The sequence below is a fragment of the Sitophilus oryzae genome, unplaced genomic scaffold (assembly GCF_002938485.1).
Source record: "Sitophilus oryzae breed Bouriz unplaced genomic scaffold, Soryzae_2.0 scaffold_1586_pilon_pilon, whole genome shotgun sequence".
Lineage (NCBI taxonomy): Eukaryota > Metazoa > Arthropoda > Insecta > Coleoptera > Curculionidae > Sitophilus > Sitophilus oryzae.
In genome coordinates this window covers 1,482,574-1,626,752 of record NW_022146265.1, presented here as the reverse complement: position 1 = coordinate 1,626,752, position 144,179 = coordinate 1,482,574, and the positions used below count along the sequence as shown (strand labels likewise).

Sequence of the window (144,179 nt, the reverse complement as noted above, 5' to 3'; positions counted from 1 at the left end):
GCAATTTTGCAATTTTATAGATAAACGATTTTTTTTCTCGCATTCCTTCCGTAGCTTCAGATCCGCTGGTCAAACAGTAGGGTATTCGTTTTTTTCAAAACATCCAATAACACGTCAATTTTGTTTGTGAGGGGGACAACTTTTGCCCCAAAAAATTTTTAACCCTCTGAGCGGGGGTGTCATCCCCAAATTTTTTTTAAATGGGAAGGGGGGTCAAGTGGTACCGCAATGAAAAGGGCTTTCTATTATCTATACTTTCCCGCTTCGTTTTTGAAAATCGGCCGAGTCATTGAGAAAATATGAAGGATTGAAATTTGAAAAGTTTATTTAAACATTTATCAGAGTAAATGATGAGGATAAATTCCTTCGACCAATTTGCTGTTTTTTGTTATTATTTCTAGATGTTTTCGCATTTTTTCACTTGCCACAAAGTTGAACGATCAGGTGCGGTAGTAGCAGTAGATAGCTGTTCTGTGACTTGTGCGTTGAAGTTCTTCTCCATACAGTTAAACTTTTTAACAATTATGGTGTACTCACTTGCAGAAAAAGTAGAAATAATCGAACTTTATCATAAAATAATGAATGTGTCAATCGGGTTAAACAGATATTCAATGAACGCCATCCTAACAAACACCTTTATGGCAAAATTGTTCGCGAGTTAGTAGCAAAATTTCGCGAAACTGGTTCCGTTATGAATGAAAAGAGGCAGAGGGAAAATCCTGTAGTAAATGAAGCTATGGAGGTATTCGTATTAGGCCAAGTTGCCAAGTACGCTGAGTACAAGAAAATTAGCCAATGAGACCGGCGCGAATCGTACAAGCGTCCAAAGGATATTTAAAAAAGTTCCACCCGTACAAAATTCAGTTGGTACAAGAACTCAACGAAGACGTTTTAAAATAAAGTAAAATAAAGTTTATTTTTAAAATAAAGTTCGATTATTTCCACTTTTTTTGCAAGTGAGTAAAAAAAAACACCATAATTGTTAAAAATTTAACTTTAAATTCTCACAGCTATCAAGTTCAACCTTGTGGCAAGTGAAAAAATGCGAAAACATCTAGAAATAATAAGAAAAAACAGCAAATTGGTCGAAGAAATTTTTCTTTATCATTTACTCTGATAAATTTTTAAATGAACTTTTCAAATTTCAATCCTTCATATTTTCTCAATGACTCGACCGATTTTCAAAAACGAAGCGGGAAAGTATAGATAATAGAAAGCCCTTTTCATTGCGGTACCCCTTGACCCCCCTTCCCATTTGAAAAAAAAATTGGGGGATGGCACCCCCGCTCAGAGGGTTGAAGATTTTGCAATCATTTTTGGGGCAAAAGTTGTCCTCCTCACAAACAAAATTGACGTGTTTTTGGATTTTTTGAAAAAAAATACCCTGGCCGTTATGCCTTGCGGAACGTTTTCGATGGGCTACCCTGTATTGTATATAGTGCTACTAAAAATATTTCTTTTGTTTATGTCGCGATCTATTATGCACTTTAATCATAGAAGTAGGTTTAATTTGATACTCTTATTGCAGTGTTATAATAATAAATTCATTTAAACATATCTATTTTTTTTGAATCAGTTAATGTATTCATTAAAAAATAAAGTGAAATCAATAATTATATCTATCTTTTTTTTACTGACCTTAATAAAAATGTATTAGTATCTATCGACTTTATTTCGTTTACTAGAGTTTTTATTTTATTTTTCTTGTAATACTACATATTTAGCATAATACTTCACAGAAAAATAATTGAGTAGTTGAAATGAAAATGACAATAAAATTTCATTGTAAAATTGTTGCATCTAATAAAATTATATATTAAAAAAAATGGAAAATTGTCATTTCGTAGGAAGTTGCGGTAATCATTAATAAACAACAGACTTAAAGGACAGAAAGAAAATGAAATTTGGTTTGATTTGGTACGGTCTGGTTCTTAATAATGCCCGTCCTTCATATTCATGTCTCACTCAATGTGTTTATTTTATTTCACCCGATATAAAATAGAAAAATTAATGTAAGTATATATGTACTTAAATATCTCAAAAAATCAAAATTTCCACTTAACACATAATATTTTTTCTATTAAGCTGATACCGGAAGCACTGCGACCTTTAAGGTCTATTGTATTTAACACATAATAACACACATTTTCGGAGAGATCATTAAAAAATAGAAATTAAGCAACTAAATTTTTATTTCTTAATGTTCCCTTCGTGGAGAATTTTTACTCGAAGTTTTTTTCTTCTTCATTAAATAAAATTCCTGTACATAAAAATAATAAAGTCTTACTAATGAGAAAGAATAAGCTAATACTGTAAAAACCATGAAGTAGAAAGCGATAACAAAATATACTCGCAGAAATGTTAATGTTGAAAACTTGTATAAAATACCCATCCTATACCGGGTGTTGCATCGTCGGACGGGACATAGGGAATCCCATGTAAATTTTAATGTGGTCAATTATTGGCTTTCCTAATTATTTTAGAGAATATGTAATTCTATTTAGGTTTATTGAAGAGCACTAAAACCCACATTCAAAAGAATAACTTTAGATATTTTTGATTAGCCCGTTTACGAGTTATCGCCGATTTCTTTTTAAATATTTCTCCTTTCTTATGGCCCTGTATTTACTTATGAGCACCAGTCAAGGTAAAAGACCAAAAAAAAAGGTCAAATGGAGTTGTCATTTCAGAAATTTATCTATTTAGTGCTTTATTATTATTGAAAACTCATTCCTACATCGGAAATCTTAAAGATGTATTTATAAATACAAATTAATATGAATTAAAGTAAAATAATCAATTACAAGGTTAATTATAGTATTATTACAATATTCAATAACTTATTAATTTAGGTACTATTAAATTGTTAGAACTTTAGGATTTAAGATGTTCAAATATTCCTCCATCGACTGCTAGACAATAATCCAGGCGATCATAAAATTCTCTTCTTACATTCGCTAGTTGGTAAACTGAAATTCTATTGCATTCGGCAGAAATAGCATTTTAACTCGTCTAGATTTGGGTATTTTTTATCCTTGTATATCCTGTTTTTTAAATGGCCTCAGAGAAAGAAATAATTTGGCGAAATATCAGGAGACCTTGCTGGCCAATTTACTGTATGATTTAGGCCAATAACGTTTCCGTTAAAACTATTGTCTAAATATTCCCGAACAGCCAGGGTACTATGTGCCGGGCAGCCATCCATTTGGTACCAAACTTCCTGATTTTCCCGAGCGGCATCATGTAAAGCGGGTAAAATATGATTTTCGAGTAGTTTCAAATAATATTCTGCATTTAAATTTCGCGTAAGAAATAATGGCCCGATAATATTGTGTCCGAATATCCCTGCCCAAACATTTACTTTCTGTGGATATTGCGTCCTTGTTTCGACAAACCTGTGTTGGTTTTCTTTGTTCCAATATCGATAATTTTGAACATTGGGTTCATTATTTAAGGTAAACGTACATTCGTCAGTGAAACATATGTTTTTTAAAAATTCCCTATCCGTGTTTGCTCTTTCCATCATATCAAAACAAAACGCCTGCCGCCGTATTTCGTCCCCATCTCGTAGCTCTTGGTGCTTTTCATATTTGAAGGAATAGTATTTATGTCGTTTCAAAATTCGAAACGCTGTAGTGTGATATATTCCTATTTCATCCTCAAGTTTCCTTGTGCTGATCTTTCCATCGTTCTCTTCCACGCACAATAAAACTTCCAAGTCGGTATCATTTCTTGCTTCACATCTGCAGTTATTTATTAGGGTACCTTTGGTCTCAAATCTCTGGATATTCCTTGCAATTGTAGATTTTCCAGGTATCGGTCTATTCGGATACAGAGCAGCAAACATGTCCGACACCTTTTGATAACTATTTCCTTGATAATACCATTTAATCATCAATACTTTTTCTTCGGTAGCGTAATTCATGGCTAATATTTTCGATGTAGGTATGAGTTTTTAATAATAATAATAAAGCACTAAATAGGTAAATTTCTGAAATGACAACTTCATTTGACAGTTATCTATTACCTTGACTGGTGCTCATAAGTAAATACAGGGCCATAAGAAAGGAGAAATATTTAAAAAGAAATCGGCGATAACTCGTAAACGGGCTAATCAAAAATATCTAAAGTTATTCTTTTGAATGTGGGTTTTAGTGCTCTTCAATAAACCTAAATAGAATTATTCTCTAAAAATATTTCAAAAACAAACAATAACAATTCTGATGCTTTTATTATTTAGTTGGTTCTTGACATTTAATTCCGTGTAGAAAAATTCTACTCCTCCAACTCCTAGCGTCCAAGCATGTACAACTCTCAGAAACACCTTTCTGTAGTCTCTATTAAGCAACAAAAAGAAAGAAACCAGAAGAGAAACGTTTGCATAGCAGTTAAAAGGCCATACAATAGCGTGGTATACTGATGCTTCCAAAACCAAAGCAGGAAGAGGGATAAGGGTATTTGGACCGAAAACTAAATACTCCGAACTAATGGGTACATAACCCAGAATCCTTCAGGCAAAATACGCTATTGAAAGATGCGTACAATGTATCTTATATAGGAACGATCGGAAACAGGAAATAGCCATTTTATCCCATAGTCAAGCAATAATAAAAGCGATCAACTCAGTAACCATTAATTCGAAGTTGGTCAAAGAAGGCCTAGAGAAGCTGAACAAATTAGGCAAAGAAAATAAAGTCCTCCTACTCTGGGTGCCCGCTCACCAAGGAATAGAAGGCAATGAAAAACCAAATGACCTAGCTAGAAAAGGAGCAAACACTCCACTAACTGGACCAGAACCGTTCTGTTTTCCAAACGGAAACTAACTAAAAGCAGAACTGAGAAACCTGCAAGACTCCATATTATGTAATCTGGAATAGGAGTCCTCCAACAGTCTAAGACACTCTAAGAAACAACGGTGAATGCAGATTCTGTGGGGAAAATGGGGAAACGCCAGAACATCTTATCACTGAGTGCGCCGAGACGACGACCGTTCGTGCCATGAACTTTGGTATAGCTGATGTCGAAGATGGAGAGCTGGCCTCTGTGAAGCCGTCTCAGATATTAGTTTTTGTTAAAGCCCTGAGACTGTTTCCATTAAGACGGACGACCATCTAGAGAACTGTGACGGGATCATTCAGTTTTACAACAAAATTGTCGTTTTGCCTACACTGAAAAAAATATGAATAATTTGACAAAAAATAATATGGATATATAACAGCATCTTTAATAAGCGCCATTTAAAAATCTACCCAGTTTGGCATAATTTCTCAAAATACTACAACACATTACAAAATTGTTTACATATATTTAATAATTTTATTAACAAAACAATCCTATTTTCATAATTAACTTTGCGCATTTACAATAACAAATTAAAAAAAAACTTGTTTTAAGAAAACTTGCAATAATGTTTAGTGACAATAACGCTACTAGTTTAATTTTCGAACAATATTTTGATATCTTGTTGCAAATATTTGCCTAAAGATGTAATGAACTAAAATTTAGACATAAATATAGATATGTATAATAAATGTTGATTACTATACAAAAAATGTGGATTAGGCCGTTTTTCTTCATAAATTTATTTGCAAAGTTAGTAGTAATTTCCAATATTAATAATTGCATGAAAACTATTAATGAAGCATTTTTTTTATTTAGATACAAAATGAATTTAATAAAATAAATATCAAAAATAAATATCATTGAGCTCAAATTTGCGACTTTGTGGATTAGGCCGTTTTTGCGCTGGTAACCTCAACTAGTGTTGGGAATAATCGGATGATCTCAATCCTTGAATATTGATCCTCGAGGATTCCAATATTCGGATGATCATCATCCGATTATTAAGTTGTAGTAATTTCCGGTGAAACAGGAATTGCCCCAAAACAACTGAATATGTCAATCAATCCTAATTTATGTCATATACTAACATACCAAATCTCTTTTTTTCTACCTGAAAAATAAAAAAGTTATAGGGGTGAGCCACTTTTGAGACGCACCCGGTATTGTAATTAAAATAAATATATAACTATTTTAAACAGATTTTTAATAATTTTTTTATATTTTTCTGGTACATTTTGCCCGGTACGCCATACACGGTATTAGTTGAGTGCCGAATAATCCTCGAGGATCGACAAAAATCCTCGAGACATACCGAGGATTTGAATACTCAGGTAACCGACTATTTTTCACTCGAGTTATAACTGATTAAGAGAAGAAAGAAAACCGATGGTAAAATATTCAGTTAGTATCTTTAACCCGTCTTTTTTAACTGACACCTAAAACGTTATGTCTATACAGAGCTCCTATCATACTTTTGTTATCACCCGGTATGATATGTTTTTTTATTAAATGGAAACCGCCTTTTAGTAATTAATATTTAAGCCTTAGATAGATATTATGATTAATCAAATTATACGTTACAGTTTTTAATTGTCGTTTCCCAACAAAAAATATTTTCTTAGATATTTTTTAACCTTTAAACTTGAACAGATCGCGTGAACGCACGACATGTCTTATAAACACTATTTTTAAATCGCGTGTTTCTCGATAATGGTAACGAGCGCCAGTATTTAAAGATCGATTGTAAATAGCTTGTTAAATGATGCAATGTAAACGTCAAATTAGAAAAATATAGCTATGACCATCAGGTCTTATCTGTTCATGTGTATAGCGTAACATTCAAGAGACCCTGTCGTCTAAATACCTCAGATATATTATTTTATTTTGAGTTTCTTTAAGGAACTGAAATAGTATGAATAATCATATTAAAATTATCTGAAAAGGAGGTCAGTATGATGTCTCCTTTTGGAAATAAACAGCAATATATATTTCAGATTAGCAATACCCATTGTAAGGAGAATATCAGATTTGTTTTTAATTCCTTTTAAGAGTCCGTTTCACTAGTCCGAAGAAGTAGCATTATAAGCGTTCGGCATTTGACGTTTTAAGCAAAACTGGCTAGGTATTTTTACACAATTGAAGAAGGAAATTAAAGATAAAGGATTATCCTATATCCGTATAGTAGCACATTTTTAGGCAACTTCTTTATATTTAAGATTTTGATGGCCGGACATCAACAAAATATTCCTTATGTTTGGACTAAATTTACTCGAAAATAAAGACATAATTTAAAATTCCGTTACAATACGGAAATAGATTGAAGTTTTGTGATTACAGTGATATACAGGGTGGGCCACTGAAAACTTCCCAAGTAGCATTTGGACGTTATCTGACGTCGGGTATACGTCGCGTTCAATAAACCCCACGTCGGGTACCAACGTCGGTTCGACCGCCTGACGACCCTTATTTACACCTAAATGGGGAATACAGATTCGGGTCGCCTCGACGTCGGTATCTGACCTAATAAGGAATGTAATTCTACCAATTACCAACGTCATATTACGTTGGATTTTAGTTACTTAAAATTCGTCGCTAAGCACTTACGTTACGTTTGGTTTCATATTCGCTACCGAGAATACATAAAAACCTAACCAAACTACCTAATTACAAATGGATTCATAATCACTCCTCGAATAGAACTATAAGTGCCTATCTAATTTCATATTATAATAATTCTGAATCATTAATCCAGACATCAGTTTTGTCAACGGAAGTCACTTTTATGATATATCTGATTAAAATACTCCGGAAAACAACGAGCGCCTTCAAAAGTAGGTAGATTTATGAAATAAAAATATCTATAAAAAAGTAACTCGCAAAATATTTTTTTTATTTTCTAGCTGATTTAATCATAAAACTGTACTGTGGTTCCCTCCAAACTCAACCTTATCAATATTATTCTACTAGAAATCGGAATGTGAATATAAATTTTAAAAACAACAAACGATTTTAAAATGGCTGACAATCGGATACCTGTTAAGAATGGCGGATTTCTGTGTCCGACTTAATATGAACTACCAATATACCAATTCCGACCGGGTCTCCAACATTAGTCGTCACACGACCGAAGTCATCAAACCGGACGACCGGCAATCGTATTATGACGTATATAATTCCAACGTACGCCACGTAACCTCACTTTGCGTATCAGTGATTTGTGGATTTGTGCAACTATATTTTAGTTTTGTTTTCTCTTTAAAACAATGGGCAGCCACTTTTTTAAGATAGTATATACAAAATTTAAAAGAATTGGAACCAGTACCTCACATGTGGGAGGAGGATGGGGTCTGCTGGTTTCCTAAGCTAACAAATGAAATTAAGATGCACCAGTGTAATGCAGCATCTCTTCCGGATAAAAAGCATTCGTGGGCGGAGGGAAGACATCACTACTACTATTATTATTTTGCAAAAGCCTCGACCTCTTTCTGTAAAATGTAGATGAATGTCTAAATGCCTTTCTAGTGTTTTTTTAGGCATAATAAAAAAAAGTTTGTTTACAAAAACTTTATATTAGGTTATGTTTATGATGTTTATTAGGCCGCAAATGCTACTTAATGGTTTGTATTTACGGACGTAAATAGAGATACGTAAATTAGGTTAAAAATATGAACATAAAATACAACAAAATATAATTGGACGTTACTAAGGATTATCATTGAGACGTATCCTATTCGGACAACGGGTAGACGTCGGGCTAGTTCAAGTATAGGTACGTCGTGCAAGCCAACGTTGGAACGACGTTGGGAAATTAATAAAAATGGTACGTTATTATTTTGTACGTCGACAGATTGTTGGATTTACCGACTCGGATCCAACGACGTCACTTTTAATAGGAAAGCGACGTCACCAGTCGTATCACCAGCACCCGACCTAAATTTGCACAAAGTCTGACGTCGCTTCAGGTCAGATTTAGTTCGAAGTCAGATAGATGCTACTTGGGTTACAATGGCTATAATTTTTAAACCAAAAAAGATATCAAAAAAATAAAAAATACCGTTTCTATAATATCGAGGGGGAATACAAGACGTATTTTTTGAACCACCTCGACCTACCCCTAGGTGCCTCCCCCTCACTTCTAATCTCAAGATAGCGATACCCCACTTGTGACACTTCTTTGGAAAGCTAATTGAAATTGCTAAACGATGGTCATACAGACTTCAACTTAATTACTGGTAAGTAGTGATAAGAAATATAGGTGTGACAATTTGAAAGAAATTTAAAATGATAATTTATTTTAACCATTGCTCAAAATGACAGTCGTTTTGTTCCATACGAAAATACAAACGATTTTGAAATTTTCCTCTCACTTTCTGGAAAGTCTCTCTCGGAATATTTTGACATGCTTCAGTTATCCTCTGCCGCAATTCTTGCAACGAACCTGGTTTTGTCTTGTAGACTATGGATTTAGTGTAACCCTACAAGAAAAAGTCTAAAGGAGTAAGATCGGGTGAACTTGGCGGCTACTCGATTGGACCCCTTCTGCCAATCCATTGCTTTGGATAATATCTATTCAACCACCGCCTTGTGACAATAGAATAATGGGGAGGGAATCTTGCTGAAAGGTCTTCATTCAGAGTTAAATTTCCTTCCAAATCTTTTTGATTTTCAACCTGGTTTTCAACTTTTCATTTACAATGGCTGGCTCTATCAAATTGTTCAGCATTTCCACATAAGCATCAGCAGTCAAATTCCCGTCGATGAAAACTGGACCTATAATTTTATCGCCTAGTATTCCGCACAAAACATTGAACTTTTGGGGATGTTGGATGTGTCCTTCAACAACAATATGCGGATTCTCTTCACTCCAATATCTGCAGTTCTGCTTATTCACATTTCCGTTTAAAAAAAATGAGCACTCATCACTAAAACAAATATTTTTAGTGAGTGAAGGTTCCCTTCGAATTTCCTCCGTCATTAGTTCACAGAACTGAATCCTTCTATCTGGATCGTCGTCGCCAAGTTCCTGCAGAATCTTCATTTTGTAGGTATGGAATTTGAGCATTTTCAATACTCTTCTGACAGATGTTCGAAGTATACCTGTGATTGATGCCAATTGGCGATGGCGTGTTGATGCTTCTGGATTGACCGATATTTGACGAATAACTTCCATCTGCATTTCTTCATTCAGTACCCTGGGCCCTGTCCTTTTTTTTTTAACGATCCAGTTTTTTCAAACTTTAGAATCAAATCTCTAACATAAACGAGACTTTACTTTTTGGTCCGAATTTTTCTCATTAAAAGCACGTTCAAATAGAACATACCTTCAGCAACATACTATTTGAATTCTCTCTTCCACAGTAAAAAACATTTTTCTGTCTGTTAAAATACCACCAAATTTGCAAACGATTGAAAATCAATAGAAGACAAAAAACGCAAAGATATGCCGTTTTAAGATTCCTGTTTATTGAAAGTAAAAAAATAGATGATAAGGAAGAATTTGCGTTATCGCAAAATTAGGCTGAATAATTAATAGTAAAACATCTTTGTGTTGACTTTTTTATTATCTACATTTTTTTAAATTTTTATATCCATTTTTTTTGTTCTTTTTTATGACAGTCGTTCAGCATTTTTTATACGCTTTCCAAAGAGATGCGGCGTTCATGATTGCGACGTTTTGATGATTTTTTTTAAATTTAAATCTGTTTATTTTAGTTGGATAAGCATTTCATAATCAAAAGGCTATATTCATTAAAACATTAGTTATATTGGCATATTCCTATATAAATGTAACCACTTTCGTTTGCAATACCTGCCTATGAGCCCCATTGTTGTATCCCTGCTTAGATTTAATTAGATTGTAATATTAGTGTTTTAGTGGAAAGTTTTAATTGTATTAAGTTACGCCACTGTTAAAAATTTGGTACTGATGCATCCTTTGAATAAGAAGACTAAGGAAGGAGCATATCAAAAATCTTAGGTACACCGCGATGGGCCTCAAATATGGCCGACTTAAATTCCGGTTTATCAGTGTCGTTCTAATTTTATTTAAAAAATGTAAAACTATGATGTAGGGTAGACGTGGGGTAGACTCAATAATTTGTTGTTTTATTTTGCGTTGTGAATAAATGTTGGTAGTTATTAAAATTGTTATAAAAATATATAATTCTAATAAAAATAGATAAGTTATAATAAGTATTTATTAACACAAACATTCGATACGCTACTGAAGCAGGTAAGTCAAATTAACGTATCTAAATTCTTTAACATCTAATCTTTGACAAGTAATAAATAAAAGCTAAAATGCAAGAAAAATATATAATTTAGTTAATTTAAGTGAATTTCATAAATGATCGGTTTACTACACGTATGTATAGTCACTTACTAGCGAAAAGTTGTTCCATTATTTCACACATTTTTACCGAGATCTACCGCACGCTATACAACCAACTATTTTAGAGTCTTTTTCGATAAATCGCGATAGTGTCACTGTTAATTTAAGTTCTGCCACAATTTCCATCTAGATTTGAGGATTATACAACTTGATATATATATACAATTTGACCTTTATACAACTATCAGTAGTAGAATAAATAATAAATAACATAAAATAAGCTCCGTAAAGACTGACAAATCCACAAAATTTCAAATCAAATTCAAATGTGTCAAATGAATCGTCAAACAGAACTGTCAAGGATCCCCACCCTAGAGTGCTTTTATGGTGCTTTTTCCGCCCACCATGCATGAATACATGGATAGCATTATGCTCCTTCCTTAGTCTTCTTATTCAAAGGATGCATCTAAACACGTTCTTTGTAGTTAAAACCGGTATCGAGATGAACGTTCTGTCGTAGTTAAAACCGGTATCGAGATGAACACCCGCATCGAAATGAACACCGGTGTCGGTATCAATCACAACACCAAACTAATACCGGTGTCGGTGTCAATACCGGTGTCGGTGCCAACACCGGTGTCACCGGATAACCTATATTTGGCCACCGGTGTCAGCCCAACACCGGTGTTAAAACGGTGTTACGGCGGTTGGAACAGGTCTAGCATAAACCGTCCTAAAAGACTTTGATACAGTCGATCGAAAGCTCCTTTTGTAAAATTATATAAACTTTTAGTCAAGTGATTAAGCTTGACAGGCACAGAGTTGTCCACTTTTACATATTTTTTTTTAATCAAAATATTTTAGGAAACAAAAATAAATTAATTATAAATATACATACACCTACACAGTTATTATTTACATCAACAAAACTCACCTCCTTAACTTTTCTATCAACTCTTAAAACTTACCATTATTACCGCTTTTTTGTTCAAAATCTAATAAGGTTGCTATGAGTATTTTGTAACGGCTATTAAGGTATTTAAGTATTTTGTACCACTTCCCACTAAAAGAGTTTCTAAGAAGAACAATGTTCGACTGCAAGGTCTGATTGTAAAGATTTTTAAGTTTAAAGTATCACAATACAATTATTCATTAAAACCAAAAACTCGTAATACAAAACTAAAGTATCAAAACGAATGACTGCCAGGAAATAAATGTGGCAATTTGACATTTTTTACAGCAGAGCTACCACCTAAATCCCCAGGGGGAAATTTAAATTCCTGTTAGTCCATGGTTGGCAACAATGAATTTAAAAATTGCGCCCTTGATTACGTAACTAAAAGTTTAATTGGTATCGCTTATAATTATAACTAAAAAAAATTGAATTTTTTAATATCACTACTTAATTTGGGACACAATGAGATGAGAGATGATGCGGAATTTTATACAGACAATATTTGAAAACATATCTAAAGATATATTTTTATTTTATTTTTCTTTATTCTTTAGAAGAAGATTGTTAGCAGGACCTGTAAAAAAAACATCAAGCAGACATGTATTTTTGGCGGTATGACGACATCCGTATGTTTTTTAATCATTTCTTTATTCTTAAATATAACTTGAATATGCTGCACAGATAAATCTTCATTTATTAAGCCCGAAAAAGGTGTTGAATGACACGCGAGGTAAAAAATAAGAATCAATCAGAGCCGCAGGTACGTCTAGCGGGTGTTCAACAAAATTTTTAATGACTTTATAGAGTTATTTATATGTTATTCTTAACAATAAACACACAGACGTATTTATTAGTAACTCAATTAAAACAATATTTTTTATAAATTCCATTTATTAATTCCACGTATATTTTAGGAATTGTTTTTGCTATATATAATTTGTTTATGTATTGTGAAGAAGCAAATATAATCTTTAATACTTTTTAGGAATGAGGATTTAATGAGGAAGAAGTTATATCGGAACTGTAAATACATGTTTTCTAAGAAGTCCTTATTTATTTATGGGAAACAATCTAAAGATACAACACACTTTGCAAATTTTCCGATACAAAATAAAACACACAAAATTTCAATTTACACACATAAACCCACAGGAATCAATATCTATAATTCTATAAAATATTTAAAATTTTTGACAGTAATATTTTCAAAATAATCAATGCTAGATGTCAAAAAATATTTTTTGTGAAAGCGTTTCGAAATTGACAGTTTTTGATATTTATTTGAGATTCGAAATGCCATTCTTTTAGGCACTAGTGGTTAAAAGTAAAAAATAAAACGTTAGAAACAATAAAAATATTTATTTATTATAAATCTTAAAGGTACAATTATTTAAATTATTAAAGTGAATACAAGAGGCATCCAACTTTTCGTCTCTAAGAGAAATGCAAGTTGTAGGAGTCGGAATAAGTAAATTTCTTGTACTGGCAATGCAGGTAGCTTCTGCTTCTACGTGAACTGCTTTCAATTTCTTATTTGGCGTATCTTTCCGTTCCATGATTTTTTTGCTATTTCGGTTTTCTGTTCAATTGAATTTTTAATGTAACCTTCAGCAACCGAGCTTGATCGCCAACCTCCATGTCGCTTTAAAACTGTTATGTCCGCTCCTGAATCTGCCAGCATTGTTGCAGAGCTGCGCCGGAAACAATGACCAGTTCAACAAATATTCAATGGCGTTGAAGATTCCAAGAAATTCCGCTATCTTTTTTGGCATACCCCCAATTACATTGATTCCAACTGGCAGGGTACAGCATTGATTTTTTCGATACATCCAGAAAAATCGCTGATGTGTCACATTGAGTGGTCGAAGTTTTACGTACTTACGAAATACATGTAAGAAATTGATACCATCTATTATTGGTCCATCAGTAGTCGTAAACACTCTTGAAAAATGAGTTTTTTTATTCGGAATCTTCAAACTAATAAATGACTGACAATCTTTAATGGCATCTACGGTCCAAACACTCCAACGATTAAGACAACTTTAGCTAACAGGAATTCTTTGTCATTGGCTTCTTTCATAAAGCGTTCTGTTTTCAGTTTTGTAAATACCTTTGATTTCTTTGCCTGATATCCGGAAGCTTCTTTTTAAAAATGCAATAAGGTTTGTGAATTTGTTAATATCTACGTTTCTGTTCAGGTAAACCATGGTGTGGAGTATCGAATATTTACTCCACAGAGTTGACGGCTTTAAGGTAGTGGATAACTTCAGGAAATAGGATAGCAGTAGGGGAGAATGCCCAACAGTGAGACACATTTTTTTAAGACCGTAAAAATATTTTATTTTTTCATCAAAATAACCTATTTTAGTATACTTTAAAGGCAACAACTCTCTCCTAAACATGTTTAATTAACTACTCTCATTGAGAGAAAAACATGTCTTAAAATTAACAATATTGTTATTATTGCATTTGTCTCATTGTTGGGCCCTAAGGTCTAACAGTAAGAGAGAGGAAGTTTTAAACAAATAACTATTTATTAATTACTTAAAAATAGTTAAGAGTATTTATTTGCGTTTGGCATAAAACAAAGGTAGAGCTGTCTTAAACAAAGAACTTAAAATATAAACACAAGTGCCAAAAATATAATTAACTTAATCAACTAACGAAATAAAAAAAAAGAGTTTCATAGATTTTTGTTGTTAATGTAACTTCGATTTAAAATAAAGAAAAACTCTGTTATATAATAATCAATAACATGATAGATATGTTCAACAATGCCAACGAGTGCCCAAAAGGTACCTATGTCCCTGTCTTAACGGGTGCACTGTCTGTCGGACACTGTCTCACTGTTGGGAAATATATTTTGTCTCACTGCTGGACATTAACACTAGTCGGCCATTTTGTAATTTATTTTATTTTAAAACTACTTGAACAAAAAAACTTAGAGGTATATTCTAAAAAAACATTCTAAACTTACCTCTCCACTAATGGATTTATTAAAATAACTGCGACTAATAAACTAAAGTGTTGCCTTACAGACTGAAGAAAACGCACGTGTTAAAAATTATTTTTCGCTTTAGAAATTGTATTGGGTGCAGTTGACATATATCTCCCAACACTGCAGGTTCCATATTTGATACAAAATAGTTGGTATATAGGTAGTGTTTTACTCTCGAAACGGGAATTGGATTCGACGCGTTTTAAATGAAGGGGATTAAATGTCTCACTGTTGGATCTGTCTCACTGTTGGGCATTCACTCCTACCTTTTCTGTGAAATTCTCAACATGTTTTTCTTTGATCCAGGTTTCAAAGTTGTTGTAGGTGGTCTCGTATAATTTTTTCGACTTCTCACTAACGTGGATAGCGCAGTTTCAGCAGCTTATTGAATATCCAAAGACTCGTCATTATCACTCATTTTTTCACAAAACTTTGTAGGAAATACGGCGACGTTTGAACCTGACAGAACTTTGTCATATACAACAATGCCTTAGAAACCGATTAATTTTACCAGAACATTTTAAAAAATATTTAAAAATAAATAATAATAATAATAGCATGAAAATCTCAAGTTATCCGCTTTCACAAAAAATCTTGTATGAAATTCGTTGCGAAAAGAGTGTTTTAAGCACTCGACGCATTTGGTGTCCCGTGCTTAAAACACATTAATTTCGCAACTTGTTACATAAATAGCTATTTGATATAAAATGCGAATACTGATTTCATTATTACCATCTTTTCATTATGTTGACGACGTTTCGTGCACTATGAAACACCATCATCACTGGCGAAAAAATCGTCCGGTTTAAATGAAATTTGGTATGTCGATAGATTGGACCAATACTAACTTGACCGTGTACGACACGTGTCACTGTGATAGTTAGTTTTCACAGAAGAAATGTCAAAAGTTGATGTCGTCCGATCGCGACCAAATTTGATGGGTAGGCTATTTCAGCGATGGTGCACACGGTCGCACCCTGCGAAATTGGATACGACGTTTCGTTTACATCTTCATCACGGTGGGAATAAGGATTTGATTTTGAAGAAAAATGTGGGTCGATTTATTGGGCATAATTGAGGACGGTCTACAGGATGACGCCCTCGACGTTTCGAACCGATGCCTCTAAATGAACGAAATCATCAGGATTTTTCTTAATTATGGATCGATTGGAACCAAACTCGGCACGTGGATAGAGGTACCCGAATGGAGTTCTCAGACGGACAGACATTCATTATAATATAAATTTTGTGAAAGTGAATCAAATTATTTATGAATTTTTAATTTACTACTTTTTCTACACTTCAAACTACACTTTTTCAAACATGTTCTTCAAATCCTTCAATTTAATAGCTGTTAGTAAGAAGTTTCACTTCAAATATGCGCACAGCGCACATAGTGTACACACAATTTTTTTGGTATCAAACTTTAATTAAAAGTAAAAATGAGATAAACCTTAAGATCCAGTAATAAAGCATTAAAGATGAGACTTAACTTACATAAATGCCCTTGTTCTACGTATGTTTACACGACCTACACGACTACGTATGTTTATACGACCTGGAAAACCTAAATACTTACTAAATTAATACCCACACTTTAAATGCAACTATGCGAATGGCAATAACCTCTGGATTACAGGAAGCGAAAAATATCCACAATTTGTTGTTTAACAATTTTTCCAAAAGGTTTTATAAAACAAATGTTTTTGTACTTATCTCAATCCTTTACAGTCTGACAAACGGATCTGAAACAACGGGGCAACGGTGAGGGGATCGCAATTTTCTAAAATCATGACCGATTTCATTCATAAAATATCCACGAGCGTGCGGTGATTCAGAAAAATATATCAGGAATTTTTATAATATTTTCCAGTAAAGTTTATAATATTATTTTACTTTAAATGTACCTACATTTTGTTTAGTCATTTGCCAAATATAGTAATATTTGTTAAAACGCGTGTACTAATTACAATAAACACAAATCAAGTTAAAGATATAAAACACAATACAATAACCCCGCCACTGGATTTTTCAATAGTAGTGACTGTTTCTACTATTCCTAGAGAGGGGCATAAAGTTGGGGGCAATGGCGGCAAGACGTGCGAGGATCTTGACCAATCAGACTGGTTGAATCCGGGATGCCATGATGAATTTTGTCAGCGTTGCCAGCTTACCCTAAGCGGACATTATCTTAAAGAAATACTTGACCTTTTATAATAGGCAGAATGAACGAAAACTGTTAATTAGATAAATATACATTATTACAATAAGAACTACGTCAACATATTAGCATATACATAGTTATGTATGACGAAATGAACTAAAATATAGTCAATTTATAGGTAATATCGAGCAACTTTGCTTTTCTCTAATTAAACGTGACAACATCGACTTTTTTTGCCCGAATTCCTTCCGCTGTTTTAGATTCGTTTGTCAGATAATATACACTCAGATGCAAAAAAACCCAACGGAAGATTTTTTCGTCATATTTAAAGTGCATGCTATATATTTTTTTATTTTAGCCCTGTTTTCATGATTTTTTTGCCCACTTTCTCCACAGAATCTGCATTCGCCGTTGTTTCTCAGCTTCAATCTACTACAGGTGTTCGATGAGGAGACATTGTTCTGTTAGAAACCCCGTGACAATCCGAAGATTGCTCTTATTGAAATCAAGGAAAATCTTTGATTTTTCTCGGTCGCAGGTTTTGAGGAACTTTTTCGAGTATCTTAGACCGTTGAAGGATTCCCATTTCAGGTTATAGACGGAGTCCTCCAGGTTCTCCATTCCGCTTTAAGCTGGTTTCAGTTGGCTTGGAAAGCAGAATGGTTCTGGTCCAGTTAGTGGAGTGTTCGCTTATTTCCTAGCTAGATAGTTTGCTTTTTTATTGCCTTCTATTTCTTGGTGAGCGCACCCCCGGACGACTTTATTTGCTTTGCCTAATTTGTTTAACTTCTCTAAGCATTCTTTCGATAGCGTAGATTTCTGCCTGAAGGAGGCTGAGGTAGGTGCCCATTGGTTCAGAGTATTTAGTTTTCGGCCTAAATACTCCCATCCCTGTCCCTGCTTTGGTTTTGGAAGCATCAGTATATCACGTTATGGTATGGTCTTTTACATGCTGAGCAAAGTCAATACTACAGTGAGGTGTTCCTCAAATTTGTAATTTCTTGGTATGTTATCCACTGGGAGTTGGAGTGCTTAGTCCTTAAATAAGAATAGACAAACATAAAGCAAAAAGACATATGCAGCCTCATTGACAGCATGAACGGACGTTTCAGGCAGCCAAGGGATACACATACTAAGGGCTGGCAAAGGTTAGTCTTGGGTCGAGATATCCGTATGTAAGAAGAGTACAATGCGTTTATAATGTACTGAACAAAGAGAGGACAGTAAACACGTTGCCAAACGTATGAAATAAGCCGAGAAACTGTGAACATTGCTAAGAGACGTGCAATGGGATATAGCAGATTTGTCGCAGTTGACCGGTCGACCAAATCAATATCAATACCTCTGTCAGTACTTAAAGTTCTAGGGAAAGGTGTACGTCATGCGTTCAGCTTCACGATTTAATTACGTCTCGTGATACTTGATTTGTTTATTTATTAACGAGTCGTTGTAATTTTCCCTATAGCTTGAATTTTTTTAAGTGCAAGCTAGAAACACTTGCATTTTTGGTAAAAATAAGTGGAATTGAGTGGGTGTTCGATAGTGGTCGCGCTATTAGAACTCTGAATTCAAAAATCGATATCTCGAAATCTATTAGAAATAATAGATTGTAGTTTTTTCAAGAACTTTGTTAATATTTCTGCTGTATTTTCTTTGTAGACAGTATGTGAAAATCTTTATCAATAAAAAAATTACACGATTGCTGGAAATTGCTATGCTCTAAAAGTAAATGGATGGATTGTTTACAATGAGGAAGATGCATATATTTTATTTTTCGCCAGAAACTGTTCAATTTATTAAAATAAATATGTGTAAATGCAGAAAAAAAAACTTTTTTCTTGAAAGCAGTACCACAATTTTATAAAACGGGCCATTAAAATACTATGGATACCGCAAACGACGCCTCGCGAATTGAAACGATATTCTATTGGTCTGACGTCACCCGCCGTTCTCGTCGACGCGCGATGTCCAGCAGCAGCCAGACGTGTTCCGTTTATGTACGTATTTAGGTGGCGTACTAAGACATTTTTGTTGCTTTTAGCGTTGATTGAAGGAGCTTTTTATGCTTTTTTGTGCAGTTATTATTTGTATGTGTTGTGTGTTCTGAGAATTTTTTAAGTAATGACAGATTCAGGGTTTGTAAAAGCACAATCAGATAACTTGCCAAAAGTCGATGCTTTTATGTTGGCTGCTTTTATAAATACAAATTCCCCATTTTTTGGTGCTGAATTACGAGGAAAAAAACAGAGAGGTATGTAACATTTATTCTTTGTAGTACTGAGGCATATTTAAGTATAAGTAGGTACCTACTGTTACGAACTTTTATATAGTTATAAATTAATGTTATAAACTTATTTTTCAGATCAGGTAGGGAGACGTATGGAGATAATGCTGTAGGTTATGTAGAAGTGAAAAGAGACAAAAATATTTGTTTAGTACGTGGAAAAATAACTCCAAAGCATAGCGTGAAAAAGAAAGTTTTTTTATGTATTGTACCCCCTTACCCTTGTTATTGACACAAGACGACACCCCCTTACCCTTGTTATTTTTAAATATTGTTTTTTTACGAAATTATAGAAAATAAATTGTTTATCATTAATGAAAATATTATACAAGGTGTGTCATAAGCAAACGCCAAAATTAAATTACTTTTTTAAGTGAAACACCCTATATATTTTTGGATTCTTCGGAAATTTATAGATATTCTAGATATATTTCATGTATAATATTTTATACCTATCTCCAAATGTTTACGAAATATTGACAGTTGAAAAGCGAAAAATACCTACAATTTTCTGCACCACCTTTTTTGAGACACCCTATATAACTAGAATTAATTTTAAAAGAGAGTATATGAAAAACCATGCAACTTTTTTATTTATAATGTTTTCTTCTAAAACTTGCAGTTAAGACTGTATGTGGGTGTCAAAATATAATGAATAACCCGGTACACACATTCAAATTTCATATACCTATGTAAGACAATATACATAAATATATGAACTTACATCAAAATGATCTTCACAACAATAAATCGTAAAAATAGAGGATAATTTAACGTTTTTCTTTTCATCTCTTCTCATGGCCTTGGACCATTTTTTTCTGTTTTCGCTCACATCCATTACTATTTATAAATATCACTAATTACTAATTATGTATTAATTAACACAAATAACTAAAATTTTGACTCGGATTCAACAGCGTTTAAAAGCAAACTGTGTAAAATAAACACGCGTCTGGCTCCACTCAACCAGAAGAACGGCGGGTGACGTCACAGCGGCAAGGCGCGGTAGAGAGCGTTTGCCCGGCCATTTAAATTAACAATATTTAATTATTTTATATTAGAGGCATTTCTTAACCGATATCAACGATTTTTTTTTGTTCAATTTGTAATTATATGAACTATTTTTTAAAACCATTATTTAAAAACATACATTTTCCTCATTTTTGAATGGAAAAAACAACCTTATCGAATTTTTCTTATGTAAACATATTGTAAAATATCCGATCTTGAAAATAAAAAAATGTTTCAATATCTAAAGTGGTTCTTGAGTTATGGCCTGTAGGCCTGTTATGTGTTAAAAAGTTGAGTTTTTAAATTATCGCGATTACTGACGTTTTCTCGTTATAAAAAAAATGACAGCCTAACGATATCCTTATAATTCCATTTCAGATGCTCAGAAACATGTCTAATGATTTTATCTAGTTATCTCTTGAAAAAAAGTCTTTTAAAAATAAGCGGTTTGCTATCGTGATTTTACTTTACTTGATAGGGAAAGGTGTATCGGCAACGCCGCAACAGCACACCGTCGCGCGTCGCGTCGGTCGGTCGCATTTCTCTCACTCCGACTTAATAAGATCCCTATGCGATTTACTTCCAGACATGTAAATGCCGACCCAAAAGTAACAGTTGCCAGCACGGTATACATACAAAGTATTTTTTCTGTTTGTGTTTGTGTGTATTTGATTATTACAGATGTTATCTTTGATATTTTTCTTTCTAGTTCTGTTATCGTTATTAATGTTTATTAATATAGTTAGGACTGTATTGTTACATTGTAACGTTTTTGTTTAATTTGGTATAGTGTATGCAATGCGGTGTAATATGACATTACGGCAATAGTAGTAAACCACCATGTCATTGAAAAATAACACCTAAATGCAGATATAATTGAAACATTGCAAAATATTCATTTCGCTCTTAAAAATTACCCAAAGCATGTATTAACATGGTCCAAAAAACAAAATGCTCAGGAGACATAGTTCCGACCGAAAAATAATGTTTTAGAAAAATGATCTGACGAAATGTTTGCACAGGGTGTTTTAAAGCCCAATACTAAAGTTCATAAAAAAATGAATTTATGAATTAAAGCTGATATATTCATATACAGTTTGCCAAAAAAATCATGAAAACTGGGCTAAAAATAAAAAAAAACATAACACTTTAAATTTGACGAAAGTGGTGAGATTTCTTACACTGTATTTGCTAAAGGCAAGGCTTTAGGACTATCCTGTATACAACCAAATTAAATATTAGTTATTAGCATAATCCCATCCTATTAATTTTGAGCTTATACAAGCCCGATCATTTATTAATAACTTAAGTTCTGTAAAATGCTATTCAAATTCCCTAATTTATATTGAGTTGTAATATGTTTTTAACGACTCACAATTATTTTGTAGTTATCTGTTTTTAATCTTTTGCTCTTCGTTGGCTCGACTTTTGTCATAGAGTGCAGACGATTCAACGTCAAATCAACAATGAAACGTGACTTCTTTCTGTTGAAGCGCACAGTTGATATTATAGAATATTTAGTCAACCATTCGATATTAACAGACATTTGTATCTTTTTAGGATTTATCCTTTTTTGTGCAGAAACTCAATTAATATTTTCTTCGGGACAGATTAACTTCAACAAATTATATACGATGTTTATGCATGCATTTGTAAGTGATCGCAGAGTTTTGTTTAGTATACCATATACAGATATTGTTCAGGGTGTTCTAAATTCGAGCCTCGTCAATGGGGTCTTAGAAACTAGAAAAGATAGAACATCGCTTAAATGAAGGAAAAGTTATGCGATTTTATGCAGATCAAAATGTCATTTTAAAAGTTTAAACAAATATTTTAGGAAAAACGGAATATTTGCGATTTCATTTTTTATGACTCTTTCGAATATACAGTGTGTCCCAGAAATAAGTGCAGATATTTTTAGACTTTAGTAGATATATTATTATTATGCCCCAGAAACATAAAGTTTTTTTGCGAAAAAAAAATTGTTGAAATATGTTTTAATATTTTTCTTGAGATTTTGCGGGAAATTTTAAAAAACTTTTTAGTGTCACTTGTTTATTCACCTGAGATTTCTCTACGGTGTATCTAAACCACGCAGTGTTGCCACCTCCTACATTATCCGTATTCAACATATTATTCGTATTCACTCTAATTTTGAATTTGTATCAGTGTGTATTGCTAACAATTCTAGAAACAAACCACATTAATTATTTTTACGCATACTACATTTTTATATTTATTTTTAACTATGCCTACTTAAAAAATAACTCTTCTTCTTCTTTTTCTAGTGCAGATCCATTAATGGATGTTTGCGATAACATTTTCCATTGCTTCTCTGTTCCGGGCGGTGTGTATTAACGACTGAACATCGAGTAGCCCTGTCCACTGTCTAATATTCCTCAGCCAAGACATTTTCTTCCTTCCGATACCCCTCCGGCCATCGATCTTGCCTTCTATCAACAAATGCAAGAATTGATATTTGGGGTTTCGCATTATGTGCCCCAGGTATGCGGTCTTTTTCCTTTTAATCAATTCAAATAATTCACGCTCTTTGTCAACGCGTCTGAGAACTTCCTCATTTGTCAATCTAGCCGTCCAAGGTATCTTCAGGATTCTGCGATATAGCCACATCTCAAAAGCCTCCAATTTGTTGATGGTAGCTGCTTTCAATGTCCAACCTTCCATACCATAAAGGAGTACCGACCACACATAACACTTTACGAATCTTAATCTAAGACTAAGGTCAAAATCAGAACAGACAAGTACTTCTCGAAACCTCAAGAATGCCTGCCGAGCTTGTTCGATGCGACATTTAATTTCCTTGTCTAATGTCCAAATGTGGAAGAGCCAGATGCCCAAGTACTTAAATTTATCTACTCTTTCTATGGGCCTTGAAAAAAGGGTATACAACTCTTATGCAACTATTTTAAACAGCGTTATATAACTATTATAAAACTAGTTTTATTGTGTATTACGTGGTCACATCTAAGAAACAGAACAATAAAAATATTTGATTATTTAGCGAGGTACAAGAGTATTTTATTTTTTACCGAAGAATATTAGGAGCAAATTATATTTTAAGCGTGTCGTAAAATGAATCTAGAAGATGTGGATTGTTAAAAAGGAGACTTCACTCGACAATGAAAATGGCGGGTAGAGCCAGAAAGTACAACAAATATGTAATATAAAAAATCATTAATAGGGTTTGAGAAGTAGGGACAATTTTTGTTGCGCCGAAAATTTTACTGGTAGATTATAGGTATGTATTTGGCAAAAAATTAAAGCGCTTTAATTTCGGTTAAGGTTTACATATAAATTTAAACAATAAAATAAAATAAAATTTTAAAAAATTTTTGTTTTTAATTTAATTAAACACTTTATTACTGTATGTGGGAATCTTATCACAAAATAGTTCTCAAAAATAACATTTTACAATTTATTTTGATGTTTTTAATGTTGCTTCATATAATGGCGGCCATAGGCCATACAAAAATTCTGCCTTAAACATAGCGAATTGTAATGCAACCATTTTATTATAAATGAATCCCTTAAATAAGTCTTTGTTGTAAAATAAAACGGTATAGGCTAAATATGTATCACTACGCAGAATTTCCAGGCACTATAGAACTATTTTGGACATATTGAGATTTGTGACAAATAGATGATGCCAAATATCATTTGATTAGTATTTAAACTAACAAACATGATCAGATTTTCATGGATTCATGCACGCAATGCATTTCATGTGTGCCCGACGAGTGAGCGGCAACCTAAGGACTTGGAAAAACAACAATAAAATACAAACATTACTACAGTAATACTTTTACATCAACGTGGCAACAATGCTTTGAAGAAACCAGACAACCTGAGAGATTTTGGCTTTTGAGAACCCAGGAAATTCTCGGGATTATTTGCCGTAATTTCGAGGAGTTTTTTCTTACATACTCTTTATAACTACCACTGCGTTTGTTAACTTTTTTCCAACTTTGTCCAGAATTCATAATAGCTGTGATTGATTATACTCGTACGTAGATATTACTTTTGCAACAACAATAATAACAAAATAAATAACTAGGTATACCATTTAATTTAAAATGAGATATATTATACATTACCAGTTTTATAATGCAGATATTACAGCGAATTTATTTTGTTAATCACAATTTTATCAGATAAGGCTATATAACTGGTGTTGTATACAGCACCGTAGTTTAACGCTTAAGTTAAGACAAGTTTAAGTAACTATTATATGATCTTGTGACTACTAGTTATATGAATATTGTAGAACCCTTACATGGTGGGTATAAGAGTCTAATAAAATAATATGTTTGTTATCATATAGCATTGTCTTATTAAGTGTTATATCATACTAAAAGAAATTATCGTTTAATGCGTTATAGGATACGTTGTAAAAACCACTAGAAAATAGTTTAATATGACAACTTTTTTTAAAAAACAGAATGGTCGAAACCAAACGCTTAATAAAATCAAGCAGTCCTTAAGACAACGCTATTCGACTGTTATAAAATAATTCAATCCTTTTAGAATTTCGTTTTGCTACTTGGGCGGTTATTTTAAATTTATTTTAAAAATAGTAAAAAGAGAAAAGAGATATTTCTCTTGAAAGATCTACCACCCTTTAATATCTGCACTTATTTCTGGGACACCCTGTATATAAAAAAACACATTCTCATTGCTACTTTTTTGTCCTAAAAAATGGAATTATCATTCAAACCGATGCTTCGTCTTTGAGATAACTTTCATGTTTAAATACACCATGCATGTCTATGCATGTCTATGCATGCTAAAACTGTATCGAAAAAAAATCATATTAATGCTTTTCTCATATTTAGTAACACCCAGTATAGCTGTATTTTTTCATAGAAATATTACGAGATATTATTCAATACATTTGCTATGATGCAATCTCTTTTAATTATGTAGAATTTTAATAATTACCAATTATAATTAATCCATTTATCCCCACGTGTAGTTTAGTAACATAATATTATATTATTATTTTATTTTTATTTTCAGGCATATAGAGGCTGACAACAAAACCGTTTTCTATTTGATCACTTTATATTTTCATTTTTTGAATAAAAATTTTGTTTCGATATAGATACCTACAATACTTCAAAATTCACATTTTTTTAAGAAGTTGTTTAACTTGATTCATTGAATATAACAAAATTTTTGACATCAAGTGTAACCAAAAATAACCATCATTTATTAAGAATTTTCACAATGTCAGTCTACCGTTAATTATAATGCAATTACAAATTCCTCTTTCATTTGCTGTCATGTTTTTCGTTGTTGTTCAATTTGATGCTATGTTGTTCCTACATGTTTCCTAAAGTTGGTAGTCCTATTAGGCCAATAACGGGATAAATATTCAGGTCACTGGTGAATATGTGGACACTTTTTTAGCATTAAAATATTTGGTACTTAGAGTAACTTTTACCCTAAAAATTTCATTCGAATCACTAAAAGCACTTGGATGAAAATTATAATAAATCGAAAAAAGGGGGAGCCCAAATAAAAAAATTATATAGAATATGCTTTTTAGGGTGCCATTTTTAACCCAAAAGGCATAATAATTAACACAATTTACAGATTTTAGGGCATGCCCCCCCTCTGTATCCGCCACTGATGCTAACTTGATTCTTCGGTTGATTTCTGGTAATAGAGATCCCGAGCTGTGTATTAGTTGTCCAAAATATATGTATTCTTCTATTATTTCCAGTTTTGTGTTACTTATTAGAATGTCTTTTCACACAAAAGAAAAACCAAAAACTTAACATTAATTTTGAAAACAAGTAACAACAATAATATAGGTACTAACAGCCTTCTCGGTCGCAAATGTTTTTGTTTTTCACCCAGCCATTTAGGCATAACAAACATCGTGCAGATTCATTATTAAGGCGATTTCTGTGTTTTCTAATGATTAACACAGCACGAGAGAATAACCTTTCCGCCGGGACTGAGGTAGCTGGTATACTCAAGAGATCTCGTGCCATCACACTTAAAATGGGAAGTTCAGAACCATGAGTTCTCTACCATTGTAATATATCTGTGTCTTTATTACACCGGGAAATTGAATTGTATTTTTGAAGCTCCTGCATCCATTCTTCTTCGGCAGGGGTAGGATTTACTGCGTACAAGGCATCAAAATCAATTACCGTCTGACTTTTCAGGTCCAGGATTTCCTTGTCCTTGTTGCGCCACCGCTGTTTCTGTCGAACGTTGTCCCTCTAATTGATGAAAATAGACTTTACAAATATCTTGAATTATCTTTTAATTCTTGGCATTTTGTCATATCAAACGTTTCTAACTTACGACGTGGATCGAGAATTAAAACTGCAGCATAAATCCAGTTCGTTTTATGATAATGCTTTAGTATTTTGTCTCTCGCAGCCTGAACACCAACAATAAGCTGCTCTTCGACAAGGGTTCGATTTGTTTTTCTGTCCCATTCAAATATTTTGCTATCACGATTATCTATTAGTATATTGATATATACAACCACCATAGGTAAGGTGACGTACTTCTCTCCTCCGAGTTTTTTGGAAAGTGTTTGAAAGTTGATTAATAATTTGTGCACTTTCAACAACATTTTGATATAATACACCGAGTCCATGTCTGCCTTTAAGAGCTACTTGCAACATATCATCACTGGAATTCCAGCGTGTATAGGTACATCCAACACAGGTGTCAGTTGCCGAGAATTACCAGTTGCTTCACACGCAGTTCGAAACTTAAGTAAAAGTTGGTTTTTAAGTTAAGGATTTTCAAGTGTTCACCTGCGAGACTCTCGTACGAGACACGAGAAGTTTCGCACGAGACTCGAGACGAGACCAATAAAAGTCTCGTCTCGTATTGTCCGAGTATCGTTTCGAGTCTCGTCTCGAAAACGACGAGACCATACGAGACTCTCGTGGGAATCACTAATTTAGATCGATAATTTGTGTTTGTAGTTCTTCAGCATTATTGGCTATGTCATCAGTGAATCTTAAATAGTTAAGATATTTTCCATCTATTTTTAATTCTTTGTTGGTCCAGTCTAATTGATAAAAGATTTCTTCTAGTATTGCTGTAAAAAGCTTTGGGGATATTGCGTGTCCCTGTCGTTCTCCTTTACCAGTTGGGAACTCTGGGGTTGTTTTATATATCATTACTCTTGCTTCGGCTTCTTTGTATATATTGTTGAAAACCTTCTTAAAGTCTATAAAGGTTATGGCTAGTGGAAGTTCGTATTAGCGTATGTATGCGATCAATCATGCCTGAAGCCGCTTCTAGAGCCTGCTTGTTCTCGTGGTTGTGCAGTGTCTAGCATGTTTTGTATTCTGTTGTTTATTATTTTTGTGAATATCTTGTATATTGTTTATGTTTCTGATGACTTCTTTGCTACCTTTCTTATGAATTAGACTTATGTTGGCGCAATTCCAATCTTGCGGTATATGTTTTCTCCTTAGACAGCTGATGTAAACTGTACTTTACTGATATTCTTATAGATTTAATGAATCTATTACAATATTTTTTAATTAGTAATTTCAATTTATTTTCAAGCTTATCTCACCATTTGTTTATATAAAATTGACAAAAAAGCGCATTACCACTTCAATTACTGTGATGTCTAATATTTGCTGGAACGTGAAGAACCATTCACACATTTACCAAAAGTTGTTGTATCGAAGGAACAGGGTAGATATATCTTATTTGTTAATGGTTTCTGAATATACTATAGGAAATGCGTACTGGCATTTTTTTAGTAAGTATCAGAAAACATTACTGTTAGTTAGTTACAACAGCAAAATAAAGCCTGCTGTATTTAGATGATTTTAATATATTTTATAGTTGTTTCAGTTATAATTCATTATTTTCTTATATATTCCTTTCTTCATATATAAATTTATTTTTAGTACCAGAAAATGGCGTTGTTGTGTTGTTTTCATTTTTGCGAAAAAACTACCCTTCATATTATAATGTAGTTTCCGTATTGCATTTCCTATGGATTCAGTTATCAGTTACAATTCTTACACTGCTTCTACAACTTTGTTTATGCTATATTTGGACCATGGTCTTTCAAGTAAGTACACAAAAATGTAAAGTAATTTAAAATAATAAGCTTTATTTATCTGTTTTATGGAAATTTTATGGAAATGAAAACATATTCATTTTTTGACTAACTTGTACTTCTTGCAGTTATGTTTAATTCATTTGTCATTAAATCTAGATATATTAAATATATAAACAATATACTCCCAATTGTTCTTCCGAGTATAGATCATAGTACAGCACTTTTCAACGTTGAGTGACATTTCGTTTTCAACAAACCATTTTGATACTGCATTTAAATCAATTTGAAAATCTAAACAGTCCTGTTCAGTCGAGATGGCCTTAAAAACCTTGAAGTCATCAACAAAGAGCAGACCTCAGAATGGCATGGCCCCATACAGCACATCAATCACATTTACGATGTGTTTACATTATTAGATGTAGACACAGGGTGACACAATTCCCCCGATGTAAATATGCTACGTTTACACATTGTAGTTCAACACGTATGCACAAAGGTTAAACGTCCGCCTCACAATGTAGCCACAGTATAGCATTTACGTATACACAAAGTAAGGGATACACAGTGTGCCGTAGGATTCACAGTGCTTGTGTATTACGTTTAAACTATGTTTACACATTGCAGTTGTGACTACTGCGTGTATACGTATGTATTTTGCTTCGTATATACATCTTGTGCTAGATAAAACTACTTCTTATGAACGAATTTAGGAAATAATACGTAAAAAATAAAGTTTTGATGCCTAACTTTTCGTTCTTTTTAAGAAATATTTATTCAATGATACCAATTATATCTTTTTAGAAAGAAAATTAGGAATGCAAAACTTTGTATTTTCCAAAAGTATCTCGATCGTAAGATCAAGAGAAGTAGCCTTAAAATTGTTCCATTTTTGTTTTGTATTAAATGTACCATTTTTCTTCCATAAAATGGATTAAGTGGTTAAAAAATAAAATTCTTATATTTCTTTATATCATGGAACGCAATAGCGCAAATAACACAATAATAATAATTATTTACACTGCAGAAACCAGAAGTAAGAAAACACTTTAAAACAACAGAATTTGTATCAAAATGTATTAAAAATATAAGTACCTAGTATAACAACATACTAAAATGGTAAACACTGGTATATCGCCACGATTTGGTGGACCTCGTTTAGTCATTTTTTTCTCCTCTTTCCCCTCCAAGCAGTTGGTTTATTAGCATACTCATTCATCGAGCACTCTGTTGGACTTTGTTGTATTTTATTTCCAGATTAACATTCTCACCCTTAAATTTTATATGAAACTGATTATTGAATATTAAACATATCTGTATATCGATCCATCAATAACTTACCGAATATCAGTGTAAGAAGTTCTTTGAAGTATTTAAATCTTTCTTTCTCTGGTCCATTTAGATTTTTTTTATTTCCAAATTAAAAAAAAATATATTGCAGAGCTAACTCAGCTAACCTCTTTATCATTATGCGAGAATATTTGGAGTTTTCATTCATTGGAGTCAAAATTTGGTAAATTGGGTATCGAGTAAGGGAAGAGTCGCTGCTATAATATTAATAATACTCTTAGGAAGGTGTAACAAGGTAATTAAAAACTTGTACTTACCTTAAAATCTCTTTTAAACTACACACAAACAGAACATTTATATAGAGCTTCCGAATGATAAAACAATAATGGCTGCTAACACATACCACTCCTAGAAAGGAGAAAGGAGAGGGACACATAAGATACACTTGGTCGGTGTATCTACGCTGAGGTTATCCGCGCATGCGCACACCTTCATTTCATGCTAGAATGTAGACACAACAGTACACTATTACAAAGTGTCTATATAGATATTAATATTATGTGTATACGTCACATTTTTACAAGGTGTGTACTATAGGTACAACTATGATACGAAGTATCACACATACATATGACTTATACATTGTATGTCTCATATACCGACGTCAGATTTCATCATTTTAATAATTATTTGTTACGTTACAAAAAACTCTTACTATGGGGGATAGTCGGTAAGTCGTTTATAAAAATGGTAAAAAGTATGGGCCCTAAGTTACTGCCCTGTGGAACACCTGATGTTGCCAATAAACCCCCCGGATAAAGAATCTCCAACTTTCACCCGCTGACTCCTGGATGACAGATAAGATTTCAGAGAAATACATGAGTTCCTGGAAAATCCAAAGTCCGAGAGCTTTCCCAACAACAGACGGTGACTCACCTTATCAAAAGCTTTCTCACAATCTGATGAATCAATTTATAATTATAGTGTCGTTAAATCCTAAATTCAGCATATTATTATTATATATACTTCATAACCATAGTACAGCACAGATTCAACCAAGTTTTGTCCTAGCCGCTTTTTGGTTCTCAGAGAGAGATGCTGATCCCACCACAATGAATTCACACATCCTACTATTCTTTTGCCAGTTTCAGAAATGCGGAGTATGATTTCGTCTAGAGGTGTGTAGTTCGTGAACGAACTAGTTCCAATGAACTATTCCGACCCCGGAATGAAAGGAACTAGTTCCTGGTTTCTCAAAGAACTAGTTCCTCAGGATCTATTCCGGGATCGAGACTGTGACCGATATAGAATAATATGCGACGGCGACGGATCGGCTAGCGCGCGTAGCCGGATGGTAGGCAGGAGTGGAGAGTGCTAGCCGCACGTTATCGGATCCGGACCTAGAGGAACTAAACTAAATAAAAGACTAGTTTACGTACGTACGAATCGGGCCAGCGCGATCGATGCTAGGCAGGAGTGGGGAGTGCCTGCCATATGCCGTATGTTATCGGATCCGGACCTAAAGGAACTAGAGGAACTAAATAAGACTAGTTTACGTATGGATCAGCCAGCGCGATTGATGCTAGGCAGGCGTGGGGAGTGCCAGCCGTATGTTATCGGATCCGGACATAGAGGAACTATTAAAAGAGTAGTTCACGGGAATCTACTCAGTCGGCAGATCCGAGATATAATACAAGGCGACGACGATGGATTCGGCCTTGTCTATTGCCACAGCCGGCGCGGCCTAATTACCACAGAAAATTGTCGTGGATATTGTTTTTGATTTTTAGTTTGTTTTTAAAATATTTTATAGGAATGTTTCACTTTAGGTCCCTAAAATTAAGAAATACCTTATAAAACGAAGTAGATATTCTAAATTTTTAGACAAAAACAAAAAGCTTGAAGTGAGGAAAAATGCAATTTTTCGTAAAATTTTTGTAATATTTGCTTTAATTGATTTGTGATATAGTTTTTTAAACTCTGATTTGAGTTTCTTTTTTATATTTTTTATCTGCAATAAAACTTGCCTATAAGGGAAATTAAAATAACTTTCGTTGCACATCATAATACAACCACCAGCAAACTCAATAAGACGACGCATGGTGTCATTAATGACGTGCAACGAAAGTTCTTCCAATTTCCCTATATATGTTTTTAACATACACAATTACACGTCTCGTTATATCTCCGTACATTATAAAAATTAAAGAGATCATACTGTGAATAGTTCTGACTGACAACGAAACTTATTAGCAAGCAAGGGGATGTCAATGTTAGTCGGGAACTATTGTGAACTAAAGACCTAGTTCAAGGAACTATTCCTGTGGAGGAACTAGAACTAAGGAACTAGTTCCTCCCAAGGAACTAGAATTCCCACCTCTAATTTCGTCTTCTCCAATACCTTGTTTAGTTACGATTCATATTTAAAGTTGTCGACCTGTGTGACCTGAGTGACCTATAATCAGAACTTCATAGGCCGCTGCATTATTAACTACTTGATATTCTTTTTTTTAAGACTTACTTGTAAATATTCAGCATATTAGAAGCTCAAATTTGGTTTATATGTTAAGGAAAGACGGCATATTTGATTTGTCTAAATCAACCGAATGGATATCAGAAAAAGAGATAAAAAAATATATTTTTGTTTGTTATAAAATCGCTCAAATTATTATTATTTTAAATTTCGTTAACCCGACTATGTTTGAGAGATTGATGTACTTTTTAAAGAGATTTTTAGACTTTCTAAAAAAAGTAATTCTTGGACATTTTTTGTTGATTTTTAGATTGATATTTAGAAGTAATACATTCCTTACGCAAATTGTATCCCATTAAACAGTTAAAATAAAAAAAAAATAAAATACCGTTTTTGTTGCAAGGACTAGAATTATTATTATAAAAATATAATAATAAGAATAATTATTTATTATTAAATTTTCAGCTGGAACTTTTAATAGACCACCTTCAAAAAAATCTGCGAAATCGACTAACCTTATTAGATGGAACTATTATTTATAACAGTGATTATCAAAGATTTATAACGAAATATATTAAATTTATTTGCAACCGAAAACTGAAATTGTTGAGGTAATTTTTTAAATTTAATTTGAACATAAAAAATACGGAATGGAGTTATCAAAATAAATATTAAAATAAGTAAAAGAAAACATGCTGAGAATTATCCAATTGAAGTGCCCACAATTGGTGACTTCCTTATTATTAAGTTCATTAAAACAGAAGAATATGAAAAACAATTAAGCAGTTTAGAGCCGTTAACACATAACTTGGAGTAAAAAATGATAGCCTAAATAGAATAGCTTATAAGATTTTTTTAAATGAATACCAATATTGGAATTCGAAGTTATTATAATATCGTCACATTATAGTTTAAAATATAATAGGGCGTCACAGTATAAAAGGCTATTACAAATTTATAAAAACTCAAAAGATCAAAAAAAGTACTTATAGATGATACAGTTATATAATAACGAATTTGAAGTAAAAAACAAGTTCATTTCAAAGAGCTGGGACTACTCAATAATATGCATAAAAATCTATTCTCGTGTATAATACAGGGTGGACCACATTTTCAAAAGTGCTTTGCATCTGACTGTCTTTAAAAAATCGTTAAATTCGTCTTATTATTTAGAAAATATCTAGTCCTGAATAATATGCAGGAAAAAAACAGGGAGACTTAATAAAATATATTATTATTTTTTTAGAGCTTTTAAATGGATACTGGACTACTTCCATATTCAACTTTTTGGTGCATTACTTCAGTTCTGGGGATGTTTATATGTACCGTTATGTCTTTTTTGTATTGACGTATTTGATAAGGCAAGTATTATTAGCACCTATCTTCTTGCTCCAACCGCATTCATCTACTACTGGATATACAGGGTGTCCCAGGCTCAGCGTTCATTAAAAGTTTCTTGAGAACTATAATATCTAGATCGGAGATTTTTTGCACATCATTGTTTCACAACGATATCTATCGATTAAAAATATTTTCAATATGGCGGCACTTCGGAAATATCGGAAGTTGACAGAAACTTTTTGATTTTAAATGGGTGCCCCCATTTTTTATTACATACTTAAATTCTCCGTAAAATGCTATGAATAATGATGTTAAACACTCTATACCTAACATTAACCATTTTTGGGAAAAAATATTAAACATTTTTGGACGAAAAAAACTACCTGTCGAGGAAGTAGCTATCATGGAATTGAGCGATTAAAAAATTATCATAAATAAATAATTTTTTTTCATATGAAAACCCACTTTTTTATTTTACTAGTGAAAATGTTTTTCAATTTGTTACTTTTTGGCTGTACATAACAGTGGCGTAACTATCGATGTGCCGTGTATGCGAAGCACACGGGCCGCATTTCCAGATCTATCACATGCTATCGCGAATCAAGCATAATCGGACGATCCCGAACTAAGTTCTTATCTATCACATGTCTTCTTAACAACTTAACTAGCACACGCTATTGCGAAAATAACTTATTACTTTACACTTGTTCTTGTACAATTTTGTAGCTGTGTTTTCCTTTTTATTTTGCAAAATAAAAATAACTGGAAATATGTGATTTTTCATTAGAGCATTAAATTTGACAAAAAGGAAATTTGCTGTATTGTCACTGGATTTCTGTACCATCGAATAGAAATAGAACTAAGCTAGTTGGTTAGGTTAGGTTAAAATTATACTGGTCAACCTAGTTAACTCAAAATCACAAAAACTCTAGTTTCCTAATGGTTGTATTAAGGGGAGGATAAGGCAGCTGAGTTACGAGAGGTGCCCGAAACTGCCACAATTGCCATTTTTTGGCAATTATTTCAATAGAAAATGAAGTTGCTCGTACAATAGACATTGGTAATATTGTGTCAACTTTCGCCCATGCTAAAGCAAGGAAAAACCAATTTTAACATGTCCATGTTTCTATTTACATTGTTTATTTTATTTTAGTTAGTTGTTCTTTTTATTTATTTTTTTATTTATTTGATATTTTATATGTTTTTCGGTTGCATATTCTGTGTTGCAGTAATAAATAATACTATATAAAAATTAATTTGATAATGTTATTTCTAACCCAAAATATGAGTGCATATTATTCAGATTAGTATATAAGTATTGAAATATGTAGGTGTAATAGGGGGCCCGGTAAAATTTTTGCACCCAGGCCTACAGGCACACCATTTTTGTTACGCCACTGTCTATAAGTCTATACCGGGTGCGTCTCAAAAGTGGCTCAACCCTATAAAATTTTTTTATTTGCAGATAAAAAAACGGGATTTGGTCTGTTAGTATAAGACAAAAATTAGGATTGATTGATGTATTCAATTGTTTTTGGACACTTTCTGTTTCACCGGAAATGACTACAACTTCTGATTTTTAAACCACACCCTCGGTATTTTTCTACTTTATTCGATAGAAAATGGCATTCTGAATAGAATGACGTATCGTGTGTCAACTTTTTGACATTTTCGCTTAAAAAACTCGTATTTTAAATTTCAGTGTAGAGTGCCATGGCTGTGTTAAAAACACTAATTTTTAATCAAGGAGCCTTGGAAAAATGAATTTGATCGTCTAATGTATTTCATGCCTTGTCCTGGCCGGTTAAAAGATGCCTTAATCGTATTTTTAATCATATCTCAATATTTTCAAATGGAACGAGGGTGGCTCATTAGCATATTTGAAAAAAAAACATTTTTTTACGAATAATTTGGTACCACACACTTGGTATTTCGAGTCAAATTGACGTTATGAACCGCATGTTACAATTTCAAATACCATATGAGCAAATTCATTCTATTCAGAGTGTCATTTTCTATCGAATAAAATAAAAAAAAATCGAGTGTGCCATTTAAAAATCAAAAGTTGTAGTCATTTCCGATGAAACAGGAAGTGATCAAAAACAATTGAATACGTCAATCAATATCAGCGTATTTTGTTTGTGATATACCGTGTTCTTTTTATATTTATATATTTTATATCTTTTTGTATTGTTTATATTTTTGCGTGTATTATTTTGTAATATCTGTTAAACGATGTGCTTGCCATACGATAAATAAATAAATAACGTCAATCAATCCTACTTTATGTCATATACTAACATACCAAATCTCGTTTTTTTTTATCTGAAAAAATAAAAAAGTTATAAGGGTGAGCCACTTTTGAGGTGCGTCTCAAAAGTGAAAATTAATGTATTCAATTGTTTTTGGTCACTTCCTGTTTAACCGGAAATGACTACAACTTTTGATTTTTAAACCACACACTCGGTATTTTTCTACTTTATTAGATAGAAAATGGCATCCTGAATAGAATGACGTATCATGTGTCAACTTTTTGACATTTTCGCTTAAAAAAATCGTATTTTAAATTTCAGTCTAGAGTGCCATGGCTGTGTTAAAAACACTAATTTTTAATCAAGGAGCCTTGGAAAAATTAATTTGATCGTCTAATGTTTTTCATGTCTTGTCCTGGCCGGTTAAAAGATGCCTTAATCATATTTTTAATCATATATAGTTCCTCTCACATCACTGTTTTCACATTTACATACAAATGTGTTCCATCGTACATACTACCTTACCGGTCCATATTATACATATAATATTTTACCGTATGAATGAAAAAAAAACGGCGTCAAAGACGGCTGGGGAATGACAATCGATAATAATTTTGGCGAGATTCATCTGTAGACGTTATTTACTAAAAAACAGACACACAAGTCTATTTAAAAAAAAAATTCTCGAATTTTAAACTACACCATTTATAAATAATTTTTAATCATTATAAAAACAAATTACTACCTTCTTAAAGCTAACTGGCAGTAAACGCCATTAAAAAATAAAGTAGAGTACGGGCCAAGTAAATGACATCTAAACGAATTGAAAAACCTTTTCACTAGTGAAATAAAAAAAATTGGTTTCCATTTGAAAACAATTATTTATGATAATTTTTTAATTGCTCAATTTCGAGACAGCTACGGTCAATATTATATGACATTCGAAAAATCTAATTTTTGAAATAGATAGCCACACATGTTTTCTCTTTATGTCACTGTCGCCAGGGGCGGGTAAGGAATTTATTTTAGGGGGGGGGGGCTAAAATAAAAAGTAATGTAGAATATGCTTTTTAGGGTGCCATTTTTTACAAAAAAGCATAATACTTACACAATTTACAGATTTTAGTGGAGGGCCCGGGCCCCATGTGCCCCCTTCTGTATCCGCTACTGACTGTCGCTGTGGTAATCACTAAATTTGACATACACATTTTTTTGACAGACCAAAAATTTTAAATTTTTTTTTCTCAAAAACGGTTAATGTTAGGTATAGAGTGTTTAAGATTAAAATTGATAAAATTTTACAGAGAATTTAAGTATGTAAGAAAAAATGGGGGCACCCATTCAAAATAAAAAAGTTGCTGTTCACTTCTGGTATTTCCGGAAGTGCCACCATATTGCAAATCTTTTTAATCGATAGATCTCGTTGTGAAACAATGATGTGCAAAAAATGTTTCATCTAGATATTGTAGTTCTCTCAGCAGCCTGGGCACCCTGTAGGTCTCTTCCTTCCCTTAGGAGATGATGAGGGAGGTTCTAGACCGGTGTTTGGGGAATCCTCTCTGACACTTTGGCTCGGTCTAAGGAACATATCGATGTCTTGTCCCTGACTGTCAAGACACTGCTGCCTGACACCAACACATATAACAATTCCGTATGGGACTATCCTGTGTGAATCTGTATATATTTTTTTCAGGTTTCTGCAATAGTCCTTATCACATTACTTACTGCACTGTTTTGTACTTTTATTACAATATGTTATGAAGCAGGACAAGAATACGAAAACAAGGTAGGGTATATTAGACAGATTATTTGAATGATTAGCATTACTAATTAAAATCAATTTTTAGTTAGCATTACTCTATGAATTGACAGTAGACATGCCATGGCTAACTTGGAGCTCAAAAAATAAGACAATGTACTTGTTACTTCTTATATGCACACAAAATATACAAGCTATTAGAGTAAGCTTTAATGACACTATTAATCGGAATGGTTATTTAAAGGTAGTAAATAATACTAAGTTATGTTATAACGTATTTTTAACAATATATATATAATATTTTTTTTATTATACTCCTAAAGACGTGAGAGATGTAACCCCTGAAACTTAAGCCATAATCACTGTTCACAGATGCGGTTCGTCGATAGTGTTCGTTCATTGTTTTCGTGATATTTCCTTTGATGGTTCGTACAAAAACCGACTTTGCACGACGAATTTAGAACTCTAATCTCATCAATTTAGAAGTCGCATCTACGAATTGCATCGACGAATCTCATCATTGAACTGTTTCCAGTAAATTTCATATACAGGGTCGCTTTTATGTATGGAAACGGTCGATTATTAGGTAAAATATATGAGGTACCGCAAAAAGCTAAATACAAAAGTTATAGGAATTTTAAATATCTATTAGCGAGTAATAAATTTAAGTATACAGGGTCCGTCATAAAGTCGTAGCACACGGAAAGCACTGTTCATTAAAATGTTATATCCTATGTTATAGGGCTTGTTTCTCTCTACAATTTCCTGTCTCACAATGTACCGTTTGTGTCCAGGAAGAGTTCATAGTTTCATAGATGTCGATTTTCGAAAGAAATCAGTACATGTATACTATTTACTATCTTTTTCATTTTATTGATTATATGGAAAGCATTGTTCATTAAAATGTTGTATCCTATGTTATAGGGCTTGTTCCTCTCTACAATTTCCTGTCTCACAATGTACCGTTTGTGTCCAGGAAGGGTTCATAGTTTCATAGATGTCGATTTTCGAAAGAAATCAGTACATGTATATTATTTACTATATTTTTCATTTTATTGATTTTATGGAAAGCACTGTTCATTAAAATGTTGTATCATATGTTATAGGGTTTGTTTCTCTCTACAATTTCCTGTCTCACAATGTACCCTTTGTGTCCAGGAAGGGTTCATAGTTTTATAGATGTCGATTTTCGAAAGAAATCAGTACATGAAAGCACTGTTCATTAAAATGTTGTATCATATGTTATAGGGCTTGTTTCTCTCTACAATTTTCTGTCTCACAATGTACCGTTTGTGTCCAGGGAGGGGACACAGTTTCATAGATGTGGATTTTCGAAAGAAATCAGTACATGTATATTATTTACTATATTTTTCATTTTATTGATTATATGGAAAGCATTGTTCATTAAAATGTTGTATCCTATGTTATAGGGCTTGTTTCTACAATTTCCTGTCTCACAATGTACCGTTTGTGTCCAGGAAGGGTTTATAGTTTCATAGATGTAGATTTACGAAAGAAATCAGTACATGTATATTATTTACTATATTTTCCATTTTATTGATTTTATGGAAAGCACTGTTCATTAAAATGTTGTATCCTATGTTATAGGGCTTGTTTCTCTCTACAATTTCCTGTCTCACAATGTACCGTTTGTGTCCAGGAAGGGTTCATAGTTTCATAGATGTCGATTTTCGAAAGAAATCAGTACATGTATACTATTTACTATCTTTTTCATTTTATTGATTATATGGAAAGCATTGTTCATTAAAATGTTGTATCCTATGTTATAGGGCTTGTTTCTCTCTACAATTTCCTCTCTCACAATGCACCGTTTGTGTCCAGGAAGGGTTCATAGTTTCATACATGTCGGTTTTCGAAAGAAATAGGTACATTTATTTTATTTCGTATATTTTTCATTATATTGATTTTATGGAAAGCACTGTTCATTAAAATGTTGTATCCTATTTTATAGGGCTTATTTCTCTCTACAATTTCCTATCTCACAATGTACCGTTTGTGTACAGGAAGGTTCATAGATGTAGATTTACGAAAGAAATCAGTACATGTATATTATTTACTATATTTTTCATTTTATTGATTATATGGAAAGCATTGTTCATTAAAATGTTGTATCCTATTTTATAGGGCTTATTTCTCTCTACAATTTTCTGTCTCACAATGTACCGTTTGTGTACAGGAAGGGTTCATAGTTTCATAGATGTAGATTTACGAAAGAAATCAGTACATGTATATTATTTACTATATTTTTTATTTTATTGATTTTATGGAAAGCACTGTTCATTAAAATGTTGTATCCTATGTTATAGGGCTTGTTTCTCTCTACAATTTCCTGTCTCACAATGTACCGTTTGTGTCCAGGAAGGGTACACAGTTTCATAGATGTCGATTTTCGAAAGAAATCAGTACATGTATATTATTTACTATATTTTTCATTTTATTGATTATATGGAAAGCATTGTTCATTAAAATGTTGTATCCTATGTTATAGGGCTTGTTTCTACAATTTCCTGTCTCACAATGTACCGTTTGTGTCCAGGAAGGATTTATAGTTTCATAGATGTAGATTTACGAAAGAAATCAGTACATGTATATTATTTACTATATTTTTCATTTTATTGATTATATGGAAAGCATTGTTCATTAAAATGTTGTATCCTATGTTATAGGGCTTGTTTCTACAATTTCCTGTCTCACAATGTACCGTTTGTGTCCAGGAAGGGTTCACAGTTTCATAGATGTCGATTTTCGAAAGAAATCAGTACATGTATATTATTTACTATATTTTTCATTTTATTGATTATATGGAAAGCATTGTTCATTAAAATGTTGTATCCTATGTTATAGGGCTTGTTTCTACAATTTCCTGTCTCACAATGTACCGTTTGTGTCCAGGAAGGGTTTATAGTTTCATAGATGTAGATTTACGAAAGAAATCAGTACATGTATATTATTTACTATATTTTTCATTTATATTGATTTTATGGAAAGCACTGTTCATTAAAATGTTGTATCCTATGTTATAGGGCTTGTTTCTCTCTACAATTTCCTCTCTCACAATGCACCGTTTGTGTCCAGGAAGGGTTCATAGTTTCATAGATGTCGGTTTTCGAAAGAAATCGGTACATTTATTTTATTTCGTATATTTTCATTATATTGATTTTATGGAAAGCACTGTTCATTAAAATGTTGTATCCTATTTTATAGGGCTTGTTTCTCTCTACAATTTCCTGTCTCACAATGTACCGTTTGTGTACAGGAAAGGTTCATAGTTTCATAGATGTCGATTTTCGAAAGAAATCAGTACATGTATATAATCAAACCATGAGTTTGTACAATGTGTGTAATTTCGATTTTTGCTTAGATTTAATAGACATTTAAAAACCCTATAATTTCTGTATTTAACTTTTTTGCGGTACCTTGTATATTTTACTTAATAATCGACCGTTTCCATACATAACAGCGACCCTGTATTGTTTTTGTACTAATGCTTATTTTTTATAGCTTATATGTATTTTCTGTATTTTTTAGTACATAAAATTTCTCTACACCTTGCTGAATTTTCTCTACCAAATGAAACGTCAAAGGCAAAATAGTATACAATAATTATACATATTCAATGGAGATTGCTCACGATGCACGATATATAATTTTAACTTTGCAATAAATATAGTAAAACGAATTGTAATTAGAATTATATTTCTACTGAAATATACTATAGGTGAAAAAGAAATTAGAAGTTTTAATGTCAAAATAAAATTCTGAAATATATGTCTTTTAAATATGATGTTATATTGGTATTTTCTAGTTTTGATAAAAATGGTAATATCATTGTAATTAACTTTTCTGAAAACAACATCATTAATTAAAAATCAAAGAATGGTTCAAATATTAGAACTTTCAGACAAATTACTGTAACACTAATTTGTATAGTTACCCTTAGTTCAGTCAAATATACAGGGCGAGTCTTAAATAAGTGCAAATATCTTTAGGGGTGTTGATTATAAAGATGTTGAAAATCGTACATTTTCTTTTAAATTTTCCTGTATATTTTAGAAAATTTTTTTAAATAAATATTTTTTTTTGAAATTTTCAAATTTGAATAACTCGATTATTTTGGACTTATTTGAAAAACGGTAAATAGAAAATACGTTTCTTTTATCGAGATCTACCAGCCCTGAAAATATTTGTACTTATTTAAGACTCTATTGAACAGGAATATAATTTGGAATAATAATATAAGAATAATATATTATTAATATTTTTGTCCTTCTCTAAATAATAGCGATTATACACAAATGTGAATTTCATCTAATATAGTGTTATTTAATAAGTAGTAATAGTAATGGATGGACAAAATTTACTTATTTAAAAAAATATTACATTTAGTATTACCCTTGATTATGGATATTTAATAAGTAATAGTACTATAGTAAAAATCGGACTAAACAGAAAATTCCCTTTTTATTAATCCTTTTTATCTATAAACATTTTCTAAAGAAATATTTAAGTATTTCAATACTTGCGCATCCGGCAAAATGCAAATAAAAATCTGCTATCTTTATCCATTGGAATAAAAAAATAAGTTTAGTTAATAATAAATAGATTTTAATAATAAAATACTTCCTAAATTTCTGTTATCTTACCTTAATAAATAGTTAGATAGTGCTTTGCTATCTAGAATTATACAGGGTGGTCCAAAATGTATTCCGGAAACTTCGGCAACATATTCTGCAGAAAAAATAAGTAAAAAAGTTCCTATAAATGTATGTCTTAAAATGCTTAGTTTAGGAAATACAGGGTGTAGAAGTTTCATTTTTATTTCGAGTTTTTTCAACTAATTTATGAAGTAACGTCAATATTTGGATGAAAATTGGTGTCTGGGAGTATTTTGACATGAGATATTTGATTTTGATGTCAATATGATTCCTACTTGTAGAGGGCGGCACCTATATAATTTTTAACTGGTTTGAAGAGTTATGACTTTTCGTCCGTACCTGTATAAAACTATTGAGTAAAAAAATATACATTCATGACAGTTTTTACGTAAAAAGGGACTCTTGGTAAAAATCGCTAGGAGCTAGGAGTAATTGTTATCGAGATATTTGGAATAGAAATTATCAATACCTGTCATCATTGACATAAATTAAACATGTTGACTAAATAGTTATTAGCCTGAAATCATAAATTTGAAATGTTTTTGTGCCAAAAGTTCTTTATCATCATTTTTGTCGCAAAAAAAAAATTCCCAAATTTATTATTTCAGTCAAATAACTGTCTACTCAATATATTTATTTTTTGGCAATAATGAGATGTATTGACTTTTTCCATTCTAAATATCTTGAGAACGGTTTATCGTAGCGATTTTTACCGAGAAACATTTTTTAAGTAAAAAGTCACGGAAATGGAGATTTTTTCATTCAGTAGTTTTATACAGGTACGGACAAAAAGTTATTACTCTTCAAAACAGTTAAAACACATGTAGGTGGCACTCTCTGCAAGTAGGAGTCATATTTACACTAAACTCAAATTTCTCATGGCAAACTCCCGGGCATTAATTTTTTGTCCAAATATTGACGTTATTTCATAAATTATTAAAAAATCGAAATAAAAATGAAACTTCCACCCTGTATCTCCGAAACTAAGCATTTTAGGACATACATTTTCTACGAACTTTTACCTATTTTATCTGCAGAATATACTGTCGAAGTTTCCGGAATACAGTTCGGATCACCCTGTGAAACTTTAAATTTCATAGAAATAATTTCGTAAAGTATTTTAAGTTAACGGTGCATTTTGCTGCCAAAATAATCTGGATATACTTTGTTTTGCGGAGTCCAAACCGCGAAATGGTCTTAAAAACTTAAGTGAGTCGTCTGAACCCATGACTTAAAATAAAAAATTAATTTTACTACAACCAGCTTTTACTAGATCTCCGATCTTCCAACCAGGATGAATGGGCAGTGCGTCTCAATTGAACTTTTACTTTTTGCCAACAACAGCACGATGCAGTATTTTCAGACGATGACCAAAATTGAGTTTCCTTTTAACTATTCGTTACCCTCCCTCTATTTTTCTATCAATTTACGCATCAGTCATAACATTAATATATGAATGAATCACACAAAATATGCCCGTCCCTGACGATGTTTTCTTTTAAATTTGATAACAATATTAATGCTTTATGACATTTTGTGTAATCCATAAAAAAAAACAGTATATTGTTTGTTAATAAAATCAAATGATCTTCTTATCTTTACCAGATGTACTGATAACATTAGTTGCCTGAAATGCGTTTAGCGTTGAAGATGTATCAATTATTTTTATAATTTTAGCAATAAACTCAGTCTTATTATTAGTCAAAGGTAAGAAAGAAATTAACGTTTATGATATATTATCATCGTTTGACATCTAAATAAATATATTTCTGTCATTTTTTTAATTTTATTATTTATTTACTTAGGGTTTTAAATCAATTAAAAAATAGGATTATAACATAGTCCTATAATCGGTCGAGATATTAAATCCCGTGAGTTTTTTTAGGGCACCTTTTTTTATTATTTAAAATAATTTTTAAGGTATTAACTTTAAAAATAAATTAAGCGTGGAAGACACTTATACCAGTGGAAAAAAAGGTTGTAAATAAAAATAAGATGTTTCCTCGAAAACGGTAAGTAGCTAAATGACCAGTGAAGCCTCTACGGATAGAGCCAGTGGAGCTCTATATTCGCCCCATTTAAACTGTGTTTCGAAAATGCATAGTTTCTGAGATATTTAATTATAAAAATTTCGATTATCGATTTTCTCGATATTAAACCTTGAAAAAATATAAACACTTTGAAAAAAATCGAATCATTAACTTTTTTTCCACTTTTCTCACCTGGTACGTTTAGAAGACGTTAATGTAAAATTGTAAATGCAATTTAACCCCCTTTTTAGGTTATGTTGCATTTTAGAAAAATTGCCGAAAATGAAAAATTCGGTTTTATTTTTTCTCACCCTGTATGTACTTTTTTTGACAAACTGTGTACACTAAAAAATTTAACTAAATCAATTAATCAAGTCCAATCTGCATCGATCCACGCCCAAAAAATCTTTCAAACCGGAATAAGTGAAAAAGTTCGATTTTGGTCGGGAAAATATTTGGAAATTTTCGAAACACAGTATTAATAGGGGAATTATAGGGCTTCATTGGTCGTTTAGCTACTTATCGTTTTCAAGCTACTAAATCTTCGTAAAGTCGATTTTTATGTCTATCTATAGAGTCGTGCATCAATGAAATTTTTAATTATTGGTATTTTTTAAAAATCAAATAGTACATCTTATAGAACTTTTGGGGTGCTATTCAGAACTCTAACCAAGAACTGTTTTTCAATATTGCATTTCCTTCGTAAAGTCGATTTTTATGTCTATCTATATAGTCGTGCATCAATGAAATTTTGAATTATTGGTATTTTTTAAACGATGTACTTAAACAGCCGTTAAACGGTAGCCTACTAAAATGCCGTTAATAGATATTGTGACGTCGTTCATGTTGGCGGAAAGTAATGCCTAACCTTAAGCATTTTGCAAGAGCACCTGTGGGTCAGTGGCTGAGGCTATCGCTTCGTAAGCGGATGGTCCGTGGTTCAAATCTCACGCCGACCAAGACTTCTTTTATATTTTTTTTGCTTATAACGTGATCTTATTGCATTGCTTTCACTCTTTTTGATTGGATTGGTTTAGTTATTTGGCCGGTTGGTTAGCGTGGTTATTTGGAGGGTGTTAATTCATTGGTTAGTTGGTTATTTGGTGGGGTTGGTTGATTTTTACTAATTTATATTTGTTTTTTATATTTTTTATCAGTGTCGAGGTTAGTTGCGTTGGTTAAGTTGGTTATTTGGAGGGGTGGATAGCGTTGGTTAGTCCTTATAAAATTCCTATATTTCATAAAGCCGTCAAGTGCGTCACATCAACGACGTCATACCTATTAACGGCATTTTAGTAAGCTACCGTTTAACGGCAGTTTAAGTACAGCCTTTTTTAAAAATCAAATAGTACATCTTATAGAACTTTACATCTTATAGCTACTTATCGTTTTCAAGCTACTAAATCGTTTTCTACGAGTCCTAATAAAAATCTACGAGTCCTAATCTAATTTTATTTTTTAATTTTTGTAGTAAAATATCTCGATTATTTTAGACTTATTTGAAAAAGGGTAAAGGGAAAATATGTTTCTTTTGTCGAGATCTACCAGTCCTGATAATGTGTGCACTTATTTACAACTCATCCTGTGTAAAAATTTTAATTTTAAATCTATAACTTTATTACGAATCATAAATATATACCGGGAGCGTCTCAAAAGTGGCTCACCCCTATAACTTTTTATTTTGTCAGATAAAAAAACGGGATTTGGTATGTTAGTATATGACATAAATTAGGATAGATTAACGTGTTCAATAATTGAAAATAACAATAACCGAAAACAATAATAATTATTGTTTTCGGTCGCTTCTTGTTTCACCGAGTAGAATAACATATCATATGTCAATTTTTGACATTTTTGCTTAAAACAAAATTATATTTTAAATTTCAATCTAGAGTGCCATGGGTGTGTCAAAAACACTAATTTTTAATCAAGGAGCCTTGGAAAAATAGATTTGATTGTCTAATGTTTTTAGTGTCTCTTCCTGGTCGGGTAAAATATGCTCAAATCATAGACTTAAAATAAAATTTATTTTATTTTAAGTATATGGCTCAAATCGTATTTTTAATCATATCTCAATTTTTCCAAATGAAACGAGGGTGGCTCATTAGCATATTTAGAAAAAGCATTTTTTTACGAATAATAATTTGATACCACACACTTGGTATTTCGAGTCAAATCGTCGCTTTGATCCGCATGTTCCAATTTCAAATAAATCATATAAAAATGTCAAAAATTGACATATGAAATGTCATTCTATTCAGAGTGTCATTTTCTATCGAATAAAGTAGAAATATACCGAGGGTGCCATTTATAAATCAAAAGTTGTAGTCATTTCCGGTGAAACAGTAAGTGACCGAAAACAATTGAATACGTCAATCATTCCTAATTTATGTCATATACTAACATACCAAATCCCGTTTTTTTATCTGGAAAAATACAAAAGTTATAGGGGTGAGCCACTTTTGAGACGCACCCGGTATTATAAAAATAATAAAAATCTATATTATAAGTGAATTATGGATTTCGACAACGAAAATACTTTTTTAAAAAATTTTATTTTTCACAAAGTATGTTTAACAGATACAATGAATACAATGGTTAAGAACAGAATGACAATTTTAATGCGCTTGGTTATATTTATAAGTTCGGTTTCGCTCGCGTCTTCGTGGGAATACCATGCAATTTCCTCTCACATAACTCCTCCCTTCTTAAATGGAAAATGTGAGGGGTGGCGAATCATTTTCAGGATGTTCCTCTCGGGGTTGCTTCATTTTTTCTATCTTCTTTTTATAGATAGGCCATGTAATCCAACAAATCATTGCGATGACCAGAATTGTAATGGCAATGCTAGCGAAACTCCATCCTACAGGGTGTATCACTTCATTAAAAGGTTGAAGTAATTTAACTTTTTCCTGAAGTTCAGATATTTCATGGATATTTATTGACTTAATATCGATAGGTTGATCTTCTTTTTGAGTTTTCTGGTCCAACGTAGATTTTCGGTAAGGTAAAGGGCATTCCTTGAATTATTTCTTCTTTATTGATGAATTGATAGCTTGATACATTTACTTCACAGTTCAGTTCGATTTCTATCAGGCTTGGATCGCTGATAAATTTATTTTCTTTTTCATCACCACACTGCTGCTGAATTTTCAATGGTTCTTCAGTAGGTATTGCGACGATATATTTGTTGTTGATTGGTTTTATAATTGGGTTCTTGATGAACGTTTTTACTGTATGGCAGGAGTGGATTTCGGCATCTTTGATTAGTGTCGATATACAGTCGTTGTTTGTTGGCTGAAGTTTATTTGACAGATATGGATGTCTTCGATAACTGGGCATTCTTCTTCTTCATATTGTAGATGGTTCATGCCAAGTGTAAGGAAAGGTTGATTTGGTAAAATTATCGATTGATTGATGGGAATAGGGAATAGGTGAAATGTATCGAAAATCTCTTTTAACGATATTGGAAAATGAACTGCAAATATTATTTTATCCTCTGAATAACTTACTTGAAGGCCAGCTAATTGATAATACGAAATTACATTCTTAAACGTTATTATATTTTGCTCACCATATAACTTAGTTAAATACGATACTGAGTAGTACAGCTCGGATGCAGACATCACGGCGCTATGTAAGGTGTTAAGTTTCGCAAACATTAGTGCGTTTTCTATATTATCTAAAAATGTAATTAAATTTTGGCAATTTAAAATTATTTGATGTAATGTATTTTGGATATTCAAATATTGTGCAGAATTTCTAATTTGTTTTTCCAAATTTTGTATTTTATTTCTTATCATCTTTTGGTTTTCATTAAGGAGAGTTATAGAGTCATTATAACTATTAATGAGTTGCCTTGTTAAAGATATTTGTAGAGATATTTCTTTATGCAAAGAATTTTGATTATTTGATAGTATAGAAATTGCTTTGCCATATTTTTCACCATCTTCGCTATCTAAAGTGCCAAATAACCATTTTGATGTTTTGCCTATAATATTAATTAAACCGCGCTTATTTCGGCGATGAGGCGTAATATTATTTAATTTAGTTTTGGCTGTCAGTATGAAATGTTTCGCATGCGCAAGCATGTTCGGAAAATGAATGTAGTTTGTGGAATGTACTGAGTCATTGTGATATCTATAAATAGAGTCTTCTAAATGATTATAAAATTGTTCAATATTGGATAGCTGGTCATAAATGGGTTGTGTTTGAACGTAATGTAAGAATGTGTGTTTGTGTTCTGTTATTCGTGTCTTGCCTAAATAAAAAGGAAGCAAAGGAGAGTTAGAGTGGATATTATAACTTTAGAAAAGGATAGGTTAATGATTAGTGTTAGTATAGCTACATGAAGGTTGAGACGGGTCAACTTCATCTTCGTTTTGTGTGTCCTGTGAAGAAATATTAGTACTATTAAGAGGTCTCTTAATTTGGGACTTATGAATAACTTTATTTTTGTCAGTAATTATTTTGTTCTCTAAGTTTTGTCGGACGGTATGTTTCGTATGTTTGGCTTTTGTTTTACTTCTTGCTGCCATTTTATTTTTAACATAACATTTGGATCCTGGAGAGAAAGTAGGCGGATTTTCGCGTTTCTCATTTCTCTTCCGAATAGTCTTTTCTTTTGAATTATTACTTTGTTCGGTAATTTTATTATAAAGAAGTTTTAATTTTTCTTTTCTATCGGAAATATATTGGTTAACAATAATATCGTCTGTAAGGTCGAAAGGGTCGATAGATTTTAATCGTCCGTGTATAATATCAAACGGTTTTTGTTTAGTAACACTGTGCACAGACACGAATTGTAACCTAAAATTGCATATTGCATGGTTTGTTTTATAGTTAAATTTTCGTCTTGAAGTTTTAATACTCTACAATTTTCTAAGAGCGATGAATGAACTCTTTCAATTGGACTATTACTGTTTGAATTACCAGGTGTTGTAAAATGAATAGAAATCTTGTGTAATTTGCAAAAGTCTATTAATAAAGAAGTTTTGAATTCTGTTCCGTTGTCACATGTAATCAATTTTGGGATACCAAAATGTGTTATAAAATTTAAAAATCCCTCGTACACTGTCGCGGCTGTACATACCGGTTCTAAAGGGTATGCCTGCGTGTATCGAGAAAATACGTCTATTATTGTTAAAAATTTGGTGTTCTGAATTTGTAAAGTGTCCATGTGGATTGATTCCAGTGGTTCAGAGGGGGTGGCTGTTAAAGAGAATTTTATTTTTGGCGGATGTCTATCGTATTTTGCCTGTTGACAAATTTCACAATTATTTATGTAATTAATAATATCCTGTTTCATGTTTGGCCAAAAATATAATTTTCTTAAATCTAATAGTACTTCGTTAATTCCGCGATGGCACGTTTTCTCGTGGTGGTACTTAATTAGTTCATTACGTCGTTCGTCTCTTGTTACATCATTTAACATGGAATTTGATATAGTTAAGTGATAAGAGTGGTTCTTAAATGTTCGTTGTAATATTACGCTAATTCTTGGATTTAAATTTACATCTGATTTTTGGATAAAAATGCAATAAGTCTTTTTAGGGTCAACGTGTTCTTTGAAGAATTTGATTATGTCGGTTTCTACGTTTTTTGATATATGTACTGTTTTTCTATTTTTATTTTCAAAAGGATTTGATCGAATTACGTAGTAGCGTTCTAAATCGTTTTGTATTATAATTATTTGATTATTGTAGAAATTTACGGGATTCTCCGTTATTGGTACATTAAGAATCGGGTCTTCCGCTGAGGAATGAACAGTCTCGTTGTCACTTACTGGTCTTGCTTCGGGTAATTCTATACCTTTATCTAGTTCAAGGGCGTGTTCTAGCTCTTCTAGTGCGTCCATAGATATTTCTGCTGAACAGTCGTCTAGATATTTTAAAATATCCTCGTCGCTATCTCCCGGGTTTCCAATAATGGACTCATTTTCTACCATATTTATCTCCACTCGAGATAGAGCATCGGCGTTAGTATTAGATTTGCCCTTCTTATATACAATTTCATATGTATATTCCTCTAATTTCAGACGCCACCTTACTAACCTCGAACTCGGTTCCTTTAAATTAAACAACCATTGGAGGGGTTTGTGGTCAGTAACTATCAGGAATTTTCTGCCGAAAAGATATGGCCTGAAATACTTCGTGGCCCAAACAATTGCCAGCAATTCCTTTTCAATCGTGCTGTAGTTTGTTTCAGCTGGATTTAGAGTGCGGGACGCGTAAGCAATAGGAAGATCGTTGCCTACCTTTCCTTGGCTTAACACTGCTCCTATGGCTATGTTGGAGGCGTCGGTGGTCAGCACAAATGGTTTCTCAAAATCTGGGTATTTCAGTATAGGATCGTTACATAAAATCTTTTTACATAGTTCGAAGGTGTCGATGAATTCTGACGTGTGTTCGATTTTTTCTCCTTTTTTCAAACATTTTGTGAAAGGTTTCGTCAGTTTTGCGAAATTTTTGATGAATCGTCTGTAATACCCTAATAACCCAAGGAAGGACTTGATTTCTTTGGCTGTTTTAGGTATTGGGAATCTCGTGATTGCCTCGATTTTCCGGGGATTCGGTTTAACGCCTTCTGGTGTTATGACATGTCCTAGGAATTCTACTTCCTTGCATAAAAATTCGGACTTGTCCAACTGCACCTTGAATTTGGCTTCTCGAAGTTTTTGGAATACAGAGCGGAGGTTTTTTATATGTTCTTCTAAAGTGGTGCTAAAAATAATGATGTCGTCCATGTATACTAGACAAACTTTATGTTGCAGGTCACGTAGTACATGGTCCATAACTCGCTGAAAAGTTGCGGGGGCGTTTTTGAGCCCGAACGGCATTCTCAAGTACTCATAATGCCCGTTCTCTACATTAAACGCAGTTTTTTCAATGGAGTTAGGGTGCATCTCAATTTGATGGAACCCTGATGCCAGGTCTAGCGTTGAGAAATATTGGCAACGTCCAAGTTTGTCTAAGATATCGTTGATATTCGGCAACGGATATCGATCGTCTATGGTCTTCTCATTGATTTTCCGATAGTCAACGACTATTCTCCACTTTTGTCTTCCGCTCGCGTCGAGTTTCTTTGGAACAATCCAAATAGGGCTGCTCCATGGACTTTGACTCGGTCTTATGATGCCATCTTCTAACATTTTATTTATTTGCTTCTGTACTTCTTGCTTATGAACAAAAGGATAACGATATGTTTTTGAGTGAGCCGGAATTTCGTCGGAAGTTTTTATTTCATGTTTAATTTTATTGGTGAAAGTTAGTTTTTGATTTTCTTCATGGAATATATCGGAAAAATCCTTACAAAGTGATGTTAACAATTGCTTTTCTTCGGTATTTAAATGTTCAGTTCGAATTAAATTTGCAATATTTAAATTCTTATTTAATTCAGATTTTGGCAAAAATGTTTCGATATTAAAAAATTCAAAGTTCTCTTTCCGCGAATCGGGGAATGGTATCACTTTCACAGGTTCTGAAAATGATATCATCAGATGTTCGTTAGTTCTATTGAAAACTTCAGTTTTCGCATAGCCTCGAACAGCTGTTGTCAATGTTTCAGGGAAATGCAGGTGGTTGATATATGACTCCGGAATTATTATGTCACCTTCGTAGACGTTCACGGGAATTTTCACAGATGCGATCTCATAGCTATTGACCGATACATCGTGAGAAATATTTTCCGTTTTATTAAAATGTAATGGAATTTTAAGAATGTCATTTACTAGGAAATTATTTTTTAAATCAATAAAAAGTTTTAATTTTTTCAATTGATCTAAACCCAAAATTCCATCAAAAAATCGAAAAGTGTAAATGTAATTGTCTCGTTAATTTTTAATTCTGAAAAGGCAGGTATATTCGCTTTAAATCGAACCAATTTTTCTCCAATACCTGTCTTAATCAGGGTTTCCTGTTGGAAAATTTCATTAGGAAAATATTTTTCAGCAATTATGGGTCTTAATATTGATTGAGAGCAACCAGTATCAATAAGTAATTTTATTGGTGGATTATTGATTTTAATATATGGTAAATTACTATTGATTTCGGTATGCATTTCAGTTAAAGTTATGTTTGGTTCTGGCTTGGGCCAGGATCCTGAAAATTTCCGGTGTTTTCGTCATAAGAATTATCAAAGGTTTCAAAATTTTGATTATTTTGTGAGCCATCATCGGTATAAAATTGTTCGTAATTATCAGTTTCGTATTGTTCTATGTTGTCGGTCTCATCAAAGGGTAAATCAGTTGGGTTATCGATGTTCGATTGATTATCGATTTGGAACAACTCCTGCGAAATAAAATTTCGCGGACCTGTAGGTTTAAAGAAATTAGAAACTGGGCGTCTAAGGCTTGGGATTCGAGACGTGGTCGACATAGGTTCCACTTTATCTAAAGGTTTCTGACCCGTGGGTTTGAATACATCTTTTGGAGGGCCAAATACTTGTCTGTTGGTCGGGTAATGTCTAGGCACATATTGTGTCTGAATGTTTATGGGTTGAGAAGGAAAATTCGGGGGTCCTTGATTTAAAAATTGACTGGGGATTTGATTACGGTTCTGGTTTTGAGGTGGGGGGAATCTTGGAGACTGGTTTTGGAAATTTGTCGGATAATTATATTGTGGATTAGATTGATTAGACTGATGAGCTCTTTGTGTGAAATATGGATGAGGTGTGGTTGGTATGGGTGTGTGTGGTTTTATGTTATTAAAAGTGGACTGGGGTTGTTTAAATAAATTTTGAGTGTACTGAAAATTTTCTTCTTCGGTTATGATTGTGAGAGCACTTTCGAGATTTTCGGGGCTTCTTAGTCGTGTTATGCTTTGTAAAGGTCCAGGGAGGTTACGAATAAAAGTTCTTAGGGCTATTTGCTCGTATTGCTTTTGATAAATTGTTTTGGTCGAAATCGGCATTTCAGTCAGAGGAAGACTGTTTAATTTTTGAGCTAATTGACTACGTAATATTTGCAATCTCTTAGCAAAATCCAAAGACGTTTCTCCTTTATTTGGCTTAGCCATAAAAAGATCTTGTTCTAAACATTCCAAGCTTCTATTGTCGCCAAAACAGGCTTGCAATGCATCTTTGATTTTTTGCCAAGTATCTAGTTCTGATCGGCAACCTACTAATAGTTGAGCTCTACCGACTAACTTAGTTTGTATTACTCTAATTAAATAATTTATCATAATCGCCTCTCTAGAATTACCAAAAGTTGTAAAGAGAAAGTCGCATGCAGAAATAAAACTGTGTAAGGTAATAGAATTTCCGTCAAAATTAGGAATAATGTCTACATACATTTTAAGCATTTGCAGATTATTTTGTGTTTGAGCTTGGCTTTGATTTTCCATCTTATTTGATTTTAAAACTAGTTTATTAGAAAATTCGTTCGTCAAATCGTCAATATTCATAAAAGAATAAAAATTAAAATAAAATAAAATAGAGAAATTACGATAGCAAAATATAATATAGGTAAAATATGTATTCGTATATTTAAATAACTAAAAATAAAAATCGTTTTTGTTTTCTTAAGTAGCTAAATTCACCTTAACTTAAAAATAAAAGAGATTTCCTAAACAGGGAAAGTAAAAGAAATTGACAAAAAGGACTTGGCACTTACCGACTCAACGGGGTGACAAAACCAATTTGGACTCTGCTCTGGTATTCGGCTTTCGATGTCTCACTCCTTACACTACCGAAAATCGGACTCGATGCCGTGGCTTTCCAGAAGTGTTCGTTCGGATCGGCACTAGGGATTAAATCCGCGTTTTTCGCGATAATCAATTCAATGATTTTTGTTGCGACAAACTGCACCAATCCTACCGACTGCGCCAATTATGGATTTCGACAACGAAAATACTTTTTTAAAAAATTTTATTTTTCACAAAGTATGTTTAACAGATACAATGAATACAATGGTTAAGAACAGAATGACAATTTTAATGCGCTTGGTTATATTTATAAGTTCGGTTTCGCTCGCGTCTTCGTGGGAAAACCATGCTATTTCCTCTCACATAACTAGTGTATATTTACTTAAATTTTCTAGAAATACTTGCATTTAGCAAGCGATCGAGAAAAAAAACTGTATTTTAGAATGATAATATTTGATATGACAGTTTCATATTATATTACTAAGTACAATAAATTATATTTAAGATTAAGTAGCGGTATAATATAACTAAACACATTGAATAATTTATGACAATTCGTGATTTTGTATCTTTTCAGTCATAGAAAGCATTGTTCTTGTAATTTTTTCCTTGTACGAAACCCCTATCTTATCGTAAGAAAAATAAAGTGATTTATACCAAACTTTTTAATAAAAATGTTTTACTAAAGTCTTTGTATCTAAATCTTTTCTACATAAAATGAACTGTTAAATTTATTATACAGAGTGGCCAACCAGAAACCACTTGAGACTAGTCGACGTCAAGTTTTGCCTCTAGCCTCTAGTATAGTTTATATGAAGGTTCTTGTTTGAAACTAGTTTTTAGTTTGGCATCATACTAAGTTCCCATGTCTAATATTTCTGAAAATCTTCAAATTTCTTCTATAATATTTATTTCCATCCCTGTACGTTTTCCCTCTTCTGAAGAAGCTCATTATAAACGTAAGCAAAACGTCGAGTTTCAAATTCAATATGACATTCTTGCAAAATCACGGTTTGTGTTTATAAAAGTCCATTTTGGCAAAATAGACTTTTATCAACACTAACTAATAAGAATCTACATTCTAATTATTGAATTCATATTTTTATCAAAAACTATACAGGGTTGTTCACGCTATTCGACACGGAGTATTGTAGCTAATGATAATTTTAGATTTTTAGAAATTGTGAGTAGTTGTTGGAGATAACTACTAAAGCTACAATTTAAAATTATTTTCAAACGCTACAGAGTATTCCAAATAAATAAGATAATATCAAAGTTTTATTTTTTTTAATGAAACATCCTGTATATTATTACATTTTTAGTTGCAGTTGATTAAAATAAACGTAAATTTGATTAAGGTGATTACCGCACTTTAATCTTACCATTTTTAAATATTTACGCTTTTTTGAAAATGAAGTAACAATAAAATTATTTTAATGCTTCATTTCTCTCGGCCTATTTAAGTTTTAAAAACCAAATATTTTACTGATATTTTTTATTTACTATATATTGTGTTGCAATAGTAAAACTAATGCTACCACCTTATAGAGCGTCTAAAATGTATTCTACAAAATTGCTAGCTTTACACAGCAATAATTTATTTAATTTAAATGGAATACCCTGTATATTTTACATGAATCAGATGCACAATGTAATTGTCTGTCAAATTTTATTATGCCATTTTTAATTTCCTCGGGTTTTCGTAGAAAATGCATATTATTAAAATTCAAACTTTATTAATCGATATTTTATCAATATACCCATGGAATCTTGACATTTTAGATTATTTTTAAAGATGTAAAAGAAATTCAAAAAGTACGGATACTGATATTGTCGATATAATTCGCTTTTTTCTTTAAAAATAAAAGTAATTTAAATATTTTCCAAAAGAGGACCAATTAATAATATCTGATCCTAGTATTCAAACTACATTAATTGACTATTTGCGTTGATTATTACTTAATTGCTTCAAATAATAAAAAAATAATTTTGTATGTGTATATTAGGCAGTATAGTAAAAAGTTCTTTTAAATTTTATTTCACTTTATGTCTAGTGCTTATTTATAACAAGACAGACGTTCACATTCATAACTTATTAATATATTGATTTCTGATTCAAATCCACATTTATTTAGAACAATTTATTAACTTTACTTAATTAAGTATGTAATTAATTAATATTTGGGCGGAAATAATGGTGGTATGTGGTATTTTTAAATGGTATACTGTTTTAAAAAGATTTAAATAGTTTTCTTTTTATAAACAAATGGGCTAACAATATTCTCATTTTTATCATCTGTATATTTTGTAAAATTGATACTTAAAAAAAAAATTTAAATGTCAATATTCCTTGGGTATATCGATAAATGAGGTCTAAATTATAAGTAAATGCATTTTATAAGAAGGCTTGAAGAGATAGGTAAAAAATGGTAGGTATAATACAATTTGATAGACAATTAAATACTGTGAAATCAGTGACTGATCAGTGTACTTGTGAAACACTAGGTCTGTTCGTTTTCCTGTTATTATCGATTCTGAATTGTCCTAGAACTCTCCAGCGCATGCTCAAATGAAATAATATCTTCATATTTCTTTCTGCGCATACGCATCACAATTCTAGGACGGTTCAGAATCGGTAATATCAGGAAAACGAAAAAAGCTACTGATGACATACATCACAAGTACATGGGAGAGGTAGCCAACGGTCGGTAGAGGTAGGGAGTATGACACTGTAAGAAGACGCCTTTTTATAAAATGCCGGATGTTACAATTTGTTATGTTCTATACTTTTATCTTTTATTACAGGCAACTCAACAACCCGATTAAATGTAGTAGAACCTAGAATCGTTGGCGGAGAAGAAGTTAATATAGAAAACTTCTCATATCAAGTGTCGTTACAGTATGCAGAACAACACTTTTGTGGAGGTAGCCTAATTTTACCCAACACAGTTTTAAGCGCAGCACATTGTTTTGGAAATGAGTAAGAATAAAATACACGTGATACAAGCATTATATTCTAATATTATTCTAGTATTTTAAGCATATCTAAAAAATTTCTTTACGGAGTTAGCATCAAATTAACAATCAAATATTCTTCAAACATTCAAGTGCATAACAAATTTAATGTTTTATATCACATTTATCTTCCTATTGAAACGGAGGTGTAGGTAGCTTCATAGACGCTTAAAAATATGCCGTGCAGCTTGTGTAGCCTAGCGGCAGTCTTGCCAACTTTTTTGCCAAGAATTTCCCACAAACCATTTTCAAACAAACATTGATATTTTCTAATATTTTCAATATCTACTTAATTCCATATTTTTTCAATTTCAGTTATGCAAGTTTAAACAGGCTATTTACAGTAAAAGTTGGAACCAATAAAACTAGTGGAACTGACGGTCAAACTATTCAGATGTGTTCAGTAAAAATACACAAAAGTTACAATTCAAGTACTATTGATTACGATGTTTCCATAGTAAAGGTAAATTAAAACAAATAATACAAAACAAATAACATTTTTTATTCAAGTTTTATTGTAGTTATGTTCAAATGCAACTTTAAATACAAGAGTACAAACAATAAGACTTTCTGAAAAAGATAATTATACTGAAAATAGTTACGCTACCGTTAGTGGTTGGGGATATGAAGTCGTAAGTATAAATATATCTGTTTTATATTCATAACCAAATTTGAGATATAGGTTCAAACCTGACAACTTTTACCTTTTGCAAAATTAGCTAAAACTAATATAAATTTAATTTTAATTAAAATACATGTGCGCATATTTGAAGTGAAACTTCTACTTACTTCCGTCTATATATCTTGTCCGTCTGTCCGTCTGAGGACTCCATTCGGGTACCACTTGCCGAGTTTGGTTCCAATCGACCCATAATTAAGAAAAATCCTGATGATTTCGTCCTTCGTCCATTTAGAGGCATCGCATCGGTTCGAAACTTCGAGGGCGCCATACTGTAGCCCGTCCCCAATTACATACATATATATACTGCCATTACTCGCTGACGAGTATATGACACGCATCAGAAGATGATCACGCAAGGCGTTTGCTTTCATGAGCTCTTCTGTGACTGAAAAGCCCGATACCTGATGTTATCTGTCTACCGCACTCCAGACATTCAAAAATCTCATTGCTTTGTTGCCTCTTTACTTTTTGGTTGTCGCTGTTAACTGACTTTACAATTCTTCTCCATTCCGTTCTATTGTGAGCTGCTTCTTCCCACTCATTCTGCTTGTTAATTCCCTTTAAGTTTTCGTGGAAAATATCCTTGTACCTTTTGAGTTGTCCATCCGGCCTCCTCTAACCGTCTACAAACTCACCGTAAAGCAGAGATTTTGGTATGCGGTTTTCTTGCATTCTGCATACATGACCAACCCATCTTAAGCGGGACTTTGTAATCATGACTTCAATACTCTCGCAGTTAGCTTTTTCAAGGACCGATACGTTTGAGACATGATGGAACCATTTGATTCTTAAGAGTTGTCTAAGATGTGTGTCTTGTGCTCAAGTCATGATTGTAGAAAACCCTGTCTTTTAATTTTCAGAATGCTCTTGAGGCGCTGCTAATCCTGGGCTGAAGTTCAGAGTCGATATTGGCCTTTTCCGAAATCAAACTGCCGAGGTAGTTGAATTCCGCTACATATTCCAATAGTTCTTCTCCGATTTTTATAGCATTGTTGTGATCTTCCGGGGGAGTGCACATAATTCTAGTTTTATCGATGTTCAGCTTCCTGTCCCAAAGCCTCGTATGCCCATGTATATGTGTTCAACATTTCTTGCAATTGCTGTAACTTATTTTCAACTACAGTAGAGTCATCAGCGTATTAAAGTTCTTCTAGATGAATTTTGTACGTGTTTTTGTCCTGAGTCTTTTTGTGTTGAAAACAGACCGCCATCGTATCTGTATCTAATGCCCAAACCTCTCTCCTGCAGTTTTCTGTCCACTATAATGGAGACCGCTGCCATGAATATATTGAATAGGAGAGGCGCTAAGACACATCCCTGCCTAATGCCTGTGTTTGTTAGGAAGAGATCGCTCAGGTGATCCTTGATAATGATACTCTTGACTCTTGTTGTTATGGAGGCTTTTACACACTGTAAGAAATTTGTTGGGTACTCCGAACTTTTTCATAATTGCCCAAAGTGGATCTCTATTCACAGAGTCGAAGGCTTTTGTTAGACCGATGAATGCAACGTAAAGTTTGGACTGCTGCTCTTTTACTTTTTTCTGTAGCGGATGGAGAATATGGAATCGACGGTACCGCGGTTGGTGCGAAAACCCGTTTGCGATTCTGGGAGGATTTTTTCTATATGTGGGTGCAGGCGGTTTGACATAAGTCAAATTCCTCGGTAGTTTCCGCAGTCTGATGCACTTCCTTTGTTCTTAAATATATTCACTATATATTCGCGTTGCAAAAATCCTGATGCACCTCTCCGCTTTCCCATATGACATCGAAGAGATCCTTAAGATGACCAATAAGGTCTTTACTTGCACACTTATAGATTTCCGCCGGAATCGAGTCCTAGCCAGCTGATTTGTTGTTTTTAAGCTGTTTTATGGAGTCCTTTATTTCCTGTTCTGTTATTGGAATGTCTAATACATCGAGGGCTTATCGTCCCACTCGTCCTATCGCTCGTCCCCAATTATGCCCAAATCGACCCACATTTTTCTTCAATATCAAATCGTTAGTCTCACCCTGATGAAGATGTAAACGAATCATCGTATCCAACTTTGCGCTGGGACCGTGTGCACCGTCGCTCACATAGCCTACCCACCAAATTTGGTAGCGATCGGACGACATCAACTTTTGACGTTTCTCACGTAAAAACGAACTGTCACAGTGACACGTGTCGTACAGGTCAAGTTGATTTTGGTCTAATCTATCGACATACCAAATTTCATTTAAATTGGACGATTTTTTGATTTGATTCATTGATGATGGGGTTTAGTAGTATTACAACATCGTCAAAATATCATAAAAAGATCTACATTCCGCATTTAAGCCCTCTAGCTCACATAGGGTCCGAGTTACGACGCTCCAAGATGGTTACCACTTTCCCTTTCGTGTCTCGTGTGTCATGGCCGTGTCACGGGCTTCAATTTTTACTCCCATCGTGCGTAAAGAAGGTTCACTTCAATAAATGACATGGATATAATTTCTTTTTTAGGAGAACGGTAATCTGTCATCAGCACTTCGAGCTGTATCTGTACCGATTACTTCCAGAACATACTGTACCAATGCATATAGTAGAGTGATAAGTATAACAAGAAATATGATCTGTGCTGGTTATAGCGAAGGAGGAAAAGACGCTTGTCAGGTAATTGTAGAAAACACTCTATGCTTAACTACAGTACTACAGTTCATACCAAATAAACTTTTAGTCACGTGATTAAGCTTGACCGGCAGATTTTTATGGTTATGAAGCTACCTTGTACCACTTCGCACTAAAAGAGGTTCACAACAGGTATCACAACACAATTCATTTAAACCAAAAGCTCGTAATACAAAACTAAAGTATCAAAACGAATGACAAAATGCCAGGAACTAAATAAATAAATGTGGCAACTTGACATTTTTTAAAGCAGAGCTACCACCTGAAGCCCCCGCGCGAAATTTAAATTCCAGTTAGTCAGCACGGCGCGGCGCCGAATATGTCTATGGTTGGCAACAATGAATTTAAAAATCGCGCCCTCGATTACGTAACTAAAAGTTTAATTGATATGAAATATATTTCAATGTTTCCTCAAACAACTAATACAAACCTGTAGATTACAGCAATCTTTTATCAATCCAATAAAAACAAAGTTTGAAACTAATAACACATAAAGAAAGAATTTCTATTATCAATGTGACAAATTTAATAGTTGTGTGTCTTATATCTTAATCTTCGAATTTATATTTGTCATAATTTTAAGTAAAATGCCATATTTTATTGAGTTAAACTATCTGTTAATATAATTATAGCATGACTTAAAATAATTGTACCTCGTTTAGTTTTATGTTAGTCATAAAATATTTTTGATTTAATACCGGGTGACTCCTTTTTAATTAAATAACTTTGAAATTGCAAAATATTGAAAAAAAATCCTAGTTTTACATTAAATAACAAATGAATATAACATACGGTTAAATTAGATGTAAGCTTAATTGCTTAATCAAAGAATTTTATCCTTTATCTGGATCTTTGATTTTTGTGTATATTTAAATACACACATGGGCAAAATTATTGCATATATTGTCTAAAAATATACGGAAATGAATTTAAAGAATCTTTTTTTTATACATAGCTTTGATAATCTGTAATAAACATTTTTTTGTTAAAATGGATATGGTAAACAATGTTTATAGTTCTGATCCAATATTATTACAAACTCATGCACATTTCGATTTGTGGTCTCTTGTAGCGATGGGAACTATCGAATGAATTAGACTATCGAATGGTTAGTGAATGAATGATTTCAACTATCGAATGGTTTCATTCGAATAAAATCATTCATTCATTTGTATACTAAAGCATATGTGACAACCTCGCCGTGCGAATAAATGGTTATCGTTAAGCCACGACTATCGAATGCTTTTGATAAATGAAATTTAGTATTCGTTTGATTTTTGTGTGCGTCAGTGCATTATTAGTTCTTCCAAATTTATATAACTTGCCTTCTAAATACTGCGCTATTTTTGCGTTTATTAAAATATTTAAAATACTAAAGTAGTAGTGTTTTTTTTTAAATTGACGATTGTGTACGTGTGCAGGTGGTAAAAGTTTTTCCGAAAATTTGTGTGATTTTCCGATCTTTCAATTATTTAATTTTATACGGTATATGGTCTATTTTTTTAATGGGAAATTTTGAGAAGTAACAATTTTTAAAAGAGATGAGGTGAACTTACAATTAATTTTAAAAATACATATGTATTTGTATTTTAAATGTTTTAGTAATATGAATTAGTTGAACTTAATAATCATATTTAATTAATGTGGTAATGTGGTTATATAAGTAAATGGTTATCGAACTCAAATTTTGGGATGAGAAAATTAAATTGATTGATTAAAGTTTTACACGTGCCAATTTAAAAAAAAAAGTTAACGATATTTGTATTTTGTTTATGCTAATTCTCTTACATGTAGATTTCTGCGAAGAAATGTTTCATTTATTTTTTAAAGTAAATGCCAGTAAAAGCAAATATTATTTTTAAATACTAATACAAAGTAATAAACATATATAATTTTGATTTCTAATTTTTTATTTATATTTTTCTTCTATTACACTGCATGCTTAGAAAATTAATAAATGTTTATATTTCATGATTTTAAAATTTGTTGTTAATATAACAAATTAGTTCTGTAATTATTATTATTTAATAAACCAACGTTGCCAAAAAATTTAGAGACTATATTATTTTTAAATAGGATCTAATATAAATAATTTTGACTTCTAATTTGTTGTTTATATTTTGCTACTACTTAAAAAAATGTTTATATTAAATGATTTTAAATTTTGGTGTTAATAGGTATAATCTTAATCTAATTACTGTTATTATTATTTATTAAACCAGTTTTGCTTAAAAACATTAAAAATAATTTTCCTACATCCAAAATAAAAAGTATTATTGCAGTGTAACAACAGAATATTAATAAAAAAAATGCAAAATATATAGTCATATCACAGGTCATACTATCCCTAACTAACTATAATACCAAAGAATAATATTCTTTGCTAATACCAACTAATACGAATATACGGCAACAGCGCCGTTCATAATGTATTTTTTGTGTAAATACTAGCACCTCAATAAAAAATAATGTGTCCTTATCTTTATCTGACTCAAAATCAAAGATGCCGGCTTTTTTCATACCATTGCCACCGACCGCCGACCGCTGTCGGGTTTCTAGGAAAGAAGCCTACGTCGCCGGGCGACAACTAAAATCCAGTTTATATTTTATTATAATCGATCCTGACGAATAAATGAATTTTATAAATGAATGGTTTTTGCTGCCGAATTAATATATTTCAAGGCAGATGACGCATCTATTCGATATTTTTATTCGAATAGTTTTCGACGAATGTTTTCTTACTAGCTATCGAATTATTCGAATGAATTACAACTATCGAATGTTTCGATAGTATTCATTCGATAGTTCCCACTACTAGTCTCTTGAGTTTCAGAAGAAATTTGACCATTGTTTTGGCCTTAAAATGCCTAGAAACATTATTTCACAGTTTAATAGAGTCAGAATAGTAACACTGTCTCAACAGGACTACCGGCAAGTTGCAATAGCTGAAATTGTAGGAGTTAACCAAAGCAATGTTTCACGATTATTAAAAAAATTCAGGGATACAAACGAGATTACGGACCGGCCTGGAAGAGGTAGAAAGAGAGTTACTACTGCTGTGCAAGACCGTTACAATCCCCTGCTTTCTAGTACTGCTATTAAAAATCAGTTAGCTCGCCTTGAATGAGTAAATGTTTCAAGAAAGACCATAGCAAGAAGACTCCATGACAGAGGATTACATTGAAGGAGGCCTCTACGTGTTCCGAAGCTTAGAAGCTTAATTTACAACACAAAATTACGCGATTACAATGGGCTGAGGAGATGAGAGCAAATGGACCTAATTAGAATTTCGTCATGTTTAGTGATGAAACAAGAATAGGCCTCGTGTCAGACTCGCGACAAACTTTGGTCTGGAGAGCATCTGGAAGACGAGCACGCTTGAATGCAGCTCAACCCCGTGTCCCGTTTCAAGGGGGAAGCATTATGGTATGCGCAGGTATAATGCACGGAGTTCGAATCCCTTTTGTTTTTATTGATGGCACAATGACAGGTGCCCCATATCTTAGAGACGTTTTAGAGTCTATTGTGCGTCCATTTCGAGGGGCAGGGGGGGATTAATTTGTTTATATGGACGATAATGCTCCTCCCCATCGCACTTTAGCGGTTCGCAAATTTTGTGAGGAAGAGGGTATAAGGAAGACTGTGGTGGCGACCGATGTCTCCAGATATGAATGTAATCGAGCATGCTTGGGACATGCTAAAATGCCATATTGCCAAAGGAAATGATCCCCCCGTACCTTAAATGAACTGAAAATTGCTGCGGGCGAAACATGTGAAGCCATTCCTCAACATCTTCTGGACAACTTAATTGAGAGCATGCCACATCGTCTCACAGCTTGCATTGAGGCTCGAGGAGCCAATACAGACTATTAGTTGTGAGAAATAATTAAAATTTTTCAATATTTTTTTTTAATATGAAATTTGTTTTTGTTGATTTTCACTCATTATGAAATAAAATTATAATAATAGCCTAGTTGCACTTAGATTTTTAATTTTATGTTAGTTAGTCGTGTAGTAAGCCAATATGTCCAAAAATATAAAAAGAATCAGGTCAAAATAAAATAAAAATATCGTTATATGCAATAATTTTGGCCATGTGTGTAAGTTACAGTTGGGGGTTGGAATTTTTGGTATTGCAACAGCAAAATAAAACACTAAATCACCACAATACACCAAAACACTTTTACTTTGACACTGAACACGCGTTTCGCTAACATCATCGCTAGCATCATCAGCACATGATTAAAACTGGAGTGATATCAAGAGATATTTAAATAAAAAAATTGATTATTTATCAACTGTTTTTGCATTTCTCATTTTTATGCATTGAAAAACTGAAAACAGTTTTTGTAATAAACGGATTACTCTCTATTTCAGGGAGACAGTGGTGGTCCATTAGTTCAGAATAATACTCTTATTGGAGTTGTGAGTTTTGGAATGGGCTGTGCGCAGAAATCTTATCCTGGAGTATACTCGAATGTTGCCAATTTAATAAGTTGGATTGCCAAAAATTCTGATTATGTACCAACCAACAGTGCTCCGAAGATATACACTGTTTGGTGGTTTTACGTTTTCTGTTCATTGTTGTATTTATGTGTATATAATATTTAAATAAATATAATTTATAATACTTGTAAAGCTTTAATTATTAGTATTAAGTCAGGCTGGGGAGCATTTCATTTCTTAAAACTACCTGCTATTATACATCTATTCCCAAACTGTGCTATAAAAGTGCACTGTGAAGATGTGCAGGGCGAGTCACGATAGTGTAAAGCTCATTATCTAATTATGTAAAAAATTTAAATACAAAAGTTATAGGGAAGCGGAAGATACACGTTTTAAAATTATTACAGAGTATACAGAGGAGAGGTAGGCAAAGATTGAACGAATTAAAAATGAATCGTAAATTTCGATTCATTGCTTAGAATGCGGTTCGTTCAATTGAATCGTAGTCAACACGAATCCATAACATTTAAACGATGAGCTGTAAAAAAGAATCGTGAGAATAGAATCGGATCACAATGCGATGGTTCGATCAAAGAGTCGTGAGAATTGATTCATTGGTTACAATACGGTTCGTTCAATTGAATCGTGGCCAGCAGGGATCCATAATATTTGAACGATGAGCCGTAAAAAAGAATCGTGAGAATTGAATCGGATCACAATGCTATCGTTCGTTTCTACAGCGCCGCGCGGCGCCGGCGGTGATATAGGCTTAGAGTCAGGCATCATAGACTTGAACAAAAGCCCTAAACAAACATCATGGGCATAAAATACAAAAGAAAGTTATTTACTAGAAAAAACTTATTTATCCTGTGCTTAGTACGAGAGTATCTGTAAGGTATTTAATTTTCACGTTAATATTTTTGCTAAAATAATATTACCCACTATAAACCATTAAATAACGTCGGACTAAAAGACGAAATCGTATTTTATATAACTCTAAATAAAATATTTTTGGCCTCTGCTTAATAGGACAAAAAACGGCGTCAGCAATGGTTATAAAATGAAAATCGCAGTCATTTTATATGTTAAATTATATGGGAAATGTGTGTGTGTGTCATCGATGTTCATTTTCAAGGCAACTGGATGCAATTTTTTTTCGATCATGCGGTGTTATGTACTATTTATTATTATTATTAAATCGGAATTAAAATAATAGCTCTAACAATATTAAATTTGTATTAAGAAGTATTTAATAAATTGTATACAGGGTCCGGCAATAGTGCGTCGGGCATCTGTAGCTCCTAGAATAAAAAACTTGAGAATTTTGTTTAAGTGCATACCTGAAGTATGTACCAGGATGTATTTCAGGAAAATATTTTAACTTCTATAGAGTGGCTCAAAAAAGTGTGAGTGGACCTGGATGATTTTTTTTAAATAGAACACCCTGTATATTATTACATTTTTGGCTTCCTTTCCGATCACTTTACATAACCCTAAGATATGAATAAATACATTTTGATAGTTTCAGAGATATTAAAAAATGAATCAAAAATATATATTTTTTCAGCCCTTCTTAAAAAAATTATTAAAAATACAAAAACTGTTCTGAAAACAAAACTATATTAGGTATTTACTTTAGATGGTCTGTACTTACTTTACTATAAATATGAAAATCGTAAATTATACAGGATGTTCAAAATTCTAAGCCAAACTTTATAAAATATAAAATAATTTTTCTTCGTTTTTTTTTAAATAGAACACCATGTATATTATTTTTTCAATAGACGGAGAATTAAAGAATGAACATTTTTTATATTTAGAGTATTTCAAAATTTTTAACGGTTTCGCAGATATTTGCGGTTTTATATTTCATATGGCATTTTCCACAGTAAATTTTTATCAAAGCCACCCAGTAATTTTTCTCTCGTATTTTACCATTGAAAGCGCCAAATGAAATAATACTGCGTGTATCTGCAAAACCGTTAAAAATTTTGAAATACTCTAAATACAATAAATGTTCATTTTTAAACTCTCCATCTATTGAAAAAATAATATACATGGTTTGAAAAAACTTGACTTGAAACCTGAAAACTAAATTGAATCGTGTGATTCGATTCACTAAAAAGAATCATAATGCCCACAAACCAAAAGTTTTGGAGATAACCCCACAATATAACCGTCACTTTTTCTGTTTCATTTGTATTTAATAATAAATCATCAACTATTTTACATAAGACAGGAGAGCCCTCGATGGCTCAATCGTCACCCTGACTATATGGCCAGTCCGACCCTGTGTGGTTTTATAACTTAATTGATGTTAAAAAAGAAAAAAAATTAAAAAATTCAATTACTAATCGGAAACTATTAAAAATAAGTATGGAACATACTTGAGAAAAGTTGAAGTGTTTTGTAAAATCTATATCAGTAAAATAATAAAATACAGGGCATACGATTTATATATATTTTTTTAATATTAAATAGTCGATATAAATAAATTTCTTTTGTACACACAATAGCATCTAATTCAAATATTTTTACATGTTCGTTTTCTTCATACCTAAATGATAATGCCAAAATATATACTGCCAAATTTGAGGAACTTTAGAAATAATAGAGCCAAGAGCCACTAATATTTTTGTACCATACTGAAGTAAAAAAAATTGAAATATCTGACAATGATATGTTTAGGTATACAATATTATACAGGGTGGCCAATATTCGGTGGACATAGAACTACTACGTATTTTTGAAATCAAAATAAGTTCACTGAACGTAATTTACCTTTATACAAAAGTGCTTCGTTTGTCCGCTAGAGGGCAACAAACTTTAAAAGAATAAAAAAAAATTCAGATATTTTAAGAACCGTTTTTCCGATTTAAATGACATTTTGGGTGTCTATGTTTTACTAAGTGCTTTAACATATGATTTTCACAAAAATCTAGAAAATATACAGGAATAGTGAAACTACCCTCACTCCTACATAAATTTTAGTATAAATATTTTCCAACTCAACTGACGACAGATTTTCTTGTCGTAAAATGGTCTCTCTAGTATTTACTACATTTTTTGTCTCTTGTAAAAAACAATTTTTGGAGAATTTATTTTTTCAAAGCAGACCTACAAAATATACAGGGAGTTTCTATATTCCGTGGACATTAGAACAACTATGTATTTGCTGAATCAAAATAAGTTAATTGCGCATAATTTACCTTTGTACAAAAGTGCTTCTTTTATCCGTTAGGGTGGCATTAATCAAAAATAAACCCCAACGTTAATTAATTTAAAATAAAATCTCATTCAAATCGGAATAATGGTTCTTAAAATATCTAAAAAAATGTGTTCATTTCTTGAAAATGATGCACTCTAACGGAAAAACTAAGCATTTTTTATAGAGGTAAATTGTGTCCAATGGCCTTTTTTGATCCCAAAAATACATAGTTCTATGTCCACGGAATATTGGGACACCCTCTATAAATATATTATAAAGTTTGACGCTAAACCCAAAAATAAAATAAAAAATTGGCGCCGGGAGGCACGTCTAGCTAAAATATGTTAATAAAAAGTTGGTAGGCAGTTCTTTTAGTTTCAAAGTAAAGGAATTTTTTCAATTTTTTTTATCTCAAAAACTGCGACTTTGACTGATTTTGATGTTATTACAAATTTTGTTGCAAATATTATTCCTAATCTTAAATTGAAAACCGCGTTTCGCTAGCTACTGTAATTTTGGAGTTACGATTTTTTAAAAATTTTAACCCTTTCCCATACCCCCTTACGAACCCCCCACCCCCACCAAAAACTAATGTCCAGATTCTCGGGTGCCACAGTATTTTTGTGCCAAATTTGGTTAAAATCAGTTTAGCGGTTTTTGAGTTATCGTGTTACAGATGGACAGACAGACACCATGAAAATATTTTGTATTTAGGTCATTTATGACCCAAATAACTCATTTTGAGTGAAATTAAAAAAAAATTTTTGCCGATCTTAATAGCCCACCATATCAAACCTATTGGTATGGTCGGCTAAAAAATGACACACCGTTAAAAACAAATTTATATCAGTCAAACTTTCTTGAAGTGAAATATCTTTAAACTGTGTATCTTTAACTAACAAATAACAAATTGCAATACTATGGATTCAGGGGAGTGCCGCTCGAATGGCTTAAGTCGTATCTTGGCAACAGAAGGCAGCTTGTGAGGATTGATACGTCTATGTCTTCTTGTAAGCCTATAGAATGTGGTGTCCTTCAGGGTTCAGTACTTGGTCCTATTTTGTTTCTGGTGTTTATCAACGACATTGCAAATCTAGACATTAGCGGTAAAATCTGCCTCTTTGCGGACGATACTAGTTCCACTTGGAGCGGTCCAGATGTTACGGTACTATATAATACTATATCCAGTGACTTAGGCACCATTAAATCTTGGTGCGATCCTAATCTCCTATGCCTCAACCTTTCAAAAATTAAAGTTTTGTCATATAAAAGTACTATACAACCTTTTGTACTTAATAACACCACTATTGACGTCGTGGACTCTGTGAGATTCTTAGGACTTGTTGTAGACAACTCGTTAAAATGGGACTTGCACATCGAAGCCTTATCAAAGAAACTAAGCTCTGCCTGTTTTGCGCTAAGATCAGTTTCTAAGGAACTTAACTCATCAACCTCTAGAATGGTCTATTATGCCCTTTTGAGTCGCATCTTCGTTATGTCCTTCCATTCTGGGGTACTTGCTGCGCGACAAAATTTGATCGTATTTTCAAACTTCAAAGAGAGCAGTTCGATACTTATTGGGACTAAACAGTAGAACTCACTGCCAGAATTTCTTTAAAAATTTCAAAATACTGACTCTTCCTTCCTTATTCATTTTTAAATCCGTTTGCTTAATCCGCAAGCACATATTCTCTATTCCGGAGAGGCCTTCTCACAACTATCCACTTAGGAATGCGGAACACGATATTTATCTGCCAACACCGAGCTCAGAACTAGTTAAGGGCTCAATACTGTACAATGCCAGGAAAATGTACAATCATTTGCCTTCGAATATCAAGTCACTTTCATTCTTTCCCGCATTTCGCAAAGCTCTAAAATCATACTTACTGGAGAGAGCCCTATATGCGGGGTAAACGACTTTTTTGTTGATGTTTAATCATGAACAATTTTTTGAATTTTACAGTTTTGATAATCTCACACACTGGTTAAAGGTCTAGTATTTAATATTTAATATTTTATAACTCTTGATTTTATAATATATAACATTAGTTTATCCATTTACAGTTTTCCTTTTGTAAAATTTTCTAGATACGCCTGTGTTCTGCAATGTCCATATATGTTTTATTTGTAATTTTATGACTTAAATTTTTTTTTAATTGATTTGTATTGTATGACATTTTTATTTGTTTATTTGTATATTTGTTTTTGTGCTTTTTTGTTTTGTTTTGTCGATGGAGCTGTTTTGGCTTTTTGTACAATAAAGCGTTTGTTTGTTTTTGTTTGTTTGTTTTGTTTCTTAACATTCCCTAAAGATTTTATATTTTACATTTTTCCGCATCACATATCATTTTGTTGAACCACCCTGTACTTGTAGGCTTTATAAAATCCTTATAAAATCCATTAAATATTAGTAAATAACTCTAAGTAGGTCCGAAAATATAAAAATAAATAATTTTACATTATAGACCGTTTCGAAATTCAGTGATATCAAATGCAAATAAAACGACACTTTGAGATTTGCATCAAATTACCACCTGACTGCTTTTAGACTTGCTCAACTTATTACAATATTAAATCTGAAGTGGTACCGAAAAAATAATGTTTACTCACGAAAGTAAAAAATGTTTTTATCGTAATTACCCGTTATCTGTTTATTTAAACAATTCTGTCTGTCCGTCAACTAATTGTCGTTTCTGATATTTAGTAGTTATCGATAGTTAATTACTATTAACATGAAAACTTTAGCATATTTATTCGCACTAATAGTTGTATCTTATCAGGTAAATTATTGAATTAACACATATACTTGTTAAATTAACTATTGATGTTTGTAGGAAAACACGCCAATATTAACCATACCAGATGGGCAATTAGAAGGTTCTATTAGACAAACTGTTGATCTGAATAAAACTTACTATGCCTTCAGAGGTATTCCGTATGCTCAGCCACCTGTTGGTAATCTTCGTTTCTCAGTAAGTTAAATAAAAGTATTAGTTTATTATACAGGGTGTCCCAGAAATAAGTGCAAGTATTTTAAGGGGTGGTAGATCTCGATAAAAGAAACATATTTTCTCTTTATCGTTTTTCAAATAAGTCCAAAATAACGGGGGTTTCTCACCGTAGCCGTTCGTTAGAAGTTTTTGAGGTTAGGAAAACCTTAGAAGTTTGAAATTTTGAGACTTAGGGTTATTTAAAATTTCCTTTCATTTAAAAATATTTTCAAGGTCATACCACTTTCGGTTACACCGGAAGTCGCCATTAACTTCCTTATTTCAAATGGAACATCCTGTATATTATTTAATTTTTGGATTTCTCAGAAAATTTTATGATGAGTTTCATTAGATTTCCCTATACCTATTTTCAACTGTTTCTCAGATATCTTGATTTATTTGAAAATTTTTACATTTTTACCCCTATTTTTAACAGTGGGTCTTTTACTCATTTTGAATTGGCGATAAACGCTTCTGCGGTAAACTGGAGCAGAGGACTAATACTTTCGAAGTTCATATTGATAACTAATTTATCTCATACAGGGTGTCCAAAATTCGATAACTGATTAGATTATTTTCAAACTCAAAAAAGTTCATTTTTTCAAATGAGACACCCTATATATTTTTCGATAGTTGGATGCAGAATTCAATTCTGCATCGATTTGCTATAACTTTCCCTATACCCATTTTCAACGGTTTTCTTTTTAATCCGTATATTTTACTTTAATTCAATTTTTGGCAGAATCGACAATATAGTTTGTGTTTTTTAAAATAAAATAATTATGTTAAAGTAATGAAATTAAAAGTAATTAGAACATACGAACAAAACAGGAACAAAACGAAAGTGAAAACGTATAAAATATAACATAACAAAACAAACGTATAACAGTAACGGTGAGGCATTAATTATTAACATTGTATCGCTACCATAATAAAAAAAAGTTCGAAGTGACCGCTATGAACGAAAATTTTTGTAATTATTGAGTTAACTTTTTTTATTATTGTAGGGATACACTAACGTCTAGTATTAATAATTAATGCATCACTGTTACTGTAGAAAATACGTTTGTTTTGTTATGTTATATTTTATACGTTTTCACTTTTGTTTTGTCCCTGTTTTGTTCGTATGTTCTAATTACATTCAATTTCTTTACTTTAACATAATTATTTTCTGTTAAAAAACACAAACGATATTGTCGATTCTGCCAAAAATTGAATTAAAAAAAATACGGATTAAAAAAACCGTTGAAATGAGGCATAAAGAAATAACAAATGGATGCAGGGTAAATTCTGCATCCAACTATCGAAAAACTATACAGAAGTCTCATTTGAAAAAATGAACTATTTTGTTTGAAAATAATCTAATCAGTTATCAGAACTTTGGACACCCTGTATGCAATAAAATTAATTGTCAATATGGATTTTAAAGCTATTAGTCCTCTGCTTCGGTTTTACAGAAGCGTTATCACCGATTCAAATGAGTAAAAGACCGACTGTTAAAAATAGGGGTAAATCTGTAAACATTTTCAAATAAATCAAGATATTTGAGAAACAGTTGAAAATAGGTATAGGGAAACCTAATGAAACTCATCATAAAATTTTCTTAGAAATCCAAAAATAAAATAATATACAGTGTGTTTCATTTAAAATAAGGAAGTTAATGGCGACTTCCGGTGTAACCCGAAGTGATGTGACCTTGAAAATATTTTTAAATGAAAGGAAAGGTTATAAAGTATAAGTAATATAATAAAGGTTAAGTCTCAAAATTTCAAACTTCTAAGTATTTCCTAACCTCAAAAACTTCTAACGAACGGCTACGGTGAGAAACCCTGTAGACCAGTCGACAAGTGGTTTTAGGTGGAAATAATTAGGGGCAAGCTGCAATATCACTTATTCTCTTTGTTTTGCTTTGTTGAATACTCTACTAAATTTGCACGGTCTATCGGGCCCGGATTTGGCCGCCATATTGGAAAATCCTGTCAAATTATGACATGTTTATTTTTTTTTTAAATAATTCGGTCTGGGCGTATTGTGCAGAAAATTTGCAAGAGACCAAAAAGAAAGCTATTTCAATTCTCTGCAAAAAGGTCCTATTCGCTGATTTTGTGCATGAACACGTTAACGAGATACAGGCGCTTAAATACAAAGCATATATTTTCTAGTGGTTTCTATGTAAATTTGAATAATTTGCCAGTAAAAATTGGTGTTTTTCTAGTGCTCGTTTCCACACCACCTGGCGGTAGAGCACTCGGCGCACTTTTTTTAAGTGGTTTCCCCTATAGGCCTAATCCACTTTCTTGCCGTTGCAAATGTTCTGTTTTTATATCCATATGACATGATATATGCTTTATAAGTATGTATTTTTACCGTCTGCTTTCTTTGACGTAGAAGGTTGATCAATTGACTCATCAATATATTCTTCATCAGACTGTTCATCTGGTTCTTGTTCAATGTCTATGTCTTCAATATTTTCGTTGGTCATTAATTCTTCTAATCGAGAATCGATTTCTTCATCGTCCCCTGGATCTTTTAGAGTTATTTCAGAATTTGTGAACACGCTCTTCCCTGGCACGAACCGCACTCTACCGAACAGTGTAATACTGTTGCAACCTTTTATGCATTTACAAGACATCATTTTCAATAACTCTTGGGGAACGGCGTCTTGCAGCATAGGTATCGGTATAAGTCCATTGGACGACTGCTTCCAACCCCAGTCAGTGGGTATTTTTTCGTTACCGTACCATTTTTGGACTTGTAGGTATGTACGAAATGAGTGCATGCGAGCCGCATCTTCGGTTGGAGGAAGGGATTAGAGTTTTTTAGAGTTTAGAATGAGTGGGAGGGGGTTTAATCACTTCGACCTTACAGATCCATTGTGTCCCCCTTTCTTGAATCATAACTCATCATACAGTCCCAGGGCTTTGACAAAAGCCAGTATCTGGGACGGTTTTATAGAGGATAGTTCTCCATCTCCAATATCAGTCGTACCAAAATTCATGGCACGAATGGTTGTCGTCTCGGCGCACTCAGTGATGAGGTGTACTGGTGTTTCACCATCTTCCCCACAGAATCTGCATTCGCCGTTTCTTTCGTTCTTAGTTTCAATCTACTGAGGTGTTCATTGAGGAGACAGTGTCCTGTTAAACCCCGTGACAATCCGAAGATTGTTCTTACTCAGACCCAGGAAGATCTGTGATTTTTCTTGATCATAAGCCCTCAGAAACTTCTTCGAGTGTCCTAGACCATTGCAAGATTTCCATTCCAGGTTGCGGATGGAATCTTCCAAGTTCTTGAGTTCCGCCTTGAGTTGGTTACCACTTGGAAAGCAGAACGGTTCTGGTCCAGTTAGTGGAGTGTTCGCTCCTTTCCTAGCTAGATTATTTGCTTTTTCATTGCCTTCTATCCCTTGGTGAGCAGGCACCCAGTGCAGGAGGACTTTGTTTTCTTTGGCTAATTTATTCAGCTTCTCTATGCATTCTTTGACCAATTTCGAATTGATTGATACTGAGTTGATCGCCTTTAATGCTGCTTGACTATCAGATAAGATGGCTATTTCTTGTTTCCGATAGTTCCTATCTAAGATAAGTTGTACGCATCTCTCGATAGCGTAGATTTCTGCCTGTAGGATACTAGGGTAAGTGCCCATTGGTTCGGAGTAATTAGCTCTCGGCCCAAACACTCCGATCCCTGTTCCCGTATTGGTTTTGGAAGCATCAGTATACCAAGTTATGGTATGGTCTTTTTAACTGCTGGGCAAGCGTTTCGCTCTTCCAATCCTTCTTATTGCTCAATACTACATTGACATGTTTGTCAAAGTTGTACGTTCTTGGCATATCGTCCATTGGGAGTTGCAGAAGTGGTATTTCCTTTTGAGGGTGTTCCAAGCCCCTGATCTGACAATTCTCCCAGTACTAATTCCGTTAGTGACCATTCTAATCATTGTCGCATTGGCATATCTACCAATGACAATGTGCAGTGGTGTTAGATCTAGAATGACCTCCATTGCTGCTGTTGGACAGGTTCTCATGGCTCCTGTGATGCACACACATGCTAGTCTCTGGACTTTGCATAGGTTTAGCCTTGCCGTCCGTTGCTCTAGTTTTGTGTACCAGGCAACTGCTCCATAAGTAATCATGGGTCTTACTATCATGGTATACATCCAGCGCAAAATGTTAGGGGAGCAGCCCCATCTATTTCCGGCCAGTCTTCTGCATATCATGAGAGCCTTTATGGCTTTGCTGGTAGCGTTCTTAATATGCCTGTTCCACAGGAGTTTACTGTCCAGGGTTATTCCCAGGTATTGGAGGAAGGGATGCAAGATTAAATGAACTCTTTGTTATAGATTGCGCAAAAAATCGATGTCTATAGATGTGTAGTGATGTGTCGTCGCTCTTTGACCCATAAAGTATAAGAAGTAATTGAATTCCAACTTTGGCTATGCTTTCTGGAGTTGCATTTGGGTCTCTAAAACAATAAGTTCAGTTTTCAAACTTGTCTGATTCCTTAGAATCTTAAGGAACTTCATTTTACCCTGCCTGTAAATTGCTGAAGTGGTATCGCACCCACTAAATGCATGTAAGAACTAATTGTTTTCATTCACAGCCGTGTCCAATATTGATGCAGAGGGTAAATAGAGGGTATTCCAGATTTTCCCTTTCCTTGCTTTAAAAAGTAGATGTTATTCTGAGACTCGCATAGTGCAGTAAGTATAACCTGTAAATCAATGTTCTCGATTAGAAGAATTAATGACCAACAAAAATATCGAACATAGACATTGAACAAGAACCAGATGAACAGTTTGATGAAGAATATATTGATTAGTCAATTGATCAACCTTCTACGTCAAAAAAAAACCAGACGGTGAAAATACATACTTATAAAGAATATCATGTCATATGGATATAAAAATAGAACATTTGCAACGGCAAGAAAGTGGATTAGGCCTATAGGGGAAACCACTTAAAAAAAATGTGCCGATTGCTCTACCGCCAGGTTGTGTGGAAACGAGCACAAGAAAAACACAAATTTGTACTGGCAAATTATTCAAATTTACATAGAATTTACATAGAAACCACTAGAAAATATATGCTTTGTATTTAAGTGCCTGTATCTCGTTAACGTGTTAATGCATAAAATCGGCGAATAGGACCTTTTTTGTAGAGAATTTAAATAGCTTTTTGGTCTCTTGCAAATTTTCTGTACAGTGCATCCAGACCGAGTTATTAAAAAAAACATAAAAATGTCATAATTTGACAGGATTTTCCAATATCGCGGCCAAATCCGGGATCGATAGACCGTGCAAATTTAGTAGAGTATTCAACAAAGCAAAACAAAGAGAATAAGTGTTATTACAGCTTGCCTCTAATTATTTCCACCTAGGCCTATTTAAAACGACATTTTGTTGAACCACCCTGTACTTGTAGGCTTTATAAAATCCTTATAAAATCCATTAAATATTAGTAAATAACTCTAAGTAGGTCCGAAAATATAAAAATAAATAATTTTACATTATAGACCGTTTCGAAATTCAGTGATATCAAATGCAAATAAAACGACACTTTGAGATTTGCATCAAATTACCACCTGACTGCTTTTTAGACTTGCTCAACTTATTACAATATTAAATCTGAAGTGGTACCGAAAAAAAATAATGTTTACTCACGAAAGTAAAAAATGTTTTTATCGTAATTACCCGTTATCTGTTTATTTAAACAATTCTGTCTGTCCGTCAACTAATTGTCGTTTCTGATATTTAGTAGTTATCGATAGTTAATTACTATTAACATGATAACTTTAGCATATTTATTCGCACTAATAGTTGTATCTTATCAGGTAAATTATTATTGAATTAACACATATACTTGTTAAATTAACTATTGATGTTTGTAGGAAAACGTGCCAATATTAACCATACCAGATGGGCAATTAGAAGGTTCTATTAGACAAACTGTTGATCTGAATAAAACTTACTATGCCTTCAGAGGTATTCCGTATGCTCAGCCACCTGTTGGTAATCTTCGTTTCTCAGTAAGTTAAATAAAAGTATTAGTTTATTATACAGGGTGTCCCAGAAATAAGTGCAAGTATTTTAAGGGGTGGTAGATCTCGATAAAAGAAACATATTTTCTCTTTATCGTTTTTCAAATAAGTCCAAAATAACGGAGTTATAGACCAGTCGACAAGTGGTTTTAGGTGGAAATAATTAGGGGCAAGCTGCAATATCACTTATTCTCTTTGTTTTGCTTTGTTGAATACTCTACTAAATTTGCACGGTCTATCGATCCCGGATTTGGCCGCCATATTGGAAAATCCTGTCAAATTATGTCATGTTTATGTTTTTTTTTTAAATAATTCGGTCTGGGCGTATTGTGCAGAAAATTTGCAAGAGACCAAAAAGAAAGTTATTTCAAGTCTCTGCAAAAAGGTCCTATTCACCGATTTTGTGCATGAACACGTTAACGAGATGCAGGCGCTTAAATACAAAGCATATATTTTCTAGTGGTTTCTATGTAAATTTGAATAATTTGCCAGTACAAATTGGTGTTTTTCTAGTGCTCGTTTCCACACCACCTGGCGGTAGAGCACTCGGCTCACTTTTTTTAAGTGGTTTCCCCTATAGGCCTAATCCACTTTCTTGCCGTTGCAAATGTTCTATTTTTATATCCATATGACATGATATATGCTTTATAAGTATGTATTTTTAACGTCTGCTTTCTTTGACGTAGAAGGTTGATCAATTGACTCATCAATATATTCTTCATCAGACTGTTCATCTGGTTCTTGTTCAATGTCTATGTCCTCAATATTTTCGTTGGTCATTAATTCTTCTAATCGAGAATCGATTTCTTCATCGTCCCCTGGATCTTTTAGAGTTATTTCAGAATTTGTGAACACGCTCTTCCCTGGCACGAACCGCACTCTACCGAACAGTGTAATACTGCTTTTCTGCAGCTGCAGGCTGCGTTGCAACCTTTTATGCATTTACAAGACATCATCTTCAATAACTCTTGGGGAACGGCGTCTTGCAGCATAGGAATCGGTATAAGTCCATTGGACGACTGCTTCCAACCCCAGTCAGTGGGTATTTTTTCGTTACCGTACCATTTTTGGACTTGTAGGTATGTACGAAATGAGTGCATGCGAGCCGCATCTTCGGTTGGAGGAAGGGATGCAAGATTAAATAAACTCTTTGTTATAGATTGCGCAAAAAATCGATGTATATAGATGTGTAGTGATGTGTCGTCGCTCTTTGACCCATAAAGTGCAAGAAGTAATTGAATTCCAACTTTGGCTATGCTTTCTGGAGTTGCATTTGGGTCTCTAAAACAATAAATTCAGTTTTCAAACTTGTCTGATTCCTTAGAATCTTAAGGAACTTCATTTTACCCTGCCTGTAAATTGCTGAAGTGGTATCGCACCCACTAAATGCATGTAAAAACTAATTGTTTTCATTCACAGCCGTGTCCAATATTGATGCAGAGGGTAAATAGAGGGTATTCCAGCTTTTCCCTTTCCTTGCTTTAAAAAGTAGATGTTATTCTGAGACTCGCATAGTGCAGTAAGTATAACCTGTAAATCAATGTTCTCGATTAGAATTAATGACCAACAAAAATATCGAACATAGACATTGAACAAGAACCAGATGAACAGTTTGATGAAGAATATATTGATGAGTCAATTGATCAACCTTCTTCTTCGTCAAAAAAAAGCAGACGGTGAAAATACATACTTATAAAGAATATCATGTCATATGGATATAAAAATAGAACATTTGCAACGGCAAGAAAGTGGATTAGGCCTATAGGGGAAACCACTTAAAAAAAAGTGTGCCGAGTGCTCTACCGCCAGGTTGTGTGGAAACGAGCACAAGAAAAACACAAATTTGTACTGGCAAATTATTCAAATTTACATAGAATTTACATAGAAACCACTAGAAAATATATGCTTTGTATTTAAGTGCCTGTATCTCGTTAACGTGTTAATGCATGAAATCGGTGAATAGGACCTTTTTTGTAGAGAATTTAAATAGCTTTTTGGTCTCTTGCAAATTTTCTGTACAGTGCATCCAGACCGAGTTATTAAAAAAAACATAAAAATGTCATAATTTGACAGGATTTTCCAATATCACGGCCAAATCCGGGATCGATAGACCGTGCAAATTTAGTAGAGTATTCAACAAAGCAAAACAAAGAGAATAAGTGTTACTGCAGCTTGCCTCTAATTATTTCCACCTAGGCCTATTTAAAACGACGCGACGTACCGACTGGCCTATTATTTTACTTTGAAAATTTCTAAAATAAATTATTGTTTGCTAACATTTTGAGAACCACTGGATCTTTTTCTGGATTTTCTTTCTTGTAAATTTAATCTAATACCTATGTTGCCATATTATCAAGAAATTATGTTAATTTCAAAAGAAATTTTCAAATGTTTTTTCGCGAAAAAATCTCATAGACGTGTTTCTGGGGTTGAACTATACTACCAGTTAAAATACTTGCACTTATTTCTGGGACACCCTGTATAATAAACTAATACTTTTAAGTCTTTACGTCTAAGAATTATGGACTTACAATCTTTTAAGTTTGTCATACATTTTTAATACTTATCGAAAATTGCAAATATACTTACTAATCAATATTTAAATGTAATCTATAGATCATACCAAATTATCTTTTAGTCACGTGATTAAGCTTGACCGGCACAGGGTTGCCCACATTTACATATTTTCTTTTAGTTACATATAATATTTTAGGAAATTAAAATATATAAACAGTTATTATTTACATCAACAAAACTTACCTCCTTAAGAGCACTCAAGGGATATAACGGACCCTTACTACCGCTTTCTCGTTCAAAATATTCTAATAAGGCTGCGATGACATTTTTTACAACGGCTATTAAGCTATCTCATACACTTCGCACTAAAAGAGGTTCTAAAAAATCAATGTTCGAGTGTAAGGTCCGCCAATAAAAATGTTTAAGGCTTAAATTATCACAACACAATTCATTTAAACCAAAAACTCGTAATACAAAAACTAAAGTGTCAAAACGATTGACAATGTCAGGAAATAAATAAATAAATGTAGCAACTTGATATTTTTTACAGCAGAGCTAACATCGGAATTCCCAGCGGGAAACTTAAATTCCAGTTAGTCAGCCCGGCGCCGAATATATCCATGGTTGGCAACAATGAATTTAAAAATCGCGCCCTCGATTACGTAACTAAAAGTTTAATCGGTATCGCTTATAGATATATGTTTTTGAATACTTAAAATATACATTTTTTATAAAACATCAATAAAACATTTCTCAGTGTCATTATACAGGGTGTTTCTACAAAAACTACTTTGATTCTTATAGTAAAAAACCTTTACCGAGTACTAAACTGAATTTCTATAGGGATTAGTGCGAGAGAGTCCAATATCGCGGTTGTAAATATATGAAAAAAGTTTTATATAAATGGAAAATTATAATAAATCGAAAAAAAATGAAGATTTTAACCCCCTGAAGCTACGAATCAAAGCAAAATCGGACATATGTTGATATGAAAAAAAATCCTATTTTTCGTGAGGAATCTCCCCACGAGAGATGACACATGTTTTTTGAAACACCGTGTATAAAAATATAATTTATTTTTGAAAAACAGGCACTGAAAATTTTTTTTTCAAGAAACAATAGTAATTTACACATGTAAAATTTACTCGGTATTATGTCACAATATAGAAACATTAATTAATAAGTCGATTTTTTGCCTCAAATTACAGAATCCTGTTAAAAACGATCCTTGGGCTGGAGTATTAGATGCCACTAATGATAAAAGCAGTTGTGTTCAAGCAGGAGGCAGTGATGTTATTGGACAGGAGGATTGTCTATATATTAACGTGTACACCCCAAATGTAAGTATGGACCTTGTATAGGATATGGATTATAGAGAAATTTTTCAAAAAAGTCCTATGGGTATTTGCGTATTTTTAAAAAAATCTACAAAATAAAATAGTTATTTTTTGTAAACACTGCTGGCGTTATCGGAGACCAATTATTGCCAACAGTGGTTTACTAATAAACAAATTTGTTTAACGGACAAAAAAATGCTTAACGTTTTGGGAAGTATATATCTTTCTCGTCGTCGGAAGCAAAAAACACAAAGAACAAATAAAAAAACTATTTAAAATATATAAATGCAACTATTCGAGAACACTTTAGTTTTTTTAAAACAGATACTTCTATAAAAACCGTTGACGATCTGTTAAAATGACATTTTTAAAAATAAATGACTATGCAAAATTAATAATAGGGAAGCCAATATTAAAAAACGAACTATCCAGAAAAGATACATCTAGATGCTAAAATGATTTTTAAATTCCTTGCTTTGTTAACGTACTCCACAAGGTGTTCAAACTTTCACCAAAATATCAACATTTTGTTTTCCGTGGTATAATTGGCAGATGGACATTTTCATTTTTAATTTAGAAAAAGATACTAAATGTCAAATAATTTAGCTGCAAATTGCTTTAAAAATCATCAAAATCGGCCCATTAGAACAAAATATTAATTAAATATGAATTTTATCGCAGATCAGCACTTGTGGGAAACAATTTTTTATACCATTTCAAAATTATTTTAACATACTTATCTGTCTCTAATTCCTTTATATGAAGTAAGGAGACACTCATGTTTTTGGCGTTTCACTACAGACTTCCAATTTACTAATTGAAAGTTATCGTATATTTATGAATTAAATTTAATTCGAATGATACATTTCTAATCATTTTTTTTTAATTTTTAGTTCAGCTGTGTCAACAAGCGATAGTAATATTAATACATTACCGAACGATAGCCATTTAAAATACTTGAAACCATAGACTTAAAATAAAATTTATTTTAAGTCTATGCTTGAAACTTATTTTTGATAATCATAATATTGGATGTTTCTCAAAAGTGGCTTACCACTGTAACTTTCTTATTTCTTCAGATAAAAAAACGAGATTTGGTGAGTGCGTTAGTATACCTATGACATAAATCAGAAATGATTGGCCTATTCAATTTCGTTTTCGGTCACTTCCAGTTTTACCGGAAAAGACTACTTACTTTTGATTGAATGACATATTATATGTCAACTTTTGACATTTTCGCATATGGATTACTTGAATTTGTAACATGCGGTTCATAACGATAATTTGACTCGAAATACCCAATGTGTGGTATCAAATTATAGGTCACCCTTGTTCCATTTGAAAAAAATGAGGTATGATTAAAAATACGATTTGGGCATTTTTAAACCGAGCCGGACAAGACACGAAAAGGACCCATGATTAAAAATTAGTGTTTTTAACATAGGCACTCGAGATTGAATTTTTAGTATTTTTTAAGCGAAAATGTCAATCTATTACGATACGATATGTTATTCTATTCAAAGTGTCATTTTCTACTAAATAAATTTAAAAAAATACGGAGGGTGCTATTTAAAAATCAAAAGTAGTAATTTCCGGTGAAACAGGAAGTGATCGAAAACAATAATTATTGAATATGTCAATCAATCCTAATTTATGTCATATACTAACATACTAAATATCGCTTTTTATCTGAAAAAATAAAAAAGTACCGGGAATTTCCGGTTCTTTTGAAACGTCAAAGAACCGGAACTCGGAATTATTAATTCCAGGTTCTTTCGGTACTTTCGGGACTCGGTAACAATAATAATAAAATTATTTTTTGATACATGCGAAAGTCCATTGATACTCTCTAGCGGTCGAAATCTGTGTATTGTGGTGAATTAGTGTTTTATTGTGCTACTTGGATATCATTAATATCTTGTCTATTTATTTTAGCTAAATGACAGCCTCCCAGTGATGGTGTGGTTTCACGGAGGTGGATTCATTGGTGGATCTTCTTCGTACGAAAACTTTGCACCTGATTATTTCCTCGAACAAGGCGTCATTTACGTGGCATTTAACTATCGATTGGGTGTATTTGGATTTCTTAGGTAATAATAATAACATCACGTAACTACATTTGATTGAATATTTAGAGTGACATTACAAAAAAAAAACTTTACACAGTGTCACAGGCAAAGTCTGCCTCATGGCTTTTTATTTTATCTAGGTCAAATTTGATTTTTGCGTTAGTGTTTATTTTAAAATAGATTAAAAATGATATAGAGGGTGAGTTATTTTGGGCTAGTATATTTCGAGCCCAGAAACATGTTTTTTGAGTTTTAAATAAAAAACAATATTTAACAAAAATTGAATTTTTTGTAAAATTCTTTGGAATTCTTTTTAATTTTTAGTTAAAAATACAATATCTTCATAATACAGCAACATAGATAGTATATTAAATTTAAAAAAAAAGAAAACCCAAGAAAGATCCAGTAGTTCTCCAAATTTATGCGAAAATATTTTTTTTAATTTTCAAAGTAAATTATCTGGGTTATTTTGGAATATACTTAATTTCGAACTAAATTTTTTTATGTTATTTTTAATCTAAACCAAAGCATAAACTATTGTCGAAATCAAATTTTATCTAAGTCAATAATTAAAAAAAGTTTCTTATAATGCAGACTATCTGTGACACTGTATATATATTTTAAAATAATTAATATTTTACAATGGTTGGTCATCTTAAATGAAATATATTAACAGTATTTTAACTTTAGTTCTTAACAAATTATTCTACACAATTATATATGTAAGTTCAATTTAGTTTTTAAAACAAATTAGATATTTTTTAACAAAATGAGTTTCGTACATTGTGATATTATGACAAATATTAAAAAATACACAAAAAACTGAGAAATATACCGTATGATCAAAAAATGGCATCATACAGGGTCCGGCAATAGTGCGTCGGGCATCTGTAGCTCCTAGAATAAAAAACTTGAAAATCGTTTTAAGTGCAAACCTAAAGTATTTCGAGGATGTATTTCAGGAAAATATTTTAACTTCTATAGGGTGGCTCAAAAAAGTGTGAGTGGATCGCAAGGATTTTTTTTAAATAGAACATCCTGTATATTATTTTATTTTTGGCTTCCTTTCAGATCCCTTTATATAATCCTAAGATATGAATGAATATATTTCGGTAATTTCAGAGATATTAATAAATAAATAAAAAAAATATATATTTTTCAACCTTTCTTAAAAAAATATTACAAATACAAGAACTGTCATGAAATCAAAACTATATAACTATATTAGGTAATCATAATATTAAATCATACAGGATGTTCGAAATTCTAAGCCAAATTTCCTAAAATATAAAATATTTTTTCTTTCTTCTACGAGCCGCCACTGATTTTTATATAATATTATAATTTCAGCACAAATGATTCTACTGCATCTGGAAATTGGGGCTTAAAAGATCAAGTGTTGGCACTCCAATGGACAAAAGAAAATATTAAATATTTTGGTGGAGACCCAGAAAAAATAACAATTTTTGGACAAAGTGCAGGAGCGGCTTCTGTATCCTACATGCTACAAGCTCCACAAACTAAAGGTATTTCCAAATTATACCGGACAACAGCCAAATTGTTTCATAAATAATAATTTTTGGACTCTTCTTAGAGATGCTTCAGAAACAGTTCGTAAAAGGATCGCAAAAAAATTGCATAGTGATTCTAAAAATATAAAGTATATATTTTCCCTTATTATATTTTTTTTAAACTACAACTAAGTTTCTAATTTTATTGTATTGTTAAGTTTTTAATTTTTTATTTTCTTATTCAGCACCCCAAAATTATCTATGAAATTTACTTTTTTTACAAGATACCACAACAAAACTAAAATTTGTTTTTCAGTGTTATTTATTCAAGATATCTTAAAAATAATGAGTTTTCTAGGACTATACAGAGCAGCCATTATGCAGAGTGGACATAGTTTATGCCTATGGTCATTAACAAGAAATGCTAGAAATACCGCATTTCAGCTGGGACTATTACTTGGTGTATCGGCATCCGATTCTGATGAACTGATTAGTCAGTTAAGAGATGTGGATGCTTCGAAATTACAAGGTGCTCAATCAAATTTAACACTTACGGTATGAATGAATTTCATATTAGAAGACTCTCAGTAAATTTTACAGGTTGATCCAATAATAAGGGACATATCGTAATTTAGGAATCATTTATGATAAAACTTAGGAAAAATATTTATATAGTTCATATCAAATAAACTTTTAATGACATGATTAAGCTTGGCCGGCACAGCATTGCCCACTTTTACATATTTCTTATATAAACATTTAGAAAATTTAACAAAAAGCAGCATTTTTACTTTTGTGTTGTTACAGTTTTTTGTTAATAAGATTTACCTATTAATATTGTATTCTTTAAGGTATATCTTTCAGAATTCCTAAGCTACATCAGATGTTCTTTATTACTAAGCCATCCTGTATATTCGGCTTGCTAAATGCATGTTTAAAATTTCTAGAAAATCGTATTGGAAACAGTCTTGGCTGGTCTTGCATTTGGTCCAGTAACTGAGCTAGAATCAAATGATTCTGTAGTAACAGGCAAATCTCATGAACAAATATCTAACGGGACATTTCAACAGGTTCCTATACTGATGGGTTTTAATTCCAAAGAGGCCGTTTTGCTAGACAATTTCGTAGGTATGTAGACAATAAAATATCTAAATAAACATATGAATGATGAATGAATAATGAAAATGTATTTTTGTAGACTTTGCCAGACAAATGTATTATATTTATGATATAGCCGCTTATAGAATAGCACCTTATGATTTAACCACCAGTATAACAGACAGATATTTTGTTGGACAACAAATTAAAAATTACTATAGCTATAACAGCAGCTTAACAAATTACCCAGAAGCATTTACTAACGTAAGTTTGTTACACATTTATATAATATATTAATTAGTCTTATCTAGTCTTTATCTAACTTGTGTGCGTGTAAACCCGTCTATTGAAAGAATTAGGAAGATACGCAACCTAATAGGCAAATTCGTGACAAGGCTGATTTCATTTCCCCTTACGCCTCAAGTGCTGTACGGTAAAGCCACTACTCGTTCTGCGGCCAACGCATAAAACACTCATATTCTCTAATTCGGCTAGCGAAGACATGTCAAAAACGGTGTGGAACTAAAATCAACAGTGTTGCCATATTAAAATGTGTAGTATCTGTAATACGTCTGACGAAAATATCTTTAGATGATAAATCCGTTTTTATGTATTAATAATGTATTCGTGTTAAACATAGAATAAAAAACAAAAATAAAATTTCTTTTATAGGTACTGAGCATTTCGTATGATCGAAAAAAGTCGTTTAGTTGGCTTGGAAATGACGAACTATTGACATTTACCATAATATTTTACATATGAAATAACAGCGATCTTTATTTCCAAGCTAACTCTGTCGCAGTTCTTTGTTTAATCGATTAATTAATTTAATAACATTAATTTAATAAATATTAATATTAAAATAAAGATTAATATTAATTAATATTACATTAATAAGTTTAAATTATTTTATAACAGAAAATCCGTCATTTTATGGTTGTGTTCCTCAAGGATCGGTCCTTGGCCCAACCTTGTGCAACATCCTGTATAATAGTTTGCTAGAGACCCGCATCCCAGATGGAATTACACTCGTTGGTTTTACAGACGACATCGCCATGGTTGTAACAGCTAGTAGTAAGGAATCCTTGATGAATTTGGCCGACACCGGACTAATGCGAGTAACAAAGTGGATGAGGAGGCAAAACCTTCAACTTGCATCTCATAAAAGTGAAGCAGTTCTACTAACAACTAAATAGGGAAAAATAGCTAGACTATATTTTAATGTAGAGCAAACAATAGTTAATCGAAGTAGTGCCATTAAGTATCTTGGTGTATGGCTGGACTCAAAACTGACGTTCGGAGTACCTATTGCCAAAACTGTTGTTAAAGCGCAGAAGACGATATCGGCATTGACTAGTCTCATGCCGAATATCAGGGGTCCCAAACCCTCAAAAAGACGTATTCTGGCAAGTGTGGTACATTCGCAAGTACTGTTTGCAGCACCGGCATGGCATACTGTAACAGAGAATAAAAAACAACTGCAAAAACTTATAAGTGTGCAGAGAACAATATACATCAGAGTTTGCTGTGCATACAGAACAATATCTGGTGAAGGTGCTTGCGTTGTAGCTGGAATTCCTTCAATAGAGTTTCTAATAAAAGAAAGATATGCAACTTACTGTGGGTTGCCAAGGCAAGAAGCCCGAAATAAAATGATTACTGAGTGGCAAAGATGACGCAGAACATACTTTATTTGAATGCCTTACATGGGATTAAATTTAGAAGTCAATTTTTGCAAGATACAAAAAAAGTGTTGAACATAGGAAATGTAGCAAATAGCTTAGTTGACGGGGAAAATGCCTGGGACAAAGTTACAATGATTATAAGACATATTATTGAAAATAAAGAGAAGAAGTCCCAGAAAATCCGTATTATTAATGTATTGTACCCAAAATCCGTAAACCTACGAATTAATCTGTAATTCTGATAACACTGTCTCCTGCAATTATCTTCTCTGGCGACTTAAAGCAGAACTACGGTACAGTTTTCTTTATCCGCGCACTGTCAACATGCAGCGGCGCAGAGCTAAACTAAATCTCGGACAGCCTAACGGTAACGCCAGCTATAGTTATAAAATATAAATAAATAAGTTATATATATATAAATATAACGCCAGCTAACGTCCGAGATATATCTCGGACAGATTTTGTGCCACGAAATCGCCCATAAGGTTGCGCATCTTCTTATGTCTTCAGTTAAAGTTATTTTGTCTTACCGGGTTTTGTATTGTTACCTGTTCAGTTTTAATTTAAAAATAGATACAGTTTTTATTAGATTACTTAAAATCGGCTTGTCCAAAATTGTTCAGATTTGGTATGTGTATTCAGCATATGTAGACCTTTAAAAAACCTACTTAGAACTTTACTGTAAAATTAACAGGGGAGCCAATATCTGGACATTTCGTCAGTTTCTTATTGTCTGGATGTAATAACCCGGTATGTAATACACAATAAAATAAATTATAGCGCTTTTAGATTTTTTCAATTGACCAATTTAATAGACCAATTAGGGAGGCAGTACAGCAATTTCTTAATTACGTTGAAGTTTACTTTTATGAATTTTCCTACGAGGGCGAATTAGGATATCCAGACAGACAATATCCAGGCAAAGGTAAATTAGCCAAAATTATTAAATGACTATACAAATGTATAAAAGAAATTATTATGTTATAGGTGTTGGACATGCAGAAGACCTACATTACTTTTTTGTTTCGAATAATTCTGCCACGGATGATGATCTTGAAGTGAGAAGAAAATTGGTGTTAATGTGGACAAATTTTGCCAAGTATCTGTAAGTCACATCCAAATGAATTATGTAAATTAGTCTTTTAGGTTAAATTGTCTACCTTTTGATCAATTTTAACTCGGTATCTTGAAATTTGGTATCTGGGAGATTTTCTGGCAAATGTATATTTTTTTACTCAGTAGTTTTATACAGGTAGGGGCTAACAGTTATAGTCTTCAAACCGGTTAAAAATATGTAAGTGGCGGTCTCTACAAGTAGGAGTCATATTGACATCAAAATCAAATTTCTCATGTCAAAAAACTTCTAGATACCAATTTTCATCCGACGTTGTTTCAGAAATTATTTGGAAAAAATCGAAATAAAAATGAAACTAAGCACTTTAGGACATACATTTATACGAACTTCCGGAATAGAGTGCGAACCACCCTGTATATTATTCTTATTTGCCCTTTTGAGGGCTGTAATTTCTTCAGGAAGCATTTTAGGGCATATGTTCATAGGCACTTTTGTTTTATTTTTATCCGTAGAATCTCCCACCGAACTTAGATACAGTATTCTTTATACACACTGACACTCTGTATATACTATGTATTACTTATAAAACTGGCTCTTAACAACTATTTCTATTAATATTGGCTTTAAAATGATGTTTTGTTGACATGTTTAATTTGTTTCAGAAATCCAACACCCGATGAATCAGTGGATAAACTAGATGGCGTAGTTTGGCCAGCAAACAGCCCAGACACCAATATTACTCAAGGAATCCAATATTTAGATATCAACAAACTATTATCTGCAAGATTGAATCCAGATCAAAGCAACTGGAACTTTTATAAAGAATTTTATGACCAATATGGAATGCCGCCATACGATACGTACTAATGTAAATATTTAATTTTAATATATATTTATTTTAAAAAATACCTACCCTTTGTTTTTATTGAATCTACTATTACCATTAATTTATTATACTTTTAGGTATATTATCGTGACATATTAATCAAGTAATAATGATAAAGAGTAAAATATTAATTTATTGTAAATCTTTTCTATTTCCTTTAAAAGATACCACTTCAAGTTTTGTATTTCTTGAGTATCGATGTCAAATGTCAACAAAAGAAGATATCAGAGAGCAAAGTGGCATGGCGTCTCGAAAGTGGCTCGCCCCTATAACTTTAAAAAATATATAATTAGTTAATTTTAAGGGAATTTCATAAATGAACGGTTTACTACACGTATGGGAAAAGTGATTCCATTATTTCCCTCGATTTTTGACCGATATCTACCGCACTCTACACAACCAACTATTTTACAGTCTATTTCGATAAATCGCATTAGTGTCACTGTTAATTTAAGTTCTGCCACAATTTCCTTCTCGATTTACTACCTTTCAACAACTATCAGTAGTAGAATAAATAATAAATAACACAAAATAAGCTTATTAAAGACTGACAAATCCACAAAACTTCACAACGTCAACGTCTTTTGTATCGTCAAAGAGAACTGTCAAGGATCCCCACCCTAGAATCCTCTTTCCGTCGACCTTGCATGAATACAGGAAAAGCGTTACACTCCATTCTTAATTTTTTTATTCAAAGTTTATTACTAAACCAATTTATACAGATCATTTGAAAAAAAAAATAATTTCCAATATTTGTATTCGCAATATTTGTAAGGCTTAAGGTTAATAAAAATGGGGTTTCGGGGGATAAATAAAATGTGTTTAAACGAAAAGAGAACTATTAATATATTTATTTATTTCTCATATTTTTTTATTGCATTGACAGTTTAGTACGTAGTGTAATAAGAGTCATTACCGTACGTATCATATACAGCACCGTAATACTCCCAATCACTTTGAAATGGATTAGATTCTAAAGTTAGTGTGTCGTTGATGTTTAGGTAGTAGACAGTATCAGTTGCGTTAGTTTCTGCAGTATTTGCTATCCAAGTCACATTTTCAAGTACCCCATAATTGTCGAATGATAGTGGATCTCTAAAATATGATAACTCATTATTAATATTTAAGCTACATAGTGTTTTTTGTAAAAAACTCTAATTTAATTTTTTTCTATATACCGTGTACGTCTCAAAAGTGCTTCACCCCTATAACTTTTTCATTTTTTCAGATAAACAAACGAGATTTGGTATGTTAGTATATAACATAAATTAGGATTGATTGACATATTCAATTGTTTTTGGTCACTTCCTGTTTCACCGGAAATTATGACAACTTTTGATTTTTAAATAACATCCTCCGTATATTGTTACTTTATTCGATAGAAAATGACACTCTGAATAGAATGACATATCACAATGTCAACTTTTGACAAATTTTCAAAATGTCATTCTCTATCATGGTACAAAGAATACAAGGTATGATCGATAGCGGCTCCAATTTCGTTCAGTTCGCGCATACCACCTGTAACGTCACTAGGAAAATGAGGAATAAATAAAAAATAAAGAAAGTTGACAGGAGATCTGCATTTTTTGGGGTTATGGTTAAGAACTGTTTATTTTTAAGACTTTTTAGTTCGTTTAATTTAATAATTACTAAAACCAGAAGTTCCAAAAAAATATATTTAAAAATAATAGTTATATAATAGAATATAACATGGATTTGGACTTTGGACCATAATAGGTAAGAATACTAAATTTATTTCTATATTCGGTACCTATAAAATTGTTTATTAGGTTTTTAGTTTGCGATGTTTATGGTAAATAATTTTCATCTTCATTGCCTCTGATTTCACATGAGGACAGAGAGGAGGATATATATGGAAAAGTAACCACAAGAGGAATTGTTACATCATTTAAAAAATGTTGGGAATTTTATTGTTTCCCATCGAAAAGTAGAAAATGCCAATGCAGATGAATGTATTGTAATTGTGATAGAAGTAATTCCAAGGGTGAAGTTTATTATAATTAGTTACCTGTGCTTCTTTTTACATGTAGATGTTTCAGGTTTTGAGAATAAATCGGTTGAACGAAACCCAAAATTTAGAGGAAGTATTTGCATACCCAGAATATGCCCATCAAGGATTATATAGCTCAAATTTCTTTTAATGGTAGGCAATTATTCAATGCAAATTAACTTTTTAAGTGACTGAAATATTAAATAGTTTACAATATGGTATATCATTAAAAATATATTACTTTTAGGTACAATTAGGGCCCGATACATTTCAAAAAGTAGAATATTATTTTATATTAAATGAGGTATTGTACCAACAATCAATTTATATTAATACCGGAGATTAAAAAATAACAGAATAAATAGTTCTTATTTTTATACTACAAAAATAAACTATAGAATACAACAGTATTTAAAAAAATAAATAAAAAGTTATGTCCCGGCCGAGATTCGAACTCCGGTCACTCGCTTCCTAGCCCGACTCCTTACGCACTGCTCCACAGTAACTTGCTTAGCGATAATTCAATGACGGTATATAAACAAAAAAACTGGTTTATAACAATATCTTGACGATTTGAACTGGCGCGCGGAGCGTGCTGACCAAAGACATCTAAATATAGGTTTGATTTGGTTTGGTTTGGTTTGGTTTGGTTTGATTTGGTTTTATTTAGATGTCTTTGGTGCTGACCAATAGCGCCTGTTATCACCTGTGACGTAGCGACCAACCTGCGCAATATCATACCTTGTATTCTTTGTACCATGATTCTCTATCATATGAAGTAAAAAAAAATACCGAAGATGCTATGTAAAAATCATAAGTTGTAGTCATTTCCGGTGAAACAGGAAGTGACCGAAAAAAATTGAGGGGCTTAGAATAAAAGATATACAAGTGACTTTTTGTTCTAAATGGACTTAAGAACAGATTTAGATACTTTAGATACCAATTTATTTAGTATAAAAGAAAATTAACTAAATTCTACATTCTACTACTTAGTACCACCTTTGGTACCACTGTAGAATTTACTTAATTCCATTTTATACCAAATAAATTGGTACCTAAAGTATCTAAATCTGCATTTAGAAAAAAGTCACTTGTAGGTATCCCTTTTATTCTAAGCGCCTCAATTGAATACGGAAATCAATCCTAATTTATGTCATATAGGTACTAACATACCAATCTTGTTTTTTTATCCGAAAAAATAAAAAAGTTATAGTTATAGTTATAGAGGTGAGCTACTTTTGAGACCGGTATAATACTATTTGTATACAGTCTTATTTATGTACCCTGTTTTAGCAAAATTCGTCCATAACGATACTAGTCTTTGTCGTGTTAGTTCATCGTCATCATCTGCCTCTGCACCAGTATAAAATAGATAATTAAGTTCTTCACTGTGAGCAACACCTGAAAAACGAAAAAATAATATCATTAATCTTGAATCTATCATGAACTGAAAAACATAAAGTTCCATATTTTTGAAATACAAGAAATTCGTGATTTGTTGTCATGACAACATTTTTTGTTTGTGTAATCACCATGATCATTATCATATTACCTTTGAATAAAAAGATTATTGAAAGTACCATATGATCGAATAAAAACGGCGTCAGCGATGGCTATGAAATGAAGATCGCTGTCATTTCATATGTAAATTTATATGGGAAATGTCATCGATCGTCATTTCCAAGCCAACTGGACGCCGTTTTTATTCGATCATACGGTATTACAGAGCATTATGATTTCAAAATATATTGACAATCACAAAACAAGAGAAGAGTTAAACAAAACTAGAAGAAAGAGACTTTCTCATGTAGCTAGAAACGTAAATGATTTGATACACAAAGTATTTGAAACTTTTAATTTCTTATTCAACAAATTTTAATAATAAAAAAAAACAATAATTCATACCAGCGTAATCGCGGTCAGATTCTCCTAACTCTCCTTCGTATGAAAATTCATAATAATAAACATCACCATACTGAGACATTAAATTCACTGTTTCTCGAATCGGTCTAATAAACTGGTCGACATTGACGAACTGAAAATTGAAAAATAGTAAAGTGTTTTAAAAAGAGTAAAAATGATACTTTTTGTGGCGAGGCTGTACATTTGACATTACAAGCGTGATACAAAAGTCATTTTTACTCCGAATAGAACATGCTATTTTTTTCATAGTTAGCAAAACATACATCAAAAGTATTGTGGAGTTTTCGTGTTTTTTCTTTACATAAATAATTTTCTTTTTTGCAAGAAAAATATTTAAATGAATCTGGTACTTACTGTAATAAGATTTGTAGCCTGCAAACTAATAAGACCTATTCCAAAATAATGGAGTCTAATTTCAGTTCCAACCACTGTTCTCGTATCATCGTTCTCTGTTAAATCGTATGGTGCAAACCTCGATAATTGAAGATCATATTCGAGCAGAATCAACGCCGCTATAGCTAAAATTTTATTATTACATTCAGTTCGTGTTCACACATTAATCATGCAAATACAACAGAAAATTACAGAAATTTACTATGCAGCACCGCAATATAACGAATCTTTATATACATAAATTATTAGATATAGTGTATTTTAATAACAAGATATTGGAACTGCTGCAATATTTTTTCGACAATTATTCGAATCAACAAAAAATTGAGTGGTCATGTTCTGTAGTTGTTCACAAGTAATCGGACTTCAAGGGACTAAAATGTAAGGAAGTTGTTTTTATTCGAAATAATGATAATACATTTAGCCAACCCAGCATTTAAGTACAAAAGGCTTCAAAATTTAAAAACAATACATGATTCATTGTGGCACAATTTCACAGGCTAATAAAAAAGGTTCACTTTAAACACCATTAATTACCATTAGTTGTTATTACCGTTAGTCCAACCTATAGAAATTTCAAGTAAAAAATAATGGTACTTAAGATAATTACAAAAAACTTTTTTTAATAAGTTATAAATTAATATATAAATTTTAATAAGCTTTGACATCCGGTAACTCTAAAACTATGCATTTCCATACCCATATTTATAAGAAACTTATTTCATATTTTTTGATGAGGATTCAATGAGTACTTATTTAAAACTTTTGCAAGTTAATGATATTATTTTTTTAAAGGTTGCTGGATAACGGCAAATTAATAAAATTGCGTTTATCTCATCGAGGCTGAAATCGACAAAATATCAAGAGACAACATTTAATCGGCCATAAATTGCTCACTCCCTTTCGCTAACAAGAGAAAAAGGGTCAGTAGCGTACATGCTTTTTTTAGAAAAATATTCCTGTGATAACCCATATGCACGTCCCAGATGAATACGTCGACACTTTTTTAGCTTTAAAATATGTCGCATTTATAGTAACTTTTACCCTCAAAATTTCATTCGAAACGAAGAAAATTATAATAAAACGAAAAAATAATAAGATTTTAACACCTTGTAGCTACGAAACAAAGCAGAATCGGTCCTATGTTGGTCTCTCCTCGAGAGATGGCACATGCTTTTCTAAACACCCTGTATAGATAAATATTTATCGGAATAAAAACTGCCGCTTAGAAAGGAAGAGCGTTACAAGTCCGCCGACTTTATCCTTCTTTTTTTAAACCAATGAATCTGGCAGATCAAGTCTGCGGATTTGATATGTGACAATGTGACAGGCTTGGCCGCCACACAACACAAAGTTATTTATCCACAGACCAAGTCCGCAGACTAAATCTTCTAGTGTATAATAAGCATTTAAAGCTGACGGGATTGACAGATGAAGCTATGTGTAGATTTAGTCAACCAAGAGAAGAAACTGCACAACATATTCTATGTCAGTAAAATAGTCAGAAAAATGTACGGTTCTTTGTACTACGCAATCCTTCGAACAATCGTTGTGATGGACAATTAATACAATAACTCACCAACATATTTTGCATATCCCCCAGCCTCGTTTGAATTAAACCCGATAAGTGTAGAAACACTGTTGTAATCTCCAGATTCCAGTATTTCATAACTTCGATCTGTAACAACTGCTTCTGAAGAGTCCGGTTCCTCAACCGGTCCAAAAGGTAAACCTGCCAGTATATCACCAAGTGCATACGTCTAAAATATTTAGGCAGATATAGATATAGATCAACACTTCTAAGCATAGAATAACACAAACTAAGTAATTAATAAATATATATTTGATATCAATTAAACTTTTAGTTACGTAATCGAGGGCGCGATTTTTAAATTCAATGTTGCCAATCATGGACATATTCGGCGCCGGGCTGACTAACTGGAATTTAAATTTCCCGCTGGGAATTCAGGTGGTAGCTCTGCGGTAAAAATGTCAAGTTGCCACATTTATTTATTTATTTCCTGACATTGTCATTCATTTTGACACTTAGTTTTGTATTACGAGTTTTTGCTTTAAATAAACAGTGTTGTGATACTTAAATCGAATTATCGATAATTTAATAGCCGTAAAAAGACTCATCGCAACTTTATCAGGGAATGTTGAACAGGAAAGCGCTAGTAATGGCCCTTTCTTTATGTCCCTTAAGTGCTGTTAAGAAGGTAAGTTTTGTTGATGTAAATAATAACTCTTGATATATTTATAGTTAATTAATTATTGTTTTCTAAAATACTTCGATTAAACGAAAATATGTAAAAGTGGGCAACGCTGTGCCGGTCAAGCTGCATAAATAAAAGTTTATTTGATATGAACTATATGTAATTAATTAGAGCGATCACAAAGTTACGAAAAGGTATTTCGATAATGTCGCTTTAACTTCCGGTATATTATTGGCGTCCAATTTTTTTTTTACTTGTTAGATTAACATTGAGTCAAAAAAATTATCAATTATTAGCATTATTAAAATGTATATTTCCAATAATAATAATAATAATTTAATATGGATGTTTAGTAACAAAAATAGATATAGGCTATATGTTTTAAAAACCTTAAGCTTGTTAAATATGAAATTATATCTGGGAAACATCGGATTTTACATTTAATAGCACCATTTTATAAAAAGATAAAAGTGACTACGATAAAGTGGCATTTATTTGACAAATATTAACATAAATAACAATAAAGCGATGAAAACATAAAGAAATACAATATTTTGTTTTTTTCCAAATATATGATGAGGTATTAGTAGCTTTCTGTTTTCAAAACGTCATTATATTGGACACACAATTGTTAGAATATTGCGGCACCTTGTATAAATATAACTCACCGCTATTGTCACTGTGTTTTCAGCTACTTTCAATTTTTTATAATTTATTTCTCGTAATGAGTCCAATAATGTCTGAGAATCATTTGCACTGACCCCAACTTGGGAGCCAACGTCAAAAGCTTTATCTTCTGCGTTCCGTGTTAGAGCCCAAAGACATAAACTGGAAGCGCTTTCCATAATAGCTCTGGTAAATAAACCTAAAACGATTGTATATTAAAACATGATAGTTATAGACGAATCTTTAGAACAGGGTATTTCCATTTAAATCAATTATGTAGATATTAATTAATTATAGATTATTAATTGAAGTTTTTAGTATGCGAGCAATCACAAGAGGCGCTTTATTTACTTTCATTTCTTAATATGACAGATAAAGTTCTAAAAGGGGATATTTTGTGATGTCAATGGAAAGTTTACCAGATTGTAAAACATATAAAATATATTTTTAGTTTTTCTAAACTCAGGGAATACCTTCAGTTTGGTTTGTGTTAATCATATACGATACCGATGCAGCTCCAGCACTTTGACCGAATATCGTAATATTTTCTGGATTTCCACCAAAATATTCTATATTATCCTTAACCCACTTTAAAGCTAAGATTTGATCTTTCAGTCCCCAATTTCCTGGTATGACATCATCCTCGGTACTAATAAAATCATAACATAAATTTTTCGTTCGATTATCGTTTGTATAAATTAGACTTATTATTGTTAAGATAAGGTGTGTGTAATTACCTTAAAAATCCAAATACTCCTAACCTATAATTGAACGACACAAAAACAACATCATTATCAAGAAAATAATCGGGTTGTCCTGAGGAATTTGATGAACCCGTGGAGAAAGCACCTCCGTAGAACCAAACCATTACCGGTAAACTTGAATTGAGCTAAAAATTCAATATGCACTATTTTTATTTCCGTAATTTCTTTCCAGTTTCAAAATGCTTGATTCAATGCTGGGTTTTTTACCCCAAATGGGCATTAAAATATTTTACGATCTGTATAATTTAATTTAGAAAAATACTACTGAATGTTTCATGTGAACAGGCTCGCGATTCGGTTCTAGGCCGAACGATGCCGCGTAAACAGCATACGATATCGCAAATCCGTCTAGTAAATAGCATCTGTGATTTCAAATTTTAACTGCCTTAACTCCTCTTATAAACCGCAGACGATATCGCGAAATTTGTTGATTGGTTGCTCGTAATCAGCATTCATGATCGCAAAATTTCCAAGTGCAAGATGCCTACCAAAAAATATAGTACTAAATATTATTTTGCAAAAAATTAATTTGTCCCTAAACGACGAGTATATAAGTTAGAAAATAAAGAAATTATTAGAACACTTTTGGTTAAAAAGGAAGAAATTGAGGTAAGTTACAGAAATTAATCACAGTAATTACTTAAAACAAATTAACTTAAAAAAATCAGATTATCAATCAAAACAAAAAAATGAAAGCTAAAATGAATAAAGTTACAGAATGTTTTAAATTTCCAGGAAATTTTACCCAACGTTTGGAGAATAACCAGCTTTACTTAAAAAAATACACTTTGTGTAGTTTCTTTGCAGGTACTCAAGAAAACAAAGTCCTCCTACACTGGGTGCCTGCTCACCAAGGGATAGAAGGCAATGAAAAAGCAAATAATCTAGCTAGGAAAGGAGCGAACACTCCACTAACTGGACCAGAACCGTTCTGCTTTCCAAGTGGTAACCAACTCAAGGCGGAACTCAAGAACTTGGAAGATTCCATCCGCAACCTGGAATGGAAATCTTGCAATGGTCTAAGACACTCGAAGAAGTTTCTGAGGGCTTATGATCAAGAAAAATCACATATCTTCCTGGGTCTGAGTAAGAACAATCTTCGGATTGTCACGGGGTTTTTAACAGGACACTGTCTCCTCAATGAACACCTCAGTAGATTGAAACTAAGAACGAAAGAAACGGCGAATGCAGATTCTGTGGGGAAGATGGTGAAACACCAGTACACCTCATCACTGAGTGCGCCGAGACGACAACCATTCGTGCCATGAATTTTGGTACGACTGATATTGGAGATGGAGAACTACTCTCTATAAAACCGTCCCAGATACTGGCTTTTGTCAAAGCCCTGGGACTGTATGATGAGTTATGATTCAAGAAAGGGGGACACAATGGATCTGTAAGGTCGAAGTGATTAACCCCCCTCCCACTCATTCTAAATTCTAAAATTCTTTGCAGGTAATTTGACTTGAAGATTGTAACTTAATTCCTTCTTGATATTAATTTTTTATAGTTACAAGTACATATCTTTTTTTAAGAACAGTTAGGTATTAGAGATTTACATTAAGTTCTATGGAAAATATATTATATCTTTATTTGGTTTAAGTAATTTACATATGTACGTATGTAAGTTGGATGAAAATAAAATAGTGTCATTTGTGAATCTAAACTCATCGGCAAAAGTCTTGCATCCCCTTACTATTTAAAAAAAATACACTTCAAACTAATTTTTCGTGGAAATCAATAGATGCAAAAGTTATGTAAAAAATAACACAAAAAAGGGAAAACTTTTACCAAGTTTAATAATATATTTTGCCAAAATACAAAAAAATGCAAATTCCGTAAAGAAAAATGTTTGACAAACAAGAGAAAATAAATAAATAAATAATAAATTCTGGCAAAATTAAGGTTATTAATATAAAGTATTGCCTCCTCGATTTGTTATGAGTGAATCAAGTCGTCGGGGCATCCCCACTATAAGGTTGTTTATGGTTTCTTGAGGTAAGTTCTGCCATTCCTCTTGAGCGGCAATGATCAACTCCTGGCGATTTCTTGGTGGGTTATTTCTGCGAAATACAGCTCTGGTGATGTAGTTCCAAACATTTTCAATGGGATTCATGTCGGGGGAGAGTGGATGTCAGTCCAGACGAGTTATTTCCCCTTTATTTAATGATTCCTGGACCATCCTAGCTCTGTGAGGACGAGCGTTATCATCCATAAAAATAAAATTATTGCCGATTTCTTCTCGCAGTTGATAAATTATTGGTATGATTACAGTTTCCACATACAAATGGGCGTTCATCACCCCATTAATATGAATGAGCTTTGTTCGCCTATTGTACATGATGCCACCCCAGATTATTCAAGCGATGCTGCCTCCCTCCACACTCGCTGACGATAGTCATCACTGATCAAACCTATCCTAGTACCGTCAGTGAAAATTTCGTTTCTTCACTGAGGTAATAACCAGTTCTGGTATTCTCTAGCCCACTGTAGCCTCCTTTGTCTATGGTGTAAAGTTAATAGAGGGACTTGCAGTGGACGTCTACGCCGCGCCGCAATCCGGCATTAGAAAGTCGCTTAGAAATGGTTCGGCTTGATATCACTCGGTGGTAAGTTTGTTGAAACTGAGATCGTAGCTCTCGAATTGGAACTGACCGATTTCTTCTGGAAAATTGAGCCAAGTAGCGATCCTGTCGTTCAGTCGTTACCCTTGTTCGGCCCAACCTAGGACGAGATCTTACATTTCCGGTGTCCATATACCGGTGTATAGTTCGGCTTACAGTACTTCGCACTAAATTTAAAAGATCAGAGATCAGAGCTGAGACCTTCTTCGGGCCCTATCGAAGGCAGAAATTTTGTGCCCTGGCATTTTTGTCGCCTTTCACAACACTTACTACAAGATTGAACTTGAACTGAGAAACAAAATTTGACCGCAAATAGCAAAACCATACACATTCCATCGATAAGGTTTTCTTTCATTGCTTTTATGACCTATTTTTTGTAGGCACATATTAAGGTATTTGTACACATAGCCACACCAATATGCTATGCAAAGAAATAAATTTATCTGGGGGGTGCAAGACTTTTGCCGATGAGTGTATGTTCTGTTGATTTCTCGACACACGATTTTAGGTTTTACTTTATAGTCCTTGGGAGTAGCAAGGTACAGCTTGCCATGCTAGAGCAGTTCGGTATACAAGGAAGGTAATGTGGCTAACACTACTCTTCAACCGCCTATTATTACCTCAGGATTGTGAATCCCGAGTAGTCATTTAAGACTGAGTCGACCTAGGTACCCAAACTATTTTTATTTTTATTAAAAATAGTCGGCTGATGAAATGCCGGCTGTAGGATTCGAACCCACAACCTTTAGATTGGTAGACGAGAAATGGACATCTACGCCTCCGGGATCCTTCTAAAATTTAAATTAATCCTAAAATTTTAAGAGACCTCACAGTCAAACTCCATAGGAAAAACCTCACTGCATCAATTGAGGCGCTTCTGGACCTTCCGCTTCTTCACTAGTGATCAAGGCGAAGGCAAGAATAAGACTCTATCCATAACAAACTGCGATGTCTCTGAGAAATACGACAGAAACAAGACACTTAAAGATGGCGAATCCGATTGGGGAACTCTACTCCAAGTGAGATAGGAACAGATGACCCCTCTTTATCAATATCACAAAACATTCAGGGTGAATAAAATGGATCGAGGAATATGAACAGATACAACATTGCTTTAGGACGAACTAACCTGGTATCAGATAAAGGAAATAAATTTAGATTGGAAATCAACAGCACGTCAACGTGTATTTTTTCGTACGATCACCAAAGTTAAGCAGCAATATGCGTGGTTGTTATTGGAAGGGGTGGAAAAAAAAACTTTTTTAAATTTAGGTCGTTTAATTTGTGTTGACAAACAAAATTTGCGATTCTGAATGCTGATTACGAGCAACCCATTAATAAATTTCGTGATATCGTCTGGTGTTTATAAGAGGTATTAAGGCAGTTAAAATTTGGAATCACGGATACTATTTACCAGACGAATTTGCGATATCGTATGCTGTTTACGCGATATCGTTCGGCCTAGAACCTAATCGCGATCATGGACGTCGTTTACAAATATGCGGCCGGCAACGGTCCACTATTGCTAATATACAAAATTATTTATTACTGCATCTAATTCATTCGTCTAGATAAACTAGACCATTATAATTACTTACATCTGTTGTGTATACGTCAATATACAGGCAATCTTCTGATCCAATAACATTGGATTCCGTGGCTATTATCACAATATCTGCGTCCATCTGAGTGCATTTATCATTTTGTCCTGTGGCGTTCAGCACATCAGACCAAGCATCATTTTTAACTGGAGCCTATATAACAAACAACTTTTTTATAACTTTATTTTGGCATTTCTTCTTAAGTGTATCATTAGTAATTCTTCAGTGTAGTTCTTTAGCTAGATAATACCATATGATCGAGAAAAAACAGCATCCAGCTGGCTTGGAAATGAACATCGATGACATTCCCTATATAAATTTACATTCAAAATGACAGCGATCTCCGTTTTATAGTTATCGCTGACGTTTTTTATCGATCATATTTATAACTTCAAGTGTATCAAATAAATATATTAAATATACAAAAAATAACGTACAAGTGCGTACAAGCTATACCAATTAAACTTTTCGTTGCGTAATTGAAGGCGCGATTTTTAAATGCATTGTTGCCAACCATGATGGGGCGCCGCGCCGGGCTGTGTGACTAACTGGAATTTAAATTTACCGCTGGGCATTCTGGTGGGAGCTCTGCTGTAAGAAAATGTTGCCACATTTATTTATTTATTTCCTGACATTGTCATTAATTTTTCGACACTTTAGTTTTGTATTACGATTTTGTGGTTTAAATAAATTGTGTTGTGATACTTTAAGCTTTAAAATTTTCACTAGCAGACCTTGCAGTCGAACATTGTTCTTTTTAGAACTTCTTATGTAAAGTGTACAAGAAGTACATATTTTGAACGGGAAAGTTGTAGTAATGGCCTTTATATCCTTTAAGTGCTGTTTAGGAGGTGGGTTTAGTTGATGTAAATAATAAGAACTTATATATTCATAATTAATTCATTTTTGTTTCCTAAAATATTTTGATTAAAAGAAAATTTGTCAAAGTAGGCAACGCTTTACCGGTCAAGCTTAATCACGTGACTAAAAGTTTATTTGATATGAATTATAACACTCAATCGATACACAAATTATTTTAATACTTGAAGAACTGGTAAAGTAAACAAAAGTAAACTCAACAAAAGAAAAGACGAATTTGACAGATGATATCTATAAAATGACAGAAAATACAATCTACTTTAAAATTAAAATGGCAGACCACAACTGTCAATGTCATATTTTTTTTCTCGTTAGACACTCTATAGTTTAGTATTTTACATCTTACTGTAATTTTGCACATACTAAACAAGTAATTATACTTATCAGTAATAATAGTACAAAGATAATGTATTATTATTTTCAGCCGTAAATATAAATATTGTGCGAATTTTAAACAACAATCTAAAAGAAAGACAATAAGAGAGATATTTAATTAATTCAAAAACAAACATTTTATATAATTTTCGTAGAAATATTTGTGTTATCTCGACAAGCGTCAAAACGTTTATCGGCAATCATTTCACAAATTCATTGAAATTAAAATGAGACATTTATTTTTATAATTTAGGTTTAGTTTTAATAGTAATACAATAATAAGCCTATTAATTACCATCCCGTGATTTTTTTAAACATAGATCAAATAATACCCGACGATCTTTTGCACGTTTTATTAATCCTTAAGTAAATATTCCTATAATTCAATAGATCTTTGTAGACAGACAAACAAAAAATTTTGTATTGAAATTCAAAACTTATTTTTTGAAAAGAAAGGATTTTCTACATGTAGGTACAGCGTATGATAGATAAATCAGCTTTAGGATCAAAAAGGCGTTGATTTTGACACCTAAGAAAATTATAATTAATTAATTATAAATCTCTCATAAAAAATAACTATCTCTCAAAATGTTTCTCGTTTATTTTCAATGACCAAAGAATACAAGGACATGTAACACTCATATACGGGCTGCAGCAGAATTTGTTACGTTAGACGCCATCATTTTGGAGCCTACGGATGAATCATCACCTCGTCAACAGCGACAATTTTAGCGATTTTTAATAATTTGTTGTGTGTAGTGAACTTTGTATAAACTTTATTACAATGGTGACGTGTTCAGCTTTCAAGTGTAAAAGCCGCAATGATAAGAAAGAGCCAGGAGTTGTGTTTTATAAGTAAATAAACAGTCCACTCCACCTTTTTGGCGTTTTCTTATTGAACTTGGTAATTATTTTTCTGATACTATATACTTGATATGTGCTATACGTCGATACTAGTTTTATACCTTTTGTTAACATTTTAATACGTTTTTTTCGTCATTAATTAGTATGATACCACCGCCTACACCATAAGCGTAGTCAAAACATTTATCAAAAATAGAATTATCCCTTCAAGCAGCCAAGTTAAGAAAAATATACGGCCACGGCACTGTTTGGTACCATGGTAACAATTTGGTCTCGGTTGTTATATGTCCTTGTATCCTTTAGTCATTGTTTATTTTAGTCAGTTTTACTGTAACAATCTGACTGGAGAATTCAGTGAAACTGAACGAATAATAAACGTTGATTGAGACAGTTGATTTAGGCAGATCGAATATATCGATTTTCGTTAAAATATAACCCAAATTTCCACTTTATAATATCCAACGGTTATTCAAAATCATTATTTTGTCAATTTTATACATGTTTTATTTTTGAAGTGAAACTTTTTTAGGCGCTATAGGAGTAAAAGTTAAAGGCCGTCACACACGAGAGGCGTCAGGAAAAGTTGTAACGATGGGACGTTATAGTGCAATGGAGCGTCGTAACTCGGGCCCTATGATGTTAACTAGGGAGCTAAAACTCGGAGTGTACACGAAGCTCAAAGAGCCCCATCTTTTTATGATATTTTGACAACGTTTTGTGTACTACGAAACTTCATCATCAATGAATCAAATAAAAAAATCGTCAGATTTAAATGAAATTTGGTATGTCGATAGATTGGACCTTTGGATTGGACCAAGACCAACTTGACCGTGTACGACACGTGCCACTATGAGAGTTAGTTGTCGTTTTGACGTCAAAAGTTGATGTCATCCGATCGCGACCAAATTTGGTGGGTAGCTATGTGAGCGACGGAATTGAAAAGTTGGATACAACGTTTTGTTTACATCTTCATCAGGATAGGACTAACGATTTGATATTAAAGAAAAATGTGGGCCAATTTTGGCATAATTGGGAATGGGTTACAGGATGACGCACTTGACGTTTCGAACCGATGACTCTAAATAGCATGGCATCTTAAAGGAAACAAACAAGATCAAAAGCATATTAGTCTGTCGCTGAAATGAAGAACCTAAGAACCATAATGGGGAAGACTAGAAGAGACAGAATTAGAAACGCAAATATCAGACAACAATGTGGACGTACAGGACGTAGTGAGATGGGGTAGGCAAAGAAAAAGACAATGGTATGTACACGAAAAACGCATGGAAGAAAACAGGCTACCAACCACGCATAGGTCTTGAAGGGAAACCAATGTGTAAGAGACAGTCGGGAAGACCTCCAAAAAGATGGAAAGACAGTTGGCAATCTATCTCCCAAGAACTCCTACAGAGGCAACCATAAAATTAACAGATCGAAAGATCTCCAATAACTAAAAGAAGAAGAAGCCTCTAAATCAGGGTTTCTTTAAGTGTGGTCCACGGACCCCTTAGGTGTCCATAGCATGTGTATCAGAGGTCCGCGGTCCGCATTACGCCAATTAACTGTAAACATATTTATTAAGAAAAGAAATAGTGTAGGGCGGCGAATTCAGTAGGTAATTACTAAACACTACGCAACGCGCGTAAGGATAAAAAAAACAAGTTGAAGCTGTTCGCTTATCAAACGATGTTATTCATTCTAGAATTGTTGAAATGTCATCAAATGTTTTACAAGTTGTTGAAAAATTAATTGCTTCACCGTTTCCATTCAGCATTCAATTAGATGGAAGTACCGGTGTGCCACAATGTAGCCAACTCTTGGTATTTGTCCGTTACGTACAACAAGACACACGTAGTATTAAAGAAGAGTTTCTTTCTTGCAATTCACTTTTGGAGACTATAAGAGCTTCAGATGTTTTTGAAATGACAAAAAGGTTTTTCAACCAACAAAATTTATAGACTAGAAGACTAAACTTGATAGTATCTGCACCGATGCTTGGTAATACCCGCAATGCTTGGTATCCCGCAATGCTTGGTTTCGCGGCTTTGGTCAAGAAAGATATCCCTCATGTCATAATAACTCATTGTGTTTTACATCAGCATGCCTTGGCTTCACGGACTTTATTTACATTTCTGAAGGAAGTTAAGTCCACATATGTCAAAATAATTAACTTCATGAGAGCAAGAGCCTTAAACCACCTGTTTAAAAGACTTTGTCAAGAAATGGGGTCAGAACATGAAGTACTGCTTTACTACACAGAAGTTCGTTGGCTGTCAAGGAGACAGGTCTTAAAGCGATTGTTTAAGTTGAGAACAGAAAGTGTTACTTTTTCTTAAAGATAAAGGAAATTCACTGTCTGAATATCTTGAGAGCGAATATTTTGTACTGGTGCTAGCGTATTTGGCAGATATATTTACTCAATTGAATGAGATTTAGGGCTCTTCAGGGCTCTGCGGTAACCATCCTATCAAATATCAGCGATGAAGTTCTCATTAAAGATGACTTAATTGACATGAGATCAAAAGAAATTTTGAAAGCTGAATTTCATGCAATAGATCTTGACGAGTTTTGGCGTTCTTTAAGTCAAGCTTACCCTCTTCTTGTCAAGCGAGCTATTCGTTCTGATAACATTTGCTACTACGTACCTTTGCCCCGAGGCAGAGTTCTCGGTTCTGATCTCAATAAAAACAAAAAGTCGCAACCGATTGAACGTCGCAGATGATATGCGCCTTGCCTTGTCGAAGATAACCCCTACAATTTAACGTTCTCATTGAGGCTAAACTAAATTTTGTTGGTTCCTTCTCACTAATTTACTAGTGTACGTGTAATAAATCTACTAATAAACGTTTTCTTTTTATGTAAATAAGGTTTTTTTTTTATTTTGCTCTATTATTTCTGATAGGGGTCCGTGGAATTGTACAAATTGCGAAAGTGGTCCGTGACTGCAAAAAGTTTAAGAAACCCTGCTCTAAATGGAAGAAATCGTCAACATTTTTCTTAATTATGGGTCCATTGGTACCAAACTCGGCAAGTGGATTACTTACCTTGGAGTCCTCAGACGGACAGACGGTTATTTTAATACAAATTTTGTGAAAGCGAATCAAATGATTTATTAATTTTTAATTTATTACTTTTTCAACATTTCAAACTACACTTTTTCAAGATTGTCCTTCAAATCCTTCAATTTAATAGCTGTTAGTAAGAAGTTTCAACAGACAAAACCAGATCACTGTGTAGCGATTAAAGGAAAATTATTCAGTGTAGACTATAGTTTTTGCAGAAAGCCGGACTTACTTAAGTTATCTTAGACTTTGGAATAATAATATTTGCTTTTTTTGGAATAATATTTGCTAAACAAAACTAATCAAACTAAAATACGCTATATTTCTTTATAAGGTAGCCCAAAACAAGACTTAAGTATAATTTTCAAATTATTTGGCTAAACTGATAAAGGCTAAATAAACAACTTACTGCAAATCTTAGATCTCCTACTGGTGGCTGTGCATATGGTATACCTTTATAGGCATAATATGTTTTATTTTCACCAATGGTTTGGTTTTCTATACCTCTTACTTGACCATCAGGTATAGTCACAATAGGACTATAGTCCTAAAACAGAACAACTTAATGTTATCGTTAAAGTGTTTCGTTGGCTTTATACACGAGCTAGATAGTTAACAAATTATTTAAATGTCTGGATATATTGGTGGGATATTAAACAAAGCCGGAAATCACTTTTTCACATAAAAAAGGTTTTCCATCAAAACATTTATACCGGGTGCGTCTCAAATGTGGCTCACCCCCTATAACTTTTTTATTTTTTCAGAGAAAAAATCGAAATTTGGTATGTTAGTATATGACATAAATTAAGATCAATTGACGTATTCAATTTTTTTGGTTTACTTCTTGTTTCACCGGAAATGACTACAACTTTTGATTTTTAAATGGCACCCTCGGTATTTTGTTACTTTATTCGATAGAAAATGACGCCCTGAATAGGATGACATACCTATCATATGTCAACTTTTGACATTTTTGCATATGGTTTATTTGAAATTGTAACATGCCATTCATAAAATGCTTCTTCCAAATATTATAATATGCTAATGAGCCACCATCGTTCCATTTGAAACAATTGAAATATGATTAAAAATACGATTTGGGCCTCTTTTAACCGGCCAGTACAAGACACTAAAAACATTAGATGATAAAATCTATTTTTCCAAGGCTCCTTGATAAAAATTAGCATTTTTAATATAGCCATGACACTATAGATTGAAATTTAAAATACAATTTTGTTTTAAGCAAAAATGTTAAACGTTAACATATGATATGTCATTCTATTCAGAGTGTCATTTTGTATCGAATAAAGTAAAAAAAATACCGAGTGTGCCATTTAAACATCAAAAGTTGTAGTCATTTCCAGTGAAACAGGAAGTGGCCAAAAACAATTGAATACGTCAATCAATCCTAATTTATGTCCTAATACTAACATACCAAATCTCGTTTTTTTTATCTGAAAAAATAAAAAAAGTTAAGGGGTGAACCACTTTTGAGACGCACCCGGTATAAGCTAGTTGGTAAACTATCCAGTTGATCTATAATTATCCAAAAAAAAAAACTATAAATGATTAACTCACTATGCAAGAAACGTATTGGAAAACGTAAACAACACTAAATACTAAAATACAGCTCCAGAAAAGACGCATTTTGAAAATTGGATCTTACACTATTTTTGATCTAAAGAAAGGCCTACACAAAATAAATTTATATAGGCATTCTTCTATATTATCTATATGGATGTTTCATATATGTGTCAATATTTGTTAGTCTACCGATTTACTTAGTTCGTATTTGGATATTTAAGACACTAGTAATAAAAGTATTTGTACTATACAATAGAGACAATAAAATTATGAACGGAACATTTTTTCCTATTAGTTGTAAACTAAATATTCCATACAAAAGCCAATTTACATACAGGGTGTAAATAAATAACTGCCAAAAATGGTGGTGACTGTACTAGTTCATCAATATCGTAGTCTAAAATGTTGTCCGTGTCTACTACATTTTTTAACAAATAAAATATGCCTAAAAATATTCCTAAAACATTATTTTTCGATTAGAACCATGCCACCTGAGCATTTTGTACTTTGACTCATGTCAACACATACCCTAGTTAATTTTTAAGAGCGGAATGAACTTACCACAAACAATTTGCAATTTTTTCAACTATCATTAGTTTATGATGTTATTTTTTAATATCACGCTGGCTTTTATGACTATTGTCGTAAGGTCATATCGACACTGATTAGAACTCTATATTAAAATTTAAAAAACGTTGAAAAGTAACGACACAGGCTTGGTTTTAATAAATATTAGTAACATTAACAGAACTAAGATTATTGCAAAAATAAATGTAATAACTAAGTGTCCAAACAAATAAAAAACTCGTAAAAAATACTCTAATACTTTGTATTGCCTCCCCCGGCTGTTATAACTTTATGTCAGTTCATACTGTTAATGAGGCCGTAAATATATTGCGTTATGTTTTCCCATTCTTCTCTTCTTTTCTCTTCTCTTCGACACTAAGAACCATATTCAATCGTACACAACACTAATCACCAAAACTACCTGGTCATTATGAAGGATAACATCAAAAAGTAACGATAATTGAAAAAATTGCAAAATGTTGGTGGCTAATTCATTTTGCTCTTAAAAATTAACCTTAACAAAATATTCAGGAGACATAGTTCTGACCGAAAAATAATGTTTTAGGACAATTTGCTCACGAAATTATTGCACAGGGTGTTTTAAAGATGAGGTAAAAAGCAACTTTTCAATTAACCTTGCATATTAAGTCAAATACTAAAGTTTATAATAAATTGAGTATACGAATTAAAGTTGATATATTTATATTATAGTAAAAAAATCAAAGAAATTGAGCTAAAAAAATAAAAAAAATATTGAAACATTTTAAACTTGACGAAAAATTTTCCGTTGCGTTTTTTTTTGCTTCTGAGTCTAGATATAATATCAGCAGGGAACACTATAAATAAAAAAAATTATTATTGATAGTATTTAGATTATGATAGTAAAGTAGAGTAGATTAGATTATGACAGTAAAAAAATAATTATTTTTTGTAATATAACCTGTCACTTCCTGATTCTTTTCTCACTGATCCATTTACACCCTGTATATATCAGAGCAAATGATATTTTGACAAACAGTACATTTGAGCTGCGGGATTATTTTCAATTAAGCAAACAAAATCATTTATTTTATGTTAAAACAATTCAAATTATTTTGACATTCCAGTCTATTTATCAATTCATTACGTAAAAAATATAAACTTATAATACCTAACCATTTATGGATTTTAGTTAATATGATAACTCCATTAGTTTTAGCGTTGATTGAAGAATTCTTTCAATCTACGGTTTTAGTCACCAAAACAGTAAGATTACCAGCTAGTACTAAACAGAATAGACTCTCTATAACTTTACTTGTAGTGTAATTGTGAGGTTATTAGTCTAGTCAAATTGTATTTTTCTGAGGAAAGTTTTGATGTAGTTCTGATTTATTTTGTTCTTTATGTTTTTGGCGCGCTAAATACGAATCTGATGTTTGCTAACAATTTTTTTTCATGAAACATCCTGTACAGAGTAATATCTGTACAGACTTGTTCATTATTGCAAGGGGTTTTACTTTTTCACTTCATTTAAATTTCATAGTTTAAGAATTACCACCCATAATGCGCTCTATACTTTTCTCTTTTAACAAATAATGACAGTGGATTCTTTCATCTGCAACAATACATGTACTTTTATTTAGGCACATTTTATATATGTATAATATAAAAATTTTATTTTTTATTATCCTGCCCTTAATTAACAAAATTTATAAAAAAATATATGTACTTTAATTTTTTATAGAAAAATTATTTACAAAAAGTTGATATTTTTAAAGTTATGAACCAAAAAACCGCTAAAAATCCGCCTGCCACATAAGCATAGTATTTTACTCGAAAATACACACTGTTTCAATGTTTCAAAATTCAAAATATCTTCGTAGAGATATTAATGCAAATTTATAATTCTGGGTATACTATACCAAGTAACAACTATATAAACGTACAATAGTTAACTCTCTATGGATTAGGATCAATAAAATGTATTTAAATAAATTTAAGCCTAATCTGAATAGCTGTAGCTGGGCTAACGACGTATCCAGATTATACGATCTAGAATATAGTGCCAACAATCCAGAATATTAAAAAAACCAGACCTAAACAATTTTCAATTTTGAACTCGGCACAATAACCTTTGGGTGAATAACCGATATTTAAAAAAAGATTAGATAAGAAAATTATATTAACAATCGGTTATTTTAATATCTTCTAATTCCTATGCATATTTTACTGGTATGCTTATTGCTTTTGAATTTAGAGAGGAAATGCTGATTTCTGGTCTTAGTACACGGTCCAGGTAAAGCATTTCTCAAAGCAAATTACAATTAAATTAAAGAAAGAAAAGCATTTGTTAATCCAAATCAATAAATCAAAGATCAATTTCAATGATCAAGCTATTTGTATCTAATCGGAAATCAATCCAAAAGAATATTTAATTATCGAATTAATGTATTTTGACTTCTTATGATAACATAACCTAACTACATTTTACTAAAATTTATTGAATATTTAGAAAATTACCTGTAAACGCCACAAATGTTTGGGAGTGATTTATCGGTCGCTACCATGTGAACTAATCTGTTCAAGGTCACATAAAACTTAATTCCAGTGCCGTGGTGTTTCAAGTCATTATAATAATCAATATATAATCTGTTGTAATTTGTTATTTTAACTGTCAAAGTCTTGTCAAAACAGGGTCAAAACCTTTGAATAAGAAGACTAAGGAAGGAGCATATCAAAAATCTTAGGTACACCGCGATGGGCCTCAAATGTGGCCGACTTAAATTCCGGTTTATCAGTGCCGTTCTAATTTTATTTAAAAAATGTAAAACTATGATGTAGGGTAGACGTGGGGTAGACTCAATAATTTGTTATTTTATTTTACGTTGTGAATAAATGTTGGTAGTTATTAAAATTGTTATAAAAATATATAATTCTAATAAAAATAGATAAGTTATAATAAGTATTTATTAACACAAATATGCGATACCCTACTGAAGTAGGTAAGTCAACTTAACGTATTGGTATCTAAATTCTTTGACATCTAATCTTTGACAAGTAATAAATAAAAGCTAAAATGCAAGAAAAATATATAATTTAGTTAATTTAAGTGAATTTCATAAATGATCGGTTTACTATACATATGTATATTATATAGTCACTTACTAGCGAAAAGTTGGTCCATTATTTCACTCAATTTTTGCCGAGATCTACCGCACGCTACACAACCAACTATTTTAGAGTCTTTTTCGATAAATCGCGATAGTGTCACTGTTAATTTAAGTTCTGCCACAATTTTCATCTAGATTTACTACCTTTATACAACTATCAGTAGTAGAATAAATAATAAATAACATAAAATAAGCTCCGTAAAGACTGACAAATCCACAAAATTTCAAATCAAATTCAAATGTGTCAAATGAAGCGTCAAACAGAACTGTCAAGGATCCCCACCCTAGAGAGCTTTTTCCGCCCACCATGCATGAATACATGGATAGCATTATGCTCCTTCCTTAGTCTTCTTATTCAAAGGTCGCTACCATGTGAACTAATCTGTTCAAGGTTAAATAAAACTTAATTCCAGTGCCGTGGTGTTTCAAGTCGTTATAATAATCAATATATAATCTGTTGTAATTTGTTGTTTTAACTGTCAAAGTCTTCTCAAAACATATATTTGGTTATAAATATAAAATGGAATGCCCCATTGGTCGCACTGCAAGCATACCAATGGAATGACGCACAAAAACGAATCAATCAAAGAAAAGCGATATAGTATCGTCTTTGTCAATCACGCTAACATTTTAGAGAATAAGTCTCCTACTTATTATATATAGCGCGCGTGTCGATTCTAACTTCATCAAGTGATGAATCACTCCCAAACATTCGTGGCGTTTACTATACATATACTAGCTGAAGCCTGGCGCATCCGCCACGACATCAGGAAAAAAATACTTTTTATTTTTTTAATTAAATGAAAAACAAAAAATACGGCGACGACAGTTTTTAGAAGAGCCAATTAGCTATCTTTTAGTAAAAAAGCAACTTTCTAGAGCAAGTCGTTACTTCAGTAGAGACGACACAGATAAACATTAGCATTTTATATATGTAGATTTTTTAATATAATTAATATTTGTAACGTATTGATAGTAATATAGTCTTAACATTTAATTCATACTAAATTATTGTATAAAATTATGTGTGGGTTTGTTAATTTAGTTTTCATCACACAATTAAAAACATGCCTATCATACTCTGTGACATTATGACAAAAGTTCACAAAAGTTATGTGAATTTGTAGAGCTTGAAAATGTCGATTTATTTATATAATTTTACGTGTAATATGGTAGTAATCTTTATTTCCCAGCCCACACCAACGATAGTTTTTTTTATATTATGGCATGGCTCTTCTTTAGAAAAATTAAGAATTCGTGCTGATGAATAACATTGGTAAAAAACACAACTTTTATTATTAATATGTTTATTTGTTTTAATTTTTAATGTAATGACAGTTTAATATGTTGTGTAATAAGATTCGTTTCCGTATGTTTCATAAATATCTTCGTAATACTCCCAATCGGTTTGAAATGGATTAGTTTCTAAAGTAAGTGTATCGTTAATGTTTAAGTAGTACACAGTCTCAGTTGTATTAGTGTCGGCAGTGTTCGGTATCCATGTCACATTTTCAAGTACCCCATAATAGTCATATGATAGAGGATCTCTGAAATAAAAAAAAAATAATTATTATTTTATTCAACTTTGGTTTTTTTTATCGTTTATTTATATACTTTTATTATTAATATTATAATTAAAGGTTTTAGATTTTATTTAATACACATGTATTACCCCGTTTTTGCAAAATTCGTCCATAATGTGACTAGTCTTTCTCGCGTTAGTTGATCTTCATCATCTGCTTCTGCACCAGTATAAAATAAATAGTTAAGTTCTTCTCCATGACCGACACCTGAAAAATAAATAAAATACTATTAGCATTTATAAATCCGTAATAAATTAGGGATAAACTCATCGGTTAAGTTATCGGTTAAAATTAGATCTAATTTTAACGGATGACTTATACTCGTGTTGTGATTTATTTATATTTTAAATTGTAAAAGTCCTAAATGTGTTTCTTATTTGAATTTTAAAATGTTATTGTTAACGGAAATGATGTTCTACGTTTGTGATTCTGAAGAAGACCGAATTAAAATTGGTCGAAACGTCAATTTTATCAAAATGTAAACAAAAGTTTCGTCTTATTAACTAAATACTACTGACTTAAAACCAGGGTTGGAAAAAATCATGATTTTTTTAAAAAAAAATCAGAATATTTTAAATTTAAATCAGATTTTTTTGATTTTTTTGATTTTAATAGAAAACATTATTTAAATCCGATTTTCAAATAATTAGGACTCAATTCCAATTAAATTCCTATCCTAAATGGCTAAATCTTCATAACTCTGCCCGCATACTGATAACCCATGTCATTTTTCCAGACATCGGTCACGAATATATTCTGCAAAAAAAGTTGCTCGCTTCAGATCATAAGGATTTTTTTTGAAATGCCACTTATTTTTACCATTCCCTTATTTTTGTAATTTCAACGCCTAGACATAAAAGTAAAGCACTTTTACGCCTAAGCACCAAAAGTACAAAAAATATATTATTATACTGATATTAAGCGTCAATTTCAACGAGTGTACAAATTGTTACTCGATTACTTACAAGGCATTACTTTTTATATTATTTGCAACGTTTGGAATTGATTAAAAAATTATTTGTAATGTTTAATTTGTAAAAATATAGTATATTCTACTCGGAGTAAAAATGTACTTTTGTGCCTCCCTGTTTACGCTAGTCCGTCAAACGTACAACCTCGTCAAAAAAAAGTATAATTTTTATTCCTTACACAATACACTATTGATCGGAAATAGTCTTAAGTCGGGAACGAAATTAGTATTATCTATTGTCAAAGTGTAAAATAAAAAGATATAAAACAGCATATTTTCTGACAACGCTTTGAAGATATAGAAGATCATCAATAGAAGCTTTTTCTGCACTACAGGTTGCGAATGAAATGTATTCGAACATCATTTTATTTGTCACTTGTACATAAATTTCAAAATAAATCCCTGCCCTTTAGCAGTCATGGATTCACACGAAATTACTTCAAAAATCGGTCCAACATTTTAATTGATGAATAGATATGTAGTAGGTATAATATGTGTTATACAAATCATTTTTTATATAGTTTTATAACATTTACAATTTTTTGTCGATTTATTAAACGTATTTAAATGTAACAATAGCAAGTGTAACATTTTATTTAACGAATAGATATAGGGTATATATGTTATAGAAATATTTTGTATAGTTTTCTAGGACACATTTTTATAACTTTTACATTTATTTTTCGATTTATTGTAAAGTTTTAAAAAAGTTGATTTTTTGATTTAAATCACATGATTAAAATTAAAAAAATCACTTGATTTAAATCATGATTTAAATCATTTGATGAACCATGCCAACCCTGCTTAAAACCAAGATTTAAAAACTTAAAATATAATAAAAAAGCCAAAGAAAATTGAAAAAAAAAATATTTTTATATATATTTAATACCAATTAAACTTTTAGTTACATTGTTGCCAACCATGGACATATTCGGCGTCGGCGTCGGGCTGATCAACCGGATTTTAATTTTTCGCTGCTGTAAAAAATGTCAAGTTACCACATTTATTTATCTATTTCTGACATTAATAGCCGTAAAAAACTCATAGTAACTTTATTAGAATATTTTTAACGGAAAAGCGGTAGTAATAGCCCTTTATGCCCCTTAAGTGCTGCTAAGAAGGTGAGTTTTGTTGGTGTAAATATAATAACTGTTAATGTATTTATAATTTATTTAATTTTGTTTCCTAAAATATTTTAGATTTCAATAACATCTGGTAATCTTAGATAGAAGATCTTAATAATTAAGTTGTTCTATCGAAGATTATCAGATGTACTAGAATAGCAACACAAAATTGTGTATTGTATATATCTGATTACAGTTGAGGGTTGGAACCTTTGGTTTGGTTTGGCATCATCAACAGATGCTAACATGGTTAGCGAAACGCGCGTCCAGTGTAAAAGTAAAAGTGTTTTGGTGTATTGCGGTGATTTAGTGTTTTTATTTTGCTGTATATATCTAGTAATTCTGAATAAATATCACTAATTCATACCTTCGAAATCACGATCAGAATTTCCTAAATCTCCTTCGTAGGAAAATTCATAATAATAAACATCACCATACTGAGACATTAAATTAACCGTTTCTCGAATTGGTCTAACAAACTGGTCGACATCGGCGAACTGAAAATGAAAAAATATATTTATAAAGTTAGTGACAAACATCACACAAATCATTATCAATACTCAAAAATATATTATTTCGTACGTATCGTTCTTTTTGTGTTTTTTTTGCTTTAAAACGGTTTTACCCTTACCGTAATGAGATTTGAAGCTTGCAAACTAATCAGTCCCACTCCAAAGTAGTGAAGTCTAATTTCAGTCCCTACCAATGTTTTCGTTTCGTCATTGTCTGTTAGATCGTAAGGGGCGAATCTCGACAATTGAAGATCATATTCCAGGAGAATCAAAGCTGCTATGGCTAAAACAAAAATATTATATTTAATTTATGTGTCCAACAAATAAACAAAATGCAAATTTTTAAAACCTCGCACAATAATATGTGATCGCACATTTTGCTAACCATGACTGACTTGTGTGTATTTTTACATCATAGCTGTCGTTACCATGAAAATTTACGCTTCTCACGACAAGATAATAAAGAGCAAAAGTACGCTCAGTTCGTATAAATGTATGTCCTAAAATGCTTAGTTTCGGAAATACAGGGTGTAGAAGTTTTTTTATTTCGATTTTTTCCAAATAATTTATGAAGTAACGTCAATATTTGGATGAAAATTGGTGCCTGGGAGTTTTTTGATATGAGAAATTTGATTTTGATGTCAATATGACTCCTACTTGTAGAGGGCGTCACCTACATAATTTTTAACTGGTTTGAAGAGTAATAACTTTTCGTCCGTACCTGTATAAAACTACTGAGTAAAAAAATATACATTACCGACGTTTTTTACGTGAAAAAGGTCTCTTGGTAAAAATCGCTACGAGTAATGGTTTTCGAGATATTTGGAATCGAAATTATCAATACCGGTCATCATTGACATAAATTAACATTGTTGACTAAATAGTTATTAGACTGAAATCATAAATTTGAAATGTTTTTGTGCCAAAAGTTCAACAGAAACTGTTTTATCATCATTTTTTGCAGAAAAATTTATCATTAATTAGAAAATAATAAAAATTTCCTAAATTTATTATTTCAGTGAAATAACTACTATATACTCAACGTGTTTATTTTTCGTCAATAATGACATATATTGTCTATTTCCATTCTAAATATCTTAAGAACGGTTGCTCGTAGTGATTTTTACAAATCAACAAAGATATTTTTTACGTAAAAAGTTATTACGCTTCAAAACAGTTAAAAAACATGTGGGTGGCGCCCTCTACTAGTAGGAGTCATATTTACACCAAAATGAAATTTCTCATGTCAAAAAACTCCCAGACACCAATTTTCATCCAAATATTGACGTTACTTCAGAAATTATTTAGAAAAAATTGAAATAAAAATGAAACTTCTGCACCCTGTATCTCTGAAAGTAAGCATTTTAAGACATACATTTATACGAACTTTTTTACTTATTTTTATCTAAAGAACATGTTGCCGAAGTTTCCGGAATACAGTTCGGACCACCCTGTATACTGCTATCTGTCTCTTCTTTTATTTTAGGAGCCACTAATAAATTCTTTATATTCTCTCGTATATATAGTATATAGCGTACTTTTTGATTGTCACAGCCACTGTACCATAAAGAGAAGACATGTGGATATCTATGTCAAAAATTAAATTGTCCGAATGTCATATAATAATGGCCGCAGCTGTCATGGAATTGAACCATTAAAAATTTATCATAAATCATTTTTTTCAAATGGATATTCACTTTTTTTATTTCACTCGTGAAAAGGCTTTCGTTACTTTCATTTTTAAAATTTTTTACTTTTTGACTACTTTCCTGTACCTAAAATAAATCGTTTTAAGTTATTTAAGATTTAGCTTTAAAGCGTATATTTTTCTTGATTTTAACCAGTAGCCGACAGTATAAATATTATCGATCATCATTTCCAAGCTAACTTTGCGCTGTTTTTTTTTCGATCGTACGGTATATTATTAAAATATCAACTATTAGATATCACTAAAGAAGAAAATACGAGATATATTCATAAAAATACACTTTTTAAACTTTTAAGCAGCAGTAGTTATTAGTTATAACATAGAAAATTTAAATAATTCATTTTCTGACAGATGGAAATAAATTGTCTTACTGTTTGACACTTAATGTCAAAGGACGCTAAATAAAATCACGAAAAATATACGTTTTCAAACTAAATCTTAAATAACTTAAAAACGAATTATTTCAGGTATAGGAATATGTCTAGTTAAAACGTAACGAATTGGAAAACCTTTTCACTAGTGAAATAAAAAAGTGGGTTTCCATTTGAAAAAAAATTATTTATGATAATTTTTTAATCGGTCAATTCCATGATAGCTACCGCCATTATTATATGACATTTGAACAATTTAATTTTTGAAATAGATAGCCACACAGTGCCTTCTATTAAAAGATCAGCCTGCGGGCGAGATTTATGACGTCACGCTAGTTAGATATAACGGATTAATAAATATGTTGTAGAATACATGGAAAACATAATTATTCCTCAGATTTTTGGTTTGTATTTTAAAAATGATATAGTTTACATGAAATATACATAATATACAGTTAATAACTACAACATATATACCTATTTATAGTAATAAATACTTTGGCAAATAAACTATGAACCATACAAATGCAGCAAATGTTTTACGATGTACAAATAGTGTATAGGTACATAACATAATGGGTAAAATGTAAATATATTTTAAATTTTGGGGTTTGAAAATCGATCTAATTTAACAAAAAACATTCAATATCTAATAATAGTGATGTATTATTATTTGCATTCACAAAATTTATATGTATATCTTGCAAGTATCAATCTTCGAAAAATTATATTTACAAATAATACAATATTATCTAAAAAAGGCGTCAGCGATGGCTATGAAATGAAGATCGCTGGCATTTTATATGTAAAATTATTCTAAAATTTTTGATTTTCTTGGGATTTTTAGGTTCGGGAAAAACGCTGATTTAAGTTTTCATTTGGGTTTTCATTATTTTTATTTGGTTTAAAAAAACGTTTCGGCTAACTATAGCCTTCATCAGTGTTGTGTCATATGAGAAAAATAGTGTCGAATATAATCCAAAAAATTACATATACAATATAATTCACACCTCATAATATTTACTGCAATTAATAAACTAATATAAACTAATCAAAACATGACCACATATTTTTTAAAATTATTATTCTTAACACTAAAATTATCTACATTGACTATGGAGTACGCAGTACGCAGTAAACATTATGTGCGTGGTATGAATATTTTATATGTAATTTTTTGGATTATATTCGACACTATTTTTTTCATATGACACAACACTGATGAAGGCTATAATGTTAGCCGAACCGTTTTTTTTTTAAACCAAATAAAAATAATGAAAAACCAAATGAAAACTTAATCAGCGTTTTTCCCGAACCTAAATCCCAAGAAAATCAAAAAATTTAGTATATTTAGAAACAAGATTCAAGAATATCAAATTTTACAAGATTGTAAAATTCTAGTTAATTAATTATTTTATGTGTACAGTTATTTGGGGAATGTCGTCGATGTTCATTTCCAAGCCAACTAGACGCCGATTTTTTTCGATGATACGGTATAATTCTTACGTAAAATGTAAATAACATTAGACCAATTAAAACAAAGAAATATGAATTTCTTAGTATGTTTAGTAACACCTTTATTCTTAAAACTTAATTTTGTATTACGCAAATATACCAATTTTATTGTTATTTTATTCATATTGTATTCAGCCATCACTTACATATTTGATATTAATTTGGTATTATAAATAATCAACACTATTCATTAAAAATGACTGAACAAATATATGTTATGCTTGACAACTTGACATACATTATATATTATCAAACAAAAACACATTCTTCTTTTAAACTGTATCAGTCTTGTCTTTACAAAAAATTTTTTTAAAATTTGAACTCAAAATAATAATCTTTTTCATGATCTTTAATACACATATTCTTTATTTTTCCCTAGATCATAATACCTACTTCCGTGTTTGAATCTATCGAAGCTGAACCAACAACACTTGGAGTGGAGATTCCACAATATGAATAAAATAAACATAGTTGTCTAGTTTTCATTAATACCATCATGGGAGAATATTATTTTTAAATTTATTAAAGATATTTTCAATAGAATTCTCTTGATTTATAATTCGTACCCACTTTTCTTGCTCTTCCGGACACTTTAGGCTGCCTAATATAACTATCCTTTCCACCAGGAACACAACAAAGATGAAGCATAGCACCAAAAACACACTCCACTTAAGCTTTATTGATGAATTGTTAGAGTCTTAAAAAACACACACAAAAATCACGATAAGTAAAAAATGTATGGGCACTTTTAGGTTAAATCACTTACACAACGTGTAATTTTTCAATTTTTCTATTTTTTTATGCGAAACCGAGAGTTACCATATATCTGGTAGTAGTTTATGTCACTTAAACACCAAAATAATTAGTTTTTTGCACTACAATAATAAATAATACCAAAAATCATAGAGTTAAAACCAAAAATCAACCGACAAAATATGAAACGGAATCTAACCCAATATCTAAGTATGTACAGCTGATGAAGTAAACAAAAGTCCGCCCCTAGGCCGATCTTTTAACTGAACGGCAGTGAGCCACATGTCTTTACACACTAAATTTTACTTTTAGGCTGCCACATCACTAAATTTGACTTTTAGGCTGTACAATTTTTTTTTTGACAGGTAGTTTTTTTCGTCCAAAAATACCGCGACAAAATATCTAGATCTAGATTTTGTAAGTCCTCCAAGATCCGAAGGGCCCCTTCGCTGTCTCAGGCCCGTGACCCCCGTTATACTAAAGACTTCACTACTTCACTGCTCATCATCAGTAATGAAGCTAGAATACAAGTTATGCTCTGCATTGGTTGTAATTTAAAATGTTTATTCAGTAAAAATGTAAGTAATGAAACCATTGAAAAATAACTTAAAAGCTAAAATAAATAAATTCAGTCTCAATATATATAAAAAAAATAATTATTCGTTATTTTAAACCATGAAAATTAGCCCTTGATTTAACTTCCTAAATAGAAAATGCCATTGACAATTACTTGGGCCTGATAATTGATAATTAAGTAAATATCTGCTTCCATTTATACTGTTTGTAGTTCGAGTATACGTATGGTTTGCATACTCCACCTACAAACTGCTTTATAACTACTACTGAACACAAATTGGCCTTGTTTGCCAGTTGAATATAAAATTACTTATTAAGATTCGGAGGCCCCCTAAAAGACAAGGCCCGGGGCGGACCGCCCCTTCCGCCCCCCCCCCTTAGTCCACCACTGGGGCTCTCCCACACAGCTTTGAAAATATCAGCATTTTTTGAAATTACTATTTCCCAAATCAATGAATTGGATACGATGGCCTCCCTGATTCCCGGATTTATCTGTTTTCGATTTCTGTATTTAGGGATTTTTGAAATATGAAATATATTATGGCAACTACAACAATGCTGGAGACTTGGAAAGTGCTATCAGATAAGCTTTTAGATACTTGCAAACCCATCCCGTTATAAAAAAAAGAAAAATATATTCAGAGATTAAGTTGCGCAGTTCAAAAGTAAAATATTTTATTCCCAAATAAATTTTTAATAAGTGTATGTCTTTTTTAGTAAATGCCATTTTGATTTTATTGTTATCTATTACGGCCTAGTAATAAGAAAATCATATCTTTTAAATATTGCAATAAATAGTGAAGATAAATTAGAGTGATATATACTTTTGAGAAGCTCATAGCAAGACGAATCATTATGATTTATAAATATACAGGGCATTCAATTAAAAATAAATATAAATTTAGTCCATATTTTCAAAAATATTTTTTTCGTACAAAACCAGACTACACTACTGTATTCTACGTAAAAAGTTCTACAAGAATCAATTTTCACCTTCTCGATATCATCCACAATAACTACGATACGGAGGCTGTCTCAAATTGCAAAATTTTTGAAAAGACCTGTCTGTATAGTCTAAGAGCTGGCTACATAAAAAACCTTATCATCGTCACATGGCTAATTTTTTGTGTGTAGTATCCTTTTGTATAGCCATTATGAAATAGTCATGTCTGCCAGCGCGATCCCGGGGCTTAAAGCGGGGGCGCCCAATCGAAAGGGTGAAATTTTGACACTAAAAATATTATAAGATACATGAGTTATAATTGCGAAAATAGCGTTTATTTATTATTAAGAAACGTGGAAAATTGTTGGCAGACATTTTTCTAGTCGCTAAAATGCCGACAGACAACGCGAAAGAAGCATGAAATTTTAAAAATTATTAAAAAATGAAATTTGAAGAATGAAAAAAATTATAGCATATTTGCATGCCGATTAGTGAAATGTCATATTTATTTATTTTAAAAGCCGTATGCAAAAGGGCAGACAAAAAGATCGTGGCTCAATCAGCTGCAGACAGTTATCAAAAGCGCGATATTACTCTAGCGCTTTATTCAGGGAACGCTGGCCGCCTCAACCATTTAAGTATAGATAAATCATATAATATACGATTATATTATAAATATATTTTTTTATTATTTCAATAACGACTTTTTGTCTGCCCTTTTGCACATACGGCTTTTTAAATTAATTAACAATAAACATAACATTCCACCAACCGACATGCATGTTTGCGATGATTTTCTTTTGTCAACATTCTATGCCTCTTTCGCGTTGTCTGCCGGCATTTCAGCCACGAGAAAAATGTCTGTCAACAATTTTATACGTTTCCTAATAATAAATAAAAAGCTATTTGGCAATTATAACTCGTGTACCTTATATTTTTTTTAGTGCAAAATTGCACCCTTTCGATTGGCCGCCCCCGCTTTAAGCCTCGGGATCGCGCTGGCAGACATGACTATTTCACAATGTTTACACAAAAGGATACTTTACACAAAAAATTAGCCATGTAATGATGATAAGGTTTTTTATGTAGCCAGCTCTCGGTCTAGTAGCTCAGAAACGAAGAGGGCTATGAAAATTTTGCTTACAGCATCTTCCGTTTGACAAAAAAGTTGGACAGGTTTGTGCAAACCGCGTCCTCCTATCTTTACTAATAACGGAGATACAGTTTGATTTTTAACCAAAATGACACACTCTGTACATATACATCCTTGGTATAGTGGCCAAAAGTAATGCAACAAACAACAATGCCCAGCCTATGCATCACTGCATCAATGGAGGCGCTTGGATCTTCTACGTCAAGCATTGTCTTTGGAGAATAAAACAGAAACAGCACACTTAAAGATGAGGGAATCTATCGAGGGATCTTACTACAAATTAGATCGGACCAAATGACCCCTTTTTATTACTACCACAAGGGTGGTCAAAGAACCGCCGACGGAACAGGAGCTTGGAGTAACAGGAAAACCCCAAGGGCAAGCTTGGCCTTTTCCTTTAGAAAAAATCCAGAACATTCTAATACATAGCTCAAAAATAACTAATTCCTAAACTCACCAACATATTGCTCAAACGCTCCCCCTTCGTTTGAATTGAACCCTATAAGGGTAGACACACTATTGTAATTTCCATATTCCAGTATTTCGTAACTTCGACCAGAAATAACAGCTTCTGAACTATCAGGTTCCTGGACTGGTCCAAATGGTAAACCCGCCAATATATTTCCGATTGCAAATGTCTAAAATGTATAATAATTACATGCAAATATGCCTACTATAGTCAATGAAGTTAATACGGGTGTTAAAAGCTTCTAAGGTCCTAAATGAAAAAAAAAAATCTAAAATTAAGAAATTGACGAAATAGAATTATCAACTTTTTCCCATGAGTTAAATCTAAAACTCACCGCTATAGTCACTGTATTTTCAGCTACTTTTAACTTTTTGTAGTCCACTTCTCGCAATGCATCTAATAAAGTTTGGGAATCGGTTGTAATAACTCCAACCTGGGTGCCAACAAAGAACGCCTTATTTTCTGCTTCTCGCGTTAGAGCCCAGAGACACAAACTGGAAGAGCTTTCCATTATAGCTCTAGTAAACAAACCTAAAATAAGTCTAGATTAAAGTTTATTATTACACAGTGTGGTAAAAGCACAAGTATGAAAAAATTAATGATGTTTTTCATTCGGCAGAGGTACCCAATAAAAAGTTTCAATTTTATTTAAAAGATATTTCAACTTTCTCCATGCGGAAATATTCGTAAAATTTTTGAGGGTGAGTTGTGAGTTGTGGATATATGATATTTTTATCAAATAAAATAAAAATTTATCAAATTTTAAATGAGACCGATTAATTTCATAAACGCGAGTAGTACTTTTTTGTATCAGTTTAAAATAATTATTATTAGCAAGTAAAATTTTAAGGAAAAATATCATGCATTCCACAATACTATGACAAACCAATTTGTAGATTATGTAGATATACTATTTTTAATTTTAAAAACCGGCAAATACCTTCAGTTAAGTTCGTGTTGATCATATACGATACAGACGCAGCTCCAGCACTTTGACCAAATATTGTAATATTTTCAGAATCTCCTCCGAAATATTCTATATTTTCCTTAACCCATTTCAAAGCTAGTACTTGATCTTTCAGTCCCCAGTTTCCTGGTATAACGTCATCCTCGGTACTAATAAAATCATAACATAAAAATTTGCTTAGTGCAAGGTAAAGTGTCTAATTACCTTAAAAATCCAAATACTCCTAATCTATAATTGAACGATACAAAAACAACATCATTATCAAGAAAATAATCGGGCTGTCCTGTAGAATTTGATGAACCGGTATTGAATCCTCCTCCAAAGAACCACACCATTACTGGAAGACTTGAGTTTAACTAAAAATTTTAAAAATAACTCAAACAGGTCAATGATAATTTACTCCAAAGTGGAAGTTACCGACAGATAGCTCGGTATTATTTATATTTTTATTATTAAAATTACTTTTGCTACTAAATAATTTATTTAGGATTAAAAGAAAAATTTAATTTACTTACATCTGTTGTATATACGTCAATATACAAGCAATCTTCTGATCCGGTAACGTCAGATACTGTTGCTATTATTGCAATACCTGAGCTCATCTGAGTACATCCATCATTTTGTCCAGTGGCATTTAGAACACCAGACCAAGGATCATTTTTAACTGGTGCCTATAACAAAAAATATCATTTTTTATAATTCCAGCTAATATATTCTAAGCTCTAATATTCGTAGTTAATGCTACACTACATTATACACTCACCGACAAAAAAAACCGGCGACTAAAAACTAGTCCCAATTTCAGAGTTGGATTTCTCGCGAACCACTCATTAGATTTTGATGATTTTTTTTTAAATTGTAAATTAATTCATTCTTAACGGATGCTACGTCAGAAATTTTTATTCCGAATTTATTTTGAGCAGCAACAGGGTACAACAATAAGACGAAGTTTTTTGCTCGAACTTTGTGACACCCTGTAGAGTGCAGCAGCTGTATATAGTAGCTATTGCTAAATCAAATGACATTGTAGCATCATCTTTTGTGAGCATTTTGTTTTTTTTAATCACGACATTATCTCTGTTAGTATCGACGTCTCGAAAAAATGCTTTGATTATTTACACATAAAACTTTCTGCCTGTGAAGCATTTTTCAGAGACGTTCGTTTTAAAGCAGCGTATCTCTAATAAAAAGAGAGATAAGTCGTAATTAAAAAAAAAACAAAATGCTCACAAAAGATGAGGCTACAATGTGATTTGATTTAGAAATAGCTACTACAGCTGTTGCACCCTACAGGGTGTTACAAACTCCGAGCAAAAAACATCGTGTCTTATTGTTGTGCCCTGTATATGCTCAAAATAAATTCGGAATAAAAAGGAATTAATTTACAATTAAAAAAAAATCATCAAAATCTAATGAGTGGTTCGCGAGAAATCCAACTTTGAAATTGGGACTAGTTTTAAGTTGCCGGTTTGATTATATAATTGTTAATTTTTTACACTAGTTTACAGTAAAATACGACCCTAGATAACGACCCTTCTTTGGCTGGACACTCTGGACAGATATAATAATTTCGATCATTTTTAACATATTTCAAAGATTTTATTAGTTAAGGAAAAATCAGAAAGTATATTTTTTATTAGAATAATATTTTAATCATTAATAATAGTAGTCCAAAAATAAATTTATTATATGTATACTTGTAGATTAGTGTTTTAAGCGTTAAAAATAAACATTCTACTAATATTAAACAACAGTCTATGTCTATAAGAATGAGAAATATAATTTAATAATCCTTAAACAAACGTTTCATACAATTTCCGTCAAAATGTTTGTGTTATCTTGACATACGTCAAAATTTTTATCGACATTTGACAAATCCATTGAAATAAAATTAAGACAATTATTTTTATAACGTTAAATAACTTAGTAATTATAATTATACAATAATAAGCCTATTAATTTACGCCTCGTGTATTTTTTAATATAACTCAAATAATAACCAGCGACATTTTGTACGTTTAATTAATTCTTAAATAAATTTTCTATGTTTCGGTAGATCTTAGTATAGACCCAGACACGCCAAAATCTTAATTCTGTGTGATGCAAAAGATGATTTTTAAAAAGAAATTATTTTTCTACGACTAGCCTAGAAAATGCAGTTTGGCACATGGAAAACTCGATCTGAAATTGGCGTTTTGCAAACTGTTAGCTTTTTTCGTTTTCCTGTTATTACCGATTCTGAACCGTCCTAGAATTGTGATGCGTGTGCGCAGAAGGAAATATGAAGACATTATTTCATTTGCGCATGCGCTGGAGAGTTCTAGGACGATTCAGGATCGATAATAACAGGAAAACGAACAGACCTGTTGTGTGCTAAGGATTTAGCGCCCGACATGTGTCATTTTGCACACGACATGTGCCAATTTTAACATTTTTAACCTCCAATGTTTAGCTGAAACGCCAAAAGCAACGCAGCCGTCAGAAAATTGTTATCATTACATCGCAAATTATTTCACAAAACTGGCAAAAACTGAGTGAGTCTGCTGCTAATTTGTAGTCGTAGAAAAAATAGCGTAAAAAACTTGTTCGAAAACTTCTTTGTACACTCGTTCGACTTGTGGCTTTTGCCTGCGTCTCGAGCCAACAAACACAATGATTCTCGTCAAACGTATTACAGATATTACACATTTTAATATGGCAACACTGTCGCTTTCTGTTCCACACCGTCTTCGAAATGCCTTCGCTAGCCGAATTAGAGAAAATGAGTGTTTTATGCGTTGGCTGCAGAACGAGTAGAGGCTCCACCGTACAGCACTTTAGTCGCAAGGGAAAATAAAATCAGCCTTGTCACAAATTTGCCCATTAGGTTGCGTATCTTCCCAATTCTTTCAGTCAACGATAGTATAAAGTGATAGCTTGACAGATTGCGTCAAAGATGGAAATAAAGACCACTGTTATTTTATATGTACCTAATATTATATGGAATATGTTATCGATCATGATTCCCAAGTCCAAAAGAATTCAAAAGACTCAAAGTCTCGCTTCAAAGTTTTGCTTCTTTTACATTCATAAATCAAGTCTCTTTGAGAATAATGGAAGCCTTTTTTAAATAATTTTCAAGCCAACTGAGCGTCATTTTTTTCATACAATATTTCATTAATAAGTTCGAACAATTCTGTGTGTATCGAATTCTAATATCATTGATTAAAAATTTTGCAGAAAGTCCTGTCAAAAATGATGTACTTTTGAAAATAGATTTGTGTATCTCAAAAATTATACTTTTTCGAATATTAAGTAAAAAGCTAAAATAATTTTTAACGTAAAGAAAATCAAAAAAATATGTCAAACTTCGCCAATGAAACAGAAGACTAAAAAGAGACGTAAATCTCCGGCTCTAAAGGCGATTGCCATCTATAAAAAGAAGTGATGACGCTCGTAACATGTTCTTAGTTATGATTCGTACTCTAATAAACTCGCTAGATAGTATAGACAAAGAGTAGAGAATCTATACTAATATCACAGAAAACATATAATGTTATCTGTGCTAATATATAAAATCCTTAAGTGACTGACATACTGATTAATCACGATCCTGCTCAAACCACTCAACGTATTGTAAGAAGCTCAATTATGGCATACAGATTAATTCTAGGGTGTAGAGGTTCGATAAGAAGGGATTTTTCGAAATTCCAGTTCCAAGAGGGTGAAACCACCCCTCAAATATTACAATATTTTTTATTTAGAATTTTTTTTTTAGAATTTAGAATGAGTGGGAGGGGGGTTAATCACTTCGACCTTACAGATCCATTGTGTCCCCCTTTCTTGAATCATAACTCATCATACAGTCCCAGGGCTTTGACAAAAGCCACTATCTGGGACGGTTTTATAGAGGGTAGTTCTCCATCTCCAATATCAGTCGTACCAAAATTCATGGCACGAATGGTTGTCGTCTCGGCGCACTCAGTGATGAGGTGTACTGGTGTTTCCCCATCTTCCCCACAGAATCTGCATTCGCCGTTTCCTCTTAGTTTCAATCTACTGAGGTGTCCATTGAGGAGACAGTGTCCTGTTAAAAACCCCGTGACAATCCGAAGATTGTTCTTACTCAGACCCAGGAAGGTCTGTGATTTTTCTTGATCATAAGCCCTCAGAAACTTCTTCGAGTGTCTTAGACCATTGCAAGATTTCCATTCCAGGTTGCGGATGGAATCTTCCAAGTTCTTGAGTTCCGCATTGAGTTGGTTACCACTTGGAAAGCAGAACGGTTCTGGTCCAGTTAGTGGAGTGTTCGCTCCTTTCCTAGCTAGATTATTTGCTTTTTCATTGCCTTCTATCCCTTGGTGAGCAGGCACCCAATATTTTTTATTTAAAAACGGTCAAGTTTCCGAAAAAAAACGCTAAAACACGTATATTTTATTTTGTTCTTTTTACATATTTTAAGATTTTTTAAAAATGTATACAGGGTGTTTCGAAAAATCTGGTCAATGATTAATCACAATCCTGCTTAAAGCGCTTGACGTAAAAAGCTGATTTATGGAAAACAAATTGACTTTAGGGTGTAGAGGTTCGATAAGAAGGGATTTTCCGAAACTCGAATTCTAAGGGGGTGAAACTATCCCTCATATATTAAAATATATTTTATTTAAAAACCGGTGAGTTTTTCGGAAAAATTCTTAAACACGTATATTTTATTTTGTTGTTTTACATATTTTAAGATTTTTTATAAATTTATACAGGGCGTTTTATAAAATATGACCATTGAGTAATCACGATTCTGCTTAAACTGCTTGACGTTTAAAGCTGATTTTTGGCAAACGGATTGACTGTGGGGTGTAGAGGTTCGATAAGGAGGGGTTTCTCGAATCTCAAATTCCAAGAGGGTGAAAACGCCTCTCAAATATTACAATATTTGTTATTTAAAAAACGGTTAGTCTTTCGGGAAAACGCTTGGACAAGCATAATTTATTTGTCCTTTTTACATATTTTGAAGTTTTTTAAAAAATCATACCGATTCTGCTTAAACTGCTTGACGTAAAAGGCTTATTTTTGGCAAACGGATTTTTCGAAAGTCAAATTCCAACGAGATGAAACTTCCCCTCAAATATTACCAAGTTATATAATAATATCGCCATATTGATTTTTCTCATGCTGACATAAATGTGAGAAAATTTTTATCCAGTTTGTATGTTAATGGAAATTCTTGCTTTGCTTTATCATCACCATTACAAATGATTAATTCGACGCGAACGAAGTCGCTGGTACACGCTAGTATAATATATTCTTACTCTTAGAATAGATATAAAAAAAAATATTGTTACAATACATCCGAGACTCCTTATCTCCTAATTTTATATTGAAAACATGTGGAAAGATGGACATTTGTTAAATTAATGGGTTATATAAGTAACACAAAAATAATGGATAAATTTTAAATTTATTAGAATAAACAAAAAAATAACTTACAGCAAATCTTAGATCTCCTACTGGAGGCTGGGCATATGGTATACCTCTGTAGGCATAATATGTTCTATTTTCACCAATGGTTTGGTTTTCTATACCTCTTACTTGTCCATCAGGTATTGTTACAATAGGACTATAGTCCTAGAACAGATCAGTTTAATATTACGGACACAGTATTTCTGTGCTAGTTTCTGGAAACTATATAGTTTACAAACTAGCCAAATTTCTGGTTGTTTTGATGCAAAACCATTTATATGCGAAATAGTGATTTTCATACTTCAAACAACTGCTTTTTTAGAAAATGTTTGCATAATCACGACTTTTTGTATTTATTTTTCCTATAAATATTTTAAAACAGGAATGGTTTAAAGCAAATCAAAAATTCCTTTTCACAAAAAAATGTTTTTTCCATCAAAATACACGACTTGACAATTTATAAACTATTCAGCGTCTATCTAGTCAAGTTTTTACTTCAAGCACTTTAACTGTCACATACATAAATATCTTTTAAATGATGTTAACTCACTATGCAAGAGACGTACTGCAGAACGTAAAGAAAATTAAATACGAAAATACAGCTCCACAATAGGCGCATTTTTGAAAATTCAGTCTTACACTTATTTTTAAGATCTAATGAAAAGCGAAATAAATTTATATAGGCATTCTTCTATATTATCTATATGGATGCTTCATATATGTGTCAATATTTGTTAGTCTCCCGATTCACTTAATTCGTTATTTGGTTATTTAAGTCAGTAGTAATAAAAGTATTTGTATTATACCATACAATAGAAATAATAAAATTATAGACGAATATTTTTTTCATTTCAGTTGTACACAAATTATAGTCTACAAAAACCATTTTACATTCAGGGTGTAAATGAGTAAGGCCAAAACGTAATAGTAATGGTCCTTCAAGAAAAAAATCTGATTTTGTTATTCAAGATTTCTCGATTTGGCGTTATTAATTATTTAATTCCATTTTTTATTAACATTTTATTAACATCAACTGGTTCAACTGCCTCTGTCCTAGTGAGTTTTTTCACTATTCGAGAGAACGATAACAATAATCACCTATTTAGTTCGGATATACTTCAATCAATAACAATATTAAACGTGGAATAGTTAACTCTCTAGATGATAATATGTAACTAAATAAAATATCTTTAAATTAGAGTCCATTTCACTAGTCCGAAAAAGTAGCAAAATAAGCGTTCGGCATTTAACGTTTTATGTAAAACTGGCTAGGTATTTTTAAACAAATAAAGAAGGAAATTAAAGATAAAGGATTATACTTTATCCGTATTGAAGCACATTTTTAGACAACTTCTTTATTTTTAAGATTTTGATGGTCAAACATCAACAAAATATTCCTTATGTAACCATCGCCAGGGGGTATATAAGGCCCGCGCTTTGACAGTTGGAGCAGTCTGAAGATAGTCTGAAGATAGTCTGAAAACTCAACGGCAGCATGACAAACAAGAAGAACAGGACCGGCTTGAGAAAATTTTCGAAGATTTCAAAGTTCAACGACAGCACGACAAACAAGAAGAACAGGACCGGCTTCAGAAAATTCTAGAAAATCAAGAAATTAGACAAGAACGGTTGGAGAAAATTGTTGAAGATTTAGAAGTACGTCGCCAGAAGGACAAAATTGAAGATCAAGACCGCATGCAGAAAAGTCTCTGACTAAATTTTCTCGAAAATAACGACATAATTTAAAATTCCGTTACAATACGGAAATAGATTGAAGTTTTGTGATTCCAGTGATATACAGGATGGGCCACTGAAAACTTACAATGGCTATAATTTTTAAACCAAAAAAGATATCAAAAAAATAAAAAATTCCGTTTCTATAATATCGAGGGGGAAAACATATGACGTATTTTTTGAACCACCCCGACCTACCCCTTAGGCGGCGCTCCTACTCACTTAAAAATCTTAAATGGCAACACCCCACTTTTGGCGCCTTTTTGGAAAGCCCATGAAAAATGCTAAACGATGATCATAGAGTTTTTAGGGTGAAATTGAAAAACTACCCCATACACGAAACATTAGGTGGACATTAATGAAAAAAGTGATTTTTTCAGCACAAGTTACAAATTGGGACCCAGCTAAATGAGGCAAATTAGGTATTTTTTAAACCACCCCGACACACCCCTAGGTGCCACCCCTCACTTCTAATTTCAAGATAGCGATACCCCACTGGTGACACTTCTTTGGAAAGCTAATTGAAATTGCTAAACGATGGTCATACTTCAACTTAATTACTGGTAAGTAGTAATAAAAAATGTAGGTGTCACAATTTAAAAGAAATTTAAAATGATAATTTATTTTAACAATTGCTCAAAATGACAACCGTTTTGTTCCATACAAAAATACAAACGATTTTCAAATTCTTCTCTCACTTTTTGGAAAGTCTCTCTTGGAATATTTCGACATGGCTTCAGTTATCCTCTGCCGCAATTCTTGCAACGAATCTGGTTTTGTCTTGTAGACTATGGATTTAGCGTAACCCCTCAAGAAAACGTCTAAAGGAGTGGGATCAGGTGACCATGGCGGCCGCTCGATTGAACCCCTTCTGCCAATCCATTGCCTTGGATAAATATCTATCCAACCACCGCCTTGTGACAATAGAATAATACGGTGGGGCTCCATCTTGCTGAAAGTGTATGAGGTCTTCATTAAGAGTTAAATTTCCTTCCAAATCTCTTTGATTTTCAACCTCATTTACAATGGCTGGCTCTATCAGTGTTCAGCATTTCCACATAAGCATCACCAGTCAAATTTCCGTCGATGAAAAATGGACCTATAATTTTATCGCCTGGTATTCCGAACCAAACATTGAGCTTCTGGGGAAGTTGGGTGTGTCTTTGAACAACAATATGCGGATTCTCATCGCTCCAGTATCTGCAGTTCTGCTTATTCGCATTTCTGTTTAAAAAAAATGAGCACTCATCATCACTAAAACTAATATTTTTAGTGAGTGAAGGTTCCCTTCGAATTTCCTCTGTCATTAGTTCACAGAACTGAATCCTTATATCTCGATCGTCGTTGCCAAGTTCCTGCAGAATCTTCATTTTGTAGGGATGGAATTTGTGCATTTTCAATACTCTTCTGATAGATATTCGAGGTATACCTGTGATTGATACCATCTGGCATGTTAATGCTTCTGGATTGACCGATACCTGACCAATAACTTCCATCTGCCTTCATTCAGTACCCTGGACCCTGATATTTTTTATTTTTGACCAATACAGTTTCTTGAAACTTTAGAATCAAATCTCTAATATAAAAGTGACTTACGTTTTTTCCGGACTTCTCTCATTGAAAGCACGGGCCGTTCTCAAATAGCACATGCCTTCAGCATCATAAGGAAAAACTATTTGAATTCTTTCTTCCACAGTATAAACCATTTTTCTTTCAAATAAGCGAATTAAATAAAGGTTTAAAATACCACCAAATTTGCAAACAATTGAAAACCGATAAAAGACAGTGCAAAAACGCAAAGATATGCCGTTTTAAGATTCCTGTTTGTTGATAGTAAAAAAAATCGGTAAAAAAACTTTTAAGTTAAACGGTTTTATCTTATGTGCACTGAAAACTAGAAAATAATAATAACAATTAGGTATTTTGAACTTCTAGTTCAGAAATATTTTAGTACTAGGCAGAATAGCTTTTAGGCATTTTAGACTAAAATAAGTGGGGCCCATTAACTATTGCTGTAATACTTTCTTCTCGAGGGGTGTCTCACTCGGGTAAAAAATGTACACGTACTGCCAAAATATCCTTCCAGTGCTAAGCGACTGCCAATGACTATGAAGAAGACTGCCTATGACTGCCATGTAATTATTAGAGGCGACTGCCATAAGACTGCCAATGACTGCCAGCGACTGCCAAGAAAATGTACATGTAATTCCAATAGTGAGACACCCCTCGTTTCTTCTATACTAAGTGTGGATTGCATCGACTTACTATAGTCGTAACTGGAGATTTTGACAATCAATAACCAGCCGTGGCGGCTTCACCAGCGAACGCCGAGCTCATGATCTACCAAAGTATAAAGATATGCTTTGCCATAGGTAGGATTTCAGAGGGGCCCCACGTTTTTATTTTAGTCTAATATGCCTAAAAGCTATTCTGCCTAGTACTAAAATATTTCTGAACTAGAAGTTCAAAATACCAATTGTTATTACTATTTTCTAGTTTTCAGTGCACATAAGATAAAACCGTTTAACTTTAAAAGTTTTTTACCGATTTTTTATTTTCTAGTTTTTAGTATTTAACGGAAATACCTACCGAATATTCTCATTCTATTTAATTCATTTAGTGCATCATTATTACATGGTTTTTACCTGATAATTTATTACAATCTGACGCTCAGGTGTTTCTGACGCTAACAACTCTCTTTGTCTCTCTCGTTGTGATGCCAGCCTAGACTCATGACGCTCAGGTGTTTCTGCCGCTAACAAACTCTCTGTCTGTCACGTTGTGATGCTAGCCTGGACTCATGACGCTCATGTGTTTCTGACTCTACCAGCTGCCTTTGTCTCTCACGTTGTGCTATTAACCTGGCATCATGTTGCTCAGGTGTTTCTGTTGCTAACCGTTCTCTTCGTTTCTGTAGTCGACTATAAGTTTCATTTTCACTTTCTTTTGCACGTTTCGTTCTATACTTTTCTTTCGCCTTTTCGAGCCTTCTTTTTCGTTGTGTAGCAGTTTCGTTTTTATTTTTGTTTGTGTTTTTATTTATTGTTTCCATGTTGTTCCCACGAGTAATGGACATTTTAACGGTCGACCCCAGAGGTCCAGTAGAGGGGCAAAGCTATAATATACAACAAGAGGCGCCCAATCTTGAGGGGAAACGCTTGCGACATTACATTTTTAGCCACCCTAATGCCATACAGTCCTCAGCACATTTTAACCTATTACCTTAACTTGGGTGGTAAAGCTACCGCTAACTACGTAGATACATCTAATCACCTATTTTTTTTATCTGTCCTTCTAACGTCACACAATCTTGGACACAACTGTTCTGGACACGACTGCTCATGCCCTCACCTAATACGCCATTTTGTAACGACGTCCATCTTGGATTTTAAATTTTGTCATAATCACAGTATTCTACTTGTGTAGCCCTTTCATTTGATACCCATATTGAGGGGGTTGTGGAAAAATATGAAATCCGCCATTTTGTATCGGCGGCCATCTTAGATTTACAATGTTATTGATATTACTATATTGTATTGTCATCGGAACTAAAGGTGTGTACCAAATTTCAGATCAATCTGACAACAGGAAGGTACTTAAATTTCAATTTCTAATTTTGACCCAAATAAACAAACAAATAAATCAATACCGTACGGGTCGAGCTAAATAAAACCGTTTAAAAATAGATGATAAGGAAGAATTTGCGTTATCCCAAAATTAGGCTGTAGATTTTAGGCTTTATTATCTACATTTTTTATTTTTAGCTTTAAAATGGCAATGGTTTCAAAATGGCAATGATGAGATTAGAAGTGAGGGGGTGGCACCTAGGGGTGGGTCGGGATAGTTTGAAAAATACATCATTTGCCTCATTTAGCTGGGTCCCAATTTGTAACTTATGCTGAAAAAATCACTTTTTTCATTAATGTCCACCTAATTTTTCGTGTAAGGGGTAGTTTTTCGATTTCACCCTAAAAACTTTATGATCATCATTTAGCATTTTCATGGGCTTTCCAAAAGGCGCCACAAGTGGGTGTTGCCATTTAAGATTTTCAAGTGAGTAGGGGTGCCGCCTAAGGGGTAGGTCGGGGTGGTTCAAAAAATACGTCATATGTATTCCCCCTCGATATTATAGAAACGGTATTTTTTATTTTTTTGATATCTTTTTTGGTTTAAAAATTATAGCCATTGTAAGTTTTCAGTGGCCCACCCTGTATAATTTACATGGTTTTATAACAAATTGCTCGCTATTTTATTGTAAATTCTCTGCAAACCTTAATCAACCCTTAATCAAAGCATGTGTGTTTGGAATTTTGGGTGTGGCTTAACACGACAGGATCCGGCTAAGCCTTAGGGCAGATTTCTGAAATTTATTATATTTTTCCTTCGACCACACACCCGCTTTACCCGACCCCTTAGAAGCGACCCGAAAGAATACAGCATAATAGACTCTTAAGAAACAATCTGAGTTTGTTATTCAAGATTTCTGGCGTGTTTTTTATTAATTATTTAATTCCATTTTTTTATTCCAACTGAATCACCTGCCTCTGCCCTAGTGATTTTTTTCACTATTCCAGAGATAAAAATAATCACCTATTTAGTTCGGGTATACTTCAATCAATAACAATATTAAACGTGGAATAGTTAACTCTCTAGATGTACTGTAACTGAATAAAATATCTTTAAAGTAGACTTAAACATAATCTCAGTAATTGTAGCTGCTGCAAGAACTATAAGAATGACTATACAGTTCCGAAGACAATACCCTTTGTGTGAATAACTGATACACATAAAAAAATAAGATAACAAAATTACTTTTACAGTCATATTATTCTAAATTTTTCAAATTATTTAATTTTCAAATTACAAAGAAAATGCAAATTTATCCTTTTGTTGGTACACGGTAGTCCCTGGTAAAGCATTTCTCCAAAACAAATTATATTTTAAATTAAATGAAGGAAACATTCACCAATTTGTCATGAATTTGCGCTTTGATTAGTTTTCTTGTGTTTCAAAGTTTCAAAGAAAAGAACGTTAAATATGTTTATTAGTTAATTATAATACACATATTAAAGTAAAAAATAATTAATAATTCAGTTTTTACATTGATAAGGATCGCTAAAAAATATGTGGCAGTTGTAAAAGATATTAGTAATATTCCTTTTTATTCCAATTTAATGTCTAAAGATTATTTTAAGTTTTTTTTATCTACGAATGAAAAATTAATATAATTATTAACTACTCTATATTCTAATATTTGTATATGGTATAACATATTTTTTTTTTAAATTTAAATATTGTCGCTAAAACAAAACTTTTTGAAGACAGGAAATGACTTTTACTAATCAAAAATAACAAGCAACGTTGTAGTTCAAGGCAATACATTTTATATTATTTGTTCATCACATTTCAATCAATACCATGACAATATAATAAACAAAAGAAATACATTTTTCAAGGTTAGAAATTATTTCAAAAAACAGGTATTTTACTTTAGTAAAAAAATAAAATATATAGGGCACCATTATTCTTGGTAACTAATTAAAGCAGTACATATTAATAATATAATTTTATAGAAAATTTCACAAGTAAGAGTATCGTTAGAAGAACATTACATTGCATTTACTTGTTTATTATTTAAATCTTATTGAAAATTGTCAGTCAGGTTTTCCAAAGGGAAGATCAACTTTAGATAATTTGTTTTTTCTTGAAAATGAAGTATACAAATCATTTAAGAATTAAATATTTATTAAAAATTTACTGTGGAAAATGCCATATGAAATATAAAGGGTGTTCCAATATATTTGAGAAAGTTTCGCGTAAAATTTTGAACATCCCGATTTATGATTAGGTACCATATTTATAGCACAAAGTAAGTACAGACCATCTAAAGTAAATACCTAATGTAGTTTTGATTTCAGGGCAGGTTCTTGTATTTTTAATAATTTTATTAAGAAAGGCTGAAAATATACAGGGTCCGGCAATAGCGCGTCGGGCATCTGTAGCTTCTAGAATAAAAAACTTGGAAATTTTGTTTAAGTGTACACCTAAAGTATGTTTTAGGATGTATTCCAGGAAAATATTTTAACTTCTATAGGGTGGCTCAAAAAAGTGTGAGCGGAAAGGGATGATTTTTTTTAAATGGAACCCCCTGTATATTATTGCATTTTTGGCTTCTTTTCAGATTACTTTACATAATCCTAAGATAGGAGTAAATATATTTAGATAGTTTCAGAGATGTAGAATGTAGAATGTTTAGAAGGGGAGTTAATCACCGCGACCTTATAGATCTATTGTGTGTTCCCCTTTCTTGAGTTATAACGAGTTATAACTCATCATACAGTCTCAGGGCTTTAAGAAAAGCCAGTATCTGAGACGGCTCCACAGAGGCCAGCTCTCCATCCTCGACATCAGACGTGCAAGGTTCATGGCACGAATGGTCGTCGTCTCGGCGCACTCAGTGATAAGGTGTTCTGGTCTTTCCCCATTTTCCCCACAAAATCTGCATTCGCCGTTGTACTCAGTTTCAGCCTACTGAGGTGTTCGTTGAGGAGACAGTGTCCTGTTATAAACCCCGTGACAATCCGAAGATTATTTTTACTTAAATCAAGGAAAACCTTTGATTTTTCTCGGTTGTAAGTTCTGAGGAACTTTTTCGAGTGTCTTAGACCGTTGGAGGACACCCATTCTAAGTTATGGATGGAGTCTTCCAGATTCTTCAGTTCCGCTTTCAGTTGGTTTCGGTTGGAAAACAGAACGGTTCTGGTCCAGTTAGTGAAGTGTTCGCTCCTTTTCTAGCTAGATCATTTGCTTCTTCATTGCCTTCTATCCCTTGGTGAGCAGGCACCCAGAGTAGGAGGACTTTATTTTCTTTCCTAATTTGTTGAGCTTCTCTAGGCATTCTTTGACCAACTTCGAATTGATGGTTACTGAGTTGATCGCGTTAAGTGCTGCTTGACTATCGGATAGGATGGCAATTTCCTGTTTTCGATAATTCCTATCTAAAATAAATTGTACGCATCTTTCGATATCGTAAATTTCTGCCTGAAGGATACTGGGGTAGGTGCCTATTGGTTCGGAGTATTTAGTTTTCGGGCAAAATACTCCTATCCCTGTCCCTGCTTTGGTTTTGGAAACATCAGTATACCACGTGATGGTATGGTCTTTTATATGCTGAGTAAGCGTTTCTTTTTTCCAATCCTTTTTATTACTCAATACTACAGTGAGGTGTTTCTCAAAGTTGTAAATTCTTGGTATGTCATCCACTGGGAGTTGGAGAAGTGGAATTTTCTTTTTGAGGGTGTTCCAAGCCCCTGACCTGAAAATTCTCCCAGTACTGTTTCCGTCAATGACCATTCTAATCATTGTCGCATTGACATAACTACCGACGACAATATGCAGTGGGGTTAGGTCTAGAATGACCTCCATTGCTGCTGTTGGACATGTTCTCATGGCACCTGTGATGCAGATACATGCCAGTCTCTTTACTTTGCACAGGTTTTGCCTTGCTGTACGTTGCTCTAGTTTTGTATACCAAGCAACTGCTCCATAAGTAATCATGGGTCTTACTATCATGGTAATACAACCAGCGCAAAATGTTAGGGGCGCAGCCCCACCTATTTCCCCCCAGTCTTCTGCATATCAGAGAGTCTTTGTGGCTTTGCTAGTAATGTTCTTAATATGCCTGTTCCAGAGAAGTTTACTATCCAGGGTTATTCCCAGATATTTCACTTCCAGCGATGGCAGTATTTCCTTTCCATCTAGATACATTCTTTTCAAGTTTTTCAAACTTCGCTTTCTGGTGAATGGCACTACTGCTGTTTTATCTGAGTTAATACTCAGCCCGACAGTCCTGCACCATCTCTCAGCGATGCGGAGTCCTCTTTGGATAATATCACACAGGGTGCCTTCATGTTTCCCCCGTGCAATGATGACTATGTCATCTGCATACCATATGCAGTGTATTCCCGCTAGAGTTAATTCTTCCATTAGTTCATCCACTACCAAGCTCCACAGTAGGGGGGAGGTCACTCCACCTTGTGGAGTTCCTTGCGTTGTTTTAACAACTACAGTTTTGGTACAACTGCTGTCGTGTTGAGAGCATTTCCCAAAACCAGCGAATTATCGTATTGTTCACCCCTCTTGTTTCAAGAGATCGCTTGACCACCTTGTGAGGTATATTGTCAAACGCCCCTGCAATGTCCAAGAAGGCACAAAGTGCTGTTTCTTTGCTATCCAGGCTTGCCTGTATTAGTTCAGTTAACTGGTACAGAGCAGTTTCTGTGTATCTGCCCGCTCTATATGCATGCTGACTATCGTGCAGTGGTTTAGATGATTTACTCTAATATGGTTGTCCACTACTTTCTCCATCGTTTTTAATATGAACGATGTGAGACTAATAGGCCTAAATGATTTGGGGTTAGCCCAGTCAGGTTTGCCTATTTTGGGTATGAATATTACTTTCGCTCTTCTACAGATGGTTGGTATATATCCCATAGCTAAGCTGCTTCTTGTAATGTTTAATAGATGGTGTGTAGCTATTTCCTCACCCTTCTTTAGAAGGGCAGGAAAAATCCCATCTATTCCTGCTGTTTTATAAGGCTGAAAGGTGTCAATAGCCCATTTCAGTTTTTGTTCTGTTATTACTAGCTTCGCCATCTCCCAGTCTTCCCTGTGAGGATTGTGGGGTTCGTCGGAGCTACTTGCGTATCAATAGATATGCTACCTGGAAAGTGTGTATGAAGTAGGAGGTTAGCTCTCTCTTCACCTCCTTCCGTGTAGCTTCCGTCAGGTTTCTTAAGTGCCATGTTGGGGATGGGCCCACTCTTGGCCATAGCTTTGTGTAGCCTAGCTGCATAAGTAGTTGAAGTGATGTTTTCGCAAAAGCATCTGAAGTCAGACCGCTTTGCCCTTCTAATCTTCTTATTATACTCAGTTAATTTCTCGGCGTAGAGCTGCCATTCGCCGCTGGGTTTGGCTCTGTTGAAGAGTCGTCGAACCTCCGATCTAAGATTGTCTAGCTTTTTGTTCCACCAGGGATTGTTGTTACTTTTTTGTATGCCCTTACTTGTGGGGCAACTAGATTCATATGCATCCAATATTGCACCACTGACTTCCTTTGCGTACCATTCTAGATACAGGTGGTTCCTAGCCCTACCTGCATCTATTTGGTCCAGGTTGTCTACGAGCTTGGTGTGGTATAGTTCCCAATCGGTTTTTCTTGGATTCCTTCGAATTTCAGTTTGGAGTATGATTCCTCCTAATTTGAACTCGATGATTCTGTGATCTGATAGGGAAGGTTCCGTTGAAACCCTCCAATCTTTCACGTAACTAGTTACACTAGCACTCCCGATTGTTAAATTTAATACTTCCGCCCGCGTTTTTGTCACAAACGTGGGGGTGTTCCCTATATTGAGAACTTCAACATTGTATGCTAAGAGGAATTCTAGTAAACACTCACCTCTAGTGTTAGTATTAGTGCTTCCCCATACCTCATTGTGCGTATTGGAGTCACATCCCAATAGCAGAGGTAGTCGCCGTTGGCTGCAGAATCGCACGAGCTCCTCTATTTCCGGAGGCGGTGTCTGCCCATCACCCGGAAAGTATGCAGAGGCAATCACGATATTTTTGCTACAACCCTCGATATTAAGTTGAACCATGATTGGAACAAGATCCCGGGTTGTAAATTCTGAAACACATGTGTAGTTAATGTTGTTTCTTATAAGAATACAGGCTCGGGGAAGTTCCTGCCTGTTATCATATATTACACTGGAATTTTTTCCAGACAACCCTTTAATTTGTCCCTGGTACACCCAGGGTTCCTGGGCTAGTACCATTACATATTGGTTTTTCTCAAAGAGTCTTGTGATTGTGGCAGAAGACCCTTTTGCATGGTGCAGGTTTATTTGGGATATCCCATGCATCAGGTTTCTGGGGTAGGTAAGGGTCCCCCTGTTGTAGGGAGGACAGGGTATTTCCCATCCCCCCCTGGCAACAGATGTTCCTCCTCCGTGGAGTGGTCATCAACCTCCTCCGAGGATATACACCCTTTCACGGCTGGAGTTACGCCAACCGTGTCCTTCACAGTCGAGGAGCTTGTCTCCGGCTGAGGTACTTGTGAGTTGGAGGCTGGAGTATTTGTCTCCATTTTCTCCCCCTCTTTAGCTTGTTCTTTTCTTGGACCTGATACCGGTACCGTCCCGAATCTATAATAGAGGTTATATCCTTCTTTCTCTATTGCCTCCTTGGATTTGAGGTCAATTCCTATTGTGAGGACCTGACCATGGCCCTCCTCCTTCGAGTTGAGGACTCGCCAGCTCGATGTACTCACATTCTCGTTCTGAGCTTGGATAAGGTCTAGCAGGTAGGCGGTGTCTTTCCCCTTGCTTCTTGGCAGAAAGACCGTGATGGTTGTCCCTTTAGGGATGTTTTCTCCCCTCATTGCAACCAGTCCCGGCCCCTGCCAATTTTTAAGCTTAGGTGCCGTTTCCACCAACCAATCCGCCGATTTTTCAGATGCACAATCTATGAGGATCATGCCCACCCTAAAGTGTATCCCCGCAAAGCGCAGCTGACCCACACTTTGTGGATCGTTGCGTCGCAATCCGCTCGCTACTACTTCGTCCAGTATCGCCTCTTCTAGAGCCGTTTGCTGCTCGGTAGTCAGTACAACCTCAGGATATTCCTTTGGAAGCACCGCAATTTTCACTTGTCCAGCAATAGCGGCATAGCTAGTGATACGTCCCTGCTTGCCTCTCGGTGTGGGACGGCTTTCCATCCTGGCTTTTTTCTCTCCTTGACGGAGCAAAGGGGAGAGGTTTTCGCTCCCTCTCTTGCCCTTTGGTGGAGATGCGCCAGGTTGTTTCTTGGTTCCTTTTTCAAGGAGAGTTTTGGCTTTTGCTTCCTCCGGAGCAAGTCCTTCGTGGAGCAGCCGGAGGTATCTCCGTACTTGTGCTCCGCTAAGACCTACTCTCAGCGGATCGTCTAACCCGCCTGGTTGACCCAAGCCTGGTAGACGGAACGGTAACTGGTGTCGCTTGTTAGGTCTAGAGGTGGACTCCCGAACCTTACTAGAAGAGGTGATAGCTTGTGTACCACTTGTGGAGGCTGGCCTCGCACAAGTGTCAGCCGCCCCTCCTGTAGTTCCCTTTGGGATTGGTCCCTTGGAACTTTCGTTCATAATGTTCCCAGTGTTACTAGGGGGTTTCCCCACAGCTTCACCGGTGGTGTTTTTATGATAGTTTGATCTCATAGTGTTCCCACGAGTCGCTAGGGATAGTCAGTCCACTTCTACAGAGCCCCGCATGTAGAAGTAAGGGGTAAATACAATGGGGTGCCCCCTGATGCCCCAAGGTTGAGACCAGTAATGGCTAGTCCTCTATCTAGCCACGCATCCCTTTGACCTGGCCCCGCCATCGTAGGATTTAGGTTTTTGGTGAGGTTGTCTCCTCTTGGTCCAGGCGGTTAAGCCAAGACCCCCCACACCCCTCTCTTACCCAAGAGACTCTTGACCACAGACAGTAGAAGGTGCCTGGTTTAAATGTCTTGGTGCAATTCCCTGGCCACTACAGCCAGAGACAAGACAATGAGTGAGATGCTTCTTGGACCGAGCCAAAGTGCTAGAAGAGATTCCGCCAGCACCTGACAAGGAGCTTCCCCACCAACGACAAGGTCTTGCATCTCCTAGGGGAAGAGTTTCAGAGATATTAATAAATAAATAAAAAATATATATTTTTCAGTCTTTCTTTAAAAAATTATTAAAAATACAAGAACTATTCTGAAATCAAAACTATATCAGATATTCACTTTAGATGGTCTGTACTTACTTTGCTATAAATATGGTAATCGAAATATCATACAGGATGTTCAAAATTTTACTCCAAACTTTCTAAAATATAAAATCATTTTTGTTCGTTTTTTTAAATGGAACAACCTGTATATTATTTTTTCAATAGATGGAGAATTAAAAAATGGACATTTTTTGTATTTAGAGTATTTCAAAATTTTAACGGTTTCGCAGATATTGGCGGTTTTATATTTCATATGGCATTTTCCATAGTAAATTTCTGTCAAAGCCACCCCATGATTTTTCTCTCGTATTTTACCGTTGTTGAGAGAGCCATATGAAATAATACTGCATGTATCTGCGAAACCATTAAAAATTTTGAAATACTTTAAATACAAAAAATGTTCATTTTTTAATTCTCCATCTAATAAAAGAATAATATACAGGGTGTTCCATTTAAAAAACCAAAGAAAAAGTATTTTATATTTTAGGAAGTTTGGCTTAGAATTTTGAACATCCTGTATGATTTAACATTACGATATTTATACCAGAGTTAAGTATAGACCATCTA

General features: G+C 32.9%; 4 protein-coding genes across 6 annotated transcripts; 2 read left to right on the top strand and 2 right to left on the bottom strand.

The window, feature by feature from the left end:
* Positions 1 to 44,072: 44,072 nt before the first annotated feature.
* On the top strand, positions 44,073 to 65,100 carry LOC115879726 (trypsin-2-like). The gene is made up of 6 exons (XM_030896689.1): positions 44,073 to 44,160; positions 56,930 to 57,104; positions 57,455 to 57,602; positions 57,661 to 57,771; positions 60,306 to 60,455; positions 64,848 to 65,100. The coding sequence occupies exons 3-6, from the start codon at positions 57,534 to 57,536 to the stop codon at positions 65,079 to 65,081; spliced, it is 564 nt and encodes a 187-aa protein (XP_030752549.1). The 5' UTR covers positions 44,073 to 44,160; positions 56,930 to 57,104; positions 57,455 to 57,533; the 3' UTR covers positions 65,082 to 65,100.
* A 5,697-nt stretch (positions 65,101 to 70,797) lies between these two features.
* LOC115879738 (venom carboxylesterase-6-like) lies at positions 70,798 to 89,353 on the top strand. 3 transcript variants are annotated; one of them, XM_030896708.1, is made up of 12 exons: positions 70,798 to 70,904; positions 70,959 to 71,096; positions 77,004 to 77,141; positions 80,879 to 81,010; positions 82,943 to 83,097; positions 84,427 to 84,602; positions 84,946 to 85,142; positions 85,535 to 85,715; positions 85,786 to 85,949; positions 88,160 to 88,295; positions 88,358 to 88,475; positions 89,108 to 89,353. In XM_030896708.1, exons 1-12 carry the CDS (start codon positions 70,857 to 70,859, stop codon positions 89,310 to 89,312), a joined length of 1,788 nt encoding a protein of 595 aa, XP_030752568.1. In that variant the 5' UTR covers positions 70,798 to 70,856; the 3' UTR covers positions 89,313 to 89,353. The 3 variants fall into 3 exon arrangements, with proteins under 3 accessions (XP_030752568.1, XP_030752570.1, XP_030752569.1); XM_030896710.1 differs by lacking the exon at positions 70,959 to 71,096 and having other exon boundaries at positions 70,799 to 70,904; XM_030896709.1 differs by lacking the exons at positions 70,798 to 70,904; positions 70,959 to 71,096 and adding an exon at positions 76,834 to 76,946.
* An 814-nt stretch (positions 89,354 to 90,167) lies between these two features.
* Positions 90,168 to 108,394, bottom strand: LOC115879769 (venom carboxylesterase-6-like). The gene is made up of 11 exons (XM_030896756.1): positions 108,291 to 108,394; positions 107,122 to 107,259; positions 101,530 to 101,685; positions 97,281 to 97,432; positions 97,017 to 97,192; positions 96,546 to 96,742; positions 95,241 to 95,421; positions 93,623 to 93,786; positions 93,251 to 93,380; positions 92,629 to 92,746; positions 90,168 to 90,426 (listed from the first exon to the last, which is right to left on the bottom strand). The coding sequence occupies exons 1-11, from the start codon at positions 108,357 to 108,359 to the stop codon at positions 90,219 to 90,221; spliced, it is 1,689 nt and encodes a 562-aa protein (XP_030752616.1). The 5' UTR covers positions 108,360 to 108,394; the 3' UTR covers positions 90,168 to 90,218.
* A 4,908-nt stretch (positions 108,395 to 113,302) lies between these two features.
* Positions 113,303 to 130,725, bottom strand: LOC115879772 (venom carboxylesterase-6-like). The gene is made up of 11 exons (XM_030896760.1): positions 130,643 to 130,725; positions 130,120 to 130,257; positions 125,172 to 125,327; positions 124,861 to 125,012; positions 124,630 to 124,805; positions 124,024 to 124,220; positions 123,678 to 123,858; positions 116,321 to 116,484; positions 116,057 to 116,186; positions 113,685 to 113,802; positions 113,303 to 113,559 (listed from the first exon to the last, which is right to left on the bottom strand). Exons 1-11 carry the CDS (start codon positions 130,709 to 130,711, stop codon positions 113,352 to 113,354), a joined length of 1,689 nt encoding a protein of 562 aa, XP_030752620.1. The 5' UTR covers positions 130,712 to 130,725; the 3' UTR covers positions 113,303 to 113,351.
* Between the last annotated feature and the right edge of the window lie 13,454 nt (positions 130,726 to 144,179).

Coding starts and splice junctions, on each gene's coding strand:
- LOC115879726 (XM_030896689.1), top strand. CDS start 57,534: ATGTGTTCAGTAAAAATACACAAAAGTTACAATTCAAGTACTATTGAT. Junction 57,603..57,660: donor ACGATGTTTCCATAGTAAAG/GTAAATTAAAAC, acceptor GTTTTATTGTAG/TTATGTTCAAATGCAACTTT. Junction 57,772..60,305: donor GTGGTTGGGGATATGAAGTC/GTAAGTATAAAT, acceptor TTTCTTTTTTAG/GAGAACGGTAATCTGTCATC.
- LOC115879738 (XM_030896708.1), top strand. CDS start 70,857: ATGAAAACTTTAGCATATTTATTCGCACTAATAGTTGTATCTTATCAG. Junction 81,011..82,942: donor TTAACGTGTACACCCCAAAT/GTAAGTATGGAC, acceptor TATTTATTTTAG/CTAAATGACAGCCTCCCAGT. Junction 84,603..84,945: donor ACAAGCTCCACAAACTAAAG/GTATTTCCAAAT, acceptor TGAGTTTTCTAG/GACTATACAGAGCAGCCATT.
- LOC115879769 (XM_030896756.1), bottom strand. CDS start 108,359: ATGCGTCTTTTCTGGAGCTGTATTTTAGTATTTAGTGTTGTTTACGTT. Junction 107,260..108,290: donor TCCAATACGTTTCTTGCATA/GTGAGTTAATCA, acceptor GTTCTGTTTTAG/GACTATAGTCCTATTGTGAC. Junction 97,433..101,529: donor TTGACGTATACACAACAGAT/GTAAGTAATTAT, acceptor TTGAATTTTTAG/CTCAATTCAAGTTTACCGGT.
- LOC115879772 (XM_030896760.1), bottom strand. CDS start 130,711: ATGCGCCTATTGTGGAGCTGTATTTTCGTATTTAATTTTCTTTACGTT. Junction 125,013..125,171: donor TTGACGTATATACAACAGAT/GTAAGTAAATTA, acceptor TAAAATTTTTAG/TTAAACTCAAGTCTTCCAGT. Junction 113,803..116,056: donor TTCTGATCGTGATTTCGAAG/GTATGAATTAGT, acceptor TTTATTTTTCAG/GTGTCGGTCATGGAGAAGAA.